The sequence below is a fragment of the Cyprinus carpio genome, chromosome B17 (genome assembly GCF_018340385.1).
Source record: "Cyprinus carpio isolate SPL01 chromosome B17, ASM1834038v1, whole genome shotgun sequence".
NCBI lineage: Eukaryota > Metazoa > Chordata > Actinopteri > Cypriniformes > Cyprinidae > Cyprinus > Cyprinus carpio.
The window spans coordinates 19,565,162-19,667,444 of NC_056613.1; the positions used below are offsets into that span (position 1 = coordinate 19,565,162).

General features: G+C 37.8%; 4 protein-coding genes across 11 annotated transcripts; 3 read left to right on the top strand and 1 right to left on the bottom strand.

Annotated features, from left to right (window-relative positions):
- Positions 1–236: 236 nt before the first annotated feature.
- Positions 237–26,003, top strand: LOC109049086 (spectrin beta chain, erythrocytic-like). 7 transcript variants are annotated; one of them, XM_042742687.1, is made up of 38 exons: positions 237–497; positions 671–780; positions 3,925–4,163; positions 11,161–11,312; positions 11,445–11,618; positions 12,296–12,402; positions 12,513–12,593; positions 12,949–13,064; positions 13,155–13,267; positions 13,358–13,545; positions 13,636–13,753; positions 14,174–14,332; positions 14,471–14,773; positions 14,900–15,050; positions 15,167–16,037; positions 16,148–16,285; positions 16,386–17,145; positions 17,340–17,542; positions 18,262–18,352; positions 18,474–18,620; positions 18,876–19,145; positions 19,300–19,524; positions 19,630–19,719; positions 19,926–20,210; positions 20,375–20,505; positions 20,650–20,854; positions 21,014–21,237; positions 21,456–21,606; positions 21,725–21,969; positions 22,057–22,195; positions 22,282–22,366; positions 22,464–22,660; positions 22,762–22,835; positions 22,927–22,990; positions 23,215–23,471; positions 23,613–23,786; positions 23,899–23,941; positions 24,047–26,003. In XM_042742687.1, the coding sequence occupies exons 3-38, from the start codon at positions 4,007–4,009 to the stop codon at positions 24,230–24,232; spliced, it is 7,074 nt and encodes a 2,357-aa protein (XP_042598621.1). In that variant the 5' UTR covers positions 237–497; positions 671–780; positions 3,925–4,006; the 3' UTR covers positions 24,233–26,003. The 7 variants fall into 7 exon arrangements, with proteins under 7 accessions (XP_042598621.1, XP_042598623.1, XP_042598622.1 ...); XM_042742689.1 differs by having other exon boundaries at positions 237–493; XM_042742688.1 differs by lacking the exon at positions 671–780.
- Positions 26,004–26,773: 770 nt separating this feature from the next.
- Positions 26,774–80,916, top strand: ccdc88c (coiled-coil domain containing 88C). The gene is made up of 30 exons (XM_042742694.1): positions 26,774–27,236; positions 28,496–28,596; positions 31,478–31,586; positions 48,977–49,046; positions 51,639–51,697; positions 53,262–53,345; positions 53,439–53,579; positions 53,691–53,878; positions 54,098–54,179; positions 54,289–54,447; positions 54,772–54,918; positions 55,398–55,542; positions 56,638–56,810; positions 56,901–57,038; positions 57,139–58,209; positions 59,456–59,583; positions 61,878–62,019; positions 62,137–62,322; positions 62,436–62,597; positions 63,860–64,137; positions 66,487–66,630; positions 67,909–68,095; positions 68,283–68,428; positions 68,927–69,016; positions 69,155–69,441; positions 73,265–73,471; positions 75,041–75,115; positions 75,208–75,267; positions 77,476–77,723; positions 78,547–80,916. Exons 1-30 carry the CDS (start codon positions 27,177–27,179, stop codon positions 79,447–79,449), a joined length of 5,970 nt encoding a protein of 1,989 aa, XP_042598628.1. The 5' UTR covers positions 26,774–27,176; the 3' UTR covers positions 79,450–80,916.
- Positions 80,917–83,526: 2,610 nt separating this feature from the next.
- Positions 83,527–88,940, top strand: LOC109107891 (ovarian cancer G-protein coupled receptor 1-like). Its single transcript, XM_019121056.2, has 2 exons — positions 83,527–83,997; positions 86,167–88,940. Exon 2 carries the CDS (start codon positions 86,244–86,246, stop codon positions 87,279–87,281), a length of 1,038 nt encoding a protein of 345 aa, XP_018976601.1. The 5' UTR covers positions 83,527–83,997; positions 86,167–86,243; the 3' UTR covers positions 87,282–88,940.
- A 1,858-nt stretch (positions 88,941–90,798) lies between these two features.
- dglucy (D-glutamate cyclase) lies at positions 90,799–101,117 on the bottom strand. Of its 2 annotated transcripts, none has more exons than XM_042742698.1 (12): positions 101,034–101,117; positions 100,122–100,275; positions 99,420–99,618; positions 99,083–99,233; positions 98,751–98,873; positions 98,324–98,527; positions 96,801–97,061; positions 96,503–96,602; positions 93,375–93,523; positions 92,973–93,092; positions 91,756–91,910; positions 90,799–91,178 (listed from the first exon to the last, which is right to left on the bottom strand). In XM_042742698.1, the coding sequence occupies exons 1-12, from the start codon at positions 101,041–101,043 to the stop codon at positions 91,035–91,037; spliced, it is 1,770 nt and encodes a 589-aa protein (XP_042598632.1). In that variant the 5' UTR covers positions 101,044–101,117; the 3' UTR covers positions 90,799–91,034. The 2 variants fall into 2 exon arrangements, with proteins under 2 accessions (XP_042598632.1, XP_042598631.1); XM_042742697.1 differs by lacking the exon at positions 101,034–101,117 and adding an exon at positions 100,801–100,929.
- Between the last annotated feature and the right edge of the window lie 1,166 nt (positions 101,118–102,283).

Consider the following 102,283-nt stretch of genomic DNA (forward strand, 5'->3'; position numbering starts at 1 on the left):
TGTGTAGTATCTTTCTTTTCTTTTTTTTCACAATAGGATGCACAGCCTAATCTCTATGGAGAACTAGAAAACCGCAACAAGTGTTCAACGTGTAAAATAACGTAGCAACGTCCATACTGAAACAATTCCCTATTGATCAGTAGTGAATTGTAAATAATTGGGGGGGGGGAGGGTGTTATGCAGGGCTTGTGTTATTGCACTAGAGGCGGGCAGTGGAAGGGTGGGGAATGCCATTTAAAGTCAGTGACTGTTGACAGGAATGCGCGTCCCCTGCGTTCCGCTGGTCTGCTTTATTTTTAACACTTTGGGTGGGTCAAACAGCGGCTGAGGAGAATGAGCGCCCTGCGCACTCCTTGCCCCTGCTGCAGCTCTCCCCCACCGTGACCTAGACCTCAGCGCCTCTCATGGGATCATTATTGCCCTTCAAATAACGGACTTTATTCTAAAGACATCGACAAAGAAGCGTGTCATTCTCCAGGACTGTTTTTCAGTTGTAGGTAAGTTTACTGTTACATTTGAAACTCATAGTGGGCCTGTCTTCAGTTTGGGGTTCCCAGTGTCATTTGATATTAGATGTAGGCTATGAGAACAGTTTGTTTCTGGTTTTGTTTTAATCACATTATAAATATATTTGTATATCTCTGAATAAAAAATATTTTTAATATCGCAGTGACAAGTGCTTATGATAAGTGCAGCGACCTGTTGAGCACTGAGCCCTGTGTGATCAGTACACATAAACAACCCTTTGAGGAAACACTGGATACAAACCAATGCAAATATGTAAGAACTGTTCTTTTTTTTACATACCTGTAATTATCTGCTTTTCACTATGAGAACTTGAGAAATATGATGGTTAAATTCTCTTAATTTGACTCTGTGAGCAACTCTGAGGTCCAAGCTGGTCATTAGCTGAGTCAATCTTGTCCAAACTGGTGGACCACATTGGAGCAGAAACAAAGCCTTTGAAATAAAAAAAAAAAATCTGTGAGCTGATTCAAGCTCACCTTATAGGGATAACCATTACTTACTGCCCAGAACTTTATAATATGACCATAAAGTTCACTCCAGGAATAGTTTGTGTTATTCTGTCTGATAATTGTATGCTCTACTTGCCTGAACTGAACTTACTGCATCTTTAACAGAACAGTTTATTCAAGCATTAAAATCATGTCAGCCTTTTTTTTTCATTGCATGGAAAGGAGCAGCGTGAACATTCCTTGAAACATCTCTTTTTGTGTTTTATCGAAGAAAGAAAGTCACGCTGGTTTGGTAGACATTAGTGTGAATAACTAATGGCAGAATTTCAGTTTCAGGGTAAACTTATGTCTTCAAGGTGATGTTTATACCCACAATTTACTTTAATTTAATTTAAAACACAGAATACTTTAGTGCCATAGTAGCTGTTCCTATAGTAACATGGCACACACAGTGCGTCATAATTCATACCACACCTAAGTGTGGCCTCTCCCATCACACATGTAAGAAATAACCCACTGTGTCAGCTTCCAGGACAGTAGATAGCCGCCCTCTCAGCTTTGGTTGCAGAATTTGAGAGTAAACACACTGTGACATTATCATGGCTGTGTTAAATATTATTAGCTAGAGATACTGTACAGCTCAAAGTATTTCAGTTACAGTTTTTATTTTACAGTTACTGCCAAACAGGCTATAATGTAATTTTAATATCCTAGAAATGTTCAGATTTAATAATCTAGCATTTGTAGATTTATAAACATTTAAATAGTTCACACAAAAATGTAAAAAAAAAAAAAAAAAAAAAGTATGCACAACTGCAAATGATTTTCAGAGAGTATGATTTTCAGGGAACAAAAAAAATAATTTTGGTCTGTTACCCACACAAAGCACATGGCTTGAGAAAACAAATCATAAGGATAATTTTTGGAGCTTGACAGCTTGGTTACTGTATATTTACATTGTATGGAAAAGAGCAGCATCAATATTCTTCAAACTTTCTTCTTTTGTGTTCTATAGAAGAAAGAACGTCACACAGGTTTGAAATGACATTATGACATGATTTTCTTTTTTAGGTGAAGAATTTTTTCAAAGCAGTCCCTACTGTCCCTCTTTTTCGGTTGAGATAGTACATACTTCGTCATAAACTGTATGTGTGCACGTGAGCATATTGCACTGACAGAGACACCATAAGCAGCAAAGTTGTGCCTCTTGTGATAACGGGTTTTCTTGCTGGTGGGTGGAGAATAGTTCTTTGATAACACCCCCTCTGTGCTGGCCTGATACAGGGAGAGAGAGAAAAAAAGAGTGAAAACCACCATCACCACTCTTTCTGATTCCTGTTATAGTCTCCTCTTCCCTCAGTTCTTGAGCCAGATGTTGACTGTGACATTCATTTTCATTTTGTATATTGCATAACTGACGCCTGGCATTGTTAGAGTACACTAACCCTAATGACCCACTACAAATAGTAGGTGAAATTCATTTGGTCCAGTGCTTTTCAATAGCTTAGATATTTGGAGCCAACTAGAGCAGAAGCTTTGGATTGTCTCAAGAAGTTCACTGCTAATGTTTAGCAAGGATTTTCCCCCCTAATTATCTGACTGTGAGACAAACCACGCAAGCAAATATCTAATCACGTAGCACGTGATGAAGTCGGAAAATTTGTGAAGTGTGCTCTTCACATTCTTTAACCCAGAGGGGTTGCCCAGCCCCCTGTTTAGGGTGATAAGACTACATATGAGCAACATGCCTCACAAAGATAGAACTATCTTAGCGGCTAACCTTCACCCGCCATTCCACAGTAGCACGCGAAAATACACACCCTCGTTAAGAGTGATGGTTAGAGGACATGTGCTGAAAATGGCGGCCTTTGGAATCTTTAGGGTGCAGAGAAACATTCTATAAGGAAAACAGGTATACATTTATTCATTGTATTATTTATTACTTATAGGCAGGGACAAGCAAAGGGGTCAGAAGAGCAGAAGCGTCAGTTTTTGGCACAAATACCACCACTAATTTGCACATGTCCTCTGTAGAGTCTTAAATTATCATCTACTTTCATAAATGATTCTACCAGTCGTGCTTCAGACATATGGAGACCACTGACCAAAATAAAAAAAAATTTGTTCCCTGAAAATCAAAATCTTATTTGCAGTTGTGCATACTTTGAGACCACTCTTGAACATTTTGTTATTCTAATTAAAAACCTTTTTCATTATTAGTTATATTATCAATATAAATGTGAAAATTAGAATTTAATTCATTTAATTAAATTATTAAATTGAATAATTTCTTCTAAGAAAGAAGTACTTCTTTTTTTAATGGCAGCAGCTCTTGAACTCAAATTAATAATACCTAATGATTATGTTATCTAGCACAATTAAAAAATTTAAAAAAGCATGAATGCATTTTCTTTATTATTTGTTATTTTGAAATTTTCTAAATTCTAAAACTTTTTAATTCCATTTTTCAATTATAGTTACTGTGTGTTCCCCACTCTACAGTGGTGGCCAAAATAATTAGAACAATAGTATTTTCACCAACTAAAAAATGGTTTTAAGTCAGTTATTTCGATTTTTTGCTGTAGTGTCAGTAGGAAATATCAGTTTATATTTCCAAACATTCATTTTGCCATTAAATGTAATAATCCAGTGAGATTTTTGATTGCACAAAGACCTTCCTGCAAAGCTACCTGAAAAACTATGCACAAGTGCACCTAGGGCAAAAGCTGCTTTAAACACAAAGGATGGTCACATCAAATGTTGATTTAATTTAGTTAATAGAATTTGATTGATAAAGAAATTCTATTTATAAGATTATCTTATTACAAGTATCTAAATATAGTGTGGTGCAAACAGAAATTTCAAAATGTATAATGTCACTTCAGTGCAAAATACGAAAAAGATAAATGTGCACTTAAACTCCTCCTGCATCTCTTTCACCTTTCAGGTTAACCATCTCTGGCAATCCACTGTCTTGTCTTCCTGTGGCACGCTGAGGTGTTCGGTCCCTCTCATTCCTCTTAATCTCGATGGCAACTATGACCTCCACCACAGACTTCGACAATGCTGAAATCACTCAGCAGTACAGCCGCATCAACACCCGCTTCGAACTGTCTGACGAAGAGCTCGACAACGACAACAGCTCGGCCAGATTGTTTGAGCGCTCGCGCATTAAAGCGCTTGCAGGTGAGTCGTCTCAAGTGACATAAAACTAAGCACATGTTGCTTTGGCTTGGATATACAGAGTCCACAAATGTGCAAATACATGTACAGACGTACAGACAGCTGAACCCTATCCTGCCCTGCCCCTCTGCCCAGCCAGGGTCATTTGCACACACCCAGCATGCCTCGGTATGACCGAGCTGGACAGCTGCCCTGCCTGTCTGTGCCCATAGCTTAGATCTCCAGGATGGTTGCAGGAGCTTGTAATTTTTGGCACACCTGTAGGGTCTGCTGCTCTCAGAGACAGCAAGTTTTATATAGCAATTTCATGACCAGACTTACAATACCCTTTCCAGGGACTGGGTTATCCACACAGGACAGTTATGAAAACTGTTTGAGTGACAGTACGCTATCATACATTTTTTTCAGAAGAAAACGTGAGTGGTGCTTCACAATGCTGTGTGGTTGCTCGGGTGTTCTAAGTGGTTTCTGAGGCATTGTTAGGAGGTTGGTTATTGGCCCAAGTCAAAGCCTCATGGAAAGACCTCTTTGACTGCATTAACAGAATATCATATTTTTGCAACCAATTTGAGACATTTCTCCTTTCACAAATTTTATCATTAATATCTACTGTAACAGAATATTGCTTTATAGCTGTGCATATCTACATTAAAAACTTCTACAGCATTAGTATAAAGAGATACAGTAATTCACCCAAAAATGTTAATTTACTCAACCTCAGGCCATCCAAGATTTCTCTTCAGTAGAACAGTAAAGAAGATTTATTGCTGAAACCATGGTCCTTGCAGATTTGTTAACTTCTAAATCTGTGCTACTCGAGCCTTGAACTGTTTTCAGGAAGTTCAGTCCAATTTGGTAAACTGGTTCAAATAGTTAACCAAAAAGAACCGGTTCAAATGAATGATTTGTTCGCAAACCATATTTCCCTCTTGACCATTTGCCTAAAGTTATGGATTACAGGTAATAATGTAGTAAATAATGTTCAGTTTCTTTCACAGAACAATTGTTTCACTTCATAAGACCTCAATATATTATCAGGAGCCACTAGTGTTTATTTTGTTGTTGCCTGATATAAGCTACTTTTTTTGATTCTCAAAAGTGACAGTAGCCTTTGACTTGCATTTTAAGAATCGCCAAGTACACGGTTTCAGCTAAAAGTCTTCTTTATGGTTTGACTAAAGAAAAAAGTACCTACATTTACATCTTGGGTGGCCTGAGGGTGAGTAAATTAACAACAAAGCTTAATTTTGTGTAACCTATTCTTTTATCTGCATGATAATTGCAATGAAATGAAAGTGTACTATAATTTAAATTGATATTAAAGGCAGTTAGCTGAACTTTAAGGTGTTTTTTCTCCACTTATTTAGAATTAAAGTACATCTTTATATTTTCATAATTACTTTGAAATATGGTTATATTATCTTTGGTTAAAGTGTACTGGTGAACAGTTATGGTAAACTAAAACTCTTATATCACACACATAAAATAATAAGAAAAAAATATGTTATGTTTTTTTTTTTATTTAAGGCTAGGGGTCTTTTCGTTTTGAAATGTATTAGCCATGGTGTACTCAAACTTGGCCTGCTTCTTTAAGCCAAGTGTATGTTGCTGAGCCAGGGGGAGTGTGATGTGTTCTGTCGGTGCGTCTGTGCTCTGCTTTTTCTGTAATGCAATCAGAGAGAGTTAAAAAGTGAGGGAGGGAGGGTAAGCGAGCGAGCGAGAGAAAAGTGGTTCCCATTCTTCACCGCTGATTTACAGCTTCTGAACAGACGCGCATCCCTGAGTATACCATGTACACAGTCATTAATACATTTGTAGTTTGTATTTACATCAGGGCCCAAACTGCTTATGCACACACTTACAGTCTGACATCACATTGTATTTGTAACAAATTAAAACACACACAAGCACATGTACAGCCATTAGATGAAATTTTAGATAAGTGTGTGTGTTGTGGGGCGGACAGGAATGGGGGCATATTATATGCATGGCTGGGGTGCTGGAGAACCACTCCATGTGCTGCCGGGGAGAGGCACAACAGCATCACTGCTAAGTGAGGAGTGAGTGAGGGCGGGATGGAGAAAGGGAGGGAGGGAGTGAGGGCGGGAAGGAGAAAGGGAGGGTGGGCAAGAGGAAGAGGGAGAAGAAATCAGGACTCGAGACAGAAGGAGGGAAGAAGAGTGTCCTGTTTTTCTCACTCTTTCCCGGCCTTGCGTGTTGATTTAACGTGGTGAGGATGAGCAGCCCCTGTTTGTTTCGCACGGTGCCCGTGAGCCAGACCCGTCTGAGGGAGGTCAAACTCAGCTTGAAGACCAGCAGAGAGACCATTGCGATCCGCCCTACCCCAGTCGTGCGAGAAGTCAGCAGCCGGCAATATACCACGGTAAAAGAAGTCACGACCCGGACCAATGCACCAGGCAGTCGGAGCAGAAGCACCCCGCCGGTTTACAGGGCCCAGAGCAGAGGTGGCAAAACTAAAAGTCCCCACATTCGTGAACCCGAGCACCTGCCAGAGAGGAACGGAACTTTACTGGGCATCGCACCTAAAGTAGCGACCATGACTCTTACTTCAGTCTCCTCAACCTCATCATCCTCTTCCATTTGCACCCCGAGGGGCCATCGGCCCTCGCCTCCACGATCCTCACCATCTTGCCCCCTTTCCCCGTCCCGGAGTATGAGACGGGCACGCTGGCTGAGCTACAGTGCTTCCAACATCTGCTTCAACAACTCCATCCTGGATGGGCGGTTCAGACAACTGCAAGGTAGTGTCCTGCTGGAGTTTTTTTACCCTCCCATCCTCAAAGAGAGGGAAGTCTTTCCTGGCATACCCCTCCACAGGGGAGTTAATAGGTAGAGATCCAGAATGGGAAGGGCGTTAAGCTGGTATGCTTGATTGTTTTCTGTGGGAACTGGTTTGTCTTTTTATTTGCAGTATTTTTTTATTTCATTATTTATGCTGTATATACACCCTAATTGCTCACTGCGTTACCTCTGAATATTTAATGGCAAACTCATAAAAAGGCCATTCAGTGGAAAAAATACTTCTTGCCTCCCACCACATCAATCTTTTTCTTGCTGAATTACAAAGTGATTGGTAGAACGGCAGACCATCTACTTCTTGTCTTCAGCTATTCTTACCTCTTACAGATAAATGTCCTTTTCTCTGATTTGGGGTATTCAGCATCGAGGTCTCCTACCTCACTTATTCTCTACTGGCAGCTCTGTTTATTTTTAGAAAGAAGTTGACTGTCACTGTTAATTTGTGTAAAACTGAGCTTCCTCTTTCTCTCTGATGAGAGTGTTCTTTTAATGCTGTGGAACAGAAAGAGCATATTTCATAGTTATTTTTTCTATAACTATCACAAATGTTTACATGTATAGTATAAATACATAGAAGGGATTAAACCTTGTAAGTGTAAATACAAACTGGCATGGACTATTTTGTATACTACTTTTCTACTGCTCTAGTTAATGGTGTTTGGCATGCATTACTAATACTCATGCTCATACTTAGGGTTATGGGTTTTATGGAAACCCGTTTTAGATAAATAAATAAAGTAATTCTGAGGTAAAGGTTACAATAAGAAATATAGTAACACTATGAGATATAAAGTCACACTGTAAGATCTAAAGTCACAATTGTGAAATATTGTCATAGTGGGTGACTATAAAGTTGCAATCATGAGAAATATAGTTGCAAGTACCTTAGACATGAGTTCTATCTAAAACTGCGCAGTTTTGTTCTGATGGACCGTAATATGGGTGAAAAATCATACATATTTATATTGAAGAATATATATATTACTTTGTTTTGGTAAGAACCTAATCTTGTAGGTCCAGAGCTCAAACAATGACCCAGGTATGAGAATTTAGTGAGACTGCATGTCACATCCAGTGGAGGCTGACTGTGGGGGAGAAAAACACTGGATTGTTTTGTACAGGGAAATTCCATCAATATGAATATTTCACAGACCTTTCATGTGAGCTTGAGAGAATATCAGAGATCAGCAGGACCCTGGTAAAACAAATTCTATTTAGACTCACTATGGTTCTAATGGAGAGAGAGAGAATCATTTAGTAGAGGTTAGACTACAGTCCTGCTGTACAAAGTGTGGACAGGAAGAGGAATCATTTGGCAGTAGTTTGATCATGAAATATGTAGTGTTGCCAAGCTTAGCTCTCTTATTATGCTTTAGCACATCTGGAGCTTTCCTAACTCTGGCAGGAACATGGTAAATTGCACTTTAAAAAGTGAAACAGCGCAGTTGTTGCTTTATAGAGCTTCTCCTACCTGACCCTTAAAAATTACTTCTTTTTTTGGTGTAACCCAGTAAGTCAAGGTTTGCCTCGTTAGCATGACCTCCTAAATCTGGGTGGTAGATGATATACTTGGAAATATAGCTGCATGTAAAGTTTAACTTTAAAATTAATGATATGAAACATGACAGGATTTGTACATTTCAAATGTAAATGTTTATGGCAAAATGAAAGCAATTTTGTCTATCTACAGATGTACTGCCAAAGGATGTGCTTTTGGTCCCACATTGTTCTAAACAAAAATTTCTTTATTTTTAAAGCAACAGACCCATTTTATATTAGGTGGCTTTAACTATGTGCTTACATCAAAAAATAAGCACAGTGTACTTATTGTGTTCATATTGTATTGCAGAACACTTTTGCTGCTATTGAGTTGGATTACGGGTGCGTTAAGGTGTAAGGGATGGGTCAACAATTTAATCATAATAAAAATAAAAACAAAAACACATAGATGTAATTACATGCAGGTATTTTAAAAAAAAATAGAAGTACAAATGTAAAAACATGTATACATACAATAAGTGCATTGTATCAAATGATTAATTTAAATGCAAGTACATAGTACTTGAAACCACCTAATATAAAGTGGGACCAAAGCACCAATCCATTTGGCAAACCATGCCTTTCTAAACAGCTTTACAGAATTATGTTTTCATGTCTGTTATACAGAACTAACATTTGATAAAACTCATTAATCAACACCTCTGAAGGATTGTTCCAGCACATGCTCAAAAATAGTTAATTCAATTCAATTCAATTCAAGTTTATTTGTATAGCGCTTTTTACGATACAAATCATTGCAAAGCAACTTTACAGAAAATTAAGTTTCTACAATATTTAGTAGTAGCTTATCAGTGGTGACTGTCAGTTCATGGGCATATGGCAGAAATGTTCGGAAAAATCAATAAAAGACGTAAACAAACAGACGATTTACACTATTAACAGCAATTATGCAATCAAACTTATAGCAAAATGTGGTAGTTCTGTATGTTGTCTCTGGGTTAGCATCATCTGAGGTCCTCTGAGGGGTTGGCATCATGTCTTCTCAGGTGTTCTGGATCCAGACTGGAGCTTGTGTAAATCCTAGTTAACGCGAAAAATCCCGTGGCAAAACAGAGAAACAAATAAAGACATAATTAGCGTAGCTTCTGTTCTAACCAAGTAAAATTAATTAGTTTAACCCAAGCTAAAGAATAATAATGCGCATTTGATCAGATATAACTGCAGTCCAAAATTATGAGATGCATTATTTGAATGCTTGGCCAAAGAGGTGTGTTTTTAATCTAGATTTAAATAGAGGAAGTGTTTCTGAACCCCGAACATTATCAGGAAGGCTATTGCAGAGTTTGGGAGCCAAATGCGAAAAAGCTCTACCTCCTTTAGTTAAGACATCATGTATTACACATTTGAATATTCATTATTTTTTCATTGCTTTGTTATCCAAATGGAGGAGACATGCGTTCATGCAATAGTTTTTCAGAGAATCTCATTTAGAGAATGTAGTAAAATTTAAGGTTAATTTAACAGTTTTGTAGCTGAGATCAGTTCATTCTAATCCAAGTCCAGACCAAGACCTGAGAAGGCTGAGTCTGATTCAAGGCTGAGACAAGAAGAGGGTCAAGTCTGAGACAAATTAGCTGTAGTGCATGCATAAATGGGAAGGTAATGTAGATTGGCTTAGAAGCATGCAAACATTTTCCACCTACTTTACATTATAATGTTTTAGTTAGTTAGATAACAACTTAGTTAATCCTACAGGGGGGGTTTCATAATGTCTTTTCTCCCTTCTCTCTCACTGTTTTTTTCCCTCTCTCTTTCTGTCATTTCCATCTCTCCATCTTTCCAGGTTCCATAGGATCTGAATCATTTATGAAACGCATCAAGAATGCACAATTTTGTTCTTTTTGCAGTAGAAACTTAAATAAATGTGGTGCTGCAGAAAACTTGCTGAGGAAAAACACATGGACATACACAAATATACACTATGAAGAATACACATACATAGATTATATAGTATAATCACTGTATGGTTGTGACAATATAAGCTGTCTTTTTGGGTTTTTAAAAAGAGGCTTTGAAGGTTTGAGTGTGAGTTAAAAAATATGGCTTTAGGGGCTTTTCGCAATCCACAATTATGTTTACTGTAAATTTTTTACTACATCATGTATTCCATGTACAGTATGTCTTGTCTCCATCTAAATGGGTGAATCTCAAGAAAACTCAAGAAATCATAAAAATGAAGCCTATTTTTATGGCCATTAATATTTTATGCATTGTGACATTATTTTCAGTACAGTTGAGCACATTCACAATTACATACATCTACAGTAATGGATTTTTTAAACATTTGAACATTATTGCACAATTCTGAGTAAACATCATGACAGTGTTTATTGTACTGAATATAATTTAAGCTGATATGAAAATGGAAATGCTCATTGCCATTAAATTTTCAATGTGCAAAAAAGAAAAAAGAATATTATTGGTCCTACAAATAGGCCTATTTATGCAAAATATATTTTTTATTTTATTATTTTGATTCTGATATATTTCTGAGATTCACTGAATTATTTTTAATTATGTTTCCATTTACATTATTTTCCATGAAAATAAATCATCAGATGTGAATCTACTAGGCCACATCAGAGTAGCTGAATGTTTTCCCCCTTGCCGTCCAAACTAGATGAGCGAGAGGCTGTCCAGAAGAAAACCTTCACAAAATGGGTGAATTCAATATTAGCCAGAGTCAGCTGTCGAATCTCAGACCTCTATCTAGACCTTCGGGATGGGAGAATGCTCATCAAACTACTGGAGGTTCTGTCAGGGGAGAGACTGGTGAGTGTAACGTGTTGAATGTGTAACAGTGTCAAGCCTAGATTCATCCACACCACGATATGAGAATTAATTGTCATTTACTGAAGTCATTCCACTAATATCTTGGACTCTCCATCTTTTTCCATCATTCAGCCCAGGCCAACCAAGGGCCGAATGCGCATCCACTGTCTTGAAAATGTGGACAAAGCTTTACAGTTTCTAAAGGAACAGAGGGTGCACTTAGAGAACATGGGATCACATGATATTGTAGATGGAAACCACCGGCTCATCCTAGGCCTTATCTGGACCATCATTCTTCGTTTCCAGGTCAGCCCATTATTCTATACTTTTTTGACCAAATCTATTCATTCTGTGCCTCTAAGTATAATTTAAACCAAACAATAAGGAGTAAGGAAAGTTTAGATATTAAAAACTAAAATAAAACATTTTCATGCTATAAAACAGAACAAACCAAAGCCTCTGATATTACAGTGGACCTACAGCAGAGTTTTTGTATTGTGTCTTTGGCTGATAAGAAAGCTTACATTTATTTGGCTGATTGGAAAAGCTTTTATTTATTTTTACATCTCTCATTTTGATAGCTGGATATTTTTAGCCCAGCTACTTCAAACACCATAGTCTGCTACATAATTCAGACCCTCAAAAATGAAAGGAAAAAGACCGGAATGGGAATTGTTGACTGCTCTTTATTCTGCCTGCTTCCCACAGCGATGTGCAATCTATTGAGACATAAAAAGTCAGAATCTAAATAAAGTAACAATGCCTCTGCATATCCAAGAATGGATGCTCAAGGGCGACTTACAGTAGCTCTTCTAATTAATGTGAGATTTAGAGTACATGAATGTCAACTGATATTAGAATTTACTGCTTTTAAATGCTTCAAATCAAAAGGTATGTCTAGTTGACCGAAATACAATAAGAGTTCCAGAAAGAGGTATGAATATTGTTTATTCATTTTTTGTTCATTTTTTTTCCTTATACAGATTCAAGACATTATAGTAGAGACCGGACAAGCTGACCAGACAGGCCGGCAAGAGACCCGCTCGGCCAAAGATGCACTGCTCCTCTGGTGCCAGATGAAGACTGCAGGGTAGGACAACAGTTGTCATACTTCAGTAGTAATGAAGCTGACAGCAAATCCTCTATTTTTATGAGAAATTTGTGGTTGCAGATTTGTCTGATGTCATTTTGTCTCTGCAGGTACCCCAATGTAAACATCACCAATTTCACCACAAGCTGGAAAGATGGCATGGCTTTCAACGCTCTCATTCACAAACACAGGTGATAAATATAAAAAAATATCAAGACAAAATGTAAATATTAAGACCAAAGATAGCTTGTGGGGATATTGTTTAGTGGTTAGGAGACATGCATTGATACATTGAGCAGATGTGCTCATATGGATAACCACTGTCTCTTCTAGACACCACTGAGATTAAATGGAGAGAGACTCTAAACCTTTTCTAGACCTACTCTAGACCATCTCATGTTTCTTAGATTTCCCTAAGAATTTAGATTAGATTTCTTAGAATTTCTAGCAACCACTGAGAAATGAAACTGATCCTGTTCCTCTTCATACTATCCTATCGTAAAAAATAGATGTAAACAAAATAACCTCTTCATTTCAATCTATCAGGCCAGATCTGGTGGATTATGGCAATCTACAGAGGTCCAATCCCACTCACAACCTTCAACAGGCCTTTAATGTAGCTGAAAATAAGCTTGGTGTCACCAAGCTCCTGGACCCAGAAGGCAAGTTACACCAGCTGACTATAAAGACAAACATTTAATAATTATCCTCCCATTATAGAGAAAACATCTTTTATATTATATTGTTTGCAGATGTATTCACTGAGAACCCAGATGAGAAGTCCATAATCACATATGTTGTTGCTTTTTACCACTACTTCTCCAAGATGAAAGCTCTGGCAGTTGAGGGCAAGCGAGTTGGCAAGGTGCAAAATTTTAGCTAGTCCGCTCCCATGTGAATTTTATGTGTTTAATGCAAGAGGACATTTTAATTGACCTATACTCATATTCTACAGGTGCTAGACCAGGCCATTGAAACAGAGAAGATGATTAAGAAGTATGAGACATTGTCATCAGACCTGCTAACATGGATTGAGCAAACCATTATTGTGCTGAACAACCGCAAGCTTGCTAACTCCCTTACAGGCGTCCAACAGCAACTTCAGGCTTTCAACTCTTACCGTAATGTGGAGAAACCACCAAAGTAATTCAGGCTATTTATGAACAAATGTCTCTTTTTTTGTAGTAAGCAACCAACTGCTAAGCAACCAACTTTTTAACCCTAACTCTTCAGATTCCAGGAGAAAGGCAACTTGGAAGTACTGCTGTTTACCATCCAGAGCAGAATGAGGGCCAACAATCAGAGAGTCTACACTCCTAAAGAGGGTGCACTGGTGTCTGATATCAACAAGGTAAGATGCTAAGGTTATTGCTGCATTGATTTAAACTCAGGAATATGAATTTCCGACCTCCAGCCAGGGAAGGTGCAATATAATGCCACTTGAAGTCTTTAAACATGACCCTATATCTGAACCTGTATCTGCAAAACAGTCTTTGCCTTTTTATCTTCTAAACTCTGAAAAATATAATATGGTAGTTACCTGGTGAGATCAAGTAGAAATATCCAGTATCTAACTTTAAATGGGGGGCACAATAAGCACATTTATATCAATAAATTCACAAGAAACATTGTTATGAAGTGGTTAGGACAGTTAGTCCTAACCACTTTGTGTAAATTTTCTGTAGGGACCGTGACAAAGGTTGAACATAATAGTAAATCCAGTGGTCTGAGAGGCTCTGAGCTGTTTGAGCGTGTGTGCCTGTGTTCTTAGGCATGGGAGCGGTTGGAGAAGGCAGAACATGACCGTGAGCGGGTCCTAAGAGATGAACTCATTAGGCAGGAAAAGCTGGAGCAGATGGCTCGTCGCTTTGACAGGAAGGCAGCTATGAGAGAGACCTGGCTTCAAGAGAATCAGAGACTAGTTACACAGGTAACTCACTATCCACAGCCTTCATCTAAAAGATGAAAGGTGCAGAGAGCCTTTATTTATTTAGATACCCATCATTTCATGGTTGCCAACACCTGAAGATTGACATTAATGATCATTATTTTGCTTTCTACTTTAAAGGACAACTTTGGCTATGACTTACCAGCAGTGGAGGCAGCTAAGAAGAAACATGATGCAATAGAGACAGACATTGCTGCATATGAAGAACGCGTTCAGGCCCTAGTGGCCCTGTCTAAAGAACTGGAAGCAGAACGATACCATGATGCTAAACGCATTGATGCTAGAAAAGACAATATCTTGAGGCTGTGGGACTACCTGCAGGAGCTTCTGAAAGCTCGCAGAGGTCGTCTAGACAAGAATCTTACTCTTCAGAGAATCTTCCAGGAGATGCTCCACATCATTAGCTGGATAGATGAAATGAAGGTAGGAAGGACCAATTTGTAAATTGTGTACTTAATTTATATGCTTTGCTGTACTATAATTGTTGCAACTCATGTAATTGAAGCAAAACCACATTATCAATCTTCTTATGTGACATTTGTTCTTCAGAGCCGACTCTTGTCCCCAGACTTTGGAAAACACTTATTGGAAGTGGAAGACTTGTTGCAGAAACATTCATTGTTAGAAGCTGATATAGCAGTGCAGGCAGAAAGAGTACAATCAGCCAATGCAGCTGCTCTTAAATTTGCCAATGGTGACAGTGAGTACAGTAGAATCCTTATTTAAAAGATGTGATGCACTCTCTATAGTCTTTTTTGTTGCAATTGTAACACATTGTGACATTGTTATTTTACTTTTCTGCTCTTAATTTTCTAGGTTATAAACCATGTGACCCACAAGTGATCCGTGATCGGGTACAGCACTTGGACCTGTGCTACCAGGAGTTGTGTGCTCTGGCAGCTCAGAGGAAAGCCCGACTTGAGCAGTCGCGACGACTTTGGAACTTTTTATGGGAAATTGCAGAGTTGGAGAGCTGGATTCGGGAAAAGGAGCACATCTTCTCCTCTCTTGATTATGGTAAGGACCTGATAAGTGTGCTGGTACTGCAGAGCAAACACAGTGTCTTTGAGGATGAGCTTGCTGCCAGACGGGACAACTTGAAGCAGGTGATGGATGAGGGAGAGAGCATGATTCAGGCCAAGCACTTGGGTTCCCCCAAAGTGCAGCAGCGCATGGATGATGTGCGAAATCAGTGGCAGCAGCTGGAGGAACTGGCCGCCTTCCGTAAACAGAATCTGCAAGACACCCAACACTTCTTCCAGTTTCAGGGTGATGCTGATGACCTCAAAGTCTGGCTAGTTGATGCTATGCGGCAGATGAGCAGTGATGACGTTGGGCATGATGAGTACACTACACAGCGACTGCTCAAGAAACACCGTGACTTGAGAGATGAGGCCGCTAAGAACGGAGCCACAATTGACGCTCTATCCAAACAGGCCAATGCACTTCCTGAGGAATTAAGGAACACACCAGACATCCAGGGGCGTCTGAACGATATCCGGGATATGTATATTGAGCTTTTGACCCTCTCAGACCTGAGGCAGAAGAAGCTGGATGACACCATGGCTCTTTACACAATATTTAGTGAGACAGACGCTTGTGAGCTCTGGATGGGTCAGAAGGAGACATGGCTGGTTGGGCTGGAGACACCAGAGAATTTGGAAGATCTAGAAGTTGTACAAAACAGGTATTGCTATTAGTTTTATAAACCCAGAGACAGTACTGTAAGTGTGTTTCATAAACCTGGAAACTATTCCAATTTATGCCACTGTTATAAAATGTTCTGTTTGTTTGCAGGCTAAGCATTCTTGCTCAGGAAATTGGTAATATGCAGGCTCGGGTTGATAACGTCAATAAAGCAGCCAAACAACTTGAAGACAGCAGACATCCACAAACAAAACAAGTGAAAGACTGTCAAACTCGTCTCAATAGAAGGTAAGAGTAATAATCCTGGATGTAAAAGCCAAATAGAAAAATACTTTATAAATAATCTGTAATGTTCCTTTGGAACTTTCCTTTTTATCTCTTCTCATAGATGGGAAGCTTTTAAAGCAATGGTAGAGGATAAGAAACAAAAAGTAGATTCAGCCCTCAGCCTACATAATTATGATCTTGAATGTGATGAGACGGAATCATGGATAATAGAGAAGACACGGGTCATTGAGTCAACACAAGACCTTGGGAATGACCTGGCTGCAGTCATTACCATTCAGAGAAAGCTCTTTGGCATGGAAAGAGACCTTGTTGCCATCCAAGATAAGTTGGACTTCCTGCGTAATGAGGCCCAGAAGCTTGTGATGGACCACCCAGAGCATGCTTCTGATATACTTGCCAGACAGAAAGAGTTGGATGCAGCATGGGACACCTTGAAATGCACCCTGAAAAACCGTGAAGACTCTCTTGGGGAGGTCAGCAAGCTGCAAACATTCCTACAGGACATGGATGATTTTCAAGCCTGGCTTTTCAAGACACAGAAGGCTGTTGCATCTGAAGATATGCCTGATGGTTTACCAGAGGCTGAGCATTTCCTGAGTCTTCATGATGCTGTGAGAGCTGATATGGATAGCCATGAAGAAGACTACCACAGTGTGAGGGATACAGGAGCAGCTGTCATTCAGGGCCAAGAAGATGATCCTCAGTACCAGCAGCTGGAGCAGAGGCTGGATGGTCTTGATAAGGGATGGGATGAGCTGCACAAAATGTGGGACAGCCGCAAGAGCTTCTTAGATCAGGGTCTCGGCTTCCAACAGTTCATGAGGGATGCCAAGCAGGCTGAGGGCATCTTAAATAACCAGGTATACATACATACAGTATTCATCTGATGAACCTTGTAATGAAAACAGACATTTTGGGAAACCCAATCTTTGCCAATATTTCTACCTGGTTAATATTCTTTTCCAATAACCTACAATTACAGTTCCATAATATTGTTCCTCACTTTTAATTTGCTATGTCTCTTTCTGTGTCTTTTTCCTGTACTTTTTAATAGGAATACACTCTAGCCCACATAGACAAGCCTGACACCCTGGATGGAGCAGAAAAGGCCCTGAAGAAACATGAGGACTTTGTTACCACCATGGATGCTAATGAGGAGAAGATACTCAGCACACTGGAGACTGGTCAGAGGCTGGTGGACAGTGGAAACCTTTACTCAGAAAGGGTCAAAGACAAGATGGGCTCTATTGAAGACAGGTCTGTTTTTTATATTATTTCACCTATTTTACATCCAAGGTCAGACATACAACATAATTTACATATAACAGTCTTCTTTGACCTAGCATATGAACCATCCACTAAATAAACTTGCCCTTTCAATCCAACTTCCGTGCTTAATTAGACAGTAAAAGTGTATAAAACAGACAATTTTCAGTTCAATATGGCTCTAGCATCCCACACAACCCTAAATAAGAAGAGTTAATGATTTTGCCTATTACTAATCCTCTGGACCAGTATAAAAAATGAAATGACAAGAACATTTACATCAAATAATTGACTGTTGTCAACTCACAATGTCAGTATAATTCAGAAAGCAATCAAAGGTTTCTCCTCAAAGTTCATGTTAATGCACCCATGCATTTGTGCTTTCTTTGTGCTGAATTGGCAGTGAGTGAGAGAAGCATTATACTGTAAAGGAGTGGTCTGCATTTCCCCTATTAGCCCAGGCAGTCTGTAGCTCCTTAAGATGGGCGCCTGCCCTGATGGGTATTGATCTCTTTGTGAAAGTATACCTAATCCATTGGCTTATGTTGCTTTTTTAAAGTGTTCTCTCTGCAGTGAGAAAATGGGGGAGTAAAGAAAAGCCATTTCAATGTCTGCCAGTATTCACATTTAACCATATAAAGTTCTTACACCACTTTGCACTAAAGATCAACCAGTAAATAACCCATGTATTTATGTGTATATGTCTTCAGGTACAACAAGAATCGAGACAAAGCCAAGGAAGTCTCAGGGAAACTGAAGGACAACAGGGAACTTAAGCACTTTCTTCAAAACACCCAGGATGTGAGTAATGCTTTACTCAAAATTTTCATATATGCAAGATCTCACAGATTTGCTTCTAATATGAACAAAGTTCTTTGTGACCTTTTTTCTCATTCAGTGTACATTTACTTCTCTTTTTTAGCTTACACTGTGGATAAACGAGAAAATGCTGACTGCACAGGATACATCATATGATGAGGCTCGTAACCTCCATAGCAAGTGGCAAAAACACCAGGCCTTCATGGCAGAACTAGCATCTAACAAGGATTGGCTACATAATATTGATAAGGTATATAGCAATTGTATATGCACTTTAATAAAGCACAGCAGTTTCTTAAGTAAAAAAAAAAAAAAAAAAAAAAAAAAACATATCCAAATTTCAGACGGGAAACATTTTTTACAATAACTTTTAAACATTTAAAGACCGACCTACCTTGAGCTCTAATTTGTTATTAAACAATATACGATTCTGTTGAAGCCCTAGTATCAATGTGTTGAAAACACTGAAAAAATTAATATGTACTTTCAACAATGCTCATATTAGGAGGGACAGGAATTGATGGAATCCAAGCCCGAGTTTGAGCCCATTGTCACCGATCATCTTGCTAAGCTTCATGAACTATGGGATAAGCTGGAGAGCACCACACAGGAGAAGGCTCGGCTGCTTTTTGACGCAAACCGTTCTGAGCTGTTTGATCAGAGCCTTGCTGACCTGAAGAAATGGTTGGCTAAATTGCAGCAGCAGCTCCAGGGTGATGTGGAAGAAGAAGTTAAGGATCTTACTAGTGCCAACATCTTACTGAAGAAACATCAGGTGTGACATTAAATTTGTTACTTTTTCATTTTTTTGTGTCTACTACAATTTCATAGTGTACCTCACATGAAGCCAACTATGGTCTGTGCTTTGTCTTTCCATATTTGGTGGTCATTTATAGAATACTGCTTAAATTTGCCCTATTCTCCCCTAGATGACAGAGAATCAAGTTCGGGACCGTGCACGGGAGCTTGAAGAACTTCAAGAAGCTGTACAGCAGCATGCTTCTCTTAGAGAGGACCAACCTGAGCTTGAAATTGAGCAGCAGACACTTCAGAGGGACTTCCAAAAACTCCTCACACCTCTCGCCGAACGCAGGGGCAAGCTGGAGGCTGCTAAGGCAGTGCACCAGTTCTTCAGAGATCTTGCAGATGAGATAGTATGTGCATGCCTAGCATTACAACTTCTCAGAATGCATCAATAGATTTGTTGATCTTTCTTCCTAAAGAATTCTTACATAAAAGTTTTGATTTGCTCTCCTCAGCTCTGGGTTAACGAGAGGTTACCAATGGCAATGTCAGAAGAACATGGCAACAATCTTCAGACTGTCCAACTTCTGCTCAAGAAGAACCAAGTGAGTTTTTCATTTTTTCCACTTACACCCATAAATCATTCATAATTATCCAATTTGGCAGAACACAACATAACTTCACAACATGGTCTTTCTCCATCTATGGTCTGTTTCAACTTGTATTGGAAGTCATTTCTATTATATTCACCATGTGATCATGCCTCCTTTCATATACCCCTTTAATTATAATCCTTTCATATCCTGCACAGTCCCTTCAAAAAGAGATTGACGGTCACCAGCCACGCATTGATGAAGTGTTAAAGCGTGGTTGTCGAATGGTGGCAGCAGCAGAGGGTAGTCCAGAAGAAGAACACATGTCTGAGGAGATGAAGAAGCTTCAGGATGTGTGGGCAAAGCTGCAGGATGAGATGTCCAAACGGAGAGCACGGCTCTATGGTTCTAATGAGGCCCAGCAGTATTACTATGATGCAGATGAGGCTGAGGCCTGGATAGGGGAACAAGAACTCTACATGATTGCTGATGAGAAGGCCAAGGTAGAGCGTACAGAAGAAAGTTATTGCTGTTTTATGCTGCTTGTCTTAAAAAAATCTTCAGAATGCCAAGTTATGACAACTCTGTGCTGGCTCCAAATTTTGTGTGCAATGAAAAGCCTTACTAAAATAAATTGTCTCTGACAATTAATCTCTCTGGGTTGTAGGATGAACAGAGTGCTATGATCATGCTGAAGCGACACCTGCTTCTGAAGCAGACAGTGGATGACTATGCACACTCCATCCAGCAGCTGGCAGACCGTGCCCAGAAGATGCTGGCTGAAGAGCACCCAGATGGGTATATTGGGCTCATTGCATGTTTTTACACAATGTATTTTATACTGAGATAAGTGGGCCAAGCTGAACTGAATCTTGAGGCATGTCAATACAAGTTAAAAACAGTCCATAACAAAGGTTAATCGTTATTTGTCTGTATGTGAAGTGAGGCCATCATCCGGAGACAAGGACAAGTTGACAAGCAGTATGCTGGGCTGAAGGAGCTGGCAGAGGACCGCAAAAAGAAGCTGGACCACACTTATCATCATTTCTTGCTTAGTCGTGAAGTGAAGGATCTTGAGCAGTGGATTGCAGAGCGTGATGTGGTGGCCTCTTCTCAAGAGAAGGGACAAGACCTTGACCATGTGACGGTAAATAGGAACTTGCCCCCAGACAAAGCACAATTACTGTCTCTCACACAAAAGCATGTTTTGAAATGTGCAATACACAATTTTACATATTTAGTCATACTTATATTATAGATAAATATAATTACAATCAATATTTTCCTGATTCCATCAATATTTTAGATCCTGCGAGATAAGTTCAGGGAGTTTGCACGGGAGACAGGGACAGTGGGTCAAGAACGTGTAGACACTGTTAACCGGATCATAGATGATCTGATTGAAACCGGCCACAGTGAGGCAGCAACCCTAGCGGAGTGGAAGGATGGAGTCAATGAGAGCTGGGCAGATTTGCTGGAGCTCATCGACACTCGTGCCCAGTTCCTTACAGCCTCCTATGACCTGCTTAAGTAAGTATAGATGAATTAAATAGATTAAATGTCACTAAAGAGTGCAGTGCTTTTAAATGATCACATTATTCCTATTGACTCACTGTATCTCACATAAAAACAAGCCTATGGAACAAGATTCTAATTATTTCACAATATCTTCACCTGTGTGAAGAGTTGTAATGGGTACAGAATTAGACTGGAAAACATTATCTAAAATATTCTGTGAATTTGGTCAGGTATTTTTATGATGGTAAGGAGTTGGTCGCTCAGATTGAGGAGAAGAAGAATGAGCTTCCTGAGGATCTGGGAGAAGACTTCAGCAAAGCAGAGTCCTTCCACCGAATGCATGCTGCATTTGAAAGAGCCATCAGCTCCCTTGGCAAACAGGCAAAGAAAACACATTACATGAACAAATGGTTGTCATAATAAGTTTTATGTTTTCATCTCTGGCTTGTACATATTTATTTCAAAAAGTTAGGGATTTTTCATATCTCTTTTGTTGTAGGTGAAACAGTTCCAGGAGACCGCAACTAGACTGTATGCCCAGTATGTAGGAGATCAGGCCACTGCTATTCAAGCAACTGAAAAAGAGGTTGTGGAGGCCTGGAATGTTCTGCTGGCTGCTTGCGCAGGCAGGAGGAAGCAGCTGGAGGATACTGCAGACAAATTCCGCTTCTTCACCATGGTGAGAGACCTGCTGGCCTGGATGGAAAGCATCATTCAGCAGATAGAGACACAGGAAAAGCCACGGTATGGAAATGTATAATTGTAATCATTACAGTAGAAATATCTATGTTCCTTTTAGTGATGAAATGTGTTTCTTGTTGTCCAATGAAGAGATGTCTCCTCAGTGGAGATCCTGATTAAGTATCACCAAGGGATCCATGCTGAAATTGAGACGCGTGGGCCAAAGTTTAATCAGTGTGAAGGGCTGGGCCGGGCCCTCCTGGAACGCAAGCATAAGGACTCTGCAGAGGTAATAAGACATGGAAGGTAGCAGGTGTAGCCACAACAAAGTGTCCGGAAAGGCATCGATTTCATGTACATTTCTTGTGCTCACAGATTAAAGAGAAGCTGATGCAACTGGTAGAGAAGAGGAAAGAGATGATGCTCAAATGGGATGAAAGATGGGAATGGCTTAGACTTTGTAAGTCCACAAATGTCAACAAACACACATGGAAAGACACACACAAACATACACACTACTGCATATTACAGCTGCTTATAATTATATATCCTTCTAGTGTTGGAGGTATGTCAGTTTGCCAGGGATGCATCTGTGGCAGAGGCCTGGCTGATTGCCCAGGAGCCATACGTGGCCAGCAGGGATCTGGGTGAGACAGTGGATGAGGTCGAAAAACTGCTCAAGAGACATGAAGCCTTTGAGAAATCCACTGCTACATGGGAAGAGCGTTTCTCAGCACTGGAACGTCTTACAACAGTATGTGTGTTTTAAACTTTGACATATTAAACTCATAAATGATACCTCAAATTATGTGAATTGGCAAGCACCTCTCACTGACTATTAATAATCTGTTGTAGTTGGAGCTGTTTGAAATTCGGAAACAACAAAAGGACATAGAACAGTATAGACAAGAGGCGGAAAAAGAGAGCAGGTATATATACACAATCTGGGTAACACTGTACCTCCCTAACGCCAAATTCCATTTTAATTACTAAAATTTCACATTCAAACTTTGACCTTAGGAGAGAAGACACCGGGTTTGCAGAGGAGTCTTCACAGCTCTACACCACAGAAGAACAGTCTCTGGTGAGTTCATGTTTTTGTAGGAATCTCATCAACTTTCTCTTCATTAACAACATTCTTCTTATCAGATATTCTTTTACATTTCATGTTGTCATCTCCTAATGCAAATACAGTGTACAATACCCTATAATATAATTTTACTTTTTGTACTGTAAATGTTTGTTAAATTAATACCTGTAATACTTGTTTGAATCTGTACCCAAACTTTGTTCTTTTGTGATCTTCAGTCTGGTTTCGGAGTAATAGAGCCAAGTTCCGTGGGAGTTGATGGCACAGCGGGGGAATCCACTGTGCCTTTGATCTCAGAGATGCAAGAAAGTGGCTCACTGGAGCTGGACCCTTGCACATCCATCCAGGTTACCAAAGAGACAGAAAAAGCTGCCACACTTCCCACTGAATATTCACAAGTTCAACCAGTCTTGATGGAGGGACCTCTATCCCGCAAACATGAGATGGAGGGACCTAATAAGAAGGCATCCAACAGGTTAGCTGTTGTCTAGAGACAACAAGAATTATCCAAGCCATTGACCAGAATATAACAGTGACTTTAGCTAAATCAAAAGTAGTCATCATTTTACTTATGAACTTAATTTAAAACTGTCCACCTTCTCATCTCTTGTCTCAGGTCCTGGAACAACATTTACTGTGTGCTTAAACCTGGGCAGCTCTCTGCTTACAAGGACGCCAAGAGCTTTAGTCACAGTGTCACCTACCATGGTGAGGAACCCCTGAACCTCACCAATGCTTCTTGCGAGATCTTGACTAACTATAAGAAAAAGAAGCAGGTGTTCAAACTCCGGTAAGGGTCTTGGTCATCAATCTTGATATTAATAAAAAAAAAAATGTATTTAAGTATTGTGAAATATATTACATATAGGGCTTACTTGTTTTATCCTTGTTCCATTTGCCAGACTTGAAGATGGAAGTGAATATCTGTTCCAGTGTAAAGATGAGGTGCGCTATTGACTGCTTCTTCTAATTAGCTCCTTATTAGTTAATATAATCTTTGAAATATGCCAGTAAACAACATTAATTATGTATGTTTTTTTTTAACCACAGGAGGAACTCCAGAACTGGACTCAGGCTATAGAACAGGCAGCACAAACTGTGACAGAAGAACCAGTTGCAGGGCCATCAGGAGTGAAGGCACAAAGCCTACCTCCACCTTCTTCCTCTACTCTAGAGGTTCCCTCAACCAAGAAGGAAAAGGAGAAGAGGTTTAGTCTGTTCGCTAAGAAGAAATAAACTCCTGGACAGAATGTGACACAGGTGAAATGGAACAGATTTATAACACCATTTTTTTAAACATTATATTAATTTGTAAGAACTTAGATATATTGAAATGTAGATTACACTGCTGCCTGTATCTAAGCTAATGAAGTGTTGCTAGTGTCCACACGTTTGCTTTTTTATGTTTTGCTGTATTTTTCTGATACTAGAGTCACATACCACATTCACTCTGTATACAAATAAAAGCACAGGAACCAATCAAATTTAACCAAAAATATTTGTAAGAAAAAAGGAGTTCTTCTTGTCTTGATTTTTTTTTATGTGTTGAGTTTCTTCTAGGCATGCTTCAGTATGTATTTTGACTATAAATAACATGCTTAGTTTTGTTAATCTGCCTTATTCCTTTAAAATGGTTGCAAATGTAATACTGTGCTCTTTGCATCGGAACTTATAGAATTTAAATAGTGGATGACATTGGAGAGGTGTTTCTTTTTGTAAATGGTCATCAGCTAGCAGGTGTGATGATGAAGATGTTTAACCCTGTACAGTATTGTGTTAACATGCACTATATGCAATAAGTACAGTGTTTATTGTACTTTTAGACTGTTTAGGTGTTTTATTTTTCATTATTCCAACAAACATGAATATTAATATTATAATAATATTATATTAAAATGTGAACATATTAATGCCATTAAGTATGAATGCATTAAGAAGTACAGCCATGGTACTAAAGAGAATACAAAGATGAGAAAGGTAGCTTTTTTTCTTTTCCAAATCCTTAACTATGTTGAATTCTTTTGCAAAGCATGAACTGATATATTCATTTAACATGGTGCTATATCTTTAAGATAAGTGTTTTACCCTCTCATAACTCAGGTTCCCCAGTATTAGTCACATTATTAACGCCCTTACACAAGAAGAGAAAAACCATTATAAGCATTCAAATGTATCTCTCACAATATCATAACAACAACTTAAATTTGAAAGTGATGTGAACAGCTTGGAAAATGCAGTATAAATTAAACTTGGTAGCCAATGAATGTTTGAAAACATGGAGAAGAGTGTGTCATACAAATATGAATGTAGAAATAATGGTAAAGGGGAAATTTTACCTGTAACATAATAACAATAATAATAATAATAATACTTCAACTTCCTAAATACATTTAAACTGAATGCCCATATTCTGATCATTCTAATTAAATATTCATTATGAATATTTATATTTAAAGTTTTTATCGCAAGTTTTTAAAATGTTGTATCAAAACAGTAAAAAAGTGAATTTAACACAGAATTTAAGTGTCCTATTTCCAAAGTCTTAGTTTTTTTCAGCATTATATTAATATATAAGTATATATCCATACTGTTTCTGCCAGGCACTGCAAGCTACAAGCTATTTTTTTCCCTTTTATTATTATTTTTAATTGCAGAATCATTTTTAACAATAGTTGAATTTCATCTCACTATTGGTTTTTTGGATATGAATATGTTTACAGAGTCATTTTTTGCGAGGGTCAGCATGGTGCTTTATTAAGATGGTGTTTATTTTTCTTGGCTATTACATCTTGGACCTCCAAATCTTTCTTTCTTCTCTCTCTCTCTCTCTTAGTTCAAACACACTGCAGTCTACGTTAGAATGAACTTCCTTTCAACTAATATGCCTCCATTCCCTCTTATCCTTTTATATATGTATGTTCAATGCAAAATCACATATAATAAGTTGAAAGCAAGGCATGAATAATTTTATGAGTATGAAAATCAATAAACGATTTGTTTGCAGTAATCATTACCCACTGTTTTCTGTTTAAAGACTTGTAGTGTGTGTTTATGTCTGATGCGTCTTATTTACTTCACTAATAAGTGAGTATTACACAGTCTGATCAGGTAAAGTTGAATCAATGTTATTTAAAGTCAATGTTAAAACATACCGCTCTTGTCCTGTAGAAGACACTGCTGTGCTGAGTAACAAGTGTGAGAATGTAGTAAGAAAATAGTGATGTGTTTAGTTCATGAAATTCGTGGAGTAACATTTATACTACACTACTACTATTTAGCAATAGAGCTAATAAATTAATACAGACTCAAGATAAGTTAAACGTAATGAACGCAAATTACATATTTTGGATTAAAAAACGACTATTAAATCTACAGTAATCGATGAACCAACGACAAAAAAATATTTTTTTTTTACTTAAAATGTACACATGACGGCAAAATTTACACATGGGCACATGACGCTACTGATTCATCATGACTTTCATAAATCAATGCTTCGAAGCGTGTAATAATAATCCAAAGTGGATCATTTTAAAGGTAGAGGATTCATAAATGCACGGAAGTGTGCGAAACAAAGTGTACACTTCCAAAAATGTACAAAAACATATATTTTACCTGCTGAGGGTGCCATCGAGCTGCGCCGTTGAGGGCTAGTTGTCCCGACAACAGTTTGGACTGTTGGTTACGTCATTTTGAATGGAACCCAGTACAAGCCTGCTATTGGTCGGTTTACAAGCACCCGCCTGTGGGTCCGCGCAGCTGATTGGCTGTTGAGCACATCACTCTCATGTGCTGTTCGTGCGGGTGCAGGTTGAATCCGCGGCGACAAAGTAACTCCTGCAATCGCTGATAGTAAATGAAGAGAAGTTGAACTTTAATCGCGTCAGTCCGCATAGACCATAGTGTTTTATTTTTTTATGTATCCGTAACCTTTCACTATTGGGATTGCAAGTCATTCCAAAGTTTTAAAACTGTTACCTCAAAGGATGTCTTTTTATTTCCAGAATGGATTTGATTCGCGTCCCCTGCATTGTTCTGCTGTGGACAGTAATGTGGAGTACCTAAAGCCTTAGAGGAATCCGACGCACTTTGTTTTTTATTTATTTCTTTAGACGCACCTTCAGTTGCAAACAATTTGAACTCTTGCGTGGGTATTTTGTGTGCTGTTCCCCCCACCAAAATGGATATTACAGTGTCTGAACTCATGTCTAACTTCGTGGATTCGCCGCTTGTGGTTTGGGTAAGTCACAAAGGCATGATGGCACCTGCTGTGTGGACGGAGTTTGTATTTGCGTTGTGTAGTTTGTTTAGCAGCGGCCAGTGACGGTGCAAACCTGAGCAATACTAATGTGGGCTGGATACTTTCTGTTTGTATCAAACCTAGTGGAAAGAAACTAACATGCTTTTCATTTAGCAGATGTGTATGAGCGTGTTAAAATTATTCTGAAACTTTATTGCAACATTTTGTTATTGTTTTTTAATCTATTTTTATATAGTATCTATATTACATATAAATAAGTGCTAAAAGTTGTATTTATATGTGTTTGTTCATTTTATTTTCATATTTTATTCTTTATTTATTCTCTACTTATGTAAGATACGTTTTAAAATTTAATAGTTGTTCTTACTATATATGTATATATTTTGTTTTTTAATATAATGTAACACATTAATTATTATTATTATTACTATTATTATGAATCCCACTAGGTATAAGTGTTTTTAAACCTGTACACACAACAGCTTAACATTAGTACTTTTTGTGTGCATACTTCTTCATTCTACATGAAGAGTTTAATGACACTTGACAGAGTTTGGTGAAACCTGCGGAACTTCCTCTGACCCCCTTACCCTGACCCCTGTGTCCTGTTTGGCTGTGCTTTCTCTGGCCACTGTGTTTCCAACTCATACGTCACCATCTTAACCACATTACGTCCCCTTGGAATTATAAGGTTCTATCTGACATTATTATCAAAATTTAGTTATTCACATATTCTTATTCTGTGACCACTTCTTTACATTATGTGATGTTGTTTTTTAAGTTGTGTACATTTTGGAACTTTTTATTTAGAAAATAAAAAGGTTCTTTCTACACAGCCGAATGGAATGCAAAAATTTTAAAGCTCAATATCTCAAAACTGCTCAGAACGCAGATAGAACCTTATAATTCCAAGGGGACGATTAGACAATCATCAGCACTCCCATGTTGACGTGTGCTGTTCCATGATACTGTATAACATTGAAAGAAACATAAACCCACTCATAGTAATTGGAGGACAGTTGTGTTTAGTTTTTAGAGTTGAACACAGACTGTTTGACAAACAATATTTACTTAGTATTTATTAAAAACGATCTTACAAGTATCTCTTTGTAAATGTGTTTTAAATCTTTTCAACTCTGCAGTTCAGTTCTGAAACAGAAAGCATGCTTGTGCAGCTGAGCGTGCATCCTGTCATGATATTACTACCTACTTTATTTGATTGATTTTTTTTTTTACAGGTCAAGACTTTTGGACCCCTTGGGTCTGGTTCAGAAGACAAGCTCTCCATGTTCATGGATTTAGTGGATGGTGTCTTCCTCCATAAGATAATGACACACATGTGAGTGACAGATGCAGAACTGTGTGTGTGTGTGTGTGTGTGCTGTAGTCTAGCAGCTGTTACGAGCCTATCTTTTTTTTAAATTCTAAACCACATCATATCCTTTCCTGCCTGCCATCCAACTGTGCAGACACTCAATCCGAATCTTCATGCTCCATCAATTTTGTTCCTCTTCCATAATTAGTGTGTTAATAAAGGGTCTACGGCTGATTTGGGGCTGTACTTTGCCAAGAGTTTTTAAGGTCATGTGTAGCATCAGTTTGCAAGCACGCGGTATAAATTTCAGCCGCGTCTGACTGAATTTTAGGCCACAGAAGTTTCGGTTAGCTCAAGCTGTAACCTCAGCTAACAGGTGACTAGGCAGCAGCACTCTCTTCTTTTGAGAGTATTTGCATTATACAAAGCAGCTCATTACACATATTTTGTGCATCTAGATTGAGCTTTATAAAACTAGTGTTTTCGACTTCTTGAAGCCAATGCATCAGCTTTGTCCTTTAACCTACTTTTACTCAAGAAGCTTTGCCGCCCTCTCTGCCTTAATCAGGGGCTTAAACACTAGACCTCCTCAGACAAAGGAAATATTTTCTCTGTAAATGGGGGTGGGTGGGTGGAGGGGGGCATGTCTAATGGGAGGATGACACATGTACTGCATTAGCTGTCCTCAGACACCCTTGTCGCCGACCTCAATAGATTATTGTACCCTGGTGTGTGTTGTGTCACTTAGCGCATGGACAGCATCAGTTTTATTCCTCTAGTTGCCTTAAAGTCAACATGAAACGGCATTTGCAACCCGTTCTTCTTTCCTACAATTCAGTCAGTCAGCATGAAATCAAAGCTTGCAATTTTAATGCAGTATTGAAGTGTTTTTTTTTTTTTTTTTAATGCATGCACATTTTTTTATGTCCCCTCATAACAATGTCTTTTGATGATATGTCCATTGATGCAATGACAGGGCAATAATCCCTTCTAGCAATTTTTCTCATTTTGAGAATGTTTCACTCGCACATGCATCATAATAGAGAAGAAAAGATAATCACAATTTGTTAAAGATGATAAAAAAAGTTTTAAAGCATCTTTAAAGTTGTGTTCACTACAGCCGTACGCATTCAGACGAACAGATTAAGTTAAAAAAAAAATATTAAAAAAGTGAAATCTTGCCTTGGCAGCTAACTGAAATAAAATGTTTATTAATAAAATAACTAATAAGTATTAAAATTCAAACAAACAAATAAAAACTTAAATTAAAATGAAAACTGAAAATCTAAAATAAAATCTATTATTCTATTTAAATTAACACTAGTAAAAACTAGCCCAATTCTATATAAGCTCTTCCTAAGAAACAATAGTAAGATAAGTATAAGGAAATAATACAAAGAAACATAATTTTGATCAGGGTCAAGTGAACACAAAACCAGACATATTATACCTAGTTGATTATAGTTTTGCAATCTAAAAAAAAGCTTAAAAGATAATAAAAGAATAATGTTACAAGAAAAATAAATCTTATATTATCTTATTATTGTTAGTATGAAGACTCACATACTCAGGTGTCCAGTGTATTTCCACTGAACCATTACAAATGAGTGGAGATGTGGAATGTTGAGGGCAATGTACACACTGCTCCTTTCTCCTCACCCACATTCATTTTTAATGTGCCCACACCCGTATGCCTGTAGCAAACCGATAGCCTTGACAGTGTATTCATTCACCAGGTATGCGGTAACACCATCGCTGTTATGCTAACGACTCCCATCTGGCAGATGTCCTCTGCATGCACCCTATCGGTCTTCCCTTGACTTTTACTAAACAATCATTGTTTTTCCAACCATGCTGTCAGTTGCAATATCCATGCTCGTAAAATGCCACAAAAAGTGAAACTCAATGCAGTGTTCTTGGCTTCAGGCATTCAGGCTCAAAAACAGTTGAGCCAGACAGCAGAGGAAAAAAAGAAAACTGACCCTGATCTTTTAAGGTTCTTTCACTCGCAAGCGGTAATTTGTGGGCCAAGCTGGCAGAATTTGCATGCCATTCTCACAAAACAAATGTAAATGAGGGTCGCACAAACAGAGTCTATGTAGGACCTCAGAACTATCTGTGCCAAGACCAGGACCCACTTACTGGCTTCAACCTTTACATCCAGTGATCCAGTCCAGTCATACGAAAGCCTAAAATTACTTGTTATATAAGAATAACTTGGTATTTTTTTGTTGATGCAAAGTTTATTCAGAACAAGGATTTGTTTGTAATCCAAGAAAAAAAAAAAAAAACCTATATGCAAAGTAAAGTAATGCAAAGATCAGGTCACTGTGCATTCCATTTAAAATTATTGATGTGCAAAACTGTCAAGTTTTCGCCATTAATGACAGATCATTCAGAATGCTTTGTTGTTTTGGAAACATTCCTACTGAATATGAATTCAAATAAAAGTGCAAAGGTTAGAATAAAAGGGCAAAAGATTAAGTTTTGTATTGTTTATCTGCGAAAATAGTGAGAGAGATATGTTGCATTTGGAAAGAGACATGAGAGATTCCAAATGCAGCCAAGTGGAGTAATTCATGATATATTGATAAAGAATAGAATAAAATATGAACCAATATATTTATTACTTGAAAATGAAAATAAAAATACAGCTCAGTTTATAAAAGTGATGGATAATAATTAGGCCTATTTGTAACACAGTCTCAGGGTGGGTTGTTTGAACGACTAGTCGAATGAACTGTCGAATCATGTATAATTGGGTTCACCAAACCGTTAAAAAGTAAACTAGTCGACCTCACTTATTTAACTAGGTTGTTGAATGATTGTCAAACATCCTGGCCAGCCATTATAAAAGTGCTTATGTGAGATTTTCAAATGTACTCTTGTTGCTCTTGGTCCACAGAGACCCAAGCCCAATGAATCAGCGAGTCAACAAACAAGTCAACAATGATGTCAACCTGAGAATACAGAACCTCAACACGGTCATCCGACACATCAAAAGCTACTACCAGGTGAGACCTCTTCCTCCATGTCCTGTTGCATTGGGAAAAGTACTTCCTGATCACTACTTTTTTTTTTTTTTTTTTTAAAGACAGCATTGTGTACATGTGTGATTGTATTAAATGCCAGACAGCAGCTGGTCTCTGCAGACAGAAGGTGATGATTCCGGTGTCATGGGGATTAAACCTGTCTGCAGATATGACTGACATTATGGGTAGCTGGGCGCTTTATTTTTATGTGCATAGAAGAGATTCTGTTTCGTCAAGCCTGTTTAAACTTCTGATCCTAATTATTATGTGAATGCAGCCAGTAAGGGATGTGTAAACCTATGTATATTCTAAATCAGCTAGTTGGTGGGTCACTGGGTATAATTTAGCTGGTTCAGTGTCATGTCCGCCAGCCACCAATCAGAGATGTTTTCTATTGATATCTGAACTAAAAACATTTAAGAGCAAAGAAAAATCTACTAGCTGACCTCCCTTACTGATCAGTTGGTTGTTGGACTAGTTGAGCCTCCTCACTCATCCTTCATACATATATACATTTATAATAAAAAAAAAAAGTGTCAATAGATATGAGATATATATCAGCCATTATTAGATATTTACATTTTTAAATTGTTTACGCCATCCAAAGCTAAACTTAAAAACAAATAATGGCAATTTAGTAACATTTTAAATGTTCTGTTAATCAATCGTCATAATGAATATCCAGTTTCATACTGCATGTACATATGTATGTTCACTAATGGCATTAAAATTGTTTATTTTAGTAGTGTATTAGTTTAATAATGTTTTATTTTGACTTTATTTAGATAAAATAGTGAACAATTTTAATATTGGACATTTTCTGACCATAACATGAAAATAATTATTGGATTATTAGTATTAACAAGATATTAGATTTCAAAATCATTGTATATATCACACCGATGTGTTTTGTGAACACATTTTTAGAAAGTATTTTATATGGATGTTCATTGGGATAATATAGGAGTGAGAATGGTTTGCAAGAAGGTGAAGGTGGTCTATAAGAGGTTGAAAATTTTTACGAGAGACTGTAGTCGTAATCATAGTAATTATTTCGAAGAAAACAGGGAGACATGAAAGGACAAGGTCTTTCTCAACACCATATTAGAGAAAATGTAGCATTGACTCATAATTTCTGGTCTCACAGAAAACAGTTCTAACTCACAATTACTGCTGGAAGGGGTTTTTTATGTTTTTGGTTTTGGGAGTTGAAATCTTTTGATTGGTTTGGTTCTGGGCAGCGTCCCACCATCTGAGTAAGCGTTTGCCACATCTGACCCCCTTTTCTCTTGGCAGAGTGTCTCAGAAGCATTCCTGCTCAGAATGCTCATTGCTTTGCATCCATACCAAGAAAAGAAGACTGATTGTGTGTCAGTTGCTGGGAATTGACTGGGTTTTCTACTTACGCTTGTTCACAAAATAAAATGTAGATAAATCATTTGTTCACTTATTTTATTTCTGTAGATTGTTTTTTTTCCAAACACATATAACCAAATATTCTCTAGTGGGGTGTAAAAGTTTAGCTATGGGTCCTAATCAAGTGTGATTCGTGTTTGTCATTTATTGTTAGGATACATGGACAATCTTTTATTAATCTTTTATCACTTTATCATGTTAAATATGGTTAGAACACTGTAAATAATGGGGGAATATGGGGAAGGGGGCTATCTGTGATGGTTATAGTCCTGTATTTTTGCCCTGCCCTACTTTTGCCATCCAACAGGTCCTTTCTTTGTCCAGTTTTAAATGAACAGCCGAGATATTAAAATAACCTCTTACTGATTAGTGTTATTATGTATTATGCAAGATTTTGGCAGAGTGTCAGAATGTAGTAATCATCTACAGTGCACACTCCTCCAGTGATGGAAGGTCCCCTTAACCACATATTTGGCTTGGGTGGAGCACAACTTAGTGTTTTTTTTTATAGGTCACCCAATGGGTTCAGTAATAAGTAACTGAGAAGTTTGTGCTTATACAGAAGTGCCCTCACCTTGGCATAAAAAAATTATTTTAACCCAGGACTTTAACTAGAAAAGTGGCTCTCAGTCAGATATCTTGAGTCTGCCTGGTAAAACTCAGCTTATTCATTAATATTCTTTGCACTGACTGAATACACACTTTGGGTTGTTTGTGGTGTTTGAAACTGGCCAACAGTCTAAATTTTCCTCATGTAGCTTTTCCAAGACACACACAAAGTATTCAGTGTCAGCCTAAGAGAAACTGTCCTATGTGACCCCGGAAATGGACTTCAGAAAGGCAACATTTGAGCATCTGATGTGGGTCAGCACTCTGCTGAACCGAACCAGATGTGCTGTTTTATCCCGTGTTAATCGCTCCTCCTGAGACCCACATATGGGGGTCTAGATGGGGGAAGGGTCACTGTAATGTGAGAACTGAAACCCACAGGACCCCCTGAAATGCAGTCCTAAAGACATCAGGCTGATAGCCAAAGAAAATGCTTTTGTCATGCATTAGCTCTCTCGCTTCAAATTAGGCATGTTTGCTTTCTTCTAATGATTTAGGGTTTGGGTCATTAACTCGTTGTTATGTATCTTCTCACTTACGTCCTTCTAAGCTATAGTGATCCTTCATAGACAAACTGGGCCCCAAGTACATGACACACTGATAAGGAATGAGGTGTCAGCAGTGAATCAGGTGACTGTTAGCTGAAGTTTACCATCTGCAAATCTATAATTTATTCATTTATTACCCAGAAATATTACATGGTTACTACTACTGCAATAAATTTGGCATCAGTTGAGGTTGAGACTTGCTGCACTTCTAGCAGTATGTGCACAAGTAATATGCATGTATCTTTTATCAATAAATTTGCATGTAGACGCAACATAGCATCACTCATGCGTCTGCTATGAAAATTGCTATGAAAAAGTTGCCTTATTTGACACATCGTTGAAGTACCATATTTGGCTGATACAGCATAATGTGTGTAATTTTTGATGCACCAAGTGGAGTTGAAAAGTAATGGTTAGCCTACTTCCAAAAACATTTCCCAAATACTTCTGCTGCACCAGTTTACATTGTTGGGATTGACTTCTGCTACATTTTTTTTTAAAATGTGACATGTGACACTATTGTTAAAATCATTTTCAAAAACCATCAGTGAGATAGATACCAACACTAGATGCTAACACCAACCACACAACTGAATACCAACAATCAATGCCAAATATCTATACTGTTGCATAATCAGAATCAATATTGGTGACAATATACCATTCATGAATATAACTAATCAATTTGTTGTCTTCCTCATTCCATCAATTCGGATTGATTTGAAGAAGCATTCTATTCGCGATCAACACTGAAATCTGAGATGAACTGACGTTGTCTCTTTTTGCAAAGTGTTTTCTCTCTCAGCTATAAACTACATTGTGTCAACAGTGGTCTCAACAGAAATGGCCCAGAAGGCCAGTGAGATAAGCGGGCGGCTGTAGACCGGTCTCTTATGCTCATGTAAACAATGACATACATTTCTAAAAGTCGAACAATGTCATACATTTCTAAAAAAGATCTATAAACTGGAAAATGGTTGTTGACATGAAGGGTAAAATAACACACATTGTCTGAGCATGTTCGTGTGGCAGCAGCACAGGAAGTGAGTGTGATAAAGAAAGATGCATATGATTTTAGTGATTAATTAGTGGTGTTTACTAAGGCACGTCTTGCTATTACTGCTGCTTGTGCTATTTCATCACCCATAAGCCTGAGTATTAAACTTTGGTGCATTTTTGCTCCACCCTGTTTATGCTAGAAACATGAATGATAGCTGAAATCATTAGGATTATTAAGGAGAGGTGTGCTTACTTTGCTTAGCCTTAAGACTTACATTTTTTGCCTGATGAACAATAAGATTTGCAACCAAATCTCTTAGACTTCCATTAAATGAAAACTGAGCCATGTCAGAACCAGAAACCAGTTGCATTGGAGAATAGAGAGTGGAAAGTTTCCCAAGCAATATGAATACCAGCAAGTATATTTCATATTAAAAAATCTTCTGGACTGTTAATGTAGTCACATGAAGTACAAAGCATTTGTTGTCAGTGAAAATGCAGGTGCACTTCCAAATCATCCCAACCAGGAGCTGGCACCAGTACTATTTTTGTGGAAAAGGGGTGTCAGAACATCTTGACCCTGGCAACCACCCAACACACCCAGGCATTGTGGAGCCACATTTTGCACAAGTTGCCATCACTCATATTTACCTGAGATGCAGTATTTTAAACCAGATTTGTCAAGATTGTGGGAATGATTAAAGATGATCTTAATTGGTTGTCTTTGGACATGTGATCACTTTCTGGCACATGGACTACTGTAGCCTGGGTAGATCAAAAACAACATCCTCTTAAGTCTGGATCCCACAGATCAGTGATAGGCACTGGAAGGTTTCTAATGACTTGTGATCTAAACTCTGTAAATATTTGCACACGAGGCGAATGTCTGTCTCATGTTTGGTTATGAAAGAGATTCCAGTGCCAAATACCAATATGATACATTCTCCCAGCTTAGCCTAGATTTAGGTTTAAGCCTAAACCCTAACACTGGGTGATTTAATCTACACTGACCAGATTTGCCCTAGTTTTATAAAGGAATTGAGAAAGTATAATAATCCGTTCAGACTGTAGGTTGGGGTTCACAGTCCCAGTATCACACTTTCAGCTTTCCCCTATTAGATTAGCACTAAAATGACTCTGTGTTTGCTAACCAGAAAGCGTCCCACCACAGAGATCAGGGCAACAGACAGTGGGAACAATGGACCTCTGGGGGAGGGGAGGGGTAGTATGTTGGTTCCTCCCAGCCTATTGTCTGGAGAGCAAGTTGTTGTGAACATGAACTCCTGTAAGCCGACTCTTCTCAGAGCTGGAACATGAGATATGTGGCCTTGCCGGGCCCCTGATCTGCCCAGGGCCCATGCCTAATGAACTGCAGTGGACCGCAAAAATGCAAAATATCATGTTAGAACATCCAGTCAAAGCTGTTTTGTTTTAGAATTTTGATTTAATTGGTTCATTTGAAAATGTTTCACACAGCTCTGGCTAAAAGTTTGTCTTAGACAATGACTTGCCAACTGTTTTTGTTTCTGAATATAGGTTTGAGGGCTGTCCCCTTCACCCGCTCTTTTCAGCCAGACTAACAGTCTTAGCATTCTCCGCTGGTCTGTGAGCGGTTGCGTACCTCAGTTCCACATGCAACATTGTAAAAGCAAAACCCCCTCTTCACTATTGCTGCAAGTACAATCTTCACGGTTTGATTCAGTTCACTGCCATAGCTTCTTAAAGGATGTGGTTAAGACTCATTCGTAGAATTTGTGAATAACCCTCATGCTAGCCCTGTAAACTGGCGTTCCTCACACACTTGGAGGGTTTTTACAGATTTCACTGTGGCTCTGAAAGAAGGGAGGTGTCTCTTTGAGTTAGCCTGCTAGCTATTTGTTCTACTGTTTGCTTGCGTACAGTGGAGATGACATGGCTGTTCCCAGAGGTGTACAGTTTCCCTTTTGCCATATATGCATGAGCAGCCCTAGAGGCATCTTTGACTTACACCGTTTAATTTCTGCATGATATGCTTCACTTCAGTATTTGTCTCAGACACACATGAACATACACTCTCTCTTGTTCATTACCTTTTTGAGGCATGTGTGTTAGTCACTGAACACAGGAAACCCCCTCCAGAGACCGACTGTTGTGGGAAACCCAAAAACAAAGCCTCCTGGACTGCTTTAAAGCTGGCTTCTTTTCTTTTTCCCTTTCTTTTATTCTCATACCCTCCCCATCCCATTCTCTGCCTCTCTTTCTCATCTCTGCCAGCACCAAACAGTTACAAGATACCAAGTACAAAAAAAGTGACAGTCACTTGTTCAGTTACTTGCCCAAAAATCTCTAAAAAAGCAAAAAATAAACTCTGCAACACCATAAACCGAAACTAGGCCTGGGACGGTATTGAATTTTTCTGTACCGCGGTTGAAAAGCAATAAATTCCCGCGGTATTGCGGTAAACCGAACACGCAATCCCCCCCCCCCACTCCCCACCCCCCACCCCCCACCCCCACCACCGTGATCGATTGACTTTCACTTTCGCGCAGACACGGGAGGCAAACGAATATAAGGAACAGGTTTATTTCACTTTTTTTTTTTTTTTTTACATTTAGAACATGAACATTTAGAACAGAAATGGAATGATGTCTGAAATAAAAATTCTGCAAAACGAAATAATAGGCGAGGTTACCCTAGCCTTCATATTTTTTGGGGGCGATATCAGATCTGATCACAATTCACAACAGAGATCTGAAGATAGAGCATCATAAAGACAAACAAACACATTTTTATTTATCGTATTGATCAGTAAAAGATATTAATTTGCATGTTTATTTTCCATATTTTTACCTTCAGATTAGGCTACAGTAGTCGTCATCAAACAATCACTTAAACTATAACGACTTTTGCGCACACAGAGGCTAAGCAATTGAGCATAAGGAACACGTTTATTTAACTTTTATTATTTCACATTTAGAATAAGAACATTTAGAACAGAAATTATGTCTGAAAAAAAAGTGCTGGCAAAACGAAAGGCGCTATGGTTTACATCCCAGCCTTCATATTTTTTTGCTAGAAAAACTAGCATTTTCACTTTGTCAGGTTTAAGGGAGGCCCTGAAAGACGTAACGACGTTACCTGCAGCACTGAACACACGTTCTGAGGGAATGCTTGTAGCGCAAATGGTCATATATTTTCGGGCTACTTTGGAAAGCAGAGGGAATCGGACACTATTGTCCCGCCACCAGACAAGAGGGTCTGCGTGGGAATCCAGGGCTTCCTCCTGCAAATACCTTCTGATCTCTGTCTACACGAATTCTCTTGGGGGTCGGAGTAGATGTTTTTTCTTTTTTTTCCCCAAGTAAGTCAGCCAGATTCGGTTTTTTTATTACTTATATAATATATGATTTATATTTTATATTACATATTTGTACATGTTTAGCTATATTAATATTTATATAGATATTACGTGTGCGCTTTTTTGTCTCAGTGGTTAATGAAGGCTATTTAACGAAGGCATATAGAGTAATATAAATATGTAGACATATAGGCTAAATTAATATAAATATTTAAAAATCTATAATATATATAAATATTATTTATATTATATATTTTTTACATATTTATATTTATTTAGCCTATATCTCGTGTGCGCTTTGGTCTCAGTGTGGTTCAAGGCTATAATTTAACGAATGCTATTTAATTTAACAAAGTGTCGCTGCTCACAATATTGTGGTTGTTTTTTACTTATAAATAAGATAAATATAAATAATATTTATAAGTAAAAAAAAAAAAACAATGACGGTATTGTGAGCAGCGACACTTTGTTAAATTAAATAGCATTCGTTAAATTATAGACTTGAACCACACTGAGACCAAAGCGCACACGAGATATAGGCTAAATAAATATAAATATGTAAAAATATATAATATAAATAATATTTATATATATTATAGATTTTTAAATATTTATATTAATTTAGCTTATATGTCTACATATTTATATGTTATACTTATAAATGCCATGTTTCGATGGAATAGTAGCTTAAATGCGCAATTGTCGGCTGCGCAACCACGTGAGAGAATTGTGTTAAGCAGAATAAGCACGTGCAATTAAAAACTGAGGTCCTGCTTTTTTGGCTTTCTCATGAGTCATCCGCCTGTATTTTATGCTTTAGTAAAATGAAATGAAATTCAATATATAGGCTACAAGACATTACACAGGTACTCTAGGCCTAATAGTCAATACAAATGGAATGCTATTAGCCTATTAAAGGTGCATAGATACATTTTTTAATCTAGATTAATCTCACTGTAATCTTGGAATTAATCTAGATTAAAATGGCTCATTTGACTTCTGCCAAAGGCATTCAGATGTGCAGGCCAAGGTAATGTTTTTTTTTTTTGTGCGGTGATGACGGTTACAGGTTTAGACCCGCGGTAGGCATCACGTGACCGCGGTATTGCGGTAATGCGGTAACCGTCCCAGGCCTATTTGGCACAGCATGTTTTCACTTGTTTAGTAAGATCATACTTCACTCACTTTGTAAAAATATGGAGACTGGGTTTAGGAAAGGCTGTAATATAAAATCCGAATGAGGTAACTCATGCAAATAGTCATGATTATGCCTTTAAGTCTTTCTGGGAATTTCATACTTGGAAGTTGTTATTATTATATGATGAGTTAAAGAAAAAAGGTATTTTTTTTCTTTTTCACTTGCATTTTTAGTGCTAGTGCTACAAAATGAAGAGCAAAGGAAGCATATGACACTGTGTTCTGACCAGGTATGATGCAACAAGATTCTGGCAGCAAGCAGTTTGTTTGTCCACATTTAGTCTCAGCCTCAGACGTCACGCCCATGGACCGTTGGCTGAACATCTGATGCATATGGGACACAAAAGTGGAAACACTTCAGGACTGTCGAAGTCGTCACCTTATTGGTTGAATTCTACAGGATTTCCGCAAGACGTGTGTGTCGGGTTCTTTAACATTCGCCTGGAAACAAAGATACCATGGTGCCAAACCCCCTCATGAAAGAAGAAAGCTATAGTGTTTACAACTGTGACGACGAGCACTTATCAGGATTAACTTAACACTGGATTTTCAAAAGTATGTGAAATATTTAAAGTTCGTGGCATAGAATCTTTAAAATATATATGAGAAAACTGCAGTTTACCACCAGTCAAAATATATACCTTCTGTTTGCACAGTTTCTTAAGAGTAAATTGTACTTTGAATTTCATTACCTCCATGATGTTTCACTACACAGCATGCATGATGTTAGGTGTGTAATTGACACTTAATCTGTGTATGTTATCATTCATGTGCCGCCTCAGAGAATGATGGGAAATGTAGGGTCTGTGACAAACTGGCTAAATAAGAAGTATTTTCTTCTGGATATTCCTCATCAACAGTAAACAAAAACTTCATAATTCTGACAAGACAACAAGTCAACAACCCCAAGTTTTGAACCTTACTTTTATGTTGCTGTTATACATTATGCGTCATCATCCTGCTGTTGTTTATAGACATAGTGCTCATTTTATATGATGTTTTTTGCATAAATTAGGTCATGGCTGAACCTGTATTGTTTTAAGGCAGATCTTTGTTTATGTGTCTCTATTGTTGGTCCTTGTTTTTGCTCCAGATAACTCCAGACTGAAGGTTTCTCTATTTATTAGCTGCCATATGGAGCAGTTCTAGCCTTCCACATGTCTTTGATGGACATCTGTTGCTTCCAAATGTGATACATGAAGCAAACATCGCCTCTGTGGGCCTCTGGTCAAAGATCAAGCTGTCTTTAAAAGGTAATGATTGAAACCCCCCCAACCAAGATCCTCTTGGTCAAGCCAAGAAGTCCCTTTTTCCTCTGCTGGGTTGTATTGTTAGTCTAGGCTGCTTGGAGACGGAGATCCCAGCATCTGAACATGTACACTGATTTGGTCCAGCTGCTGTGGTGGTCACTCTACCTCTCTGGAATAGGACAGAAGTGGGGGGAGGTTCCACTATAGGCTGCTTTTATTTAATGAAGAATTGGGGAAAAGAGGGAGGTGGTGTGGCACTCTAGGTCAATTAGAGTTGCCAGGGAGTCTGGAATGCCCCTTTCTCTCCCTTCTGTCCCTGCTGTTGCCCTCTGAGTCATTAAGAAGGGAAAGCTGATGTGTCCACACATACAGAGCCTGTAGGAATTAGGTTTCCATTTCTAAGCCACTTGTGTTTTGTACAAGGATTTAAGGGTTTTATTCTGAAGTTCTGTTTTCTTGGGTTTTAAAAAAGTTACCTACCTGAATCCACCATGTGTGCATTATGCTTTGCTGTTCTTTGTGATCTTACAGTGCTTTGTGGAGGTATCACAAAGGCTGTGCGATATTTGATTACAGGAAGTGGCGACATGGCCTCTGACTGATGTGTCACATGGCAGCAGTGCTCACCTGAACTCTTGCCCACTTGTTAGCTGCTGATATTAATGTTCCTCTGTTTGGACACTAGTTGATGTTTTGGTCTTTATGTGGTTTCCAGCTTTTATTATGACTCCCCACATTCTTCCATTAGAAGGTTGAATAGGGACTCAAATTGCACATCCTACATCAGAAACAATGTGACTGGAACTGCCATATTGTGTGTTGGGGGGGAAAGAACTAAAGGTTCAGTTCTAAACATGAAGAACAACAGAATTCCTTTGAAATGTCCTTCAGAGGGATGCACAAATTACTGGTTATTGGTCAGTGTTAAAGGGATACTCCACCCCAAAATGAAAATTTTGTCATTAATCACTTACCCCCACATTTGGAACGACATGGGGGTAAGTGATTAATGACAAAATTTTCATTTTGGGGTGGAGTATCCCTTTAAATTAAAAATGAAACGCTGCAAACTAAAAATAAGACTAGTTATTTTTAATGGTTCAAGGTGGCATATACTGAATAAAAATATGGATATTAAATGTAAGATTTTCTAAAGATTACATTTACATGATCAAATTATTAGTTTTATGAAAGTGTAATGTAATTAGTGTAATAAAATATGTTTGTCATACATCTAACTGTGAATGATTCTTCCATGTATATGATTCATTTTTTGACCTGGTAATGAAATGATCTTCTGGTGACGTATCAGTTGACAAAAATCTCTAATATCAGCTCATAACCAATACTATACCAAATTATGCATCCCATCTCATATGGTGTAGTTGCTGCTTAGTTTAAAAAAAAAATTACTTCATACTGTACATAGTATTTTTGGAGCTTTTGAAAACATGGCATTCTGACCATATAAAGAGCTGTTTGGGTTCTAATGTTGCCTGCTGTGTTTGGACAGGGACTCTGTGGATTGGGCTTTTTTAAAATCTGGCTAACAACATGTGAGTGTGTGTTCATGTACACAACTGTAGTCAGCGTGTGGTTTACTCCACACAAGAGTGAATATAGAACACTGGCCCACTGAGCAGAGACAGAAATGGGGCCACAATTTTGGTGAAATTGACCTTCACTTTCAATAATGCAAACAGGCATAAATAGACATAGACACTTTCTATATGAGTATGTTTACCACAGCCCTGGGTAAACATGTGGCATGACCTGGTCTGGTGAATTAGATATTGATCATTTGTGGGTTTCTCCATTGCATATTCAGTGAAGAACCCTCAGGCACAACTGCAATATGGGTCACTGTAACATAGAAGATCTCATCTGAAGAGGACCACCATGACCATTGATCAGCCCCTTTTTGGAAACAGTATAGCCTACTTATGGCAATTATTACTAGCCTATGCATTTGCCTCACTTTTCTCCAGTGTAAGATTAGAAAATTAAACTTTCACTTTTTCCCAGTTGCAAAGACACATTTACTGGAAACACATTTCTCAAAACGTTTAATACAAAAACATAATTTACCTGTGCAGACATATTTAAGTAATTTTAGTAAACCATTACAATATTCACATACACTCAAAACTGAACAATATGATGATTCATTTATTAACCATAATTAGTGAGTTTTAAAGTTTTTGAAGAACAGTTTTGAGGTACACTTTTAATAATACAATAACACAAATTTGTATTAATATTTTCTGAATATACTGTGTTTGTAGTTATAATTGCACCTTTTTTGAAGATGTGATTTTTCACTGCATGATTATTATTAGTGGTGGGAGAAAAGCTCGATGCATCGATGCATCGCGATTCGTTATCTAACGATCCAGAATCGATTCTCAAAAATTCTGAATCGATTCTGTGTTCAATTCAAATGCGAGCGCTGTCAAGACTCACGTGACCAAACAAAAAAGACGTTGATGGACGACCGTTCATATGCTGGTGAATTAGCTTCGTTTAAAATAAAATGGACAAACTACGACCTGCACCATCTCATTTAAAAATCGGATGTGTGGCAACATTTTGGATTTTCTGAAGACACCGAAGGTGTCGTTGATAAAAGCCATACTGTGTGCAAAGTCTGTAGCGCCAAATTCAAATATTTCGGCAACACGACTAACATGAAGAAACATATTACGCGGTTCCACTCAGAGCCTGGAGAAACAGCATTCTCTTCCAATCACGAACACTCCCGGTTACATTCAAAGGACCCTGGATCAAGTAGCAAAGCTTCCACCGAATTCTGAAAAGGCAAAACGAATTACCCGATCAGTGGCGGGTTTTATTGCCAAAGATCTGCGCCCGTACTCCGTTGTGGAAAACCAAGGATTTCGCACGATGTTACAGGTACTTGAGCCACGATACACTTTGCCCTCGCGTCGTTATTTTAGTGAGACGGCTGTCCCCGCACACTACAGTGAGTGTAAAGATCACATCTTAGAATCCCTAAGTAATACGGACAGAGTGGCAATAACATGCGATGCATGGACATCAATTACAACATAATCGTATGTCACTATTACGGCACACTACATTACAGATGAGTGGAAGCTTGCAGCTTGTGTTCTGCAAACGCGTGCTATGAGCGAAAGTCACACAGGTAATAATTAATTAAGAATCGTTTTGGGAATCGGATCGTTCCTCCCAGAATCGGAATCGGATCGAATCGTTAAGTGCCTTAAGATTCCCACCTCTAATTATTATGGCCAAAAGAATTCACGATTGGGATATTATCATTACCTGTAGAAATAAAAAAAAGTTATCAGTCAAATCTAACAGAATATTTACAGTATTATCACATGTATAAAAACAATATCAATTCTTTAAATATCATGTTTATCGCTACCACTTGTTTTCATATAAAATGACACAATTAAAATGTAAACAAATAAAAATAAAACTCTCAATGTAAATTTCTTTTAGTTTAAAAAAAATATGAAACCCATTCTAACGCACTCTACTGAGGTTCCTTAAACTGACTGTAATAGCATTGCAGTTACTATTGAATGGTTGCACTGTTATGCTGCAAAATAAATAAAAAGATTTTCAATCTGAAAACAATTTTATGGTTTAGTGAAATAAGCCTTCTGTGTAAGTTTGTTTATTGTCCAGTAGCAGGGACCTTCTCTTAAGAGTCTCCGGTTTCTCGTGTGAAGCATTCTTGTTTTTCCTCATTCCTGTGTCTGTGCTGGCTGCAGTCTCAGAATGGAACACAATGGCACTGAATACTGTTACTCACCTCTATTCATCTGAGCTTGGCCTATTCTAGTCATGGTTGTATTGTAATAAACACGAACGGTCATTTCGCTCTGAATTTATACCATCAATCCAAATATTTACTTGAATTTCTAATCCAAAATAACATCTGATATTGTGTAATTCGGCAGACGAGAATCTGTTAACGAAGCTTGATGTTCTTTGTGGCACTAAGCTTTGCTGCTCCACAGAAGTCAGTAGGAGAAGCGTGATTGGCAGATTGTGTCGATGCCAGAGCTCCATCACTGCTGTGCTATTGATTATTACTACTGGAGAGCAGTCCCTTTGCTGTCTCTTCCCCCACAGCCTTTTCTTCCTTCATCCTTTCATCTCGGATGAAGAGCTCTCTTTATCTTTGTTTGTTAATCAATACAGTCCCAGATTTCATGGGCCGAGTCCTTTAAGAATTGCACTAAACGTAAGATATTTTTGATAATTACTTTAAAATACACACAACCGCACAGAAGTTGTTTTTTTTTCCCCATATGCTCAGCCAGCCAACTTTTATTTTAACAAAAAATACAAGGGAAATTCTAACACTGTGATATTATTATTATTATTTAAATTAGGCCTGATTTCTATGTTAATAAATCTAAATTTTCAGCATATTTACACCAGCCTTCAGTGTCACATGTTTCTTCAGAAATCATTCTATTATGCTGATGCTTAAAAAACATGTCTCATCACTGTTCCACACAGCAACAGAGGAAAAGACCTCAGGAAACTTTCTATTCTGACCAGTTGCACAATGACTTTATGAGACATATGCCAAACCACTAGTTTTTGTGGATGTTCCTGTGGTGTAATAAAGCATGAATGTGCTGAGGTTATCTTTGTTGTCCTGATTTTACAGTGGAAAATGCCACTTGAATACTGAATGAGGTTTAGGCGGCCGGCAAAACCAACACTCCCATATTTCCTCATTGTGAAATCAAAATTGCCTATTTTTGCTTTGAGTTTCCTCCATTTTATAAAATTTTTGTGTTCCTTTAATAGTCATTTTGTTTTCAAAGGGCTTTAGAGAGAATATGTGAGTCTTTTAGCAAACGTTAGGTTGCATTGTGATATGGACACATGCCCATCAATAATTTACATCAGGCAGGTAGTTTTCAGTAAATGATGCAACTGCATGCCCAGGCCGGTGCTGTCTTGTTATTATCTGCTATGATGAAAAGTTATTTTGTTGTGTCATTACATTTCACACATCAATTCTTCCCTGTTTTGTTGTGTGTATTTGCAGTAGTTGCTACAGTTGTAATGTATCGGAAATGGTATAGGCACCTTAAGTTCCCTAAGCCCGTCTCTGTCAGACAAGAAGCGTTAACTGATCCTTCATCATCGTTTTTTCCATCCTCAGCTGTTAGTTGAAACAAGATACTAACGCTGGCACAAAAGCCTCCTCTACTTGCATATGACTCAAATCTAGTAATTAGCCTGCTTGAATTTAGCAGCGCAGAAATGATCCGATTAACTGGCAATTAAAGAATGAGGTGTTTATGGAGAGAACACATAACGTGACACTATTGTACACACCCCATCGCAGTGCAGCTGTCAAATCAAACACCTTAAAGAGAAGTTTTCCTCCTCTCAGGTTGAAACGTGCTCCTTTATGTAATTATACACAGCAGACTGGCTGTCAGTCAGAAACACTTAGTTTCTTCCCAGAGTGCTTTGCTTGTTCCATTGTGCATAGTTATCTCAGAATAGTCTTGCATCAGTGGTCATGAAAATACAGGTATGACAAGACTACTCAAGTGGATTTTAAGGTTTGTCTTGCATTTAGTGAAAAGAAATAAACATGAAGGTTTTTTACATGCTGATATGCAAAGAGAATGGTAGCTGATGTAACGGCTATGTATAAATGCATTGCAATATAATAGACTTGGAATAGAGTGAATTTCTGAAGAGTAGTTCACCAAAAAGGAAAACTCTTACCCAAATATTACTTCAAACCCGTATGACTTTATTTCTTTTGTATACGTTAAAAAGAGAAGTTTAGCAGAATGTTGATGCTGCTCATTTCCAAACAATGTTAGTCTATGCTGTCCATGGCTCTTGAACTCTTTAAAGGACAAAGCAAATTACAAACTGTAAAAATAGTCCATATGGCTACAGGTGCATCACTTTTTTTACAATTTAAATCCTTTTCAAGTTGATTTGATAATGAGGAATTTGATCTGGAGTTTCATGTGAGGGCAGTAGATTTCCACAGATTTTGTGTGACAGTATACAAAATTATTATTTTTTGCCCACAAAATTTTGCCAAAAGTAGATGACGGCAAATTTCATCAAAATTGCACTAATATGACCACACTTTAAGGATGATTTGTTGGTACAATATTGTTTTTTGTTCAGCATTGGAATTTTTTATATTTTCGTATCATTTTATGTTGGATATATGTATTTTCCATTATTTTATATTTAATTGTATATGCTCATGTCAATATTTTTAGTGTTTTTTTTTTTTTTTCGATTACCTTTGCCATGACCTATCATCTAAATCTCAAAAAGTTAATAGTTCATATTAATATTAATATATTATTGACATATTAACACTAATAATTTAATATTACCAATGACAGTGACATTTAAATAACTGATCATATTTTTTTTATTTAATAAACAAAATTTTACAGAATTTTAATATTGTTCAGTTATCATCTATAAAAATAATGAATCATTTATATTGGCAAAAATTTATATCAGTGCAGACTAGCTACTGATTATGAATTTAAGCCATTATTCTCTGAAAATCCCTCCATCGTAGTTTACAAATACATTTCTGCTTGCATATATTTAAATGAAGCATGAAGATGGTTTGTACCTATTATGATGTTCATAATATCAGAAGATATAAGTTCTCATGTCATGCATCTCATAACAATTCAAAGAGTTTGTCAGCCAATTAATCTGTTTATCACTAGAAAACATTAAAATTGATTTATTGAAAGTGGCTGTAGAACTCTACATATTTGTGGACAAAGTAGAACATAAAAGAGAATTTTGGGTTTGGTACTTCTGAAGTATTCTGAAGTATTCTCAGTGTTTGTGAATGAGCATGTGTGAGAAGACAGCAGTGAAGAAAGGAATGCTCGCAGGCCTCTGTTTTGACAAAGGCAGTGTGGTCTGGCCCCAGCCTCAGCTGGGCTGGCTCTATTATACTGGATGAGGGTCGCGTCTCCGTTGGTCTCTGCACACAAAGACCTCCCATGGGAGTCACTCCTCTGAGAAGGGGATGGAGTTGTCAGCAGGGGGTCCGGGACTGATGATGTCAAATGGGATAGCACACTTTCTCATTAGCTGTGTAGCCATGCGTTTGGGTGAGAGAGTGTGTCCATTTGCTTACAGCAATGCTTCGGTTTGTTGAATCTAGGGATGTGCAGAACTACATATTTTAAAGATTGAATAGTTAGTGGGCTGCCTGTATAATCAGACTGGTTTACGCAAGATTTTTTTTCATTCAAAAACAGCCAGAAGAACCACAGTGGAATGGAAAGGAAAAAAATGGACTCTACATGGGTTTTTAAATCTTGGACTATTTTTAGTCATTATGGAATAGTAGGAAAATGTATGTAATATAAAACTACAGTAATGTTTTATGTCAAAAAAAAGCTTTATGTACTTATATGGATTCCCCTCATGATCTGTGGGAAAGTTTTCAGAAATGGTTCAGAAAAAAATAGTTTCTTGTCAGTTGCACAGAAACAATAGGTCAAGTATGTAATTCTGTCAGTGATTTCAGTGCTCTTATCTAAGTGTGTTTTGGAATGAAGGGTTTGGTCAGCTGGACCTGTTTGGTCTTGTCCTTTGTGTACTTTGCAGAGCTTAGTTACCCTGGAGGCCATTGTGGCTGAAGTCAAGTCCATTTGTACATGGGCAAACCTACTGTAGCTCATATTTTGCCCGTATACTGGAATTTGATGTTTCCCACCCAAGACATGCCTTGTCTGGGACTGCTAACGTTTCCCATTTCCAGTTTGATTTCCTGCCTGTCTGTTTGTTAGTAGGCATTTCCTGTTCCCACGTTACCAGCGACCCTGTTTTAGGTCCTCTCATCCATCTCCCCTGGGCTGGCTGCCATCTTGAACCATGCCGTCTTCGCCACTCACTGTTGTCTTTTTGTGGTCAAAAGTTTAGGGTGTCATCACAGTTGTCTACCTGTTTACAGTGAGCATGTTTTCTGTTTTCTCCCAGGAGCATCTTCAGCAGCTCATCCTCATGAACCTGCCCAATGTGCTGGCCATCGCCAAGGACCCATTATCAGGTATTGCTCATATATTGTAAATAAGCCACTAGATCAATCTGCAAAACAGGTGTCTTTCCAAAAAATTTTAAGTGAACTTTTAAATTCTGTCAGACATGTAATGTGTTAAGAAAATGTTAATTTAAAATAAAAAAAAAAAAAAAAAAAAAAAAATATATATATATATATATATATATATATATATATATATATATATATATATATATATATATATATATATATATATATATATATATATATATATATATATATATATATATATAAATAAAACTGGAATACATGTTAGGATACATGTACTGTATACCTTCATAAAGCTAACAGGGTTGATGGTATTATAGTTTAATTGGAAATTAGGCGTATAAGATCTAAAAAATATATGTAAGATTCTTTTTAGAAAAATAATTTAATCCTGGTGTTTCTACAAAATCCAGTTGTCAATTCTCAACTAACAAAATCCTGGTAACAGGGTTGACATTTTAGTTTTGACAAGATTATTCCCTTGAAAAACCTAACAAGACATAATAAAGGGATACTTTAACGCCTAGAAGTATTTGCTTGTTGAAAAGGTGATGATGCCTTTATGACAAAAAATGTTTTTTGTTTATCAAATAGTTTACTGTATTAAAAGGGGGAAATATGGTAGTAACAGGGTTGATTCATAACCCGAAGACAGAATGTCTTAAGAAAATAAATAATTGTACTTTCATATAATTTGTTTTTATCAAAACGTGCAAGAAGAAATTGGAAAAAAAGGAGGAAAAAAACTACTTTTTGTTTAGAGAATGTTTATATTAATGTATCATAAAAGTTAACATCAGCTATTCATTGCTTCTTATCATTGCTCATACTTCAATTTTCCTTCTATTTGTATCAGTTGCTGTATCTTCACTATAGTCACTATAAGTCATCTACTACCACGTTTAACTGTGCCCCAAAGCAAAACGTACACCCTGCTGAACAAACACACACACACACTTCAGCCTTCAGAAACACCCTCTCACCTTCAGATACGGGGTGTGCGGGGAGGGTTCAGGGAAGGAAACACGTGCTGTGGACCTTGTAATGGCAGGAGGAAAGGAGAAAGGCTGGAGGAAGCTTTTTGGGACCAAACCCAGGCCTGAGCGCTGACTTTAGATCCTGCTGTTGACAGTAGAGAACAGCTATGTCGGAAATCATGTCTGGAGCTAAGATCAATTATACAGTTTCTTGAGTCATTATACAAAAAAAATTATTGTGTAGAATTCTGGAATGCTTGCTTTCAGAATCAAGTAATAAAATATGTAAAATTAAAGATTTAATTAAATGAGATGTAGAAAAAATGCTGAATTTAACACACTAAATTTGACAATGTTGTTAGCTGATAAATTTCAGAATGGCCGAATGTTAGTTATATGTAAGATATCACTACTTGTTTAAAATGTGACAGAGTTATGCTAAACTTCTATTTGTACTGTAAGGTAAATTCGTATTTAAATTTCTTTTATATTAGGTGACCCTGACACCTGATCACTTCCGCACGTCTTCTCCAAAATACACATGGTACAGTGGATAACAGGCCTTTGTTATATTGAGGTGTGATTCTGAAATTTATAAATGTGCATAGACCAGATTTTCTTCTCTGCTCATGGTTGATGCATTATAATGCTTTTGCATATACAAAAATAACCCTTATCATAGCTATGGAGTCTTTTTCTGCTTGCGATAGGTTATCAAAACAGTCTGAGATTCCGTGTTTCTCCTAATACAGCACTAGTTTATGTCAGCACATATTTGTTCAGAAGGCTATGTGTGACCACATTTTTGTTATTAAATGCTAGGAAGTAATGTTGTCAGGAAAAAGTGGCTGTATTATGAATTTATTTCCCCTTCACAGATGATTTAGTAAGGCTTGACATGTTTCAGGGTGGGTTTTGTGTGTGTTTCTTATCTTACGTTACATACTCTATGTTTTTACATTAAGCTTCACTTGTAATGGACAATGGAGTGTTTTCCCCATGGCTCCTCCTCTGCTGTGTGTGTAAAGGGGGTATGCTGTAGGGTGGGGAGGCTTTGAGCGGCAAACGATCGCTATGGCGACGGCACCCCCACACCCAATCCATTCTCTCCAGAGTATTTATTAGTCTAAGACTGCCAGATGTAAACAAACACACTAGTACACAGACACAAGCTTCAAAAAAGTAATTAAAAATACCTTTGTCTCAAAGGGTTTGTGTAATTGTGAAAAAGTTGGTGTGCTTTGTAATGGTGTGTGTGTCCTAAGTTTTAAATGGTAAGAATACACTGCCTGCATGTGAATGTTTGTTTAATTTAATGGTTGAAGAAAGAGAATATCTTTCTTAAATCCTCTCTTCAAGGTGTATGGCTCAGGTGAAACTGCTAGAGCGATATTTAAACAGTGATGGCATTGACCATTGATCATTTAGGAATGTGGGACCATAAAAAAAAAAAAAATCACTATGTCTGTCTTAACTAATGGTGTCTGCTAGAGTTTTTGTATCCGGTTCCTCTTTTTAGCTAAAAGTAATGTTTATTTCTTTCATTTCTGTATCATATTTTCAGTTCTTGTGATTTCTAACCATTTCAATCCCTCAGGTAAAAGCATGGAGGAGGTGAAGAGACTGCTGTTGCTGATACTGGGCTGTGCTGTTCAGGTAAACTGATTGAACTAGCAGAGATCCCCAACCCACATTTTAACACCATGCCTGGGCATGCCTCTGCTTTTCCAGAGAAAAATGAACACATGCTCATTATGCTACAAAATAAATCATTCATCCAGATATGTCTCAGAGAAGTCAGCACAGATTATTAGGTTGGATTTACTAAGATGTTTTTATGTCTCCTCCTTTTCGCGGGGATTGTTCCTCACATGTTAGTTCTGCACAGGCCTGTTTCTTTTACACTTTTAGCCCCATCTCTAGCTGTTTTTTTCCTGTTCTGTGAATAGATAATAAACAGCTCACATTGATTTAAAGCCTTAAACTTCACAGTGTAACATTTGCCCGTTGATTTGCTTGCTGTTCAGAGTCTCTTTGAGCTGGTCTAATCCTGCACCATTGCTTCCTCTCACAGTATTCCAGTCACAAGGCACACAACTCAGTCTTTATCCTGTTTGAAAGTATCTCCGGCAATCTTTTATTCAAAGAGGGGCTCAATCTCTGACTGAATTCCCACTCTTTCATCTGTACCAGCAGTTTATTTGACTATTCACCATTAAGGCATAATAAATGAATTCATGGGCAAAGTTGATTTCATTAAAACACAAAATAGATATTTCTTTATGTGATATGGATTGTACAACATCTGTGGTAGTCTTAAACTGTAACTCTACTCTGATTATTTTTCCTCCTCCTCTTTCATTTGTTTTTATAATTCATCTTTGCCATTCCTTTTCCTATCCTTTCCTCTTCCCTTACAATTTCCCATTTCCTCTCCCCCTTCTGCTTCCTCTTCACTTTTCTGTTCTTTTCCTTTCCCATCCTTTTATCTTTCTTTTCCTCATCTTCATCCTCCTTCCCTTTTTGGTTCCTTCCTCTTCCCTTTTCCTTTCCCCTGTTTATTCTCCTCCCATTTCCTTTCCCTTTCATTTTCTTATCTCTTTCTCTTCCCTTTCAATTTCCCTTCCTCTTCCTGTTTGTTTTTCTGTTCCTTCTACCTTTCCCTTTTCCATACTTTCCCTTCCGATTTTTTTCTCCTCTTTCCTTTCTTTCTTAATCCTCCCTTTTCATTTCTTTCATCTTCCTTTTCTTGTTCCTTCCACTTCCTCTTTCTCTTTGCTTTCCCCTTTCCCATTCTTTCCCTTCTTCCTCTTTCTCCTTAATCCTTTCTTTCTTCATCCTCCCTTCTCAATGCTTTCCTCTTCCTTTTCCGGTTCCATCCTCTTCCTTTTTGCTTTTCCGTTCCTTCAACTTTCCCTTTTTCCATACTTCCCCTTCCTCTTCTTTTTCCTCTTTTCCTTTACCTTCTTTCTTCCTCCTCCCATTCAATTATTACCTCTTCCTTTTCCCATGCCTTCCCCTTCCTCTTCTCTTTTACATACCTTTCTCTTCCTTTTCTGGTTCTTTCCCCATCCTCTTCCCACTCTCATCCCTTCACTTCTCCATCATGTTTCTCATCCTCTTCCCCTTTCTTTTTTCTTTTTCTATCCTCTCCGCATCCCTTTCCCCTTCTCTTGCCATTCCTTCCACTTTTCCTCATTCTCTTTATTTCTCCCAACAGTGTGATCGTAAAGAAGAAATGATTGAGAAGATCAAGCTGCTTGACATTGAAACACAAGCCGCCATTGTGACGCACATTCAAGAAGTGAGCTTCCCTTGATTTCGGCCAATAGCTTCTTAAGTATATCATATATATATAGAACTTGTATTTGAGGTGCAAAATCCCTCGTGATTGCAGGTAACTCACAACCAGGAGAATGTTCTGGATCTGCAGTGGATGGAAGTGGGGGAGGTTCCTGCTGAGCAGTTGGACCCTCTGTCTCGGACCATGGCCTTTCACCTACGCAAACTCATAGACGAGCGGGATGAGTCTGCTGAGGTTTGCCGATCAGCAACAGCAATCATCTATTTGTTAGGAAGTAGTACTAAACTTCCTCAAGCCATAGATCATTACTGATTGGATGCTGACAGGTCTGTTTTGTGTCATTAGCTGATCATAGAGCTGACCCAGGAGAGGGACTATCTTCAGTCCCAGCAGCCTTCCAGTCTCTTGGGCTTTCCCAGCCCTGAGCACACATCTCTATCCCCCATCACCCTACTGTCTAAAGAAGATCGACAGCATTTAGCTGTCGAGCTGGCTGACACAAAGGCCAAACTCCGGCGTTCCCGCCAAGAGTTGTAAGTGTGTTCTCTACAGTTACTACTTTTTCTTTTAATTGTTTTTAGTCAGGATTCAAACTTCATTGGGATGGCTACCTTCACTGACAGCCTTAGAGCTGTCAAAATAAAATTCCTACTTCTGACTCTTATCAGCTGTCCCGATAATTAAAAAAAAATCCCAAATATGGTCGTCCACTAGTGCAGCCTATCAATGTTGTAAGTCTTTGCTCTCTACAGGGAGGAGAAGACCGAGCAGTTGATTGATGCCAAGAATGAGATTGAGCGCATGGATGCAGAGATCCAGAAACTCAAGCAGGAGGTATCATTTCAAGTTTTCTTACATTCACACTTCACATGGTTGACTCAAACTGGGAAACACTTTACTGAGCTTCAGAAAACTATCTTCTGCTGTGTTTGTGTGTGAGTAGAACGTGCAGTTGCTGGCTGAGGCACGTTCGGTGCGGGCGTACCGTGATGAGGTGGATGCTCTGAGGGAACGTGCTGGAAAAGTGGATCGCCTGGAAACCGAACTGGCTCGCTTCAAAGAGAAGCTAAATGATGTCCATTTCTACAAGACACGCATAGAGGTAACCTCTCACCAACCTATATTACATTTCCATTTTAATGACTTCAGCATTGTATAAAAAACAGAGCCGGACATTTTTGACATTATCTGGAAAAAATCAGAAGGGTTGGTTTCTTCATGAGGTGACTGATGTACAGCTGCATGCTGAGGGCTCCTGCTGCTTTTATTTCTCAGATATAAAGCCTCAGGTGTCCGCTGAGGCCCTGAGCTGTCACTGACAGCCCCCTGACTCTTTCAGTCTGCTGTCATCATCCTCTCTATCCCTTTTGATCTCTTCTTTTTGTCCATCTCTTCATTTTTCTCTCTCGTGTCTCTTTATGCACAGGAGCTAAGAGAGGACAATATGACCCTGCTGGAGACAAAGTCCATGCTGGAGGAGCAGCTTGCTGCGGCCAGGGGGCGCTGTGACAAACTACACGAACTAGAGAAAGAGAACCTCCAGCTGCGCTCCAAATTGCATGATATGGAAATTGTAAGTGTTAAGGGAAATTATTTTGGAGGTGTGTATATGCATCTGTATTGAGAAAGTTAATCTTTATGCAACTTACAATTTAAATTTTGATTCACAATGTGATTACACTTGGCGGGGTTTGTAATGTAGGGGCAATAAAACATGCTGTAGACCTAGTTGATTCATTTCCAATGTATGTGGTATGTAGCTTTGATACTTGATACTTTAGGGTTCTTTGGAACTGACTACAGGAATGCCATTGTTCCGTCAACTGTGGGTGGAAGCATGCATTATGTAATGTCATATTGCTGACTTATTTTGGTTTAAACAAACTAAAAAAAAAAAAAAAGCCTGTTCATATTGACTACCAACCTTACCAGACTTTTTCAAAAGATTTTTCTGAAACTGAATCATTTGAGAAAACATCACATTGAATCTCTGAATGAGTACTCTTTTCCAGCACAAAGTATATGATTTTTCCTGTTTTATATGTGGTTTAGGACAGGGACAGTGATAAGAAACGTCTAGAGGAGTTGCTGGAGGAGAACATGTTGCTGGAGATCTCTCAGAAGCAAAGCATGAATGAGTCGGCTCACCTTGGCTGGGAACTGGAGCAATTGGCCAAGAACAATGAGGTCAATGAGGGTGAGTCCACCACAGCGCTTTCAGACAGAAGCTCAGTTTAAAACCTTCTGAGACAGTCTCTTTACTCTTGAACTTTGTGTTTTTAATGCTAACCCAACACCGACTGGTTTAGAGAAAACAGTATAAAGAGTGAAATTTGGGTCATGTGCTGATGGCCTATTTTCTGTTTGTTGCTTGTTTAAGAACCCATCCCAATGCAAATATATTGCCAACAGAGAATCTTGCCGTTTTGTTCATGCAAAGTGAACAAATGCTCTTTTGCTACTAATAGAGATTTTGAACGTGAAGTTTCTAAAAAGATTGAGACGGCACAAATGGGAGATTTTCGGAGTTGATTAGCACTAAGTCAGTGTTGACTTTAAAACTGGTTCCTGAAATATCTCTACCCTCAGGCTGTTTGTAAGCCGTTAGGTGTGTATACGTTTTGTTTCGATGTTACAGTGAATGCACAGGTGACTCAGCATCTGTCTGCTGGATGTTTGCCACTCATACTGCTCAAATCTCAAATGAGTATAAATACTAACTACATAAATACAATATAATATATGCAAAATACAGTAGTCAACATTTGAAGTGGATCAAAACCTTTCGACCCGTTTCGGCGCATTTCCCTTTAAATGATAATGAGCTACTGCTCACCCCGCCCTTCTCTCCCATTCTTGCATTAAAGTCACCATTCTTACTCATGCAGTTTTAAAATACATTTGTAAATGACTTATTAGTCATGTGTGGCACTGCCAAGACACATTTAAGTTTTAAGAAACAATATAAAGATTATAGCTGATAAATATTTATAGTTAAATATATAGTTGATAATATAAAGAACCTGTTTTTGAGATTTTCAGAGTACAAAAGGTTTGATTTAATACCTTTACAGGGGGTTCAAAATCTCATACTATGTTAACAACAAGGGATTTAACATCTAACTAAATGTACCATTATTTATTTATTATCAATTATAATAAATTATTGGTAGATCTTGGAGCTGTTGTACTTTTAGTTAAAAGGGCACAATCTGTGGTTGATGCCCCTCATCTAGTCTGGTCAATATGTAATAAAAAGCTATATTGTTTTTTTGGTCATCCACTACTACAGCCCGTAAGTCATTCGTGTTTGAGCTGAACGAGACAGCATCCAGTCGACTATTGAAGCTGGAGAAGGAGAACCAGTGTCTTCAGAGCAACATCCAGGAGTTAAGAGAGGCCTCCATTAACATGGAAGAAGGTCAGCTGGAACTGGAAAGAGAGAATCAGAGCCTCAGCAAGAAGGTACATCAAATTTCTGCATTTCCTTTAAATGTTAACTGAGAGCCAGAATATTGAATACTAATGAGATCTCTTCTGTGTTGTGTGTTTTAGTTGGAGTGTCTGCAATCCCAGTTGGACCAGGAGAAACAGACAACTCAGGGCATGGAGAACCTTAGAGAGGAGCTGCTGAAGGAGAAACAGAGACTGGAAAAAACTCTAGAGACAATCCAGGCAGATAAAGATAGACAGGTGAACATTTAAAGAAAGAAAGCCCATGATAATCAGAACTTTATATGAATTATTCATTCATAAATGTTGTTTATTTGTATATGCGTGTGTGGCCTATTAGATCTCAGAATTGGAGCAGGAGAAAGAGCACCTGACCCAGGCTGTGAACTCCCTCAGGAAACGTGCTCAGGTGAACAGCGAGGCGCGTGTGAGGGAGGTGGAGACAGAAAACCGTGTTCTCCATCAGACCATCTCTGAAACTGGCAGTAAACTGGCTCGTCTGGAGGCTGATAAACGACAGGCGACTAAAGAGCTCGACTCTCTCCGTGAACGAGGAGAGCACTGTGAGGAGTTGGAAAGGGAGGTAACACGTCTGGAGCGAGTCCGAGAACAGCTACAGAGGGAAGCTGCCTCCTTGAAGATTGGCAGCGAACGCGCCGAGGCCCTGGAGCGTGAGAACGCTGCTCTGGAACAGGACAATCGGCGGCTGAAGAAGCTGGCTGACACGGCACAGAATGCCAGCCTGCGCTTGGCTACCCTGAAGAAGGATCACCAGCAACTTGAGGAGGAGAATCTGGAGCAGCAACGTGCCTTGGAGACCCTGCGGCCGGCTGCCGCTCGCCTGTCTCAACTACAGCAGGAACATGCCGAACTAGAGCGGGAACACGAGGAGATGTGCCGCACTCTGGAGGAGCTCCGCTCCCAGGCCAAGAGAAGCGAAAGACTAGAGAAAAACTACAGCAGTCTGAGCCAGGAAAACCAACGGCTCCAGCAGACCCTGGATAACAGCGCCACCAAGATTCAGGGTCTAGAGGGCGAGCTGAAGCAGAATGAGGCAGAGATGAAAGATCTGCGGCGAGAGTTGGAGGGGTTGAGGCAGACGGTGTCATGGGGGGAGGCAGTGGAGAAAGAGAAGAGAGGAATGGAGCAGGAATTGGGCCAAGTGGAGAAGGAGAAGAAGCAGCTGGAGAAGGAGACACGTAGGTTGAGGCAGCAGTTGGAGGTGAAGGAGACAGCGCTGGAAGAGAACTGCCTCAGGCTGACCAGCATGGAGAAAGAAAGCACGGCTCTCAATAAAGAGTTGGGCCGCCTTAAAGAGGCTGCAGGGAGACTTAAAGAGCTGGAGAGAGAGAACAAAGACCTGCAAAAACAGGCCACCATTGATAAGAAGACTCTGGCCACACTAAGAGAGGTATGACACATTTAGAATGAATTAATTACATATAAGATAGTCCATAAGGAAGAAAGGAAACTTGGTCACACTTTATTTTAAGGTCCAATTCTCACTTTTAACAAACCATTAACTGCAACTTCTGCCTCAATAAACTCCCGATTTGTTGCTTATTAATAGTAAGTGAGGTAGTTGTTAAGATTAGGTGTTGTGCAGGATTAAGGATGTAGAATATGGTCATGCAGAATAGGTATTAATAAACAGCCAATATGTAAATAATAGGCATGCTAATAAGCAACTAGTTAATAGTGAGAATTGGTCCCTATACTAAAATGTTATCAAAATCTTTCAAAAAATTGTATTTGAAGTGTAATTTTATTTGAAATGTTTTGTAAATAAAACATTTTCAAGAAAAGTTTCAATTAAATTACTTTAATATGTCAAATGGTGTCACCATCAAGTAAAAATGAATCATTATTATAAAATATAAAAATAAAATAAAAAAATGTATTTGTATTTTAAAAGTAGGGCTGTCAAATTGATTGATCATAATTAATCACCATCCAAAATGAAATTTTGTTTTTACATCATACATGTGTGTGCTGTGAAGATATATATTTAATATATAGCTATATACATTTAAGAATTGTAGTATATTTTTATATTGATATGTAATACAAATCATATTCAAATTAACACACACACACACACACATATATATATATATATATATATATATATATATATATATATATATATATAGTATATGTTTGTGTGTGTAAATATTTCTTAAATATATGCATGTGTGTGTATTTATATATACATATAAATATACACGCCGCACACACATATTATGTAAACACAAACTTTTTGGATGAGATTAATCACGATTAATCTATTGGACAGCCCTAAGAATTAATATCATAAATGTTATGTTTTTGAAGAGTTGCATCACACATTTTACAATCTGAATTAACCTTGCCTTTTTATAAAAAAGGTCAGATTATCTGATATATTGAAGTCACAATGTATTATTAATTAGAGATGATTTCTTATGTATTATGTTGTAAATCAGAGTGAAACAGATGATCAGTGTGGTGTTGATTGGATGGAAGCAGATCTGAATGCAAGCTTGCAGTTGATTTTATAATAGGGGGCAGGATTAAGGTAGACTAAATGATTGTCATCAGAGACCTATTATGTCTATTTACTGGAAGATCAAATTATGACATTTGGATGAAACATTTGGTCATGTTTTGTTGAGCAGGAGCTGGTGAACGAGAAACTGAGGGTGCAGCAGCAGTGTAATGAACTGGAGAAGCTGAGCCACGAGCTGGAGAAGATCGGCTTGAACCGAGAGAAACTCTTACAGGAAGAACACAGCTGTGAGGACAAGTGAGTGAGATTTTATTATTAAGAAAATTATCAGTCATATCTTTTATCAGGTTTAGGGTTCATTGCTAGTTTGTAAGCACAAAGTGTTATAAGATCCTATAAAGTGTCTTGTTTGTTTAATGTGAACGCTGCCCTCTGAAAGGTGTAGCAGGTGAGGTGTTGCTAAAGATGTAGATGTGTTTGTTTCTGTCTCAGATACTTTACACCATCACCACTCGTCTCCACTCTGTCTGTTTTCTTCTTCTGGAAAGTGTTGGGATTAACATGTCATGAGTAACAATAGGATTAATTTTTGTCAGTGAGGATAAAGTAACACATTACATTTTGAAAGTACACTGTACACAAAAAGTGAGAAAGTGTGTAATGTAAAACTAACATACAACCTCCTGTGTAATAAATGAGTTTTATTAGGAGAGTTATGCAAAAAGTAGAGTTTCCCCAACACTGTTCATTGCTTTATAAGTCCAAGTGCATGCTATCTTTACTATAGTGTGTTGCAGTGCTCTAAACTCTTTACATTATTGTGGTGAGAAGGAGGTTTTCTGTGTGTAGTGGTGTGTTTATAATCATTTCTTTCATATTGAGGCCACAGTATGAAGTAATTACAGGCCTGACTCCAGTTTGATTAGTTTTCTCTGGAAAGTTCCCTATAGAGAGAGTTCAGTAGTGAAGTATTCATCTTTCTCTATAAGGAAGTAGACTCACTCCCTCTATCCCCCACCTTTAACCCTTTATTGCAGTGAGTGTGACAAGTGGCATGTATTTGTAAGTTAGATCAAAAGAAACAAACGTGACTGAATGTGTGCTGAAACATTTCTCACCAGCTAATAGTGTCATAAAACGCTAGCTGTCGCTAATCACTTAATGTTTGAAGACGTTTACTACCAACGGTCACATTCCACTGTGCTTAGTAATCCATCCAAGAGAGTGTCTGTGTCTGTTGGTGTGTGCATGCATGTTTCTATTAAGAATGATATTAAATTTTTCCTTTAAGTATTGCAGTGTTGATATTGTTAACCAAAACTATTAAAATTGGTTTGTTGAAAATAAAATACAATATAAATATTAGATGAAAAAACCTGAAAAGTACTAAAATCACTGACAACGAAGAACAAAAAGTAATAAAAGTGACAAAATCTTGCAACAAAATGAGTAAAACATAAAATGATAACTGAAAATACAATTAAAAGCCAATTTAAAATACTATAATAGTATATAAATAATACTAAAATAATACTATGGATATTTTCAGCCCTTTTTAAATTAAACTTCCTTCTCTTAACTGTCACCGTCCCTTGGTGCTCTTTTTTTTGTCCTTTTTCTCTATAAAATCTTTTAGTAATCATCATCAAATTATATATCATTTGAAAGCTAAGAAGCCCAAGATTAATCCTGTGAAAACCATTTTGAAATCGTACATTGCGTTACAATGCAAATGGTACCTTAAAATCTTATGGTGGTCTCCTCCCCCTTAGTGGGCATTGTCAAGTGTCATATTACAAAATGCATTACGGTCTTTTAGAATCAAAACTTTTTATAATCTTGGCAACAAACATATCACTGGAAAGGTCTGAGTCTCAGGATTCCATATTTGGTGGTTATTTTGAGATAGAAGTCAAATTGATAGAGAAATGTAGAGAGAAATTTATTAAACAAAATTCAAAGGAGTTTTGATGGCTCCCAGTGGCTGTTTGTGGTACAACGCACATAAAATAAAATCTCACAGGAACCTCAATTTTTTTTATATCAACTTCAAATTTGGTACATACCTTATTTAGACACAAGGCTTTAATTTTATACCAATTTTAGAGTAAAACCTGTTATGTAAAATATTTATAATAAATAAAATAAAATGAATATAGCGTATTTTATTTACAGTATGTATATGTATATATATATAACTTTTTTTTTTTTTTTTTTTTTTTTGAAGTGACCTACTACTTTGTCTTACTAAAGCTAGTTTTGTTATATTTTAATGTATCCTAAAGATACACAATTTAATATTTTTTACAGCTTAATTAGAAATTACCTTGATACAAAAAGCTTCTTTAGAGGACAATGCCACAACTAAGGGACAGTCATAATATGTGTAAAAATTCACACAATAATTTATAATGGTATGTTTATTTCCTGTTACTACTTTACATATCTGAAACGGGGGTTATGAAAAAAAAAACAGTTTATTGCTACGGCTAATGTAATGACTGATGACGACGTATTTGATTTTTCAGATTCTGATTCTCACAAAGGTTGAACATTGTAACATACTGACCTTCCACTTTCTCATCCTTCAGTAAATATAAGATCCTGGAGACAAAGATTGAGTCTGCACTTAAGAAGACTCTGGAGCTGAGAGAGGAGAAGATCCAGAGCCTGGAATCTCGGCTGGAGGAGAGCAGCAGCTTAAACCAGCAACTTCGCACTGAACTCACCACCGTATGTTCACACTTTCTCAAACTACAAACAATGAAAGCTGGGGAGAAAGCGAAAGGAGGTCTCTGAATTGTTACATCTAACGTCAGACACAGTTTTGTTGTGATCTGTCCTCACCAGGTGAAAAAGAACCTGGAGGCCCTCAAGCAAAGGCAAGAGGAAGAGGCGGCACACTCTGAGATCTCCCAGCAGTCTTTGGGGCAGGATAGATGGAGCCCAAATAAAGAGAAGTGGGAGACTGAGCATAGGGAGACCACAGCCGAACTGCTCAAACTGAAAGACCGACTAATCGATGTTGAGAAGAATGTAAGACGACATTACATTCAGCCTTGTGGATTTTTCTTTAAATTAAACTTGAAGACTTTGAATACTCACTTGTTTGTTTGTCTATTAACATTATCCAACTGTGACCTCCCCAGAATGCTGCCCTGCAGACAGAGAAAAATCTTCTGAAGGAGCAGCTGAAGCAGTTAGGTTCCCAGAATGCACAGCTCAACGCACAAACACTAGCTCTGCAGAAACAGGCAGCGTCCTTACAAGAGCACAACACCTCTCTCCATAAAGAGACTGCTAAACTACAGGTACAAAAATAGCATTTTGACCATGTTTTACTTTTCTGTGGACCTCATACGTATGCCTTCTAGTAGTTGTTTGAAAAGAACATAGCCTCTAACAAACAAATTACAAATAGATATAATATAGGTAATGCACATGGTCAAAGATAAGACATTATTTGTGAATAACGACATGATGCAATTATCTGAATTTGTCTTTTACAAATTTTGAAATTGTCCTGCACATGGTCCATTGAGCCTCATGAGATTTTGAGAGTGTACAGCTGATCAGTGCTTTTAGATCTCCAAAAATATCTGACATTGTCAGACACATAGAAATGATTGACATGACCACTGCTTAGCAGGGTCAGCAAATACCCTAAGAGAACAGGCGAGGAAGCCTCTTCTGTTTTTTGGCTGTGTAAGGGTCTTTAGTGACATGAGAAAGCAATTTTGTGACCTCAAGGACTAAATAAATGACAGGTGTGATGCTTTTGAGGAGGATTGACAATTTCAACTGTTCACCTCTGACCCATACAGCAAGAAAGACAGTTGCTTTTCAAGATTAAAGGGATTGTTTGCCCAAAAATGTCAGGTCATTCCAAACCCCTGTGAAATTCTTTACTACAAGAAATACAAAGATTTTATTTCATTTCATTACATGAAATACATCTGGAAATTTTAAACAGAATTTTAATCTCTTTTAAAACTAGATTTGATCAAGTGGTATTTACCAGATGTCGCATAGGTCATACAAGACTGACTCATGCATTTTAGCTTGAAGGTGAAGACCCTACACAATGCATGTTTTGCAAGATTCCCCTTTCTGTCAGACATATTTTATTGGACTGTCCAGCTTTTAATGTATGTAGGAAGTGAAGTCACTTAAAGAGTTATTTAGTATAATTTTGCCAGAAAACGGTTTAGAATTTTTATCATATATTAATGTAAAAAAAATCTTGTGTAATATAACTTGTGTTTGTTTGTGTGCTAAAAATATACTACTACTATTGCAAATTAATTTTCCAAAAAAATATCCCAATAAAAATACATACCATTAAAAAAAAACATAAAACAAAAATACAAAACAATTTTATTTTATTTTATTTTATTTTATTTTATTTTATTTTATTTTATTTTATTTTATTTTATTTTAGAGTTTAAAAAAAACTTTTTACCAGATTTTTTTTTTTTTTTTTAATATTTGATGTGAGATTATGAAAGCTTAAATTATACAAAACAATAAATCATCAATAAATGTCCAATTTTCACTTTTATTTTGTGTTCAGGTGGAGAATTCGACACTAAGCTCCCAGAGCTCATCTCTCATGGCTCAGTACGGAGCTTTACAGGCTCAGCTGCAAACTCTGGAGTCAGAGGCCGAGTCTCTTCAGAAACAGCGCGAGGAGGCGTGTGCGGCCCGTGACCGGGTTACGCAGGACCACGAGCGTCTGCTTGCCGTGCACGAAAGGCAGGCGACTGAGTATGAGCAGCTCATGACCCGACACGCAGGACTAAAGGGCAACCAGAGAACTCTGGAGCAAGAACACCGCGCACTGGAGAGCAAGTCAGTTCCTTTCCAACTCAATCAGTCCTCTAAATATGCATTCATCTGCCATCCAGCTCTACTTCAAAAAATGATGCCATTATGCCTATATGTGAAATGGAAAACTAGCTTACTGCATATAATATATTGTATCTCACCTACTACTTTAAAAGGGATAGTTCACCCAAAAACGAAAATTCTGTTATTAATTACTCATCCTGATCCTGTCCCTTTAAGAAGTATGCCATTATCAGGTAGCATTGCCAAAATGAATAATGAACATATCCAATAAGAATCTGTGATATTTAGCCTTAGTTGAGACTGTAGACCTTTGTTGAGTTATTGACCCCTTCCATAGGTGGCAGCTTATATATATCTTTCTGTCTGCCTAAGGAGGTTGTGTTGTGTAACAATAGAGTAATGAACTGTGTCTGGTCTAAGCGGAGATGCCACAATGACCCTCATACCATTAGGACCCCTGACAGTGACAGAGACGTTGAAAGATGGAGGGCATTTAAAGGGATAGTTCACCCAAAAATAAAAATATAATGTTCATTTTTGGGTGAGCTATCACTTTACTAGCAAGAAACAGTCAGTGTCTAGTTCTTATAAAAATGGTCTTTGCTGTAAGTAGATGCATCCGGACTAGCATTATTTTTTAACTACATGCAAATCTTTTTTCTTGATATTTTTAGGTATTGAGGACCAACTTGTCCTGCAGTGTAGTTTTTGAATGTTTGGATTTCAGTGGTGTTTCTAAAGAAACAACCCCACTGGGAATCTGGTGGGCCACAGTGGAAAATGTCCCTTATTTTTATCCGCACACATTAGACATTAATGAGCACAACCTGCTCACATACACACTAATCCTCTCACGCGTGCCTGTCACACTCATTTTTCCATGGTGCAATGTGGAAAGTTGTGTCTTTTTGTTAGAGACAGGAAAAACATGGTTCTGTTTGCCTTAATGTAGTTTTGTAGTCTCCCCTCGGCTCTTTTATCTCTACCTCATGAATAATGCAGTAGTGTGTCTCTGGGGGCCTCAGCTGAGGGGTTCAGCAGATGGCTGTCAGGGCCCCAATCAGCTGTAATGTCCGCCAGCCTCAGCTTCCATCTCCAACACTCCACGTCACACACACACTCAATTTCCTAATTACTTTATTTATGTAAATTACCACCATCCATTTACAACACAACCGTTTTTTTTTTTTTAGGAGTGTTGGAATATGAAACAGGTTCCCAAGCTTTTTTTTTTTTTTTGTCAGCTGAAACCCCTGTGGCTTGAATTATTTACTTGAAATACCCCCTATGATTTTAAGTCATGCTAACATTTCACTAAATAATGTAACATCCCCACAATAATTAAAACTGTCATGGAGAAATAGAATTTGGAGAAGTGATGGGGAATAAATAGAAAAAAGTCTGAGGCACTTTTTCTGGTTCAGAAGTAAAAAATAAATAAATAAAACTTGGCCCATCACACATGCACATTAAAATAGTCAAACAAAGTATTATAATAATAATCATAATAATAATGCATTTTGGAAACTGTCGTCTTTAGTGTATCAGTGTGAAAACCAATGTATTGTATTTTTTAAATATATATTTTTATCAAAGTGTTTGGTTTAATATGTTTGAATGATTTACTGTTAAAATGTAATTAATTTATTTTATTTATTTTAATAATTTCCAGTCATTAAAAAAAGTATAATTTAAAATGATTATAAATGATTATTATATATATATATATATATATATATATATATATATATATATATATATATATATATATATATATATATATATATATATATATATATATGTGTATGTATGTGTGTGCCTATTGAATACATGTGAAAAAGTTAGGACACCCTATTGAATTGTGTGAAACAGTGTGTGGTATATATATATATATATATACGTATGTATATGTATGTATATGTATATGTATATATATGTATATGTATATACATATATACATATATGTATATATATATATATATATATATATATATATATATATATATATATATATATATATATATATATATATATATATATGTATATGTATATATGTATATGTATGTATATATGTATGTATATGTTCCTTGGGAATTGTGAATGTAAACTCCCAATGGAGGTTGGTCAAGATAGATGCCATCTTTAATTTGATGGAAATGAAAACAAGGCTGTGATGGATAGACGCACAAATATTAAATATAGTATCCTCCTTTACTTCCTGGAAGATCAGTGGGGAAATCCTGAGTATTAATCAGAATATGCTTCCTTATGCTCTTGAATCATTTGACTTGAATGTATTTTAGAGACATGTTTAGTTTGAATCACTGTACGTGTGTTTGTGTTGAACAGATATACGGTTCTCCTGAAGCAGAAGGATGCTATGGAGGCACTGGAGGCGTCTCTACACAGGGACAGAGAGAGCCTGGGAGAGGAAATACACAAGAACACTCTTATCCTGGGGGAGAACCGCAGTTTGAGAGAAGAAGTAGACAGGTTAGAGACTCTTTTTATCAACAAAACACACTCAGTAGTCAGTATTAAGTTGAAAACATTCAAGAGGCTGAGGTGAAGGATTTACGCTAAATCTGTACTGCCCTCTGTTGGCTGGAATAGACTACAACACTAGAGCAGCAATAACAACTTTTGTGCATAAACGGTATTTCAGCTAGTATAACATCACAGTTAATTTTATATTATTATTGGCATTGTTCATTTGTTATAAAATATAATATGCATATAGACATAATTATTTTTTAAACTATAGGGTACAACGGTGGCTAAAGGCTCATTGAGGTAAATGGTGCGTTTGACTTTCTTCTCCTTTAAACCACTAGATGGTGCAAAACGTTCACCTTTAGGCACAGTGATTAACGTTATAATAAATAGCTGGCTGACATAATTAAATTCAGATGGTAAATATCATATATTAAACTGGGTGTCCACCTCTGAGATTTTTGTAATTTTCTAAATGACCATGTTTTAATGACAGTATATTTATTGAACTTTTTTTTATTATTATTTATAAAAGTAAAGAGAAAATAGTAGAAACTTTGCTAAAGTGATTGTTTTCAGCATGTATTATACAAAACATATTACTTTAGCTGAAGTATTTATACTGTTGTGTCTTTTATCTCTTGTATGGTGTAAAAGGCCCACCTTGCCACCTCGTACATTTGTAATATTTTTAATTGAAACAAACCCCATTTATGGTTAATTTTCACACAAAATTTGTTGCTCCATCAATGTTCAATAATAAATTAAAAAAATCTAAAATTATGCACTATGGGAGTAGTGAAAAGCACCTTTTTCTTAAAGGGATAGTTCACCCCAAAATTACAATTCTGTCATTAATTGTTCCAAACCCATAAGATTTTCTTAATGAAATCCGAGAGCTTTCTGACCCTGCATAGACAGAGAGGGAACTGACACATTCAAGTCCCAGAAAGGTAGTAAAGACATTGTTAAAATAGTCCATGTGACATCAGTGGTTCAGCCATAATTTAAGCTACGAGAATACTTTTTATGTGCAAAGAAAACTATTTTAATGATGTCCTAACTACATTTCTGGGCCTTGAACGTGGTAGTTGCATTGCTGTCTATGCAGGGTCAGAAAGCTCTCAAATTAAGGTGTGCCTTTAGCCTCATTGTACCATTTGTATTTTAAACACATTATTTATGGAAAATAAGCAACACATACAATTGAGGCTTAATGTTATAATATATTAAATACATACAATGATACTATCTAAGCCTCTGATTATGTACCTCCAGACTGACACAGACACACATGCAGCTGAGGCAGGAGTATGACAGCCTGCAACTGCAGACCAAAGAACTGAAGACCTCTCTGAATGAGTCCCAGCTGGAACTGAACCGCTGGCAGGCGCGTTACGACCAGCTGAAAGAGCAGCATCAGGGCCTGGACATCTCAATGACCAAACTAGACAACCACTGTGAGGTGAGAGAGACCTTATAAAGGGAGTTAACTGAAACTAGATGCACAATCTGCTTCTTCGGAGAACCCAAGCCTATTATGCCTGTGATGTATTATACCTTCACAGACGAGACTAGATATTGATCCGAGGCCTTGAAATTGATTATTTGTAGCAGCTAGTGCTAAGATATCTTTCTTTCTCTCAATTTAGCTGCTAACCCGTTTGAAAGGAAACTTGGAAGAGGAAAACCATCATCTTCTCAGTCAGATCCAGATGCTCGGCCAACAAAATCAGACCCTGCTGGAGAGAACCATGGAGAGCAAAGAACTTTACCACGAAGAACAGAAACAATACATGTGAGCAGTGTGTCGTCATATCATTTTAATCAATGATTTCTAACCCCTGTACTAGGTATATGATCCTAGTAAAGTATGTGATCTTGCTTTGTTGAAGCTATAAAACAAATGAAAATATTAATTGATTAAAATAGCTCTTTGTGATGAATGTCATACTTTGATATTTCAGTTTAATTTTGGGTCTATTTTCTAAATGCATGTTAGTAACCTTATTGTGAATGTCATATTCATTAATGTCATAACTGGACCTTTCTTACGATTGACACATTCATATCTGCCTTCATCCAGTCAACAACTGCTACATAGAACCAAGTCCCCAACCTATACGATCTAGAAATTTCTGTCTCAAAACTACTTCAAATTAATATATTTAATATCTAGAGTACTTGATTGGGGTGTGGGTGTATCTAAGAAATCCTGTTGGGAAACTAATCCAAGGAACTTGTGATCAAAATGTCCTAATGCCATGCTTTTCATTTTTATTGTTTTCTTTTACAGTGATAAGCTGAATTCTTTACGGCGACAGAAGGAGAAATTAGAGGAGAAGATCATGGACCAGTATAAGTTCTACGACCCGACTCCTAAAAAGTGAGTCCTTCTGTGGAATCTAAACGGTTTAAGACTGAATAGACTGTACTTCTAGGCCTATTTGTCATGTTTAACTTCTTTTTACTATGAACTTTTAATACAAAAGAATATTTTGTGAATTTTTTTTCTCTAACACAGGAGCCGGCATTGGGCTGGAGCCAAAGCAATAGCGAAATTCATCAAACCTAAGAAAGACAGTCAACGAGAACGAACTGACGCTCCACGCGAGAGAATCCTAAGCGCTCCAGACATCCCTCTGCCGGAGATCCCCACGTGTATAGACTGTCCCGAGAGCTCAACACCCCTTCCCCCTCCACCGCTGCCCCCCAGACAGTCACGTCTCAGTCTGGACTCCATGAACAGTCACTCTGCAGAGGAGAATCATATACAGTCCCCAATACTTTCACCTGCTCTCAACGGCCGAGGTGAGAGCTGCTGTCACAGGGCTGAACTGAGCCCTCACATGAAGTAACACAATGATCGATTCCATCCCAATATTATTTAAAGCAATAGTTGAATAAAAAATGACAATTCTGTGGAACATAAGAGAACATGTTTAGTTAATTTTTTTTTTTTTAAATGTCTTTTTTTTTTTTCTCTTATAAAATGGAAGACAATGGTACCGAAACTTTTTGGTTCCTAACATTCTTCAAAATATCTTCTTTTATGTTCCACAGAAAGAAGAAAACAGGTTTGGAATGATATGAGGATAAGATGATGACAGCCTTTTTGTGTGAACTATCCTTTTAAATCTTTGACTTGGAAATTTTACCATAATAGATAAGTGGCATCATCAGTAGGGAAAGTGATGGTAAATTAGCCCAAATTGTTGTAGTATTGATCGTGAATTGCACTAGAGACCATATGAATCATATTCTAGATGCCCATTTTTAAGTGACTTTGGAGTCTTGGCCCACAAACGAGTTCAGAAAACAGCTTTCACACCATCTGAACATCCTCAGGTCTGCACTAAAAAAAGTTTTAACACTTTTCATTCAAACACATTTTAGTTGGCGTAAACTAGTAGCTTTATTGTGCTTTAGCTGTGTCTTTTCCACTAGGGGGCGCCATGCGACTCTTTCAGGGTTACAATAATTACAACCTCTTTTTCCTCCTGACGTCCACTCAATAAACTAATCCCATTGTAAATTTCCAATTTCAGTCTATCATTTCTCAGCTTTCCAAGCACAAAAACTTTCCCATGTTTCACGCTATATTGCATGGCCAAAATAGTCTTCAAAGGGAACCTCAGGGGTTTCATTCTTCATGAATCATAAATGTATTCATTTTTTAATCTCTGAATCATCATTTCTTCCCTTCCACTGACCCATCTCTCTCCTTGTCTGTGTATCTGTCTGTACATTAACCCTCACACACTCCAGCCCCACCAGCAGAGAAGCGTTTTTGCTTTCTCAGGAGCAGGAGCCAGGAGAAAATGCGCGTTCAGGGGACGCCGCCGCCCTCTCGACGATCCATCACCAGACGCCTACGCTTCTGGTCCTCATCTGACAACATCGTTCCTTGCCCCCCCGCCGAGCCCTTTTCGCATATCGGCCATTTCTAACACTTCATCCTTTCCATCATCATCACAATCGCCATAACAGCTGCTTACCTAATCATTACTCTTCCCATATACCATTATTAAAAAAAAAAAAAAACCCATCAAGCTGCACTTACACTCTGAGCAAAACGCTAAAGAAAAAAAACCACTCAGAAATTGATTTTCTGTCACTCTCACCACCCCAGGTTCAAAGTGCTAAACCAAATTGAGGAAACACACATACATACGCACAACACACACCTTGCATCTCATATAAATGCTCTGGGGGGCTCTGGGACTGGGCTGTGGGACCCTGAATGCAGCCCTGCAGTAAGTAATGTGTGTTAAACAGAGCAAAATGCAGCCGGCTTTGTGCTTGTCATGAGAAATGTGTGTGTGATATTTCTCACACTGAATAAGGTTGCTGCCTGCAGTCAATAGTATGCAAATTAAGTGCATGCATACAGATAGAGATTGAAGGAGGAAGGCAGATGGAGGCGACAACTTCACCAGATACCTCTAGTTGAAAGATAGATTAATGCTTTGTGGCTTGTGAACGTGCCTTGCTTAAGTTTTGCTCTGCAATATTTTACATGTATCCAGCAACCACTGTCCATGTGGTTTTTGCATCTTTAACATTTCTCTCTGTACGTCCACTGTGCGTTATGTGCATGCAACTGCATGCAATTTATGTTCAGGGGGTTCATTTGCAAATGAGATCGACTTGGATGAGATCCATTGATTTATACCTTAGCCTTTTTATGTAGGACACATGAATCCATTCCTGGGGGGTGGGGATGTCTCCCATAATCACCATTCTTAAGACAGCACAAGGTATCTTAATTGTCCGGCTGCTTTGATAAGAATAAAATATTTAGATTTTCGTGAAGATATTGCATCATTTTTATATTAGAAGCTAGTGTTAATGAAGTTAAAGAAGGTAGTGTTACAATTGTGAAAAGATTTGTGCGTCATACATAAGGAAAACCTCAGTGTCTGCACATCCTGTGAACTTATTTTTGATGTGTGAAACGGATGTTCACAACTTTTTGTGAGTGGACTATTTTTGTATCGCCCCCATCTAATTTTTGTATTACATGTTTTAAAAAAAGGTGCAGAATAACCTAGCAGTTGGCATGTTGAGATGTGGGGCACATACACACATGGCTTGTTTGCATCTGGCTTTTCCCCTTCTCATTTCTGTCATTAGAAAGAAAAGAGAATTCAGTCACAGCTTGAGATGTGCTACAGATCCACTAAGACACATCAGTAGGTCATTCACAGAACTCTTCACACAGCGAAGACAGTACTAAAATATTGAATTATATTTGCTAGTTATAATAGAATGAGTTGATTTGAGAGAAGTGTTTTGGTAGTTTTAGTGCTTAGTGAATGTGTATAAAGAACTGCTGTGCCAAGTTGAAAGTTGGTGTGTGGAACTGTCAGGTTTAGAAAAAGTGACTTAAGTATTGAGAAATGTGTCCTTAGCAATTGTAAGACCTCAAAAATGATCTAGAATGACTCACATAAGTATTTTAGCACATGCATTTTCACACATTGAGCAATGCTGCTCATATGGACAATGCACATTTAAGTCTGGTTTGAAAAAAGTATTGAGAAATGTGTCCTTCCAATTGTGAAAAAAAAAGGAGAACAGGTCTGCTATTGCTCAATGTAAATGTACTCTGTTACAATGAGTTGGCATGTTAATACAGACAATGTATGTTTTCCCTTCTTATTTGTCATTTGAAGTCGTTAAAAGCCCCCAAATGATGTAGAACTACTCTTGATGATTTTTTAGGCAGATATTGTAACTAATTTTTCCTTTTAATAGAGTGAGGTGTGCTGCGAGGGATCATTTTCAGCATGACTCTAATAAAGAGAATCTCGTGGAGCACCAGAGAGTTCCAGCTGGTGTTTTAGTTTGGCCACAGCAGTCAAGCTTAGAGAAATGTTTCGGGTTCAATTCAAGTTAAATTCTGTCGATAGTATCTGTGGCATGATGTCAGTTCATTAAAAAATGAATATTACTTGTTCCTCAATTTGTAAAAGCAAACAAAGTACTAAAAAATACTATTCAGTGGAGACCAGAAACTTAGTTTAGTTACCAGCATTCTTCAAAATACCTTTTGTTTTCAGTAAAACAAAATTCATACAGGTTTGGAACAACATAAGAGTGAGTAATCGATGATAAAATCGTAATTTTGGGGTGATTTTTTTCTAAGAAGATATGATAAAATCACTCGCCAAGCTTGGCATTCAAGTTGTTGTACAATCTTTCAACTCTTGCATGACAATGTAAAGCCTATAAGTCCAGTGACTTTTGTATGTTAAAGACAATTTTGACAACTTTTTTTTTTTTTTTTTTGCATCTCACATAACACATTTTTGCATGCCCTATAAATGTTCAATGTAGGAGTATAACGGAAACCATGAGTATGAGCCACAGATGCTGCTGATAAAGCTTGGCTTGTATTGAACCCGGAATGTTCCTTTAACTGTCTAAAACTGTCACCGGCGACCTGCTTAAGTGTTTTTTGAAGTTGATTCATTTTACTAACACATGCTTGTGCTTTTGGCCCAACACCTTCTCCTGCGGAGCTGCCCACAGCATCACTGGAGCCCAGCAGCAGCGCCTGCACTGCACATGATCTGTGTATGTCTCACAGACACTGACCTTTTCTCTTAAATTTTTTTTTTTTTTTAAGGGTTGAACGACAGTGGAGGGGCCAGAGGCAGAGAGGGCTATCGCTCAGTAGGGGGCGGGAGTGAGAGCATGAACGGGTATGAAGAACTGATCCGGTGGCGGGGCCGAGAGCCAGGAGCCACCTGTTCAACTCCACTGAGCCGCAACTCCCACAATGCACCAGGCCACACGTCGTCCTCCAGCATGCGGTCGGGACGCAGGCCAAAGGGTAACACTAAATTATGTCGTTTAGTAGACTACATGTCATCAGCCTTGAGCCTCAAATGACAGACCGTGTTCATGTACACTAGAAAGTTTACTCATCCTTAGAGGCACTTTGTGATTTATCGGTTTGTGTTGTATTGTATTGAAATTGCAGCAGACTTTTAGTTTTCACTTGTACAGGAATATTTAGGGTTAAACACAAAGCGATAAAACTCATTTACTCATTGATTGTATGGACAAAAAAAACACTGAATTTTTTTTTTTACAATAACTTTTTTTTTATATATTTAGCATTACATTCAGTATATTTTTTTTTATATATTTAGCATACACACACACACACACACATATATATATATATATATATATATATATATATATATATATATATATGTATATATATATGTATATATTATATATATGTATGTATGTATGTATATATGTATGTGTGTGTGTATATATATATATATATATATATATACATACATTATATATATAGGTTTTTTTCGGCATTCTTTGGTGAATAGAAAGTTTAAAAATAGCATTTATTCGAAATATAGTTTTTTGTTAGTTTATTAATGCATTTACTGTCACTTTTGATCATTTTGATACATCCCTGCTGAATAAAGCTTTTAATTTCTTAAAGATTTACTGGCCCCAAATTTGAACCGAAATGTACAATATACAACAAGAGCTTAAAAAATAGAAGTTTATTATTTTGTTTTCAAAATTGTTGTCTTTGGATTCTTCAGTAAAGAAAGTTTGTTATTTAAGAGCTGTAAAGCTGTCTTCTGTAAATCATCATCTTTCTGGCTAGATGTCTGCTTTGGGAGTTGCAGTCGTATTACTATAAACATCATTCATTTTTCAATTTGAGGGATGAGTGGAAATAATTTTCCTTTGGTAATCAATAGCAGGCCATGGATAGAGCTTAAAGCGACATCACGCTAGCCAAGTTTTAAAACTGATTTCTAGTCATACGGTTAAATTATGGTGGGTGTTCACAGTTAATGGCCCTACCCACTTACTCAACCTTTTTACTGTTTCCATATTTAAGTGCAGAAGTTTTCATTAAGTGATTTTGTTGTGTTTTCCATGCTGCATCAGCCGTTAGCAAGTTTATAATGTGTAATGTACCACCATGTACTGTACATATGAGGGCTTCAGCTTTAAACACCACTGACCCTCTCAGTGACTCTCACCTCCCAGCCAAAAATCCCAAAGCTCATTTCATCAAGTCCCTGTCAGCGTAATAACAAAGCGTTCGTTCTAAATGAATGTTTATTTTCAAGTGCTTAAAGCTTTCTCAGATATCCACTGCACTGCGTAAACAAGCAGTCATGGAAGGAAGACTGCAGCAGCCAAAGGCCCACCGTGTCCCACAATGACACTGTCCTTAAGAGAGCATCTTTAAAAGGGAAACTGAATTGTGTGGAATAAAGATAATAATAATTAGTGGTACTAATTAATCAAATGTCTTTATGAAATGTTGAAAGAGGATTAAATTAAGAGTGTGTACAGTATATACTGATATATTCAGTGCCTCATTGTTGGGCGATGCTCTTATTTGCAGGATTGGTCTCAGAGGATGACTTGCGCCATCATTCCCCAGATGCTGGCTTTGGGAGCGGTGTCCATGGAAACACAGGCAAGAGAATTAAGTTGATCAATACATGTTGCCTCGACAGCCTCGCTTTATTTCTTTATGTGCTTATATGTGATATGTGCCCCCCTCTATAGGCCACCGGCCCAGCTCTGCTGAATTCACCTCCAGCAGCAATTCCCCTGTCAGCTCCAAAGGTGTGTGTGTGTGTGTGTGTGTTTGTGTGTGTGTGTGTGTTTGTGTGGTCTATTATATATGCATGCATAGTCACTTCATTAGCCAGCTAAGGAAACTGCCACCCCTACAGACTCTCTCTCAAGTACCATTGAGAAAGTAATTGTTTCTCAGAGTTAAACAAATGTCTTTACAAGAATATTTGCAGAAATTAATTTGCAGAGGCAGCTCTGTTGTTGAGCAAGCATTATTAGTTTATCATAAATATTTAAATTATTTAAATTAATCAAATAATATATTATTTAAATAGTCAAATAATTTATTAATTTATTTTTATGTTGTCTATATTGTGGTATGATACTGCTGTTCAAAAGTTTGGGCTCAGTAAGATTTTATTTATTAAGAAATAAATCATCAAGGACGCGTCAAAGAATCCTGAGAAAAATGTATCATGGTTTCCATAAAAATATTAAACAGCACTGCTGTGTTCAGCTTTGATAATATGAAATGGCATATAAGAATGATTTCTGAAGGATCATGTGACACTGAAGACTGGCGTAATGATGCTGAAAATTCAGCTTTGTGTCACAGGATAAATTACATTCTAAAACTATATTCAAATGGAAAACAGTTATTTTAATTGTACCAATATTTCACAATGTTACTGTTTTATTTGTATTTAGCAAATAAATGCAGCCTTGGCTCCAGGGTATATTTCAGATAAAAAGTCATATAATTGGATAGCAACTTCACATGCTGTCATTCTCTGTGGGTGGGTGTTTGTGACCAGAATAAGCTATGGGCCAGTCCTTTTGCCATTTAGTCAACGGTCTGACTATGTGCGACTTCCCCTTATAATAACCTTTGAGACAGTTAACTCATTTGGCGTCTCAGTTTTCTCTCAAGGTGGACTGGTGTGGCAGTGTGATTAGTGGTGCATGCTAACAAAAGATAAAAAAAAGATGATGTGCTTTTAATGATAAACATTTTGCATTATTTCCGTCATTATTGAGAGATCACTTCATAATAGTGAGAGCTATTAGAGCTATGTGTTTTCTTATAAACTCAAAAATGTGTTTGTTGTGAAAGTTCTGCCTTCCTTCCTTCCTTCCTTCCTTCCTTTTTACTGGTGTTTGACAAGCCAAGCATCACTACCCTTGTGAAAAACTGTACTCAAAGCTCTCTTCAGGTACACTTAAATAGCCTTTTATTGAATTAAAATTAAATAATTATCTGCAAGTGATTTTTTTGAGGATGTATTCACATTTGCATGTTTGGTTTTATTAAAGAATACCTGTTTTTTTCTCGCCATAGTTTTTCGTTGCAGTTCGGTACAGAACCACATCTCTTTGCAGATCTTTGTTTGTATGACAGAGGAATTACTGCTGCTGTTTTGACACATTTTATAAGCTCTTCACAAGTCCTCTGCTTACAAAAGTACCAAAATATGTATGCATGTACAATAAGCACATTGTTTTGGATGTTCAGCAAAAATATACGTCATAAAAGCCCCTTGGTTCTTGTGAACGCTAAGGGAACCAGAACTAAATGTATAATTTTACTTGTTGGTTCAGACCAAAAGAGCAAAGAGAACCAAACTACAAGTGTGAACACATTCTGAAAATATTGTTTAGATTTGAAGGAAACTACAAGTGCACATGCAGTACACTCATTATGCTCACGCCTTGTCATTTCAAAGGGAATTACATTTTATTTGGTGGATAATAAACCATGCAGAAAAAATCTAATAGACTTGCACTGAAGAACCCTGATCCATATCTACAGACCAGACAGATGGATGGATATGGTCTCTTTTGAGTTGGGCCAGTAAGCAACCACCTAGTATGCCCTAGTAACTACCTACGACAACACCTTAAAAACCACATAGCAACATGTTTATAAATGCTCTGAACACCTTAGCATCGCAAAACATCAAATTGCTCACACTGAAGGAAAATTGATTTCATTACCAAGCAAAGTGTCAAGTAAAAGCCCAGCAGCACTTAGCAGAGGCCAATTTCTCCTTGTCAAGTCAGATGATGATTCAGAAGGCCATTACATCACGCTGATGTTTGAGTGCATGTAAATGCTGAAATGACCAACCACAAGTATACTCACTGTGAATAGCACTGTTGACACACACAAACCTCATTAGCTATCTTTTAAAGTGCACATTTTAATGAAATCTTACACACTTAAATTTTACAGTTCATGTTTTAATTTCCTGTCAGGTTCTCTGGACCGCCTGCAGGGCCGATCTGTCAGTCTGTCCAGCGAGGATGTTGTCGGACTGGGACATGAAGGCTCACGTCTCAGTCAGTCATCTCTGATTCCTCGTAGCTCCACCCTTCCCTGTGATGCCCTGTCTGCTTCACGCTCTTCCCAGCGGCCCACTTCTCAGCGGCAGTCCTCTCCTGGCAGCGAAATGGTCACCCTGGAGGAGTTCTTGCAGGAGAGTAACGCCCTGTCCCCACCCACTGTAAGTTGTTTTAATACTAACAACGTTTTAGCACTTCTCAGCAGACTTGTTTGTTTGATTGTAGAATTAATGATACATTACTAGAAGAAGTTGCCTACATTTGCAGGAGATTTTAAAAGGTGGTGGGGGGGGGTCATTTTAAAACAATAGTTTCTAGCAACAAGGGATATTTGGGGGTCAGTGGGAAAAAAAACATTATTTCTTAGAGTTGCCGAAGTTTATAAAATATATAAATGTTTTAAAATAATTTTTAAAACCTTATATTTTAATTTATATACACATTATTATTTACTGTCATATTTAAGTCACAACATTAATTGCAGTTATTTTATTCAATTAACAATTCTTTCAGTTAGTCTGACAAGTTGTATCCCCACTGTTGGAATAAAGTATTATTAGTAATATAAAGTTTTATGAAGTAATTATGATTTAAAAACTTTTCATGGTCACACTTTATTTTAAGGTGCAATTCTCATTATTAACAAACCATAAACTATGACTTTGCCTCAATAAACTCCTAATTTGCCGCTTACTAATAGTTAGTAAGGTAGTTGCTAAGTTTAGGTATTGGTATTATAGGGATGTAGAACATAGTCACGCAGAATATGTGATTTATAAGTACAAATAATTAGCCAATATGTTAATAATAGGCATTCTAATAAACAACTAGTTAATAGTGAGAATTGGTCCCTATACTAAAGTGTTACCATTTTCATAACATTTTAATTAAATGTTTGGTCATTTTTTCAATACTGGAATTGGGGCAAAGTTAAAACCACATGCTTTTTGCAAAAACATTTATGATGATTTAAATGTCTTTCAGGTGCAGACAGGAAGTCGAGAGGATCTGATGGCTGATTATTTCACCAGATCTACTCGACCTGTCCCTCTGCGAGATGGTGCTAAAACCCCCACCAATTATGTCACGCCAACCATTAAGACTACTCCACCAGAACTAGATGGTCGGACCCCCAAACCTGGACACAGCGTCAAACCTAGCGTTCGGCTCACAGAGACCTCCACACCTCCTTCTCATTCGCAAACCCTTCCTAACAGAGGAGCAGGACTGCGGTCTGCACCTTTGCAGCAGTCCAGTCCTCGCGGAGGTGTGGGCAGCAGCACTAGCCTGAGTCGTACATTTAGCCTGGCCTCCGCAGACCTCCTCCGCTCCAACGGGCCGGACAGTTACCGTAACAAGGCAAATTCTCCCAGCCAAAACGAAGTGGTGGTGAGGAGGTCTGGAGTAGTCAACAGAGAAAGGCCGATGTCCGCTAGGCTGGCTGGTTCTTCTCCGCTCCCTGGAGACCCGGGGCACATATCCGTGGACCCCCGCCGTCTATCTCTTGCTCCACCAAAAGATGAGTTGTCCCTAGCTAGTCCGCCTCCAGTGCACTCTTCGTCTATATCACTGCAGGCTGAACGGGAATACGTTGGGAGCGGTAGCAGCAGGGCAGGAGCGGTCCGTTCTGGACCTGCTCAAACCCGAGCAGCCCCCCATCGTGGCGAGGTGGCCATGGTGACTCCGGTGCGAGCCGTATCGGCGCTGAGGCTGAAGGATTTGGAGGAGGAACCTCGGGAGCTAAGGCAGGCAGAATCACCTGTGTTGAAGAAAACAGACACTGCAAACTTAAGCTACGCCACCAAGGAGCAGCCCACAAGCAAACCTGCTTCTCCAGACCCCAACAATGACCCTCAGTCTGTTTGGTATGAGTACGGCTGTGTGTAGAACCTCAGACTTGGTGAAGAAACACTTACGAAACTGCACTGTTAACAAATAAAAAGCCCCAGGCAGCTCTGGGAGACTGGTCATGTCCTTCCTCTCTAAGTTTGTCTAGGTGCTTCAAAGGCACCAGTTGCGTTTGAAGGTCTTGCACATGATCACACTGACCTGAAAACTAATGTATGGGGCACTTGAATGTATTTTTCCCCTTAGTATCCAATCGAATGCCATTGATTTCCGCAGCTCTCCGCAGCCCAATGGCAGTCCGGTTCATGTTCTATTCTGAATGTGGAAAACAAACGTTGGGCTGTGTGCTAGGAGCCACTCCCAGCGTAATTACTGAGTAGGGACTGCATCCATCTTTAGGAGGCACAGGACAGGTGCAGGTCCATCACTGAGACAGCCTCATAGGGACCCATTATGGGAAGCGGGCTCTCACTCATTTGCTCCATGTTGACATACCAAACAATCTGCTCTTTTCTGCTTCTTGTGGGTGACCATGTATTCGCTGTAGCACCTGGGTTTGGCTCAGACTGTGTTCAAAAGCACACAACACTGAGCCAGAAAGAGAGACGGACAGAAGATCATTGGACACGAGAATAAGAAAGCACCTACCTTTTGATATAAGGTGGAAGAATGTATCTGGAATCGGTTTTGAGGGGGAATCTGGAGTGCTGGACATATTGCCCAGTTTCACAGTAGTACTAAAAAGAAACTTTAAAAAGTTTAGTTTGGTGTTTTTTTTCTTTTGTTTAGTTATCTTTTTCCTACACACTCATTTTATAACACTGCACAACTGTTCATATATTGGTTTATTTATTAATGTCCTTGAGACAATTAATGACACTTGTTTGCGTTGTTGTTTTGAAGTGTGTGTATGCCTCATTTTTTCAAAACTGCTTTTTTGCTTTGCGTGATTGATTGGTTAAGTCTGATGATGTTGAACACTGGAAGAATGTAGTCTGATTATGATTTTATTTTTCGTAAGAGAAGCATGTAGGTAAAAAAAGCCCATGGAATCCTGGAATCCCTCACTCATGTCATCAACCTGGCACCCCTTGTTCCTTGTCAGTGGTGCTTTTCTGCCATCTCGTGTCACCATCTCCAACTTCTGATGGTCTGCAGGGGCTTTCACAAGTCAAAAGCAAGAGCTGATCACCAAAGGCAATGGTGTATCTTCATAGAAATGTATTTGGATCAAGCATTCACACTGGGTGTGTGAATATAAGGAGAGTCTCCTGTTTGAATGTGCACAACTACTGGTTAAATGATTTTAGATAAACAGTTGTTTTTATACACTACTGCACATGAACAGATCAATGCCTGTAAGATATTGTGTGTTTGATGTAAGGAGTAGATACCCTAACAACCTTTTACACCTTAATGTAAAGCTTATTGTGAATGATAGAAGCCTGTTTAGAGAAAGCTGTTTTCCAAAACCTGAGCTCTTTGTAATAAAGCTTTTTTTTTTTTTTTAAATAAATAATCTCTGGCGTTGGCTTAGTAAATTACTTGAGTAAATTCATTATTATGCCATGCATAAAGTTTAAAACTGATTTTCTAGTTCTCAGAATAAATTAAAATTAAAATTAAACACACAAAATTATGCCAGAATGGGTAAAAGGGTTGCAGCATATCATGAGATGCCACTTGATCTAGCCAGCTAATTTGGCATCAAATGTTGAGTTACAATTACTGATAAACTTCCCCATAGAGTTCAAGACAAAATACTTGTTTGGTCTTCTTTCAATAACTTCAACAACTTCTCAGTAATTTCAGTAACAAGAGCTAACGTTTGAACTTGACGAATGAAGCTAAAAACTGAGAAAAGAGATGAGATTTAGTTGTCCTGCCATATAAACCGAGGTGGAAAAAGTACTCAAAAATTTTACTCAAGTGAAAGTACAGATACTCTGTGAAAATTTTACTCAATTAAAAGTACAAGTATCTGGCCAAAAACATACTTGAGTGAAAGTAAAGAAGTACAACTTTAAATGGTACTCCAGTATTTAAAAAGTAGAAGTACTTTTTTTTCTGACAGACATACGGAAGTTTGATTAAAGGGAGAAAACTAAACAAAATGCAATTGCACCGGGTAAACACATATATTTAGTGCAACAACAAAAACAACTGAAATGCAGCACAGTGGAATGCACAAAACAAAACAAAACAAAAAAATACAGGGAATGGGATTAAAAGGAAACTCCATCCTTTCAACCCTCATGCCAGCCCATATATGCATGTATGTGTGTATGTATATATATATATATATATATATATATATATATATATATATATATGTGAGACTTTCATTTATCAGATGAACAAAAATGATGAGTTTCAGAAAAAGAAAAAAAAACATCTCTCTTCATATAATGCAAGTGTATGGGACATCCAAAAATGGCACTTCAAAAACTACACAAAGTGAATATAACAGTAACTTGTACAACCCCTGCTGATGAATCCGTGTCTTCTTAAGCAAAATGATAGGTGTAAGAAAAAAAATACAAATACTAATATTTTAAACTTGACCGTCTTATTACACTTTGTGTGGTTTCTGAAATGCTCCTGTCCCCTTGCATTATATGAACTAAAAATCTTTGCTTGTGTTCATCTGAGGAAAGAAAGACACAAACATCTGGGACGACATGAGGGTGAGGAAATGATGAGAGAATTTTCATTTTTGGGTGAACGATCCCTTTGAAGAGCAAGATGTGATGCAGAGGCTAGAAACATATTCCAGACAGAATACAAGAACGTGTTGAATTAATGAGGAGAGTCATGGAAATAAAACATACAACATTAATGTTTTGAAAGGCCACTTTTTTGTGTTGTCTATTCAACGTCACTGTCTAAAAGGATAATTAAACTTTTAATTGTTTATATGGTGCATTTAGAATTTTTTCTCAACAAATATTGATAATTAATTATTTGTGACAAATCAGATTAATTAATGAGCAAATCATGTAAATATTAAGATGAAAAAATATTAATTGGCAGTCCTAATTGCTATTCAATGTATCATATAATGACATATAATACAACTTATCCAGTACCTGGTAACAACATCACTAAACATGAATTACAATTAATTTAACATACAATGTTCATTTAAACACTTTTTTTGGAGGTTTGTAACATTTAACCCACTGCTCCAGGTGTGTGTTCACGGTGTGTGTGTTCACTGCTGTGTGTGTGCACTTTGGATGGGTTAAATGCAGAGCACAAATTCTGAGTATGGGTCACCATACTTGGCTGTATGTCACGTCACTTTCACTTTCACTTTAATAAAAAACAAAAAACAAAACAACAAAAACAATCACGCCCACAAAAATAGCTACAGCTAATAGCTCTATCAAAACAGAAAGAATTAATAAACTATTTCTTGGGAAAACTTTGCTACCTCAATATGCTTCCTCAGTTTTGATGGTGAACTTTTGAAGCCAGACATTACCTGATGAAAGTCACAACTGAAGTAGAAATGTGTGTGCTTGATTCCTTAAAACAATGATCATTAGTTCTCACGTCAGGCACACACGTTTGAGCTTCTGTTTACCATAAATATGCTTAAGATAAAATAAAAATGTACTTTTCAAGATGAAATAAAATTGTAAGGAGTAAAAATTACAGTTTTACAGTAAAAGTACAAGTAGTCATTTTAATTTGTACTTGAATAAAGTACAAAGCCCCCAAATAATACTCAAGTACAGTAATCAAGTAAAATTACTGAAGTATCTTACACCTCTGCATTTAATGTGTCTAAGTTATGACTTTGTTGTCACAATTTTAAGCAATGTTAATTTTTTATTTTATTTATTTATTTTTTGTAACAGGGTTGGATCAAATATGGGACTCCCCCACACCACCCCATCATGCTAGCTTAAATTTATGTTAAATAAAAGTTTATCAAACATATGTAGTCTCACAAAATGCGTTAAAAACGTTATAGTAGGCTACACCAGTGTGAGGAATGCAACAGTTTGAAGCGTGCTTTCCTTTGCGCTCGGTCCAAATGCTGTGACAATTTCACCGAGGAAACCTTAAATGTTTACTTATGCATACATCACATAAATAATTACCCTTATTCCCAACAGGTAGAGAACCAATGAGCCTATTAGCCTTATGCCACGGATCTGCCAACCTAGACAGCACCTCGGACATTAGGCTACAGGTGCGTTTCACGCCAGTTTCATGCAGGCTCTTCTGACTCTGAACAGGCACGCTGTCTGTGCAGGCAGGTCACTATAGGATAAGAGAAACATCCTGTCTGTGGAAGGCACTTGAGATGAGTGTTTCGCTCTGAGTAATTGCGCGCATCATCACGTAAAATCTCTTGACGCAATTAAATTTTCCCCCCTTCCGACGCGACAACCCCTGAACGCAGGAGTGATGTTATTTCTGAAAAGAAAAAAAAAATCACTCCCACGAGTAAATGAATAGAAACGGGCAAATCTCAGTGAGAAGAGTCGGTGGAGCGGATGGTCTTGAGGATGTTCATCACACTTCAGAAATGCCTCGAATGAGTCGCGTGGGATTAAAAGCAGCATTTTTAAGGTAATGTACTACTTTCATTAAGTCTGAAATAGCCTACTCTCCATTTCCTTAATAAACATATAGTACAGTAATTGTTGCTACAGTAAACTGAGTAGCCTAGGCTACTTAGTAGGCTATTATGTTCTACTGTCAATAAAAAATAAAATAAAAAAGCAAGAGACAGGAACGCAGTGAACATTTCTAATAGGCTACGTTTAAAATATAAACGGAATATAACGAAAATTATAATCGTGGTATTTTGCCAAAATATGGTTACCGTGCTATTCGTGTAGTAGCTAAACTAGGCAATTAAATGATGTCGATTAATATTTTACAGCTTTCCAACAGCTATTTGTGAAGCACTTTTACAAAAAGCCTGTCAGCCAGAGCATTTCAAGTAACGTTACGCTACGTACAAGTGAGATTGCACTTCTGACCAACATATGCTGCTGTCTGTGAAATTATTCACACACATTTCTTAAGATGTGCTACCAATGACTGTTATAATTTTATAATGTGATCATAGGCTACCTACTTCAAATGGTGTGATGAATTGCCCACAACAGAGCAATACTACATTAATAATAAAAAAGAATATTACATGTAACGACTAATACTAGTTTTTTTAACGTTATACATGTCAAACTTTGTCGAAATGCAACCGGTGGGATTACAGTACATGGCTTTAATAGGTTTCACGTCTAAAGTAAGCGTGCAGCTAGAGAGGCACGTTCAAGCTCTAGCACATTTGGTTTATCTTATATGGCAATCAGTCCCTAATAATCGACCGAAATTAGGCTAAACATGCTCATCTTATTTTTATTTTTTTTCTTTGTTTCATAATTTCATTTATGCAAGAATTGGGTGGCACAAAATATACATAATCTAATCTAGAACTTTTCTATTTCTGCTGTGTAAAAATAAAAAAAAACTGAGTGTGTGTGTATATAAAGATATAGATTTTACTTTGAATTCTGATTCTGAATTCTGAGATGCGTTTGAAGCAGACAGATCCACATCTGTGACCACACCTCAACTGAATTCTACATTGGTCGGCAACCCCAATCATATTACAGTTTTGCAGAAAAAAAATATCTGTTCTATAATTAGTAATGATTAATGTATTTATTGGACTACTGATGCAATGTTGTGCTTAAGAACACCCCAAACCCAAAAGCATTGTAACTCATTGCTACATTATTCTGACCAAACCATTTTTGGTTCTGAACAGGAAGTGAACTGCTTGTGTTATCATATACAGTATAGGACTTCATCAAAGTTTCATAGAGTAAAACAGCTCCATAGTTTGCTTGGGAAATGTCAAATCCCTATAGGTAAGTCTCTCTGTAAGGTAGCTGAAGCTGGCTCCATAGAATATAAAAGACAAAATCAGAAGTGACTTCCGAGAACAGAATACAATTCTTCTGAAAACAGCTTTCACATATTGAGACTGGTCTGGGTAATACTGCTTTACTTACACAGTTGATGTTTAGTACTGTATGTCTGAGCAGTATTATTGAAGGTGTCGTGTATTGCTCAGATGCAGGGACAAATTCTTAAGCATTTAATGGATTGGTGATGAAACATGTTGTTCACGCTGCTTTATTGGTCTCTTTTGTTATGTTCCACAGTAGTCACTGCAGTCAAGGTCTCAATCCCACTCTATCTAACACCTTTCATCAGCCAGACATTCTGCGAACCAGGCCACGGTCAGATTGTAAAGGGCAACGTGTTACTCAAATCCATGACATGAATTAGGATTTATATATAAGATGTTTAAGATGGTTTAATTGCATTGCACAGGCTCTTCTGAACAAAGAAAACACCTACAGAACACAGACGTCAGAGCCAAGTGGAAAAGACGTATTGTGTGGCTGGATTCGTCATATGGCATATTGTGAGAGCAACATAAGATTAGATTCACACACCTCTTTGAAAAACACAAAAACACCTCCCCCTTTATAATAATATCTTCGTTGTAGTATAAAAAATACACACCACAAAACGTTTGTCATGTTCAATCTTGAAAGCTATTTTCACACATGCAGAAGTACAACTTCTGTCTGCTTGAACTGAGAAAAACCCAAATCCATTTGACAAGTATTTACTGAAAGCCATCAAAAGTTTATGATTTTTTAAAGATAACCTTTACAGATAACCTAATTATGCTATTTTGTTTGCTTCCCATAGAATCCATGGAATGTTATCTGGAGACCTCTGTTGATTACGAACTTATCTACACTTGTTGACTGCGAACATGATGGTAGATGAAAATGTCTGAGGAGCAAATGAATTGCACTTTAAGCCACGAGATTCACCAGTACCTGTTTTCAGGTGTGTACATCCTTGTCCTGCTAGTGGGTCTTCCCGCCAACGCTTACTCGCTTTACCATGCCTGGCTCCAGCTGAAAGCCCATAATGAGCTGGGGGTCTACTTGCTAAACCTGACCATATCTGATCTGCTGTACCTGGCCTCCCTGCCCCTTTGGCTCAATTATATCTTCCAAGGGGACAACTGGAGCAGCTCTGAGTGGCTCTGCCAACTGTGTGGTTTCCTGCTCTACGAGAACATCTACATCAGCATTGGTTTTCTGTGTTGTATCTCCATTGATCGTTACCTGGCAGTGGTCTACCCTTTCCGCTTCTCGGCTTTCCGAACAGTACGAGCAGCAGCACTGGTCAGTGCGGTGGTCTGGCTCAAAGAGCTTGCTGTAGGAGTGGTGTTCTTCTGGCACAAGGAGCTCAGCAGGGACAAGAACAACCGATCTGTGTGCTTTGAGCACTATCCCATGAAGACATGGGAGTACCCAATAAACTACTACCGCTTTTACATAGGTTTCCTGTTCCCTTTAGGAATCCTGTCCGTGGCGTACTTTAGAGTTCTCCGAGCAGTGGGCAAGAGTGCAGGCACGCAGACAGCCCAGAAAACTCGAATCAAGTACCTTGTGACCAGTACCATCATCATCTTCCTGGTTTGTTTCTCACCATACCACGTCTTCCTGCTGGTACGCACCATATTGGAGCGGGATTGTGACTTCATTGAGAAAATTTTCAACTACTACCATTTCTGTCTGTTGCTTACTAGTTTTAACTGCGTGGCCGATCCAGCGCTGTACTGTTTTATCAGTGAGAGCGCCCAAAAGGGCATCCAGAAGGCTCAGGAAGCTTGCACTCGGGCCTTATGCTGTTGCTCAAAAAGCCATGGAAGGTTCAAGACACACTCTACTGAGCTTGCAGTCACCAATGATAATGTTACAGGTACCTCAGTGGCAACACACTTGAAGCAGGTCAAAACTGACATTTAAACATTTTTGTTGTATTAGTTATCTATACAATGGACATCATAACGTTTAGCCACAGGCTCCTCAGATGTACAGCTGCTGCATACTGTTTTTCATTTTGCATGGGTAAGAACATTAACCTACTTTGTCAGAGTCAGACCTGTATTTTGTTCAAAAAATTAAACTGCGATATGTCATGGTTTTGGTAAGCTAACATGCTACTGTTATGTAGTGTAATTCTCAGGGATTGCCACCATGATAAGACCAGTGAGGTTTTATGAACCAATCAGCTAAACTTTTTCTGTACTGCTCCAAGTCCCTTTAGCTACATGTGCATGTAGCAGTTAAAACTGTGTCCAAGACTCAAATCAATTCTGCTTTCAAACCTAAGTGGTTTCAGTTCCTTTAATACTGTACTTCACCCAAAAATCACAATTCCGTCATCATTTACTCACCCTAATTGCTACGGCCTGTTGTTATCACAGCAAATCTCTTGTTGCAGACATAAACTTCACATGTTAGATTTAGCTATGAAGCGTGAGAACCAGTCACGTTTGGTTCATTGATGTCAAACAAGTACAATACAAATGGATGAAAGTGTATGCATGCTTAATTTAATATGCAGGGAGGGGAAGTTATCATTAAATATATAAATTGTGATTGTATGGCTTTAGAAGTTTCATGGACCAATGTGATGATACTTTTATGGTGCTTTTATGTTCTTTTTGGTGTTTAACAGTTCCTGCTTACAATATGCTCTTATTTTATGAAAAATAAAAGCATGGAATTTGGTATTCAGTGACAGAAAATTAAAGTCATTCATGTTTGGAACATCATGAAAGTGGGTAAATGATAACAGAATTTTCATTTTGGGGTGAACCTTTCCTCTAAGGAAACAATAGCAATGAAGCTGTATATTTGTTTGCCTACTCACCTTTGACATGGTTAGACATGGAGCACACAGACAGTTAACAAGCAGAAAAAGGCACGCAGTGTGGGAGTGAAGGGTCAACCACCTCCAAACAGACCATTTTAACCTGGACAGCTTCCAACTGTGATTTCATATCCTGAAAAAATAGATGAGGAAGAAGTGATTGATGGTTGCTTCCAGAAACCATGGATCTCCTGTTTGCTCAAACCGCTGAGGTAAAAGGTGATGAGTGTTTGGTGCAGTGTTTATCTTTTTATATGATGGACGTGATCACAGCTAATACAAGGAGTTTAAATGAATGACCTGACCTGAAAGAACAGACATGTGGAAGTGTTCTCTTTTTCCTGCTCATTCAAACCTTGTTTACAATGAATAATCAACATGCATGCAGATTGTATGTAGGCTATATCAAGATTGTTTCAGGTTTTCATTGATTTTAAATAGAGACTGCTATTCAGGTTCATATATGGGACTTTTTATTATTGGTTGTCCACACTGTTGTATGTTGCATAAATCGCTGGCGATGATTGTATTGTTGCACAGTACATGAAGACAGAAAGGGTGCTGTGATGTATTGCAGAGCAGTAAAAAGTATAGAGAAATTATTTTTGATTATATGTAATGTGTTATCTAGTCAGATTTTTGTAAGATAGTATGTTCTCTCTAGGTGTTCGTTAATTGAATTTTGGTTTTGTTAGCCTCAAGAGCACAAAATACTGAAAATAATAAGTAAAGCAAACCCTTGCAGCAAATATATGTTACATGTGGTGCAAAAATATGATTAAATCTGTGTTGCACTTCCTCTCTCTCTATTAGCTTCTGGCTTTCTTATCTGCATACTTTGTGCATTAAAATTATCTAATTTCTCCAATTATTAATATTAATATTTTCTTTTATAATATTAAAGACAAAAACGTATCCCATATGCATAATAAATATAGGTCTGCATTATTAATAAATTAGGATAGAATTATCCCTTTAATGCAAACAGGAGATGGTAATCAACTCCCCTTGAAAAAAAGAGATTGCTCAGAGAAACATTCATCATATACTAGTTTTTTGTTTAATCGTGGTCTTTCTTGGCTGTCTTTCTTTGGATTTGATTATTTAACTCTACTGGAAGCAGAATTGTGACATTAAACAAAGGTGCATAAACAGAAGCCTAAATACAGATGGGATTAATTAGTATAAAGTCATATTCTCAGTAAAAAACATATCCAGCACAGTTTTAAAAGAAATTGAGATTGGCCTATTTATTTGATTTTCAAACTTGTTAATCCGGTCCCAGAGAAATGTTTAATACTTTCAGGTGTAACCAGAGCCAGACTAATTAAAAGTCTGCTGTTTATTTGACTTTATGATTAAGGGTTTTGGGATGGTCTTCTCCAGTGTTGATTTTGGTTGAACCTTTGAAGAGAGAAAGACACTTAACTCTAAAAAGGTCAGTGATAATATAAAAATGGCCAAATAACACGAATGTGTTATGTAACATGGATCTGAACTAAAACAGCTGTCTGTACTCTCTGATACACGCGAGTTGTGTAATACCATGTTTTTTTTTTATTTCCTTGGAGTACAACATGAATATTATGATATGAATAAGGTATGGATCAAATCACCTAAAATCACAATATAGAGTACCACCAAAGAATTTAACCAAACATGCCTCTTAATTAGATTTAATCAGAACTGCGCTACCTACAGAACTTGAGCCTTTCTGTCGCCTTCTGTGGTTAAAAATAAAATGCCACGGCATGGATGAATCACATGGTTTGACGTAGTAATTGGTATCGCCATTAAAAAAAATTGGATCACAGTACAAACCATACTGATAGTAGTAAGGATGTTCAAAGTAGGCTATAGGCTATATCAGAAAAAAAAAGTAATTTGAGCAATAAGTAGCCTACTGTATCCGTTGTGGGTTCTAATTTTGTTTTGATAGTGGTTTTGTCACTTGACTTTCATCTCTGCAGTTCGGAGTTTCAGTTTTGACAAATGGGTGATTCTTCACAGACTTTCCGTTTTGCCGTCCATGTTTAATCTACACAACATTAGTCTACGTATTGTAATACGCCACACAAGATACAGTTGCCACCAAGCCGGATACTCACGTGACGTTACATCCCAGCAAACATGCCCACGCGGGGCCACTGCGAGTTTTCTGTGGGACAGTGTGGGCGGAGCAAACCCACACTAAACCCACATGGGCCCCATGTGGGTTAGCCCATGCGGGGCCTACAGCAGTTTTGCCCATTGTGGGCCCTATGTGGGTTTCGTGTGGGCAAGCCCACGCAGTCAAGTTTTTTTGCCCGCAGTGGGCCCACGCGGGCCCCAAAGGGGCATGTTTGCTGGGATGGTTCCCGTGAAATCCGACCCTGACAACGTAAAATGTGAATCATTATAGGCTTATATTTATTATTATTTTTTATGTACTAGCGTAATGATAGTATTTCATTAATCTTTAAAAACAAAATCTTCGAGAGCGCAGCTTTGAAAACCCATATTGTTGACTGAATAATCAGTAGGACTTGTCCCTCAGTGTATATGGTGGGTACAATATTTATTTTTTTATTCAAATACTGCATTCAGGAAGAAACAGGTTAGAAAATTAAAAGCAACATAGATTGTTTAATAAGTTGAGAGCACAAAAATTAAACACTATTTTGTAAGTTGTCATAAAGAACCAACAAAATATTACAATGGCAGCTCTTTCTATTACATTCCCATATTCATATTCATCTTTGAGAATGAGTGAGAATATACAAACAAGCTGACACTGGTCACAGATGTGAGTCTTGGTTCCTGTGGCTATGTGAAGTGTCCGTGATGTAGGCCACACTATGACATCAGGCAAGGGTGAGATTTCTAAGCCGCTGTATGATGTCAGAATGGTAGGGGTGAAAGGTCAATCCATCCACCTCTAGTCCTAGGTTTGCCGTTTTACCGCTGCGGACGCCATATTTCACCAAAATGTGGAGCATCTCTTCCTCCTGTTTTCAAATAGAAGCACCACATCAAGTCATTTTTGTCTTTGCAGATGGATTTTGTGTCTTCAATCTTTGGTAACACATTCAGTGGTAATGGTCTTTTATTTTAAGCCACATGTGGGAGTGGGAAAACAGGAAAAGTGTTATTAAAGCGTCACTCAATAGTGGCCACTGAAGAGAAACAACGTGATGGACAGAAAATATTTAGGCTAACAGAAAAGAATGTGAATACAGGGTTAACAGGCTGGTTCCTGCCACTGTGGCCGTGATAATTATAACGTACACAGGCAGAGGTTCTGAAGTGGTCTGCAGTTCACTACAAATATAAAAATGGCCAGTGTTGACTGGAAGCAGCACTGCGAAGCGCCTGCAAGTTTAAAACCAGTGGATTTCCACTGAAAATAAAATGGGACACAAAGCATGAGGTGATGGTATGAGGTGCTTAAACACTTCCAGAGACACCCTTAAGCCGCAATGCAATACGTTTTTGAGAAGAACAGATGTTTTAATGTAATGTGGGACTGAACTTGTCCATCATAATCATCAGCCATCATTTATTTTTGATAATACTGTCGTATACCTTGGCTACAGTGGGCAGGCAGGCCATCCGCAGGCTCTGTTGATCAGGCGTCAGTGACAGACCCAAACCACTGTGGAGGTACCGCCAGTGTATTGGACAGAGATTGAGAACATACAGAGCACAGGCGACAGCATAGCCACCCCAGTTAGACACTCCTACACAGGAAGCAGATGTTAGGTATGCTAAGAAAAGTTCATGGAACACTATTGTGGTGCAAATACAAGCTTTTGCAGAAACCAAAATAATATACACTCTTCCAATTAAAAAGTTTGGAATAATTAAAAAAATAAAAAAGACATACAGTACATGAAAATAAATAAAATTGCATAAATAAAAGTTATTTGCATAGTTTTACAGGTGCTGGTCATATAATTAGAATATCATCAAAAAGTTGATTCACCAATTCCATTCAAAAAGTGAAACTTGTATATTATATTCATTCATTACACACAGACTGATATATTTCAAATGTTTATTTCTTTTAATTTTGATGATTATAACTATAACTTCAGTTGGCCAAGATTTCTAAAATCCTTTCTTTGTATTGGTCTTAATATTCTAATTTTCTGAGATACTGAATTTGGGATTTTCCTTAGTTGTCAGTTAAAATCATCAAAATTAAAAGAAATAAACTTTTTGATGATATTCTAATTATATGACCAGCGCCTGTATATTAGTGTTGCACGCAGTACAAGAGTTACACACAGTACAAGATCTCTTAACTGTAAATGTGACGAGCTAAACAGTCCCAACAGTCTCTAAATAGTTTTTGTTGTTGTTGTTAATCAATACAGTTTAACTTGTATTTAATCTGAAACATTAATTTATATAGTATCTAGATGCACTACTATTCAAAAAGTGCATTTGAAATAAGAATTCAAGATACTGTTCTTATTATTATTCTCAACATTAAATAATTTTGTGCCTAAATGTCAATTAAATGTCGGAAATCATATCTATTTTTTTTTTTTTACCAGACAGACACTAGACAACACTATGTCAAATAACATCTCTGATTCTCTTCCTATGATATCAGAAAGTAACATTTTTCCTTTAGCCCCCTTAATAAGAAACAAGCAAGCGTAATGTGAAAAGTAGTGCCACTGTGTGTGTGACCACATAGCTTGTGTTTAGGTGCAACATGCTTTTTTTTTTCAGCTAGCAGGAAGCAAGAAGGAACATTACAGGTATGTGGTCTCTGTGTGAGGTGCGCTTACCCGCTGTGATGGCAAAATCAGCAGCCACGTCACACGCAATCAGATTTCCATTAGGCATGTATGCTTTAACTGCTGCTTTGACTTTGCCCATACCAAGCTCATTACCTCCATCCCCGATCCCTGTACACACACACACACACACAAATTAATCCTGTTCCAAAGAGGTGACAGATCTCATTAAACCGCTCCCTGGTGCCAACCAAACTTATCGTTAATTGGGAACAAAGTTGGTTATTCAAGCATTCATTGTGATCGTTAAAAGAGATTTCGGACATTGACTACATCAGAGAGGGTACGGATAAAACCACAATCAAAATATACTTCTATTTTTATTACACACTAACATTTGCTAGTGTAAGTTAATCACAGTGGTTTGGCGCATTGAGGCTCTGGCTTTGTTACCTGTAGTAGTGATGCCTGCAATAGTGCTGGCAGTTGTGAAGAGGTCATCTATTGGGTCGACTAAATGCTTGATGTTCACTCCCCTCATGTTGTAGTAGTTCCCGTCAGTAGCCCGGCCGCTGCGCTCTATTGCCACCAAGTGGTCAAACCTTTTTAGTATACATAATTTCAGTTAAACATGGTAAACAGGACATGGGCTGTGTTTGGAATATCATACTCGTCTTCTTTCTGTGGTCTAGTATGTATACTGTGGCACAATGTTTACATTTTCTGAATGCATAAAACACATGGATGACCATGTGACGAATTACATAATATTAACAGTAATTGTAACATCCCTTTTTTTGAATGAAGGGGAATAAGTCAGTAAAAGTAGAGCTCAATTGACAGCATTTGTGATATAATGTTGAACTAATTTCCATATCCATCATTATCTTTAAAGAAATATAGTGCGGCACTTACAATGGAAATGAATGGAGCCTATTCAGGAACATTAAAATACTGATTATTTCAAAAGTTTAGCGACAAGATGTAATCAATATCTTTGTTCGATTGATTTTAGTGCGACACGATCACTTAATCTTTTCTGTGAAAAGTAGTATCTGATTTTACAATTTCGTTGTAGTGGTTACATAACATTTAAAGCCCTAAAATGATGGTAAAACTGACAAGAGCTGCATAATTAGTGTACGGTAAGTGATTTTTATAAAACTATAAGCATCACATTTCTGCATTTCACTGTAACCTCAAATTTAGCTTTTATCATTAAAAAGGTGGGACAAGTCAATATGATTTTTTTTGTGGTAATCAGTATTATGCCACAAATGCTGTTGATTGAGCTTAAGATGCATTGAATCCAGAATATTCCTTTAATAATGCAGTAAGTGAGGAAAAATGCACAGTCATTATCACAAAAAAAAAACTTCAACATCATTCTGAAATGAGTTATTTTATGATAATGATTGGGTGACGGTACATTATTCCTCTGATTATACAGCTAATTACCAGATATTTACATAAATGGGCATGAAATATTAATTTGAGATGGAAAAGAGACCACAGAGTGACGAGAAACATGAAACTACCAACGATCAGTTATTTAGTTTAGCAGTCATTATATAAAATTATACCACGGGAATGTTGCATGCTTGAACCTGATTGGCTGACGAACATTCTAAGCTGTGCAATAAATTTCAGGGAAAAAAATGTATGCATTTTTCATGGACGCCATTTTTGGCCATATTCTATTACGCGTGATCTTAACAACCAATACTGAGTCAATTCGCATAATATTCATCTTAAATAGTATTAAAAATTAAAATGAGTGTGTCTCAAATCATAGTATTTTAAAATGAGTATCTCGGACAGTTTACTATTTCCATTGAAAATTCAAAGTGTAGATTCATGCAGACACGACTGGCTAATAATGCCCACAACCCATTGCGTGTTGGACGCAGATTTGATTAGAACTACAAGCACAAATAAAAAGTGGATACGTGAGACTGACAGTGAAGTTGAGATGCATATATAAAGCGATTTGCGTAATAATACCTGACCTGGTTAAAAACAAATAATAACTATTAAATGGTATCTGCGTTATATTTGCGAACACTGAAAACTTTATAAAGATATGTTTGGTTATTAACTTTTAAATGCATCATTATGCAAACACATGAGGAGAGTTCAAGGCATTAAAGACCCGTGACTGGAAGATCAATGTGCCTCTTCATTACTCTCCAATACGACAGGTAAATGAAATTACTCTAGTACAGGTGCATCTTAATACATTAGATTTTTGTGGAATATTTAATTTATTTCAGTAATTCTACTCAAATTGTGAAACTCGTGTATTAAATAAATTCAGTGCACACAGCCTGAAGTAGTTTAAGTCTTTGGTTCTTTTAATTGTGATGATTTTGGCTCACATTTAACAAAAAACTACCAAATTCACTATCTCAACAAATTAGAATATGGTGACGTGCCGATCAGCTAATCAACTCAAAACACCTGCAAAGGTTTCCTGAGCCTTCAAAATGGTCTCTCAGTTTGGTTCACCAGGCTACACAATCATGGGGAAGACTGCTGATCTGACAGTGTGTCCAGAAGACAATCATTGACACCCTTCACAAGGAGGGTAAGCCACAAACATTCATTGCCAAAGAAGCTTGCTGTTCACAGAGGTGCTGTATCCAAGCATGTCAACAGAAAGTTGAGTGGAAGGAAAAAGTGTGAAAGAAAAAGATGCACAACCAACCGAGAGAACCGCAGCCTTATGAGGATTGTCAAGCAAAATCGATTCAAGAATTTGAGTGAACTTCACAAGGAATGGACTGAGGCTCGGGTCAAGGCATCAAGAGCCACCACACACAGACGTGTCAAGGAATTTGCTGAACCACAGACAACGTCAGAGGCGTTTTACCTGGGTTAAAGAGAAGAACTGGACTGTTGCAAGTTTTGTATTTCATTTGGAAACCAAGGTCCTAGAGTCTGGAGGAAGGGTGGAGAAGCTCATAGCCCAAGTTGCTTGAAGTCCAGTGTTAAGTTTCCACAGTCTGTGATGATTTGGGGTGCAATGTCATCTGCTGGTGTTGGTCCCTTTTGTTTTTTGAAAACCAAAGTCACTGCACCCATTTACAAAGAAATTTTGAGGCAGTAATTAAGGCAAAAGGAGCACCTACCAAGTATTGAGTACATGTACAGTAGATGAACATACTTTCCAGAAGGCCAGCAATTCACTAAAAATGTTTTTTTTTTATTGGTCCTATGAAGTATTCTAATTTGTTGAGATAGTGAATTGGTGGGTTTTTGTTAAATGTGAGCCAAAATAATCACAATTAAAAGAACCAAAGACTTAAACTACTTCAGTCTGGGTGCATTATTTAATACACGGGTTTCACAATTTGAGCTGAACTACTGAAATAAATGAACTTTTCCACTACATTCTAATTTATTGAGATGCACCTGTATGTCCCAAAGCTGGTCTACTATTCTGCCACATACTCAGAAGTATGTACTTTTTCTTCATGAAAAATTATATACTTTAGGGCATAATAGTAAGTAAGTAGATGAATTGGGATACAGCACAAGAGAAAGCAGTGGATGGAAAATGAGATTGAACCACATTACACCTGGGCTTAGAGGGATCTCCATCATGGCACAAGAACTGAAGTGCTGAGTCAGGGCCATTACTCTGGAAACTTATTACTGGCACAGCAGTCTTTATCACACCTGTTAGTGAACACACACACACACACACACACACACACACACACACATATTCAGAAATCATGGTACAGTAAGACCCTGCCCTAACTAGACATGACAAGTCTACCCCCTAAAATGTTCATTTGTATGTTGCTTTATCACATCTGGCTAGCACAGCAAAAGAATATCTCAAAAACACTTAATCAGCAATGATAGAGGCACCTTTCTCCACAGCATCCCGCATGATATGCTGATTCATCTCCAAAGCGCGCTCATCCGTCACAATGACCACTTCTTTGCGGAGTGCTTGAAGCATAGCTGCCATGGCGATGGCCCCAGGTGGGCCATCAGTCTCTTCAGGGGGGTTGTGCATGTAGTGTGTGGGGAAACCAGTGGTGATGAGAACAGAGGAGGAATGGGACAGCGAGAGACAGGCCTTTAGGAGCTCATCCTGCAAGAACAGGGCCCGGATACCTCTTGAACCTGCACACAAACCACAGAGTTACTGATGTCAAGGCATGATGAAATGGAACAAGCAACAGATCTTTTCTTCCGTATTGTAACATGTGAGTGTAATGGATTATTAAAAAAAAAAAATAAACATGTATGGGGACTTGGGTTCTATGTATCGGTTGTTGAGATGAGGGCACTGCCCTCAAAAGTGGAGACTAAATGATTGGAGAGATCCTGCACTAGAGAGAAGTCCTTTGTTTTCACTGGAAAGTTCAATTATGACATTTTGTTTAAACATTACAGTAAAAAATAAAAATTCACAATGGCAGACAGTGATACCAAAAAAGAATTAGTACACTTGGGCCACACTTAATTTTTTTTTTTTTTATAAATGTCAACAATGGTGCATTCAATGGCACAACTACTAAAACAAATATGGCTAGGTTGTCGTGGACGTACACTAGCACCTAGTGGTGTGGATGTAGCATTACACAAATATCTTGAGTTTACAATGCCATTGTAGAAATTCACGTTTCCAGGGTATTATTTGGAAGTAGCTTTTACAGTGTCTAGTAAATATTGTGTCACCAATAAGATTTGAGATGGATTCTATTAAAATGTATCCGAGGCCATATTCAGATTTAAGAAAAAGATTGATGATGAGAGTATTAATTTTTTTAATTTATTTTTCTGGTGTAATTTTAAGGTTTTATTAAGGGAGATTTCTGGATCTGACATTATTTTGGAAAAGAAAAATCTTATTTTTACATGACAAACCTTCAGAAAAGAATATTCATTTTATTCTTAATTAATTTATTATTTTATATCTTTATCGTGAAAACTATTGTAAATTATTATGATTATTATAATTTTTTTTTTTTTACATTTTATCCAGAACCTTTTTTCAGACTTTTAGTCTTGGTTTGGAATTAATGTTTTTTTTTTTTTTATAAAAAAATAAATATTTCTGTTAGTATTGTCATTGTTGTTATAACACACACGCAATATATATATATATATATATATATATATATATATATATATATATATATATATATATATATATATATATATACACATACACACACACACACACACATACATACACACACACACTTTGCATTTGTTTTTTCAGTTGTCACTAAATAAAAAGAAATGCACTTCTACAGTCCACCACAATTAAGTGAAAATGTCCAATAACAGTTGGTCATGTGATCTCATGTTTTTCCTCAAAAAGCAAACCACTCAATACAAAATATATTCCATTTATAATTAATATGAATGCTTCATACCTGGGTCTTCAACAACAAGCTCCTCAATCGCTCGAATTTGTTGAACAGCTCTTTTGCTAGCGATACTGTAATGCTGAGGATTCTGGGAAATGCAGAAAGTCAAAGGGCAATGTGCTGGCTCAAGAGTGAGGGGCGAAATAGTTTCTGCCTTTTGATCAGTGATGAACATGCAGCCAGGAGAGTGTGTGAATGCCAGAACGGGCTCTGCAACATTAAAAAACAAAAGGTCAACATGCAGTTCTTCTCCTACACACTGAATAAAGATGATCTGTGTATGCCTCAAAAATGACATTAAAGAAACAAAACCTCAAGTGTACTGAAAACCCAGTGACATTAAATCTTAAATGTGAAGTGTGTAACTTCTACTACACTAGCAGCACCGAACAGTGCAACTACTTTTTTTTTACAGTTTTTGGAGAAACCTTACTGCAGCTCTTTACAGCTTCAATACCAGTGACCCCACAGGCCCAGAACACAAGCACGTCACCAGGACACTGCTTCACTGGGTCCCCATAGTCTGGCTGTGACAAGTCCTGGATACCCAGCAGCTCTGCAAGAGAATTACAGGTGCTTACGACATGTTTAAAAAGGAGTTAATTTTTCCACCAAGTCATATACACCTAGGATGCCTCGGGGGTCAGTAAAACGCAGCCTAATTTTCATTTTTGGGTGAACTAACCCTTTAAGATCATTAAACATTGTATATGATTAGTGAGAAATGTTTCTTTTCTTTTTTTTTTTTTATAAATAAGTACATACTAGGGTCTCCAATATGGATGGGGCCTCCATGTGCCAGAGGGATCACGTGTGTGCTTTGAGCCGCAGCGTCCAGCTTGTCTTCTGGTACAGGTCTCATGCTCACCACCATCGGACAGTGAAACTGACCTGCTCTAATACAAGCTACTGAGGTCTGCAAACACAAAGCAAAACAAAGCAAAAACATAAGCATAAGCACTCTGACCTAAAGGATTTCCCTTCTGGTCATTTTTTCAGTTCCAAAACAGAAAACATCTGACACAAGCAAAATCAAGTAATAGGCCTACGCTGTAGGCGCGACTGCACATGGATGTAATCCAGGCCCGAGGTGTTTACTGACCTTGTACATGCTGACATTTTTACCCTGTTCCACATTTCTCACTGGAACCCCAGCGGCCTTCAAGGCTGATTCAAAACCAAAACTACAGCCAAGGTAGAATGTAACCATGTCCTGAAGTTGAGGAGTGTAAGAGGATAAACTAGCGACCTTCTTCGCCAGAACACCGTTCTCAAACACGCAGTACTCTGGACAGTCCTCCCTGAGAGAAAGACGGGACAATGCACAAGTTAAATCATTTTTGAAGAATGTTGGTAACCAAACAGTTGACATTAGCTATTGACTTTGGAAAAAAGCATGGAAGTCAATGGCTACTGTCAACTGTTTGGTTACCAACATTCATCAAAATATCTTCTTTTGTTTTTAACAGAAGAAAGAAACTCATACAGGTTTGGAACAATATAAGGGGAATTAAATGATGATGGAATTTGTATTTTTGGGGGAACTATACCTTCAAGGGTTGTCCCGCTCTATTTTCCCTAGTCTATCTCTGGGTGTAATTATTAAATGGCAAGATGGCATTAGAACACTTTACAGTACAAAAAAAATTAATCTTTTACAGCTGTCTGTGACTAAGGATAATCTGTAAACGAACAGCCTCCTATTAAACAGGATTTTATTTTATTTTCCCATCACTTATTAACTCAGTAGTTGGAAAAAAAAATAAATAGCTGGGCAGGGGTTTCAACTTTGGTGTGAAGATACCTGATGTCAGATCCTGTGGCGAGGGGGCCGCAGCTCCATTCTCCACATTTGCTCTTGTACAGCAGCGGTAGGGGGCTACTGTTAGCTCTGCAAAACGCCTCAAAGTCATCAGCAAGATCCTTGTGCAAGATCACCACGTTAGCCTGTTGATATCCTGTCAGTAAACATACAGGAATATTGTCTGTGAGATCTTGCAGCTGTCTTCATGCTTGCAGTCTTTAATAAAATCTTTAAAAATGTTTTGCAGATTAAGGAATTACAATTTGGTATGTAAAAAATGTCCTAAATGATATCAAAAATTTGGATCCAATCCTAGTCTACACCTAGTCTCCTACTGGATCCAGTCTTCATCCAGCTTAGATGCCAAAGTCTGAGAGCGTGAAGGTTCACAGTGTCATAATGCAGTAGTCACATGTTATTTCTGAGGCTGTGATTAATTTCTTCTACTTTGTTTACAGAAAGTGGATACTGTAAATTCAGTCAATGCATTCACCGATCAATATACTGCATAATTAGAATTCTCAGTTTGAAAGTTAATAAAACATGAATCCGCCAGTATAAATCATATTCTTGGAAAGTGCTTGGCTCAAACAATAATAAAATCATAACATCAACACAAGATTTGCAGTGTATTTACTAAACATACCATGGCATCTAATCATAATTTCACCCTTCATACCTGCAGCGATACCAGAGGTGTCCTTAATATCCCGACTCTGCAGCCGAATAATGCTCCGCAGAGCACTGGGAGACAGACTCTCTGACTGCCACATGTTAAATCCTGTGCTTTATGACAGCCTGACACTTTAAAGTCCAGCCGGTTAATGATTTTAAGCTGGTGTAACCCACTGCTGTAAATGTTAATGCATAATGGTGCATAGTAACTGAAACCAAACCATTTGTAAATCATACCTGGCTTCATCTTTGCTCGGGTGCTGTACTTCAGGCCTTTCAGTCGAACAGCACGACAGAGGAAATTTGTCGCACATTCAAACATCACTGAACTAAAAACATCAGAGAGACTGAAAAACTGATTTCAAGGCCAAGAACAGCCATATGTTTGTTTGTGTGTGTGTGTGTGCGTATATATATATATATATATATATATAGAGAGAGAGAGAGAGAGAGAGAGAGTATATATATATATATATATATATATATATATATATATATATATATATATATATATAGAGAGAGAGAGAGAGAGAGAGAGAGAGAGTAATGAAAAAGTTTTTTGACATGAACCTTATGTTTTGCAATATCTAGATTTTAGGTTCTAATTTACATCGGGGACACAAGGATAAATACAAGGTTTTTGAGTCTACACATAATATTGCTTTCTCTGTGGGTTTTGTATGGTAGGATCATTTATGTGCACTACAATTACAACGTGATTTTTTTTTCTATAGCTGCTGAGTGAACATGCACACAAAGTGAAACCATAATAACATACACTGAGGAAAGACAACTATATAATAAAGGTACATTGTAATCAAAATGTTGAATTGTGATCATAAGTCAGGCTGTCAATTTCTACTACTGCAATTTGTCAAATGTGTTTTATAAAAACACACACAAAAAAAGTTTTATCTATCTATTTTTTTTTATTGACTAAATGACTTGGTCCAAACATGGTTTGATATTTTTTTTATATTACCTTTTTAAGTTACACGTTCCACTATCGACTTTGTGTTCAATCAACTATAACTTTTTCCTGAACAATAACTGTAGAGATGTAATGCTGTGTTCACACCAAACGCGAATAGAGCGTCTGGCGCGAATGATTTCAATGTTAAGTCAATGTAAAGACGCGTTTACGCGCGTCTGGAGGTCTCGCGGCGCGAATGAGGCGTTTAGCGCGGCGCGGTAGACGCGAATTCGCCTCATTCGCGCGTCTAGTTCGCGCGAATGACGCGAATTGAGCGTCTGGCGCGATACGCGCGTTACGCGCGAATGTGCTTTTTGTGCATTTATGTGTTTGACGCGAATTCGCGTCTGCCGCCCGAGTTGAAAAAATTTGAACTTTGGCGTCAATTCGCGCCGCGTTAAACCAATCAGGAGCCTGCTCAGGAGTCACTCATTCAACATGGAGGAACGAATGATATTGTCAGTGAGCAGTCACCCGGAGCTATATGACAAACGTTCATATTTCTATAGACAGG

What these genes read in the sequence shown, in the direction of transcription:
- ccdc88c (XM_042742694.1), top strand. Translation starts at nt 27,177, where the DNA reads ATGGATATTACAGTGTCTGAACTCATGTCTAACTTCGTGGATTCGCCG. An exon ending in AGGCAGATAAAGATAGACAG is followed by an intron (nt 57,039 to 57,138) that starts GTGAACATTTAA and finishes GTGGCCTATTAG; the next exon opens with ATCTCAGAATTGGAGCAGGA. An exon ending in AAGAGACTGCTAAACTACAG is followed by an intron (nt 62,598 to 63,859) that starts GTACAAAAATAG and finishes TTTTGTGTTCAG; the next exon opens with GTGGAGAATTCGACACTAAG.
- LOC109107891 (XM_019121056.2), top strand. Translation starts at nt 86,244, where the DNA reads ATGAAAATGTCTGAGGAGCAAATGAATTGCACTTTAAGCCACGAGATT.
- LOC109049086 (XM_042742686.1), top strand. Translation starts at nt 6,397, where the DNA reads ATGAGCAGCCCCTGTTTGTTTCGCACGGTGCCCGTGAGCCAGACCCGT. An exon ending in ATGGGCTCTATTGAAGACAG is followed by an intron (nt 17,543 to 18,261) that starts GTCTGTTTTTTA and finishes ATATGTCTTCAG; the next exon opens with GTACAACAAGAATCGAGACA. An exon ending in GCCTCCTATGACCTGCTTAA is followed by an intron (nt 21,238 to 21,455) that starts GTAAGTATAGAT and finishes GAATTTGGTCAG; the next exon opens with GTATTTTTATGATGGTAAGG.
- dglucy (XM_042742697.1), bottom strand. Translation starts at nt 100,894, where the DNA reads ATGTGGCAGTCAGAGAGTCTGTCTCCCAGTGCTCTGCGGAGCATTATT. An exon ending in AAAATGTCAGCATGTACAAG is followed by an intron (nt 99,234 to 99,419) that starts GTCAGTAAACAC and finishes TTGTGTTTGCAG; the next exon opens with ACCTCAGTAGCTTGTATTAG. An exon ending in GCTTGTTGTTGAAGACCCAG is followed by an intron (nt 97,062 to 98,323) that starts GTATGAAGCATT and finishes GTTTGTGTGCAG; the next exon opens with GTTCAAGAGGTATCCGGGCC.